The following is a 118,625-nucleotide window of genomic DNA, read 5'->3' on the forward strand; positions in this document are numbered from 1 at the left end:
CCTACTTGTACTCTGTACAAGTAGGGCCTCGAGCTCAGCCCGTGCCACTAATAAAAGGTCTGTATAATGAAAAACGTACATGTACTGCTGAGATTGGAGCTAAATTTTGTATAGATGTCCAGATGATAAATCCCAAGTACTTATTTGTGACCTTTCCTCTGGCATCACCAGATGGTCAAAGTTTTTATTTTTAGCAACAACTACATCTTAAGCATACATTGAGACAAAGTTTGGTACAGACATTCATGTTCCCTAAAGGATGTACCCTATATGAATTTTGTGATCTCCTGACACCACTAGATGGCAAAAGATAAACAGATTAAGACAAAAATTAGTATTGATGTTTTTGCTAGAGGATGACTCTTAGGTACCATTTCCGTGTAATCGTCAAGCATATTCTGTGCAAACTTTAGAAAGATTGAAAAACAAATGTTTAGTAATCAGCAATAGCACGTCATGCTGACGTGTGTTTATCTAAACTTTACCTGGAGACAGCTGCAGACTCGTTTTGTAGAATTCCGAAAATATAGACTTTGACAATATTTTAGACGAGTAATTATGGAATTACCACAGTGTTTGTCATTGTTTTTTTTGTTTTTTTTCCAGAAATGTGTATCCAGTTTTGCTGTAGATACACACGTGGACAAAATTGTTCGTAACCCTGGTTAGTGAAAGAAAAACCCACAACGGTCACAGAAATAGCTTGAATCTGACAAAACTAATAATAGATAAAAATTCTATGAAAATTAACCAATGAAAATCATACATTACTTTTGAACCATGGTTTAACAGAATTATTTAAAAAAAATAAACTCATGAAACAGGCCTGGACAAAAATTATGGTACCCCTAGAAAAGACTGAAAATAATGTGACCATAGGGACATGTTCAATCAAGGTGTGTCCTCTAATTAACATCACAGGTGTCTACAAACTTTTAATCAGTCAGTTGGCCTATTTATAGGGTTACAAGTAGTCACTCTGCTGTTTGGTGACATGGTGTGTACCACACTAAACATGGACCAGAGGAAGCGAAGGAGAAAGTTGTCTCAGGAGATTAGAAAGAAAATTATAGACAAGCATGTTAAAGGTAAAGGCTATAAGACCATCTCCAAGCAGCTTGATGTTCCTGTGACTACAGCTATTATTCAGAAATTTAAGATCCATGGGACTGTAGCCAAGTTCCCTGGATGTGGCCAAAGGAGGAAAATTGATGACAAATCCAAGAGCTGGATAATACAAAAAGAAACAAAAGAGCCCAGTACAACAAACTGTAAAGACATTAAAGGTGAACTCCAAGGTCAAGGTACATCAGTGTCAGATCTCACCATCCGTCGTTGTTTAAGTCAAAGTGGACTTCATGGGAGATGACCAAGGAGGACACCATTGTTGAAAACAAATCACAAAAAAGCCAGACTGGAATTTGTTAAACTGCATGTTGACAAGCCACAAAGCTTCTGGGAAAATGTCCTACAGATGAGACAAAACTGGAACTTTTTGGCAAGGCACATTAGCTCTATGTTCACAGATGCAAAAATGAAGCATATCAAGAAAAGAACACTGTCCCTACTGTGAAACATGGAGGAGGCTCTGTTATGTTCTGGGGCTGCTTTGCTGCATCTGGCACAGGGTGTCTGAATCTGTGCAGGGTACAATGAAATCTCAAGACTATCAAGCTATTCTAGAGAGAAATGTGCTGCCCAGTGTCAGAAAGCTTGGTCTCCGTCACAGGTCATGGGTCTTGAAACAGGATAATGACCCAAAACACACAGCTAAAAATACCCAAGAATGGCTCAGAGGAAAACACTGGACTATTCTGAAGTGGCCTTCTATGAGCCCTGATCTAAATCCTATTGAAAATCTGTGGAAGGAGCTGAAACATGCTGTCTGGAGAATGCACCCTTCAAACCTGAGACAACTGGAGCAGTCTGCTCATGAGGAGTGGACCAAAATACCTGCTGAGAGGTGCAGAAGTCTCATTGACAGTTACAGAAATCGTTTGATTGCAGTGATCGCCTCAAAAGGTTGTGCAACAAAATATTAAGTTAAGGGTACCACATCATTTTAGTCCAGGCCTGTTTCATGAGTTTATTTATTTTTTAATAATTCTGTTAAACCACAGTTCAAAAGCAATGTCTGATTTTCATTGGTTAATTTTCATAGAATTTTTATTTATTATTACTTTTGTCAGATTCAAGTTATTTCTGTGACCATTGTGGGTTTTTCTCTCATTAACTGAGGGGTACCAACAATTTTGTCTACGTGTGTATATAGTATGTGCTGCTCTGGTTTATCATCAGAGGCTGGTGTTATATCTGCTGAATATTTTGATTGCTTTATTGTACTGAATAGGGCATAAAGCAAGTCTAAGCCTAAAAATGTATATTAATTTCAAGATCAATTTAGGAATAACAAAGAAAAACTTCTTAAAACAAGTGTCAAAACACACTGTAGGTGATAGTAATGCCCCATTTCAAGCTAAACACAAACAAAAAATTACTAATTAAGACGAGGCAAGTGATATTTATTAAGTCAAACCAATATTTTTTTGTTTGCTGCTCATCAAACAAGCAAATGGAACTTATGTGTTTGTCAAACCACTAACATATGCATCATGACGGGTCACTCTGGCCTTTAATCCTCAGTTTACTTCATCAGTTTACTCGACATGATGAAGTTCCGACATCGTGAATGTCTGAACTCAGTTTCATATAAACAAACACAGAGCAGTGCTCATTATTCAGACACTGTGTGACAACAGAAGCCCAACGAGGTCTTCAGCATCAAGCCTCAACCTGAACCGAACTCACACCAATTCTCACCCAGCATTTAAACATTCCCACTTCCATTATCAGGTTGGATTTAAGGTGGAAATAATCAAACAGCTGCACTAGAGGACGTAAACACCAGGAAAAGAGACAGATAAGAGCAAGTTTAAACATCCATCCTGAGCTCAAAAGATGGAACCCTTAGAATTTGACTTCACCTTGAACCTCCAGGCATTTCATACATTTCAATGTCACTGACCACATAAAAACAAGCAACAAACAAACACAATGATCTCTATTCAAATTTGGACAAACATACTTTAAACACACCACCATGTACAGCGCCCTCCATAATTATTGGCACCCCTGGTTAAGATGTGTTAAAAGCCTTAAAATAAATTCAATTTTTATTGCAGAAGCATACTCTCACACTGAAAATTGTAGACAAATGTAACCTTCAACTCAACTCAAATGAATTGTTGGCAAAAGAGGGTTGTACAAAGTATTAACATCAAGGGTGCTAATAGTTGTAACACACATGATTTGATGTAAAATAATTATTTTTTAATGTGGGTTTTTTTTCACACGGAATGAATGCACTTGAATTAAAGGTTGAATTTTCCTCTTTTTTTTTCATTGCGGTCCTATATTATTTAGAAAAAAACTGAATTTACTAGAAGCTAAAGAACACATCTTAACCAGGGGTGCCAATAACTACGGAGGGTGCTGTATATTAATCTAAACTTACCATTGAAGCTGCAAATGATTTGCTGAGTAATCCAGGAACAACTACTTAGATAATCAAATAATCATTTAGGTCACTTCTAAAGGAAAAACAAAGGGAAAAAAGTCACAAATTCACTAGTTTTAGCTATTTATGTGAAGGAACAGTCTTTTTGTATCAACACATGTCATAAAACCAATTATCTTTGGGTTTTGGATTGATGGCCAAATGAAAGAGTCGATTTGGTTTCTCATACTGGTATTAAGCTGTAGTTTCAGGTTTTGACAAATGATTATTTGAGAGAGCAATCAGTCGATAAGGAAAATAAAGTTTGTTATATGATTATGAATAAGAAAATAATAAACTGTGCATGTTTGCAACAACAAGCAAAGTTTGGAAGTTATTTTTACTATTTTGTCCCACAGATGTGTTTGCTTTTCCCTGCTAGCTGCAGCTAGCCAGTCACTACTATATCCTGTATATGGTAGCTACTAGCGGTGAAGCAGGTTATAACGTTTTCTCCATAGATTGAGTTGCTCTTAACTGCTTTCTGTGTCTAGCTGATCACTACTTTTTCCTGTAAATTGATTTTTACCACAAGTTGTGTCTAGCTAGCTGCTATTTCTCCCCCAAAAAACATTTAAAAAAACAACAAAAAAGGCAATAATAAGTTGTTAATGGAAAGGCAGTTTGAATAGATAGCTAAAAGTAAATGGTTGAAATAGCTACTTATTGAAAAAAGGTAAAGGATACATAGTTGTAATAAACTATAGGTAATAAAAAATGTTGAGTTTGCTAAATGATGGATAAATCATATAACATATAATATAAGCATCTATATGTAATAGGAAAATCATTACAGTCATGTATCTGCAATGTAAAGATTACAGATGCATGACTGAAAGGAACTTTACCAAACCAACCTACACACCAGCTATTCAGTTGTATAAGAAAATGTTGTACCAACAATGATTTTTTTAATACTATTAATAAATAGTAAATAATGCTTGCATTTCAAATCAAATCAAATCACATGGCTATTTGTTCCATGGGTAACTGATGAGGTGCATCCTTAATAAAGTGTGCATTTTGAACATGGCTGCTGGAGCTTATCTAACAGAAACCAGACCAGTCAAGGCAGACAGCAGCTCTTCCTAAACCCGGTTCTGCTGCAGGTTTGTTCCTGTTAAAAAGCGAGACTCTCCGCTCACTGTTGAATCTCTAGATTCATCTGGGTTTCCATGTAGAATTTTGAAGGGTGTTAACCTTAATATTTAAAATTACTCTGGTACATTTGTAATTAAAAAATATTGTAGGGCCCTAACCTTCAATATCTCAGTTGGTTGGGTAAGTTTAATATAACACATACTATTGTAGGGTCTTAATGTTAATAATTCAGTTTGTTAGGGAAATTTGTATAACACATTATTTATAATTATATTTTGCTAATATTTTGAATTCTAGGGTCTTAACCTTCGTCAGGTCAGTTTGTCTAACACATAATACTGCTTATACTAAATGTATCTAATTAATAATTATGTTAGGTCTTAACCTCAGTGTTTAAGTTAGTGAATTGTACACGAAGCTTATTATTGTCTATTTTTTGTTTATATTGTTCATAGTCAGAATTGCATTCTGTTTATTGTATATATCCTTTATAGCTGTATTCTACTTTTTAATATTTTTTTCCTTTTTTTTGTTGCTATTTTTATACTTTTAGACATTTTGCACCGCGGGGCCTTGAAGTATGGCAATTTCAGTTCTCTGTATGTTATACATGTGGCAAAACTGACAATAAAGTTGCCTTGACTGAACTTTGTCAGGTACATTAACATAATTAATAGTGATGGGTCTTAGCCTTAATATTTAAGTTAGTTGGGTGAATTTGTTTAACATATAATATTGTAGGGTCTTAACCTTAATATCCAAATAAGTCAAATAAATGTGCATACTAATTAATTTTGCAGGGTTTTTATCTTCTATATCTAAATTAGTCAGAAATAAAAGAAACAATAATATAATTTTAATATATTTTTTAAATTTTTTATTTTTTTTGTTAGATGATGTCTTTAATGTGCTGCATAAATAACACCTGAATTACCTGCTGTCTAATTTAAATAAAATGGCTAAAACTGAAGAAGGCTGTGTGGAAGTGAGAGGCCTTTAAACAAGTGGAGTACAAAGTTTAGAGGATCATCACATGAATAGGGACATTGATCTGAAGGTACATTAATCAGTTCATTAATTAATCATCCATACTGAAGGTCTACATGTTGCCTGCATACAGTCAGATACTTTCACATTCATCAATTCATCTAAAAGCAGTTGGATTTGTTCATACAGATGACAAAAGAGAGAGAAAGTCAGCTTCCTGCACTGTTCAAGAGATGCGTTGTGTGTAATAAAGACTTGGGTCTGCAGATGTCGCCAACAGGACAAAGTGTTTCCCTCTTTTGCTGCTGTGCTGTTTCAAATGTGTGTGTGGGTTAAAGCACACTGTTACCATTGAGAGCAGAGCAACAGTGTAGGTTTGGTATTCCTGCTGTTTACCATAACCCCCCCCGCCCGCAGTCCTCATCTGCTGTTGTCTGTCTGTCTGCCCCCCCCCCCCCCCCGACTGGCCCACACAGACCGACATCAAACACTCCTTTGATATGGGATGGCCTTTATGTGTGTGTGAAGAGGGGAGTTGGAAGGCGTTTCTATACCATGCAAGTAAAAAACCTTTTTTTCTCCCCCTTGTATTTTTTTTTTCCTGGTGTAAAATCTGAGGTGGATTCAGGCTTCAAAACCAGAAAAGGAATACAATATTTAATTCAAACTCTGAATTGTAGCGGTGCAATGAAACACTCCTAGAGCCAATATTCAGCCAAAAAAAAAAAATCTGAATTCAACATCAAAGTTAACATTTTCACGCTGATTATTTGATTTTCTGATTCATTTGGTGGCACTAAAGATGTAAAAATACAACAACGTGCACAGATTACCAAACTCTGACTCCCTGCAGGGACCTTCAACACCATTTCAAGCTGAATTTGACTAAATATTTCTAATGCTAAACTCACCTGAGCGGTGTTTCTTTAAATATTGGGCCTTTTCTTTTTCATTGCATTTTGCATAATAAAAGTTTCCCATCGGCAAATGTCATGCAGATGTGTGGACACACAAATACACACATGTTGGGTGTATCAGTGTGTTTCCAGCTGACCTTTCCACTCATGAATCTGTAGCCACATGTTCATTAATAATCGAGGAGCATCGGCCCTGCTCCAGTTCTCGTCATGTGCTTGTGTGTGTTTGAGTTTGGGGTTTAAAAGCAGTCGTGCATCTGTTATTGTAAATGCAGCACGTGAATGTGAAGCTGCAGACAAAGACAGAGCCGCTTTTGTTCTTCCATGACAGAAAAGGCCTCTGCAGCTCCTGAAATGGCGGCTGGTCGGAGCTGAGTGGGTAGAAGGAAACCCTGGAGCGGACCCAAGGCTCAGAGTGGATTTGGATCCAGATCTGATTTCATGTTTTGCTGTTTGGAAATAAACTCATCTATCAATGACAAAGTATAAGTGGCTGTTTGACAGCAGTGGAAATGATGCAGAAAGTTGTGTTCAGAGTTTCGCTGAAATCAGAAATGAAAGTATGTCAGACTCGGATGATGAAACCACCCCGAGTAAACAGCAGCGAGTCAGTCGAAGCCTCCCTTGGAGTCAAACAGAGATTATCAATAGCAAACACTGTAATCAGTAGCATCAGGCTGAATGTTGCTCAAAATTATATTGGAAAATTAAATGCTTTCAACTAAATTTGATTCATTTGAGCACATTTCCTATTAAATCAATTTGTTTTTGTCTGTTTTTTATTTATTCTTGGATTTTATCATCGGTCACCTCAGAAACTTCAATGGTCATGTTGCAAACAATAAATCTTTTAGAAGCAGCAGCTCCACTCACATTTTATGCCCCACAAATACAATTTTTTGGGTTTCTCTTTACAGTTACTTTGATCAAAACCTGGAGGTCACACATCACTTCAGCTGCAGATCTTTAAAGATGGAGAAAGAAATTAGAAATGTCCTAAATGCAAAATGCCACTGAAATAATGCCATAAATCTTTAAATAAGAAAAAAGATGATTGTCCATGATTATTTATTTTACCAAAAATTAGAAAAGCTGGAAAGTGACCACAGGTGTTGCCAACACTGGGACAACTGTTGTTATAGATATTTAACTATTTAATTTTTGTACAACCTCTACAAACTGCATTTTCCACATAACTCTGCAAACATGTTTCACCATGCTGAATGCATCTTTCAACAACTTGCTCCTCTGTTCACTGTTTCTGAGCCATGCTGCATTTATCTGATTGATGCAGTATGTTTGATTTCCCTCTCTGCTTTGTGGAAACATTTCCTGCAGTTCAACCTGAAAACTCAGAATTGGTCATCATATCTGAGTCACTTGGTTGAGCAGAAGAATGCAATTTTTATTGTCATTCACAGGACCTGGTGCAAACAGTTTATTTTCAGTAAATTTTAGAATGTGACATGTAGAATAAAGTTATTTTAATGAAATATTAAAACTGAAAGCTTAGATATGGTTAAATTTTAGTTCCTGATGGAAGTGCCCGCCATAGATGATTAGTTTAAAGACCTTCAGAGAGTTTAAAATCTGATGATTCTTTCATTTTTTACAGTTTAATGACTGACAAATTGTGGAATTTGGGCAGTTTTAATTTTGAGGTGCAGAGGCTTAAACTGAGGTTCTCAAACTTCCACCTGGGAAAACGTCAAGGAGAAACAGCTTAGTTGTTTTTGTGGACTTACTTTTATTTCATGTCTTTTTATTGCTTATTATGGTTTTACTGGGGCTGCAAGGTGGCTCGGTGGTTAGCACCATCGCCTCGCAGCAAGAAGGTTGCCGGTTTGCACCCCACGGTTTGCGCCCCACTGAGGACACCTGGGATCTTTCTGCGTGGAGTTTGCATGTTCTCCCCGCGCAGCATGGGTTCTCTCCAGGTTCTCTGGCTTCCTCCCACACAGTCCAAAAACAAGTTGAGGTTAATTGGTGATTCTAAATTGTCCGTAGGTGTAAATGTGAGTGTGCATGATTGTCTGTCTGTAAGTGTAGCCATGTGATAGACTCGCAACCTGTCCAGGGTGTCCTCTGCCTTTGCCCTGAGTCAGCTGGGATAGGCTCCAGCCCCCCTGCGAGCCTAGTGAGGATTACGCTGTGTATAGACAATGGATGGATGGATGGTTTTACTGCATTTCCATGATTATGTATTTTATTAATATTGACCTTTTTCATTTTTATTGTGTTGTATTTTTGTCTTCTTGTTGTTATTTTGGCTTCTGTGTTTTGTTTTGTCTGTCACAGCACGTCATTAATTCAGGTTTTAAAAGTGCCATATAAATAAGGTTATTATCCTCATTGTAGTTCAACATTTTGGGGAATCCTCTCCCTCTGTTTTTTCTGCTGAGAGTTTTGCAGCTACAGTCAAAATCTGGTTAGCATAGTTAGCATAAAAACTGAAAACAGCCAAACTAATTGGTGTTATCAATGATATTATCATGTTGCTTCGAAGTGTTATGAATAGTATGATTTCACTTGAGTACTTACATTAGGGAAATAAAACCCCGTAAAAACGATCTAAAATACTCCTCTACCTGATGATGACACATCAAGGCTAAAACCCTACAGTGTTAATTATGGAGATTAACTAACTCATGTAATAATGTGATTAAAACCCTACAGCATTACAGAACCTAACCAATATTGGTTAGGTTAATATAAATGTAAAGGCTAAGACCCTACGATATTCTTAATCATAGAGATAAAACGGACTAATTTAGAGCTAAAGCTCTGACCTGACAAAAAAACAAAACCAGGCAGACTGCCAGCATAGCTCCATCCAAAGATCCAGATAATGGCACCGCTGAAGCTCACTGATAAACATGCAACATCCTTATTACATGTGAAATACGTGTAAAAATGACAGTTCAGTATTTTTCCAGTGTGCTAGCTGTCTTTATGCTACGCTAACTGGCTGAAATATGTATATCGTCACTGTTCAGAGACAGGAGAACTACATCAGTAAGAAGACGCAACTCACAGGAAATACAATCCAGTTCATATGTTTCAGCTGATTGGATGATAGAAAGTAAATTAAAAAGCAGTCGACCACCTGAGAGGGAACTGAAAGCTACCTCTGGGTTCCATTTTTTTTAATGTTTTAACCCTCTGAACTCCAAGCAGTTTATGTTTTTTTTCCTTGTTCCTGATACATTTTTACTCACTATGGCTCATGTTTTTTTGTTTGTTTGTTTGTTTTACTATAATTTAAAGTTCTGCACTTCTATGAAAACAGAACAACCATGAAGAACGAAACAGAACTCAGACATGTCTTCTTTGCAGTGTAAAAAAAAGAAAGAAAGAAAGAAAGAAAAAGAAAGGTATAAAAGTGCCTACAGGTGTTATTTGTACTTGAAACGAATTATGGCTCTACACACTATAGATATTTCATTACTATATACTTTTATTAAATTTGACTCTATACTTGTCTCCTGTCTCCTCTGTCTAAACACTGCCTGCAGTTCAGATGAAATTTTTTGAATTTTTGTCATGTGACTGTTGGTTGCAGCTGAGTCTTTTGTAGCTTTTTTATTGTGTGGAAGAGTGGATTTTTTTTGTTTGTTTTTTTGTTTTTTACTGAATCTGGTTAGAGCAAACAATTTGTTTAATATTAAACTGATTTTGGTTAATTTTTCCAGCAGAACAACACATGATTAGTTTAAAGATAGTCTGAAAGCTGAAAATCCAACAATTTATTACAGTTTCTGGCCCTCATAAACGATAGAATTTGGAAGGCTTTAAAACCCACCAGCAGGTCTTGGGGTTCAGAGGGTTTATCTAAAAGCACCCTGTGGAGATACTGAAGTCAATGCACACGATAAGGTTAAGTCAAAAAACTGTTCTAGGAGAGATGAGGACTCAACACCAAAACTCAATAGCATAAAATGACACCAAGTTGCGGGATCATTACTCTTACCAACACTTCTTCTTCTGGGGGACTTTAAAGTTGATGTATTTGATATTATTGATGCTCTCTTAAATTAATCTTCCTGAAGTAATGAATAAACTTTAACCCACCAGTGGGAGTGTCTTAAAGTCATAATCCTTCATTCATTCCTCAATCCTTCCTCTTTGTTTTCCTTATTAGGGTCTAATAAACCTTTAATTTGCATGTTAAAGGAGTTTGTGGTAATAGAATGCCCTTCAGGCTCTGATCAGCTGCTGGTTTGGTATAAGGAAATGAAAGCTGCTTCTCACGAACCTGCAGCTGCTAAAGAAAAAACAAAACACACACACTTCAGCTCCACTTTGATAGAAACTTTCATATCTTTTGTAAATGCAGCCACATTAGCTCAGGATATTGGTGTCTGAAACTTGTACAGTTTAACAGTTAAACTTAGTTTCTGTTTCTATAATTTGGTGCAAAAAAATATTTGGTCCTTCACTCAGTTTTGCTTTGATTTAGAACCACAGAAATCCTGTCAGAGAAAAACCTCTTATGTACTGCATTGCACTATTGTTACTCTCAGGGGAAAAAACTTGCATTTCCAGTTCTGGGGATTTCCCTGCTGTCACATAAGGGAAAGAAGAAACGAAATCAAAAGCAGAAGGACAGAAACTCAGCTATTGTTTATGGTCACACTGAATGTCAAATCTGAGCCTGTGACAGAAACAATACAAGATTTGTGACTGAAATTCGGTGGAGAAAGAGCAGAAAGCGTCCCATAAAGGAGCTGTTTCGTGTTACTTTCCACCTCTGTTGGCTAAAAGAAGAAGCATCTCCTCACAGTTTTCTTCAGTTTCTGCAGCTGACATAGCCGACAACAGACATGAAGAGACATGATGATCCATCTATCACTGTCAGAGACAAACACACACAAACACACAAACACGCCCTCTTTCATAATAGCCAGTAAGTCTGCGTTTCTAAAAATACAGAACTTGCCCTCCGAGACTCTGGGAAGCAGAGTCACTCCCTGCTGGAGGCTTTTTGGTGACTGGAGGTTTGAAAAGTTTCCCCTCAGACCATACATGGAGTCCTGAGTGCAGGAGGAGGAGGAGGAGGAGGTGATGAAGGGTGAGGGAAGAGTCCTGAGAAAACATGAATATGATCACAACAGCTCCTGTAGATCAGCCTGAAAAAGAAAAAAAAATGGTTTGCTTAAAACAACCAGAAAAGAACTAATTTGTAAAGATGACCTCTGTGATTTTGAATGATTCTGTTTTTCAGATTTCATCCTCGTCTGTTCCAGCTCATTTCCTCTCAGCTCGGTGCTGGCTGCTATCCATCCACCCAACCATTAGCTATACCCGCTTACCCCTGAGGGCGGCAGTAGGTGGGGAGTGTCTGCTATGTAATTAAAGAAAAACAACATGCCCCTAATATGTTCTAAACAAAAATCTAAAGGCAGCATGTTCTATTATAGGAAATGATATCCATTCACTTTAAAGTATTTGTTGTTCCAAAATACGGCACATCTACAACAAAATAGACAACCACGTATGATTAAACTGAAAATAATAATGGACACCATTTGTGTTGCTGTGGCCAAAAAACCCTGCGTGTAATTGCTGCAGTCTCTCTGTGCAGTGATGCTCCCAGTGCTCATGTAAGACTCCCTATAAGTCCTGTTCTATAAACACGTCAAGCAACATCTGTAACTGCACCTCCTCAACTGTGCAAAAATGGTGACCGTCAAACTTCAATATCAATTAAAGAAAGTAAAGATGTCCCAATCAAGTATAAAGTTTTAGCCATTTTTGTATTTGGGAATACCTGACATAATTTTTTCTAGACAATACACACTTCATGTACTGTTGATTACCTTGTTTCTTACATACATTATTACCTAGTTACTTACATGCAGTTGTCCTCAAACTTATTTATACCCTCCGATTAAAGAAGGGAAAAAACAGCTGTCACTAAAATAAGTTGAAAATAACAAAAGTAAAAATAAATTTAAAAAAATAATTAAAATCATGACATTGCTTTTGAATTGTCATTCAACAGAAATATATAAAAAATAAATAAATAAAGACAAGCAAAAAAGCATGATGAGACCTGTAAACTATTGTTTTGTTGAACAACCCTTTGAGGCAATCACTGCAATCAAGTGTTTTCTGTAACTCTCAATCAGACTTCTGCACCTGTTGACAGGTATTTTGATTTTGGCCCACTGCTCACCAGCAAAGTGCTTTAATTTGTCTGGGACAGTGTCTTTTTTTTTTTTTTAATTATTGTCTTCACCACAATTCAAAAGCCATGACTTATTTCACTAAATTCTACTTTAGAAAATGTTCATTTATTATTACTTTTTTCAGTTTCTAGTTATTTCAGTGACTATTGTGACTTTTGCTTTTTCTTTAATGGAAGGGCATGAATAAATTTGAGGATGACTGTACTTAGTATTTAATACTTCACCGAACAGAGGAGGCAGGTAGTTCCATGTTTCAAGCACAGAGTATTGTTTGGGTTTAGTGAGTAAATGAGCACCATGACAAAGTCTTCTGTGATGCTTAATGACCCCAAGAGCTCATTGGTTAAATCAAGCCCAGATGAACAAGAATAATGTTTCTACATTAGAATGACATTATAGATGTTATATATCTAGAATAATCCTGTCAAGAGGCATTCTAACAAGCATTGGTTATGGTTCCACTCAAGGCCTCAGCCTGCTTCAAAAAAAAAGACTAGCTCATACAACATTTCATCCAACCGCTGGTCTGCTTTCATACCAAAAGTTTAAAAAAAAAAAAAAAAAAAAGTACAGATCTAAATTTGGCTGTAGATGGTAGCTGCAGACCTTCTTCTGGTCACTGGTGAAGTTCCTCCACATGAATCTTCCAGCTGCTAACACAAAATGTAAAGTTTGCTCTCTGAGAATGTTTGAGGTCCATGGAGAAATCCCCACCTACCAGTGACCGCAAAACAAATGTACCACAGGTATGGATGTTGATAGCTTGGTGTCAAGGGGTCTCCTGACTCATGACATTTCTTGATTGCACATGTTGCATGTCTGTGATCGTGACGCTCCGTTCCAGAAACAGTCCCTGGACTTTCTGATCACACCTGCCGCTGCCTGCTGCTTCAAAATATTTTACATGCACAGTATCTTAGCATCCTAAAGCAAGCCCCAACTACTACTCCCACAACATCTAATATTAAATCTCGAACCAAAATTCACTTAGGTAGAAGCAAGATTATATGACAAACGAGACTGAGAGGAAAATGAAGCATGCTTGATCAATAAAATAAATGCAGCATAGCTCAAAAATGGTATGAGGAGTCATCTTTTTCTTTTCCCGGTTGGAGGTGACATTTTAAGTTCTCTTCACTTCTAGCTATGGTTGTGTTGTTTCCACAGAGAAGCAGGACTTTATATTGCAGTGAAAAATGAGCCCACAGTGACTAAAAATATGACACTGTCCAGAATTTGCTCCCTATGACTTTTTTCTCTCCCCCAAAATGAAATTCAGATTGAAGGGTTGATGTTTTGACACAGCTGAGGAGATACAGCCGCACATGGTGACATGCTAAGAGAATGGGTCTTCCAGGTAATGGTTCATGTGTGGCAGGAGCTCTTGGAGTGGTGCATGCAGCACGAAGAGATTACTTCAACAAGGATGGTTGAATTTGTTTAAAGCAATCTGAGGCCTTAACTGGACCCACAAGCAATGCCTCTATTCCAGATATCGACAATATTATTCTTAAGAGTCAAACCACAGTAAGAGATCTCTTTAATTCAGTTCAGACTGGTCAGAACAACAGCTGCAAATATCTCAAAAATCTTTATGATTAGTCTGTACTGTTGTTCATGACGCTGATTACGTGAGGATTTCTGTTGGAGCATTTTGAGGTGGAAATGTAACCCTATTCAGGACTTTTGGTCTGTTGGACCCCAGGCCATTTGATTTGGGTGACAGGTATTGTCTTTTTATATTTGAATATTTTTATAAACATAAAAAGAAGGACATTTGTCATGCATTTGGAGCCAAAAATCTGTCAACTTATCAGAACATTTATTTAACATAGTATAAAGTCTATAATGAATACCAACAAATATTTTGCACATATGCTTTCTTGGGGTTCAATGGACCCCAAAAGACCTTCTGGGTATGACAACATTAAAGTCCTGAATAGTGTTAAGAGAACTTTGGTCTCAGGCTGCTCTGACATGGAGGTAAAACAGCAGGGCACCTCCAACTCGTTGAAACTTCTGACACCATTGCAGGAATCTGCAACTTAATTTCAAATCAAAACTCTATTTCATAATATCTGTAGTTACTGTCTGAGGAGGCACAACATCAAATTGACCACTTCAGACTTAATTCAAAAAGGACAATGTAGATATGCTGAATTAAAGAGAAGTAAAGATATCTTGAACTAGAATTTGACAAGTCAGATATCTGAAACTGGAATTACAACGAGTCAGAATTCAGCTGAATTGTAGATATAGTCTGATCTAGTCTGGCTGTTACATGTTGGAACGGTTTGTGTTAGTTTGAATGACTAAGACCTAGTTTAGGTTTGTTGGAGTGCCACCTTCAGGGCAGTTTTCTTCAGGAGGGACGTGTTCAATTGAATTTCTTTTACAAAACAAGAAAAGTTACAACCTCTGCAGATTTTCTTCTACACACTCATGTTCCAGAAGCAGTCATTCTGAATCTTCCTGCTCAGGATAAAAAACAAATATTTGCAGTTCATTGGCTTCAGGGCGGAAATGTGAAGAATGAGGAAGTGCTGGTGTGTTTGTGCGGAGGCGGCCTGCAAACTCTCAAACATGTCGGTCCGGCTGACATCACCCTGCACGCTTCCTGTTTTTCTCTGCAGCTCTACAGTAAAGCTGAAAACAGAAACATGAAAACTCCCTGTGTGACTGCTGGAGCCTGAATCAGAGGAGTGAAAGTGACATGAATACACCAGTGATCCGATCCAGCACTAAAAATAAATCTGAACAACCACTAAAATAGATTTATATGATACAAAAAGGAGCTTTTGCCCAAATTTTGTCTTTCCATGTCACATTAGTGTCATTTCAAACTACCAAATTATTACTTGTAGTGAGTATTGTTGAAATGGGGCACTTGGCAAATGGGGACACTTGAGCTTTGCAGTGTTGTATATTTTTAAGGAATACATAAAATAACCCAAACCCAACGCTTCTGCATCACTGAAAAGGCATTTTATGAAGAAAAGCAATTCACATGGGTAAAAGGTCATAGAGTGGGTGTGACATCACATACAATAACACTTGATCCCTGAGTCACGGTGATACAGTACCTATAAAAAGCAAAAAAGTGATTACATAAGTATTCACCCCCTTCGAGTCAGTATTTAGTCGTTGCACCTTAGGCTGCAGTTACAGCTCTGTGCTGCCTCTTGGCCAGGTCGTTATTGCAAATGAGAATCTGTTCTCAATTAACCCACCTGGTTAAATAAAGGAAAAATAAAATAAATAAACAGCACTGATCCTGTGTGGATATGTCTCAATCAGCCTGAACATCTGGAAGTTGCAATTTTTCCCTATTGTTTTTTGCAAAATTGCTAAAACTCTGTCAGGTTAAACAGGGGTTTGTGTGTGTGAACAACACTTTTTAAGTCCTGCCACAAATTCTCAGTTGGATTGAGATCTGGACTCCACTCCAGATCATTCACTGTGGTGCATTTTAACCATTTCTGTGTAGCTTTGGCTTTATGTTTTGGCTCATTGTCGTGCTGTAAAACAAATCTTCTCCCTAGTACTTAGGTTTCTTCTTTTCAGACAATAGAATTTAGGAGATGGTTCTTTACCTTACATGTTTCGACTTGAACTTCAGTCTTCCTCAGAGGCGTCAGCTGATCGCCGTAACGTGTCATTTATTTGCCCATAAGGAATACCAAATAAACTCAGAGTAGACAAAATGAACTTGCTAGACATAAATCTTCTCCCTAGTTGTAGTTCCTTTGCATACTGCATCAGGTTGTCCTCCAGGATTTCCCTATACTTTGCTGAATTAATTTGACCTCCTACCTGTACCAGCCTTCCAAGATCTGCTGCTGAGAAGCCTCCTCATGATGCTGCCACCACCATGCTGCATGGTGGAAAGATGCGTTTGTGATGATGTGTAGTTTTTGGTCAAACATAGCATCTAGTCTGATGGATAAAAACCTCAGTTTTGCGCTCATCAGACCAAAGAACCTTCTTCCAGTGGACTTCAGAGTCTCCATATGCCTTCTGGTGAATGCTCGTCCAGATTTGTTATGAGTTTTTTTTCAACAGTGGCTTTCTATTTGTCATGCTCCTATAAAGTTTTGACTGATAAAAACAACCGCTATTGTATGAACCGTCTCTCCCATCTGAGCTGTGGAAGCTTGTAACTCCTTCAGAGGAGTCATACGTGTTTCGGTGGCTTCCCTCATTTTATATTTTCAATCAACTGACATTTCTAAGTTGAAGTGTGTCTTTACCTTGACATGAAAGAATGTTTTTTTGTAAAGCAATAAAAGGGGGAAATTTCCATGGGTACGTTTTGTGAATAAAATTTTGAATATCTACATATCTGGTATCCCATTTTACCTGCAGCGTCTGCGAAAAATATTGTTCTCATGACATTTTGTGTGTGATTATTCTGTATGTTTTCTTCTGTATATTGTAGTGTGTGTATGTTTATAGAATTGTATCAAGGTGGAAGCTGAGGCACTGGAATGATTCTTCAAACTTTTCTATAAGACAAATTTTCAGAAAGTGTCCCGTTTTACTCTGTGGTGTTTCACTGAGCATTACTGATGCTGTGTCATGTTTCAGATACTGTCCGTCCTGTGTGTCCTTAGAATCAACAGTTGTCAGTACCTTATCCACCACACAGCATTTCTTTTCATCTCCAGGCTGATGGAGAGTTTAACTTCTCCTCTGTAAGGTTCACTGTCAACTATATAATACAAAAAAAAAAAATCTGATTTACAGAAGAAAATATGAAAACAGTGTCTGCTTCAGTGACCTGGTGGTTGTTTAGATAGCAGCAACCTGTGTCCCTCTTTTCTATATCACCTATATTTCACCTACTAGTGAATAAAAGATTTAAAAAAATTCTGTAATATTAATGTGCTAGTTATGTTCAGCAGCTGTGGAAGAAAAAAGAGATTAAATGCAGCATGGCTTAAAATGGTAAACAAGTTAAAGACACATTCAGCATGGTGAATCATCTTTCAAGAGTTGATGTGTAGAATAGAACAAAAACGCACAGTTTGTAGAAATTGTAAAAAATGCAAATTTCAAAATATCCATTGTATGTGGAACCTACATTTTTTTCAGGACCTGTGGGCCCTTAAAAAAATTGTATATATTGTTTCCATTTTTCTGTATTTGTAAAATAAAGAGTAAAGGAAATTTACTTTTCCTCCCCTATTTTTTTTGTTGAATAATGGCATTTTAACTGTGTAATACTGCACAAAAGACATGTCTGAATTCTTGCTATTTTCTGCCTTTGTGGTCATTTTGCATCTGATTTTGCTTATTTTAAAATTTGGTGGCTGTTTTTGAGTCATTAGGGTCATTTGATGTCTCTTTGTGACTGTATTGTGTCTATTTGTAGTTCTTTTGAGTCTCTTTGTAGATGTTTTTCTGTCTCTTCATGGTCATTTTGTGTGAAATTGTGATTGTCGTGCATCTGGTTTTGGTTGTTTTCAATCTCTTTGTGTTTATTCGGAATCTTTGTTGTTATACATCTCTTTGTGGTTAATATGTGTGCTTTTGTGGTCATTTTAGTTCTGGTTGTGGTTGTTGAAGGTCTCTGTGGTTGTTTTGCATCTCTAAGTGGTCGATTTGTGGTTGTTTCTTGGCTCTGAGCTCATTTTGAGTCACTCTGTGGTCTTTTTGAGCCTGTTTGTGGTCATTTTTGTGTCTTTTTGTGGTTGTTTCATGTCTATTTTTGGTTGATTTGTATGTCATTTTGAGTCTCTGCGATCATTTTGTGCTTTTTGTGGTGGTTTAGTGGTAATTTTGTGTCTCTTTGGTCGTTGTCTATCTGTTGATAGTCGTTTTGTGTGTAGTTGTGGTCGCTTTGCATCTCTTTGTGGTTGTTTTCATAGACTGTATAAAAGATGGACGTAGCTACCGTGACGTCACCCGTTGATTTCTGCACTGAGAAAATGGAGCCAGGGTTTTGTTACTTCCTGGGTGACATCTTGGATTTTTGGAGCCAGTGACGCAAAAATCGTCAGAGGGGGGCGGAGCCACAGGAGCAGCAATTGGTCAGACGGATTGAGAGGCAGGCCCTCTCTGCCCGCCCACATTTACCGCCTTCTGCTCGCTTTGTTTGTATGGTCGCTGACGATTTTTAAAAAATTCAGTATTGATTTATTTTCAGATTGGCCACCTGATCTCTGGACTTGACAATGAAAACTAATAAGAAAAAAATCCTGAGCTGGAGGAATGCGGTATTTCGTGATCTGTGATCACTTCTTTTCCAATTCATTTCTATGGGAACCAGGGCTTTTTGGAGCCAGGACTAGCGGACGTAGTGATATTGCAGGTTTTTGACACTTCCGGGTTGGCTTCATTTTTCAGGGCCAGTTGCTGCGTCCATCTTTTATACAGTCTATGGTTGTTTTCTGTCTTTTTTTGGCCGTCACACATGTGCATGTTTGTGTCTTTGTGTGGACCCTCTCTGACTTAAGGCATTCCCAGGCCTCCCATTGAAGACCTAAATGCCCAACCTGAGCCCTAAAGCTAATGTGAGGACCCGCCCCCAAGCTTTAGCTCCAACCCCTGAAGCTCTAAGTGGTCCTCACAAAAATAGACGAACACAAACACACACACACATTTCGGTGCAGCACGGGAGGGGGTCGGAGGGAGGTAATTTGAGATGCATTTCCTGCGTCTCACAAAGCAGTCGACTGCACACCACTGACTGTTCTGCAGGGTCCTACTGTCCACTGGCTGCTCAGCTGGATGAGGTTCACCTTTACTGGTCGATCCCGTCACCTGAAAACGGTGCGACCTCTGGAGAGTGCGTCCTGGAGGAGCTTCAACACAAGATCAATGAATCCTGACAGCAAACATGAACCATGAGCTCAGGGACACAGTGTCTCCTAGAAATGGTATTTACACAGGCTAATCTGATGTGCTACTTCTAGGGGACTTTGGCACCAGAGATCCACATCCAAAACCCTGTTTGTGCCCAAGTTTAGGCCTAAACCAACATACATGAGGTTTGCCTTTGATATGATACATGAGAGCAAACCGATGGCTCATTGTGTTGCACTTTAACCAACAAAACTAATCTGAAACAACCGCCAAATGACATCATTATTCTGAGCCAGGAACTGTAAGAACAGAAACAATAGGTGGATTTTCAACTTTGTAACGGTTCTTGAACGTATCACGTGTAATCTGTGGTTCTGTTTGGAAAAAATAAATAAATCTAAGCCTGAAATCATAACCTCAAAATCACTTGATTCTGTGTCATATTTAAAGGTTTACCAAAAATAAATCTTTTGCTGGTAACTCGATTTTGTAAAAAGCAAAAGAAAATAAAAAATTCTGCATTGTTTGACACAGCTAGGAAACCATTAGTGACTCACCTGTGACCAACAGTCATGTAACAAGAACTAGTAGAAGAACTTCAGTTGAACTGCAGTTTGTGGTTCCACAGAGCAGATAGAAGACGAGACGAGAATGGAAACAAACTAAAATATAAGCAGTAAAATATCTATAGTTTGTAGAATCATCATACTTGGAAAAATGTCAGATACATTGATTCCAGGTTTTTTTTAATTTTCGTAAAATAAATAATCAATGAAATTCAACCGTCATTCCTGTATTTTATGACACTCTAACCGTGTCATTCCGCACAAAAAACATTTCTGAATTCGCTCTCCTTTTTTGTGGTTGTTCTGTTTCCATAGAGGTGCAGGACTTCATGTTGTAGTGAAAAATGAGCCACAGGGAAGAAAAATTTGACAGAACACTTAAAAAACTGCTTCTGACGTCCTTGTTTGCTCATGTCACTGTTACTGCAGCCACTGTAGTAACATACTATTTTCTTACATTTTAGAACATTTAACAATAGGTTACAAAAGAAAAGAAACACTTTAAGACACGGCCACAAGACTGAGGATCTGTCACAGCTCATATTCTACCTCAGTGGCACAAACGCCCAACAAATTTGCAGCTATAAGTGAGCGATGGATGCAGCACAGTGTCCTGATGCCATTCATGGACATGTAGCTGTGACAAATCAACCAAAGTAGATGGAAAGCAAGAACAACTATGAAAAGTTTCTACTAAAGAACATGCATATATCAAACCTCACAGTTGTTCTTCCTCCAGTTCAAAATCATGTCTCTCCTCCGATGCTGCTGCTGCTGCTGCTGTCGGAGCTGACAGTCCTCGTAAATCCAACCTGGTATTAATTTAATTACAGCTTCACTTATATTTGCAGTTTGCAGCAATGAAAAGGATGATTAATGTGCATTATATAATTAATCCAAAAAGAGTAGTTTTCATCATGGTGAGAAAACACAGCACCACACTGAAATATTAAACAGCTGTTTTGTTTAAACACGTTAGTACGTTTTAGTTTCACGATAAAGACGCTTTTTTGTTTTTTTGTTTTTTTATTAGCTTGCGTCAACATCGGGTGAATCGCAAATTTGTTTCGCTTTACACATAAAAAGACAAAGCCAACGTAAAAAAAAGGTTGGATTTTCACCCAGAAGACCAGGCTTTAAGTCTCATGTGGGACCATTGTTTTGTGGTGTTTTTAGTCACTGTTTATGTTGGTTTTTGCAGTCTTTTGTTTATGCTAAAAAATTACTTTGCTGACTTTGGCACCAAAACTACTTGATTTACTAGGAAAGGTCATATAGTGCAAATAGTTTGTAGTTTTCAGTTATGTTGCTGTTTTTAGCCAATGTTTTGTGTCATTTTTAGTCTGTGTGTTCAGTTGCTGTTAGCGTTCTAACACAGTTCTAACACTTTTTCAGTCTGCTTTAAATGTCCGCCATTTTTGGATGTTTTCTGTTGCTGTTTTTAGCTGCTCTTTGCTTTTGCTTTGAAGATATTTTATCTTGTTTTTGTTCCTTTCAGTGCATTTATTTATTTTGTCGCTGTTTGTAGTCATTTTTAGTCTCTTTGCTTTTATTCTGTTTGTGGATGTTTTCTACTGCTACTTTCAGTCACTGTTCTCGGTAGCCTTTCTTTTGTCATTGTAAGTCAGTCACCACTACTTTTAAGTGTTTTTAGCCGCTACTTGCTTTCGCAATGTTGCTGTTCTCAGTCACTGTTCTCATGAGCTTTTTCAGTTGTATAAAGACCTTTCCCAGTTGCTGGTTTCTGTCATTTTCTGTTGTTTACAGCTGCTTTCTGATTTCTTTTGTTGTCACTGCTATCTGCATTTTCAGTTGTGGTTTTTAGGCACTGTTTTCAGTTTTTTGTTTAAGTCGTGTTCACTCAGTGTTTTCAGTTGTTTGTAGCCACAGTTCTCTGTGGCTGTTTTCTGGAATTGTTTCGTCATTTTTAATCACTGTTTTAATTGATTTATGGTTCTTTGCTTACGCTACAAAACTAGTTGGTTAATTTTAAGTACCAAAACAGCTTAGTTAGGTTTAGGAACAGATCATACTTTGGGTTTAAACAAATCCTTACAAATGTTAAACACTAAGCTCCTGTTGTTTTTTATATTATGAGGTTGAGAAGTCGAAGAATAGCCCCAAAATAAAGTAGGCACCTTTTATAGCCTTCATTGTGAAAATAATAACTGCTGCTCTGTGGATCTGTGGAGTTATTATACACTTTTGTGAGACTTTGTTGTACAGTCACAGTGTGTTCTGGTGATATTTGTGACTTAGAAAGACAAAAGAAAAGCTGTAGATTTTAGTTGAAAGCCAAAAATGGTTTACTAAGTCAAAGTGGTCGTTGGATTCCAGATCCGATCAGCCAGAAAACCCCTTAAGCGCCCAGCAGGTTCCTGCTGGTGGTTTCCAATGTACCTGAAACCGCCATCCCCCACTCCCACCTGAGAGCTGCCTCCGTCTGAGCTTGTTGAAGAAAATGACAAAGACTGTCAGCAGGAAAAACAAAAGTCACAACTCCTCCGACCAACAAAGAAGAGATAGGCTTCAGGTTTCGTTGGTGAGAGAGAACCTGGAGGCGACGTTTCCCACATTTCCCACATTTCCCACATTTAGACGCCACCGAGCACAACACAAAACCTGATAACAGTGGCTTTTAGTAGCGGCAGAATAGTTAAATGTTCATCTGAAACCAACAGGATCAAGTTAACAATGCAAACTGACGATCTCATGTGTTGTTCTGTCTCTGCTGAAACAAACTCTACATGAAACAACAATTAAAGAAAAACACAACAAGCTTAAATCACAAAACAGATTTGTTCCAAACAGTGTCCCAGTAATATAAAGAGTTTTTTTAAAAATACATACAGTGTGAAAATGTTTGCTGTTTATTCAATTGTTTTCCATTCTCTCACCTCCTGCGATGACCAATAAGAGTACAGATAGTGTAACCATGGTGATGGTGAGGAAGGTTAAAGTTTCGGTCGCTGTTTGCTTTTGTTTTCTGTCATTTTCACTCACTGTTTTGGGGTGTTTTCAGTTGGTTTACAATAGTTTTCTGTCATTTTCAGCCACAGATTTCTGTTGTTTTCCGTTGCCATTTTGGACCATTTTCAGTAGCTATTTCAGTCGTTGTCCATCATTTTTAGTCACTGTTTTTAGTCACTGTTTTTAGTCATTTTCCTTTGTTTTCAGTTGCTGTTTTCAGTTGTTTTTAGTAGCAGTTTTCACTAACTTTCAGTTGCTGTTTACGGTTGTCGATCCCTGGTGCCTCCACATTTGAAGTGTCCTTTGGCAAGATACTGAACCCGAAGTTGCTCCCAGTGCCATTGGTGAATGAATGATTGTGTGAATGGGTGAATGAGAAAACATTGTAAAGCGCTTTGAGTGCTGCTAAGGTAGAAAAGCGTTATATCAGTGGAGTCCATTTACCATTTTACAGTGTTCAGCAACGAAAAAAAGTAAACAGTTGTTTGGAAAAAATCCTTTACTCTTCTTTACTCTAAATCTGCCATCATTGCTATCATTTTTCTGCTTAAGAGCCACAGAAGATATTATACAAGTATTTTCACAGGTTGAGGATAAATAACAACAACCAGCAAAGCAGATCTGCGCATGTGAAATCAGCTGATTGTCCCTTTAATTTCTGATTTTAAGTGTCGGATGGAGGCAGCAGCACAAAGGTCACAGGTTTGACTTCTGCCTCCTCAGTTTCCAGGCGGCTGAATCAGCTGAAAGGACTAAAATGAAAGGTGAATTTGTTTCACTCTGCAGCTTCGCTCTCTCTGCTAATCGGAGGTCAGATTTCCTCATTTCCTGTCCTGAGTGTCATGAGAGGCAAAACGAGAAGCTGGTTATAGCTGCTGCAGCATCAGGAAGACGAACCAGCGCTGCTGCTTCATTAGCTGTAATAGGATGTGAGGATCTGATAGTACTGTAAAAATGTTGCAGAAGTACTAACAAGAAAACAGTGAAAGATGATGCACAAAAAGAAAATGCTAGCAGGTTGTTTTGTGTCTTATTGTGGTTGATTTGTGTTTATTTGAGGACGATCAGCATCTTTGTGGTCATTTCTTAAAGCTGTTTTGCTTATTTCATGGCTGTTCTGTCTCACTTTGTAGTCTTTTTGTGTCTTCTTGAGTCTCTATGGTTTGTTATGTGTGTGTGTGTGTGTGTGTGTGTGTGCGTGTGCGTGTGTGTGTGTGTGTGTGTTTCATTGGGGGGGGGGGGTTCTGTCTTTTTGAAATTATTTTGTGTCTCTTTGTGCTTGTTTTGTGCCTGTCTACAGTTGTGTTTTATTTGTTTATTTGAGGTTGACTTGCATCTTTTGTGGTTATTTCAGGGTCTTTTTGTGTCTCTTTGTGGCCATTTTCTGTCTCTGTGTGGTTGTTTTCCGTTTAATTGTGAATCTTTTATGTCTCTTTGTGGTCATTTTCTGTCCCTTTGTGGTCTTTTTGAGTCTCTTTTATGACTGTTTTGTTTTTCTGTGGTTGAATTGCAGCTTTTGTGTTGTTTTGCATCTTAGCACTTGATATGCGTCTCTTTGTGGTGGATTTGTGTTTATTTGAGGTTGACTTGCATCTTTTGTGGTGATTTCAGGGTCATTTTCTGTCCCTTTGTGATCTTTTTAATTATCTTTTGTGACTGTTTTGGTCCTCTGTTTCTCTGAGCTTTTGTGTTTTTTTGGATGTCAGTGGTCTTTGTAGTGAATTTGTGTTTATTGGAGGTAGAGTTGAATCTTTTGTGGTTATTTCGGGGTCCATTTGTGTCTCTTTGTAGTCATTTTCTGTCTTTTTTTTTGGTTTTGGTTGACTCTGGTGGATTTGGCATTTTGTTTTAGGTTGATTTAAATCTTTTGTGGTTATCTCAGGGTAATATGTCTCTTTGTGGTCTTTTGTGTTTTGAGTATCTTTTGTATCTAGTTGCCCTCCAGAAGTAGTTGTCTTGAGAGATAACTAGTGCTAGAGAGATGACGAGTCCTTCAGTGTGTAAGTTGAGTTGAACACAGTGAAGGACTCGTCCTTTACTCAACCGACCTGTGAGAGTCCCATCAGTCAGCCGGTAACAAGGCTGACTGGCTCCACATTACACGCATATTAGAGACTCAAACTAGCATTGGTGAACTCAAACAGAGACACAAAGACAAACAGTGAAAGTGGTAGCTGTTAGTCTTACAATCGGGGCTCGTTCACGTGTCAAATGCACATAATTCAGGAGCCGCTCCACAAAACGGGGGCAGGCGTGTGTGACGGAGGCCAAACTGGGACAGCAGCTCCTGATCGTCCCCAAAGAGAAGCAGGTTAATTAGCTCGATCAGATCAGCAAATTAACCGGCAAGCTGCGATCCAACGAGAGGGACAGAGCCTGATGCTGGTGAAACAGAAAAAAGAGTGCTGCAACCTTTGACCCCCAACAGATCCCCTATTATCATCTGTAGTCTGGGAAAGATTGGCGCAACTTCACAGACTAAAAGTGTTTAAATTGGAAAGTAAGCGACGTCATTTGTTGCACACAGAGGCACAAACACCGTTATGGAAGATTTTGCTTCCATAAAATGTCCTTTTTTTCAGATTTACAGAAAGAAAACATGCATGTAGGTGTTTATTTAATTAGTTTGTGCAGTGGACATTTATGTAATTTAGTGCACATTTAATGAGATAATGCCTCATCTGCAGATGCTAACTTGTAAAACAAAACTTATTTCCAGTGTTTTTATTTATTCTTCAGGTTTTTTTTCCTGCCTTTATTCTGAAGGTTTTTCTTCATGTATCATCCATTCATCCATCCATTATCTATATACCGCTTAATCCTCACTAGGGTCGCAGGGGGGCTGGAGCCTATCCCAGCTGACTTAGGGTGAAGGCAGGGGACACCCTGGACAGGTCGCCACTCTATCACAGGGCTACACTTAGAGACAGACAACCAAGCACACTCACATTCACACCTACGGACAATTTAGAATCACCAATTAACCTCAGCATGTTTNACACTTAGAGACAGACAACCAAGCACACTCACATTCACACCTACGGACAATTTAGAATCACCAATTAACCTCAGCATGTTTTTGGACTGTGTGGGAGGAAGCCGGAGAACCCGGAGAGAACCCACGCTGCACGGGGAAAACATGCAAACTCCGTGCAGAAAGATTCTGGTGCCCCCACCGGGACGCAAAAACATTGTTAAAAATAATTTCTTTTTCTGGCTGTCGACAGTATTTTCTGATTTATGGAGCAAAATCCTTGATTTTAAAATGTCAGCAAAGTAAAACACATATTCTGAAGCTGGCTTGCTCCAATGTTCAGATATGTGTTCTGGAAATTAATAAAAAATCAGGACATTTTTAAGTCAATAATAACAATAATAATAATAATAACAATAACAATTGATTAGATTTATATCGCGCTTTTCTAACTCAAGGAGTAAATAATAGCTCATTTGCATGTTAAAGCATAACATTTTAATTTCTGGGGAAGTTTCATGGTGATGTTTGTTTTACCTAAATTACCTGCAGTGTTTCCTCTTTTGAACAAAGGTAAAATTCTGCACTTCTCTTTTAAAGAAACTTCACTACATTTATCTGACAATTGGTGACTTTTCTCAGACAGATTTTAATTATAAAACCTCATTTTATGAACTCATGAAATATAACTCAGCAGAGCTCAAAAGACTCTAAAGAAATATGTTTTATAGGTTTTTTGGAGGACAAAGTTCTCAGATATTTTCTTTGCAGATGAGTTGCTGTAACTTAAATGAGTGGATAGTTTCTGTGTGGAGGAGGAGGCGGATTTAGCATGGCCTCTGGGAAACGGACTCTCCTTCACGCTCAGCAAACACCGTCATCATCTCCACAACATGTCCCTGCAGTTCGCTGCAATATTCCTCTTGTGTTGTCGTCGTGCACCACATAAAACCGCCTCTCTGTCATAAAAACCAGGAGCATGTTTGTACTGTTACTGCAGTGCCGAGGACACGACTAGTCGCTTTAACCGTCCTCCACTGCAACATAAAGTCCTGTACTTCCATGGAACCTGAACAACCATGACGGAGGCAGAACTCAGAAATGTTTGTGTATATTATGACACAGTTATTACGCCATAAATCACATAAAAGAAAAAAAATATTATTATTAAACTATTTACATTTTTACAGGCTCTACAAATGTTTTCTCTCCACTCTGCTCTTCAGCTGTAGAAAGATGTTTCACCATGCTGAATATATCTTCAACAACTTGCTCCTCTGTTCACTGTTTAAATAATAAATGGTGCATTTATTTTATTGACCCAGTAGGTTTGATTTTCCTCTCTGCTGTGTGGAAACACTGTCTGCAGTTCAACCTGAAAACTCTCTTGAATTTTTGACTGTTTGTCACAGCTAAGTCAGTCATGGCTTCTCAGGTGCAATGAGGACCATAACATTTTTTAGTTTTTTACAGAATCTGATTATGGTGATCATTTATTATTTTTTCCTTGCAAATGCTTAATTAAGACATGTAAAATAAAGTAAGTTTGATAAAACTTCATACTTTGACCTGAGAAATGAGATTTGGTGAGTTTCCCTAATGGAACCACAATTCACACAGGTTTACTTAAAGACATTCACAAAGTTGAAGATCCAACAACATTATTGTTTTTTGGCTTAGATATTTTTAAAAGATAGTTCACCTTTAAACTGTCCAGTGAGTTTGGAGTTTGGAGGGATAAAAATGTTTCAATTGCTTAATTTTCTCGATTAATAACATTACTAATGTGGAAATAAGGTACAATTTCATTTTACATTGTAAAACTGATTCAGATGTTTCTGTCCATACATGTTTCTGTGTATATATATTTGATCTTGGCTGAATTACAATGTAACTGACACAGCCAACCATTTGTTAAACTGTGAGGATTTACGAAGAACAATGGGATTTTAAAAAATGTTGCAGTGTTGGAGTAGTCCAGCATTGTTTCTTGACATCCTGATATTGATTGCTACATTTGTGCCTTTTCGAAGCAAAAATGTGACACATATGTCTGGTTGACTTTGCGATTAGTGTCATTGTCGCTCGTGTCAACCTGAAAAAATAAAGCTAGGCTTTCTTTGTGGTCTGTTTGCACATCAAATCGACAGATATCCAGTGATGAAGTGGAAGTCAAAGTCCAGAAGTCAAAGTCTCATCACAGAACATGGTTCGTATAGTAAAGAGCAAGATAGCTCAGCTCCAGCTTGACATATTTTTAACTACACTATGAAGTGTCATATTAGAAAAGGTTAGTGGAAACAAGTACATTAAAAAACTTTCCCAATTTCAAGGAAAGTTTTTACATTTGCTTGGGGTAGCTTTTGACCTTTCTAATTATGGTTTTGTTTTAGTTTTTTCTAATTTGTTTATTTCAGCGTCTGCAGCCTAGAGCGCTTCCCTCTGACAACATTAGGCAGCCTGGTTTATGTGCTCAAAGATGGACTGAGTTTTTTTCTTTCTTCTTCTTTACCAGTTTTTAGTGGTTTGCACTCAGCCGGACTTGCTTCCATGTTCCTCCACTCTGGTCATCACAGCTAACACACCCTGTACTGCCCCCTTCTGATGACACTATGTGGCCTAGTAAATTTGCTCCAAAGCAGTTTATGGGGACGAGCCTAATTAGCATGATCTTTTATAAAAAGACACAACCCAAAAGTTGACTTTAAAGTTGCTTGACAGCCATATATACGGACAGTGATTAGACAAGTGCTGACAATTATGGGTAACTGCTGAATCAAACAGTAAATAATGAAACACTCAGACAGCAGATACAGGTTGATTTGAAATTGAGACTTCACACTGAGCGCCCTCTGCTGGTCAGAACAAACCAAATTTGTTCAGTTTTCTGACGAGACTGCAGAGAGCTGCAGACCCTCCCTACCTCCGACGGCACAGCACCGGCAGCAGATCACTATGGCGACCGGCCCAGATTGCCGGTCACCACAGTGTGAGGTCAGTGTTTCCATAGCGACGGAGCAGATGAACGGTAATCCGTCCTTGTTTTTTTTTTTTTTTTTTTTTTTGCACCGTGGTGGAAACAGAGCTGGGCGGGCGGAGGAGGAGGTGGAGCTGCGAGCTGCTGCAGCCTCACCCTTCTCCCCCCCTCCTTCCTTCCTCTACCCTCCCGGTTCTTAATAGCGAATTTGCAATCATGCACTGCAGATCAAGCAGGGGCCAGCAGAAGATTAAAAGGCACTGATGATCTGGAGCAAAAAACGAGGTCACCGCAAACAGGCGGCATTTCGCTGCTGCTGCTGCTGCTGCTGCATAATCTGCTGCTGCTAGAGGAAGAGCTGCAGCAACACGACAGGAAGGACACCGAAGGACAGTCAGTAGACAGACATACTGATGTGCAGCCTCAGGTCTCTTCTTCTGCAGTCAACTCTGTGTGACGTTGTTGCACCTTTAACATTGCCTATAACTGCACTTTAACGACTACTATTTATGTTTAAAGAATGCACATTTGTTTCCCTGTGTATCCTGAGCTTCCTGTGTACTCTAAAGATTGAATTTTCAGCCATGTGATAAGGATTTAAACAAAAAATATATATAATAAATAAGGCAGAGGGGGCGGTTGCCGTGACAGAGGAAGTTGCAGTTGCCTACAGCTGCCACTAGATGCTAATAAAGGGTCATAGTTTGCTGATATCACCTTTAACCCTCTGAAATCCGAGCAGTTTGGGGCCTTTTTTGTGCTCCTTTCAGATTTTTCCTCGCTGTGGCTCATCTTTCACAGCAATTAAAGCCCTTCTTGCGAACACCACAACCGCGACTAGAAGGAGAGAAAACTCAGAAACTTCTTCATTCAGTACGACACATTCAGAATGACATAAAACAGAAAACAACCGAACTCAGACATCAGGACATGTAGGAGTCAGTGTAAACAAATTAGAATTGTTAAGGAGGATTTTCTTTTTGAGATTATAATCTGCACAGTCTGTTCAAGTACAGCAAACTAATTAGACAAATTCTTGCGTGTTGTCTTTTGTTGACAGTTTTAACCAATGTATGGCAGCTGAATCAACACCAACAACTGCATTTAACCCTCTGAACTCCAAGCAGCTTCTGAGTTGTTGCTCCTCACTGTTGGTTCATTTTTCACAACAATATAAAGTCCTGTACCTCTGTGGAAACAGACCAATTATGAAGATTAAGATAGAACTCTTCTGAGCAGTATGACATGGTTACAACAGACAAAAAATTAAAAATGTGTATTTTGCAAAATTTGACAAAAACCTGTGATCAACATGTTGAATATTTTTCCACAGGTGCTACCAACTCTAAAAAAAAATTGTGACTTCACATGCTATACACACTTTACTACTTATATTTTAAACGTTTTTCCATGAACACAACCTGCAGTTCAACGGAAAATGTTGTTTCAACTGCTGGTTACAGCTGAGTCACTAATGGCTTCATGATTTTAATAAACACTGCAAAATATTTTTTTTTCTACACACAACATTTACAACAAACACATTATTTTTGGGCGATTTATTTGAAATGGAGACACGTAGATTAAAGTGATTTTGATTAAAAATCATGATTTTAGGCATAGGTCTGTTTCCCTGATATAACTGCACATTGCAGATAAGATGTTCTAAGCAAACATGAAAATGACTCAATCTCTACAATTTCTAATAAATGGTGTAATTTAAAAAAATTAAAAATAAAGAAAAACACCTTTCAACCCTGGTGGCAGGTTTTGGGGCTCAGAGAGTTAAATTGATGATGTGATTGGTTTTAAAAGTCTTGTGGAGGCCACAGCTCGAATAAATCATCATTAGATCACATGGAGCCTCTTTCAGTTCTGTGACTGGTGTGCAGAAAAGGTTTTATTAATCATATTTAAGGCAGCAGAGAGACTGATAGAGAGAGAGAGAGCTCTTCCTTCTGTCGTTTTGCAGCTTCTATACATAGAAAAAGCCCTGATTTTTCTGGAACACTGACGTCATGTGTGAAAGGAGTCGACCATATGGTGAACACAGCAGCCAAAAGCCCACACAGCAGAGAAAGCAGCAGCGGTGCAGAGTTTAGAAACACGTTTCTACAAACTGCAGCCGCTGCACATCGACTACAGCAGCACATCTATCATCTGCTATTTTTTTCTTTCAAAACTGCCCTCCTCCTCCTCTTCCTCTTCTCCTTTTTTTTCTCTGGCATCTTTCAAATGCAGCCGAGGCGCCTGATTGGCCGACCGCTGTGAGGTGCGAGGGGGCGGAGAACAGTAGCCAATCCTGTGCTGCCTCTGTCTCCCAGCCCCTTCTTTCTTCTTCTTCTTTTTTTTTTCTTTTTTTTTTAAAAACCCTCCATGAATATTCACTCTCCTGTATAACCTCTTCCCCCTCCCTACCTGCCTCCCCTCCTCCTCCCCACTGAATAAAAAAAAATAAAAAATCCCCTCTGAGATTTAAATCTGCTCCCGCCCTCCCCTGTCCTCTTTCTTATGTAGAAGAAGAACAGCAGCCTCTCAACATGGAGGGACGGCAGCTCGCTTTGTGTCACTCAAACAATGGACTCCCACAACCTCCTGCCTCCCCCCTCGGCCCTCTCCTTCCTCCCCCATCCTCCCAGTTTGCAGATTTTGGGTTTGCAGTGCAGCAGTTCGCTCTGAGCTGCAGCTTCTCTGTTGGGACTATTAATAACTCGGCAGCCATCTTATCTCTTCTGCTCAGCTTCGTGTGTTTTTTATATTTCTTGTTTTGCTGTTGTTGTTGCATTACAGAGGAGAGGGGGGAGAGACTGTGGGGACGAATATGATGACAAAAGGCCTTGTATTTTCAGCGTTACAGAGTTGAGGCCCCTGAAACGTTTGCAGGATTAAATCTCACATTTTAGTGTTGGAGCATCAAACTCAGAACGGTTTAAAAAGTTGCCGGAGACACGATGATGCTCTGGCAGACTATTTACCAAGTGAACCTCTTTACGGACAACTGTTCAATCTCACATTTTTCTTAACTTCTTTACGACAATATAAAGTCCTGCACCTCTGTGAAAACAAAACAACCACAATTGTCATTTAAAAAAGTTTCATTTCTCTGATTAGGTATTTTACAAAATTAAAAAAAAAAACAATAATAAAAAAAAAAACACAGAATCAATATGTCAAGTAAGTGTCCACAGGTGTTACCAAAACTGAAAAAAAAAATGGAGGCGCTACATCCTGTAAATAATTAACTATTTCCATGTTTCCAGCCTCTATACACTTTTTCTCTCTGCTCTGCTCATCAGCTGTAGAAACATGTTTCACCATGCTGAATGTATCCTCAACAGCTTGCTCCTCTGTTCACTGTTTCTGAGCCATGCTGCATTTATTTACTGATTATTTTTTATTTTTGTTTTTGCTCCGTGGAAACACTGCCCGCAGTTCAAACTCATGTCATGTGACTGTTGGTCACAGCTGAGTCTGTCATGTTTTCTCGGCTGTGCTGAAGAGTGCAGAATTTTTTGTTTCTCACAGAATCCTGTTACAGTAAATTGTTCATTTTTTTAAAAATTGAGATGTAGAATGAAGTGATTTTGTACCACGATTTTAGACTTGCATTTAGATTATTTTCCCAGTGGATCAACACGTCATATAAGATGTTTAAATGTCACAAAGTGTACAAATCAAACAGATCTCTTTTTACAGTTTCTTGCTCTTTAAAGAAACAGCTGCAATCTGTTAATTTTCAGAGATTTATTTATTTATTTTAAATGGCACGTGAAATACAGTGACTTTGATTAAATATCACAATTTTAAGCTAAGCTTTGACTATTTTTCCTAATGGAACCGTACATCACACGATATTTTCATTCGACAGTTGGAACAGTGAAAATCCAGCATTTTATGTTTTGGGGGTTTTTTTCCCCTCCTCTTTTTACAGTTTCTTGATGAATGGTGTCATTTTGGTGATTATTTAAAAGAAAACATTCTGTTTCCAAAACATCTGCCACAATGTCTGTGAAGATTCTCAGTCATCCAGGTCACAGTAATCCTTGGAGTTTAAGTAAAAAACAACCCAACTTCTCTTTTAGGTTCTTGACGATGTTTCATCTTCATCCAAGAGGCCTCTTGGAACCTAAAAGAGAAATCCAGTTTCTTCCCCTGCTGTAGCTCCAAGGATCATCACCACATCAGTACAACTGAATATGCATTGTTGGAGCTTTTGTCTACAGAACTTGAGAAAGTTTACACCTTGATGATGTTTTCTAGTCTGACTGGTATTTTGTTCATTATTTTGTAAATGGATTACCAGCTCTCCCCGTCACTGCTACTCGAACAGCGTCAGAGGATATTTGCATACATTTAAGTCTTTCCAACTCGGCCCTGTAGTGCAGATGGGCCCTTTAGTTGTTCACAATGAACAGCAGCTGTTGCCCTCCCAGCTTTGCAGTCTGTGTGATGGTCCACAACATGCATCTTTTTCTTACTTTCAGCCTTTTGTCCACATTAACCCTTTCAACACTATAGCCTGCTATGCCGGCTTTCACCCCGTCAACCCTGCAGCCCAGTATAGCGGGCTCCGGTATATGGCAACTTTCTTTCTATCAGTGGGAATCCCCGTATGTGCACAAGCGATTCAGTCATAAAATAAACTATGCAAATAGTAATAGTAATAATAACAATAATGATTGCATACAGGTTTCTTGCCAGCATCATAACAGAGTAACGGCCCATTACACTGCTGCCTGAAAAAATTACGCTGCAAATTGGGCTGATACGTTGTTTTCAAGGGTATGTAACGGGAATATATTCAACAGAGTTTCACTACTGTCGTCTTCGCTGCTAACGCTGCTATTCGCTAGCATGTTTGCTGCTACCCATTAGCAGCATTCACTAAGACCCCCCGGGTCGACGACAACGGACCCCATTATTATTTGTCAACCATTAAGTTAATCTCCAACTCTTCTGCTAATTCATTCATCTGTTTGAGTCCGTCTTTAAAGAAAAAGTCAAAATGATCTTACTCCAGCTTCTTAAACTTGAATGTCTTTCTTTGGGAACCTATTTTCTTACATTTTACACAACAAACAAGATTAATCCAGAACAAAAAAGCTATAATTTATTCCACAAATTCAAATTCTTGTTAGTTGCAGCCCTAGTGACTGTCTCCTTTAACCCTGTGACAGTGATATCAAATACAATCAGGTTGACATGGACACGGGCTTTCCTTCATAGAGGAATTTGGGAAATAAAGGAACATAATCTGCACCAAAATGATAACTGAAATTATAAATAGTAGTTTACTTTTTAAACTATTTTTTGTTAACTGGGATTTTATTTACTAAATCGTAATATTAACTTAAAAAAGAAAAAGGTCAGAAATAAGAGTAGAAAAAACAGAGAATGCCGCACAAGCCCCATTTCTATAATGTGTTTATATGCACATTTTGAAGCATCATAATGGAAAAAGTTAATGGAAACGCCCAAATTGGGGGGGAAAAAAAGTTGGGTTTTTTTGCTAGGTTGAGGCGGTTTTTGAGCTTTATGGGAAGGAAACATCTTTTCCGAATAAGTTCTGATGTAAAGAGAAGTTAAGTCACGACTGATCCACTGTTTTGTGGTTGGTACTATTTGACTCAAGAATAATTACAACTTGCCCGACTCAAATGGGTACAAAGATAAAGACAGTTAGCCGAGTTTCTATTTCTGTCTCAACAAAATGAGTGAAAAAATCTGCGGTGGACACACTGTTGCAACAAACAAGCTTTGAGGAAACACCAGCAGCAGGGTTTTTTTTTTTTTGACAAATATTACCGAACGAGAAACATCTGCACCTCACTGACAACCAGTATACCATTTATAATAACTATAATTACACTTGGAATTTCACTTATTGCTCTGATCCATGCATGCTTTAATTCATCTCTAACCTTCTCACTACTTCTGATTGGTTTAAAAAAAAAAAGGTCTTCATCTACATAGGTATATAACAATGTCTTTTTTTCGCTCCACCTTATTCTAAAATGTCCAACATTTCTATTAGTGACTAAGTTTTGCTCACTAAAACCATTGGTGACATTAGAAGCTACAGTTATTCCAGAGAAAACTCATTGCCTTATGTATGGAAGGGACCAGAGCAGCTGTTTATAAATCAGACGATGGCATGTTTGCATGAATATTCATGACCTGTCATGTATGTTGGATTCAGAGCGAGGAAATGCTCTGTACATCGCATTTACATGCAAGAAATCAGTGAAGGTGACCCCACGTCCTGCAATAACACTCATGTAACATAGCAATTATATTCTATACTGATAACGGCCATCACTCGGTCATATATTAATATAACAACACAGAGGAGGACATCGGTTACGAGGCTGTTCATCCTAAACCTGCACACTGATGAAGCTCACCGTGGTTTTTCTATTTACGGTCACTTCCACTCCGTTACGTTTACTTGACAGCTCAAATTTCCAGCTGCTTTTCAGATGAGGATTTCACATAAAACAAGCTCACAATGTGCTTATAAAATAAAACGCACCGATTTAGATTCAACCAGCTGCTCCCAACCCTGTGACTGCGATCATGTACTTTGGGCTTCTCTTCACGTTTCAGACGTCTACAAAACTTAGAACAAATGTTCAGGATGCCCAAAGGACAAATGACAATCAAGGAAATCTTCAAACCAAGGTGTTTTGAATGTACTCTCTCACTACCTATAGGATGGATTATGATGAAATTTGGTGTAGAAATTCATAGGGCTGGACCCGAAGAGCCGACTATTCGTTTGCTGTGCTGGAATCGGGATATCAAACTTGATCTCCGAAAATCCCCGCCGCCGCGGAAACGGAGCCGCCACCGCTAACGTAAACACAGAAACTGGTCTTTGTAGCCAAATGCGGCCTGTGCGTCACGCTCACTCCAGCTCGTCGGAGCCCGAGCGCGCACCCCCCTCACCGAAAAAAAACAAAAAACAAAAAACAAAAACAAAAATGTGTCTTGTGTTTTAAATACAGAGGTATGCGCCAAAGAATAAGAAAAGTACATGAAACATCAGACCAGGTTTTGATACTTGACAGAGCCCATTTCAGTCTGCATTAAACAGGTGATAAAGGTTTGATAACCTTTGTTTTTGTGATGCAGTTTTTTCAAGGATTGTAAATGCTTCTGGGACTTTACATAAAATCATAGACACACTGTGTACTTTTTCTGGCTAAGTGATTCAGTATACTTTGACTGTTTAAATTAAGGGTTATTGTTAGCAGTTGGGAAATCATGTAAAGGACTTTACATTTATGGCTCAACATTTTATTAAGTACTGGGTCATTTAAAGAGACATAAATCAGACATAATGTAAATAAGAAGCTTCATGTGTTCTGACTGTGCCCAATCTACAGATGTTTATTCAATATAAGTTCCATGAGATGTCGAGGCTGAGCAGAGGTGGATCCGGGGTCAGGCAAACATACAGAACATTCAGGCTTTTCATGTATACCAAGATAACAGTGTGTGTTTGGTAACTCCACCGTATCCTGGCATAAATACTGGCTGGCATTAAGGATCGTGACTCAACAATGTCTGAGGCTTTGCTCAATGGAAACGCTTACTGAAGTTACAAAACACAAAAGCTGCTGCGAGTCACTGCAGCTTGGACCCGCTGAGCGAACTCGCACTGATCTCTGCACTGATCAATACTCACCTGTGCTGAATCAAACTGCGTGAAAATGTACAAGTGGAGTCATTCTACTGTTCCCTGCAGTCTCAAAGCAACCTACTTATTTTTGGTCCAGTTTTGGTCAGAATCATGTATGTGGAGCACGTTAAAGGAGCAGTTCAACCTTGTGGGAAATACAGTCGTCTCTTTAGTCGTTTTCAAGTCGTATAAAATGACACGTGTCAAGACAATGAAGTATACTTTTGCATCCAACATTAATGACAATGTTCTGCAATGCTGTGTGAGACCAAAGTTTGTTTACATGAGATCTCTGACCGTCATTTTTCGGCAAATATTTTATTCTTTCTTTGATGTCTCCCAATATTGTCTCATGGTTCATGTCCAAAGGGGCGTTTTTAGATGCAAAGGGTCGTGACACTCGATAGGTGTACAAACAGATAACAGACAGGGAATTTCCATCACCCTCCTGCAGCCACGCAAACACTGGCTGCACCTTAATGGATGAAGGCTTCACTCAGAAGAATTTTAACAAAACTATGAGGAAAACTAAAGGTCCAACACCTGTGTCTTCTTGGTGATAGTCACCAATAGAACCTCCTTTTAAGCCTTTTCTAACGGAAAACCTCCCAAACATTTATCAGCAATATGGACACGAGCAACTGACAAAACTGCAGCATTTGACGCCCTGGGATTGAGAATGGGTTGTTTAATCTCAATTATTGGCTGTACCTAATTGGGTGGATGCTTCATTCGTAGGGTGTCTGCTCTTGAATGTTGAAGCGGACCAACATGACAGCTTGTTTTGGAAACTTTACTTTTATGATAAGAACAGTTCACCAAAATGCTTTTTGGAAACATTTGAGGTGAAAAATTGGCTGCTGAATTGGCCTTCATTTCAGATCACTAACAGTTTAAGGTTTGTCTGGAGTTTCCAGTTTGTGTAAATTAGCTGAGACGCTATGTAAATGAGAAGCTGGCAACGCAACGCCTTGTCCCTTAAAATGCAGCAGTACCAGGATGAATTGGACGGCTGCTTAATTAGACAACTAAGTATCTCTAGGATGTAGCTTTGTTGAAGCGTGACGTTTGCGGCTTGTGAAATTGTCCTACATCAGTCGCCTATATGTTGTAATCTCACTACCATCTCGTCACCTACCACCACTTTGTCAGGACTAGTTGGAGTCACGCCTGAACAAACTGGGTAACCTTCAGCGTAGTCCGATAGTCTTATAAAAATCATCCGAAACTGGCTTAATGAGCTGCTACTCTTCAGTCAACGAGAAGTTTGCCTTGTGACTTGTTGTTAATGGTGTGAATGGGTGTGTTTTAGCCCAAATCAAGACCTTCTCCTAAAAGTAACTAAACAAGTTGTGAAAACAAGCAATTGAACTAAACAAAGAGAAAAAAATAATGGTTCAACACCTCAGTCTTTTGTGTAGAAGTCCAATAATTACTCCAACCTCCTTATGAGCCTCTCAACTGTATAAACTCAAACACATCTATTAGCTATTCAGACCCCAGTGATTCTGACAGAACTGCACTGTTTGATGTTCTGGTATTGAGACCGAGTTGTGTAATTTCAGAAAGTGATACAGAAATGGTAGTTTATTCAGACATGAGACCGACAAGTTGTAATGATTAATAAAATGTGAGTTACATGTTCTTCTGTGACGTCCGGAGGCGAAGTTAAACCAAAAGCTGCTGGTTATTGGCTAACTGTAAACGCTCACAGCTGATGAAAAACGTCAGAGGAAGTTCTCTTTTTATTGTCACTGATGAAGCAGCTTGAGCGGCTGCTGACTGACACATTAAAGTCAGTATTGCGGCAGCCTGTAAACGTGACTGATAGACAGATAAACCTGGTAGAATGAGTGAACTGGAAGAAACTGGAGGAATGATGGCAAACCAGCAGGGAGGTGACTTCTTCACTTCAATGACAAACTGAAAGAAAATCAGAGATTACATATTACAACACTGTGATGACAGTACATCTGCATTCAGTTCAATTAATAACCAAACATAGCAAGAGGAACTCTGAGCTTTTAATATTATATCATTGTTATTAATGAACTGGTGTACTAATACCCATTATCATCTGTAATATGACCTATTTCATTATTACTTGTGACTTTTGCCATTCTAGCTGTATTTTAGCTCACTGTTCTTTTTTATTTTTTACTAATCCTTATGTTCTGTAGCTGTACTGCATGCATTTTTTATCTGAGCAATAACTGGAACAAGGATTTCCTTCAGGTTCTGTCTTATTCTAAGAGTAAGATTCAAGTAACTATGCATTCCTTCAGCTGATGGATAATTCAGCTCTGTCAATGGCACCAGTTTGACCAAATCAAATACATCCAGAATGATATCGGAGTTCAGTGAGAACAGCAGCAGCTTCCATATTAGCTTTAAAATGTTTTCTTTTATTAGAGATAGATTACGGAAGCGTCCAAGAAAAGTTTCTGATGCTGCAAATAATAAAGAAACTTGGATTTGAGAGGAAGAAAAAAAAAAAGAAAAAAGAAAAATTCAAGCGGCATTCATCATATTCAGACTAACAGTTTGTGGGTCTTTTAAATGGTTTAAATGTGGCGGGGTTTTTTTTGTTTTGTTTTTTTTCCTTTTTGCTCAACCTACCGGCTGGTTTTGGGGTTTGACGGCTTCATTGTGAATGTTCTGTGTCCTTCGACTGCAGTAACGTTTTACTGTATACATACTTTTCAATACTCTTTTTAAATGTGCCAGCACCATTGGATTTGTTTTTCTTTCTCCCGCATCTTAACTTGGTTCGTATCCAAACAGCAATCGCACCTTGTTTTCCTTCTTTTCTTAACTTTTACTTAAATATAACATCTATCTATCCATCCAAAACACTTGGTGTGATTCATTTAAAAAAAAAAAAAAAAAAAAGAGCTTTGGTGCCCTGCAATTTGGATTTTAAATGGATGACCAATCACCAATAATTCTGAGGCCTCATTTATTATCAGTGCATAGAAAAAGTTCTAAATTCTGTTGAAGGCATGAAATTTAGAGTGTGCGGGGGTCGTACATACATCAGTGTTGATAAATCTCACTTGTTCTTAACCTCCGTGCTTGTCACACTGCCTTCAGAAACACCTCCAAATCACCATATATGGCAACAACACACCTCTTTATATAGCAAGTGAAGATTTATTTTTCCCCTCACCTTTTGTCATCATCGTGGCAAAAGGGCAAAAAAGAGGAACTTTCCTGAAACTGAGATTGAGGTACTTGTCAGCAAGGCTGAAGCAAACCAGAAAATATTGTTTGGTGCGTGAAATGTTGGGATAAGTATGTCTGTGAAGATTCTCAGTCATCCAGGTCATGATTATTCTGGTAGATTAATCGTAGCAACTGGACTTGCTTGAGCTCGTTGAAGACGTTTCACCTCTTATCCAAGAGGCTTCATCAGTTCTGACTGACTAGTAGGATAAGCAGCGAAATAAAAAAAATACTGCATAGGACAAGATAACAATTTCTGTTGGGTCAGAGGAGAGATCGCAGGCAAAATTTTTAAAAAGTGGTTTGACGTTAAGGTAAGTGCCAAAAAACGCATCACAGCCCATAAAAGAGAAATGACTGCAACTGAAGGAGGACAAATTAATACCGAATGTTCACCCAGTGGATAACCCTGATCACCTACAGATCGGATGTTTTAATAACCATACTAAGTCCAGCTAAAACATTTCCACACTTTATGTGCGTAAGCATGGTCAGAGTTGGCGTATATGCACACACCTTCCCTAGTATAAGTACACATTGATCAGTTCCATACTTGGCGTAGGAATGACTCTACGCACACATGATAAATGAGGCCCCTGGTTTCTTTGTGTGATTATTTGGGTTGCAGCATCTGCCAACACCAGCTGTAATTGTCACTCTCATACATTAAAAACAGGATTAAATCCAAACCAGACTTTACAGACAGAATCCTGCCTTCAGACGTGTTTTTGAATTGCAGTTCTTGCACTGCTGCTTGTGCTTAAAATTTACCATCCTCAGTTGAATAAAAATATGTGATTTAAACCCCATGTCACTCACTTGAAGCTGCCACTGTCCTGCAGATTGAGCACCAGGCTGTCGGCACTCAGGTACACTTTGTTTTGGGATTGCGCCACCTGCAGGCCAAACACAACACAGAGCCAAGTGAGTGCAGAGAAAACACAGGTGGAAAGTTTTTCAGCGCGCAGGCCAGACTGAGCACAATGGGAACATTGTCCGGGCATCAACACTGAGCCGATTCACGGTGGAGCGAGAGCTGCTGAGGCCTGCTCGGCGTCCACGCAGGAAACACCGGCAAAGTGCCTGGTCCGGATGACGTGACTGCAGTGTGAGGACAGAGAGCGTTACACTGAGCTGCGAGGTCACAGCGTCATAAACAGAGCCTGTTAAAGCAGGAATGTAGTCAGTGATGCAGACAAACACACTCATTCATACAGTTTCCTATCTCAATATCAACAAACGAGCTCACTGCTAATAATGAGAGAATTAGGCTTGGAGCTCAGAGAGTTAACTTCACATTAACTTTTGTGTTTGAGCACAAAGAGTTGTGCAGTTTATTCTTTATGGGAGCCTCAGTTCAAAACATTTTAAATTAATTCCTAGAACAAAAGCATTTAATTAAATATTGTGATTTATACATATTTTTGTGACTTCAATTTTTCCCAAAATGATTCCTGAAGCGCAGCACTTGAGGAAAATTTCAAAGGTTTTTATGTGTCTTCTGTATTTAGGTTGGTATGACTCATTCATGGAGGTCTGAGGTAAGAGCAGAGGGCAAGAGGAGGTTCAGAGGATGGATCTTTTGTTTCAGGCCTGAAAGATTTCCTCAGTTTCATGTTCTGTTGTCGCCACCTAGTGCACGCCATTGAACGCAGCAGCTCACCGACATGGCAGCTGCACTTCAGCAGGATTTACAGAACACTCAAGTTTAAGGGTTTTTACCAATTTTTAGTCATGCTGACTTGCAAATCAATAAAACTTTATGTATACATACAGATTAGAATGGTTCATACCCTTTCATTAAAGAAAAGGCAAAATGCACAAGTCACACAAATAACTAGGAACTGAAAAAAGTAATATTAAACTAAAATTTTCTAAATTATAATTTAGTGAAACACATTGCTTTTGAATTGTGATTGCAAAGAATCATGCTTATTTGCTTGTTTCTTGTTTTTGTTTTTTTGAATATTTGTGTTGAACCACAATTGAAAAGAAATGCCATGCTTTTCATAAAATTTGTATTTATTATTACTTTTGTCAATTTCAACTTATTTCAGTGACAGCTGTTTTTTTTTCCTTCTTTATTGGGAGAAACGATCTTTCTGCATAGAGTTTGCATGTTCTCCCCGTGCAGCGTGGGATCTCTCCGGGTTCTCCGGCTTCCTCACACAGTCCAAAAACATGTTGAGGTGAACTGGTGATTCTATTGAGAAGTGTGCTATCAAGGACTTTTTGGACAATTCATCGTACTTTGTATGTGTTTTTCTGCTTGGGAGCTGCAGACAGAAACATACAGAACAAAATCTTTTCCAAGCAGGTTTCTGATGAATGAAGAAAAACACGGTGCTCAGGTTGGAGTTTCTTACTGTCTTGGCAATGTTCTGCGCCGCCCGGATCTTCCTGAGTTTCAGGTAGCCTGGGTTCTTCGTCACGGCCTCGCCCAGCTATCACACACAGATTCAGAGTGTTAGTGTTTCACAGGGGAGCACAGTTGCGGTTTATGGCCCCAGGCGGCAGAGCAGCAGGCTGAGCCGGACCAGCAGCAGGATCATCGCTGCAGGTGTGTCGCTGCTCAGCTTCTAAATTTCTCACGCATGTTGACAGCCAGAGAAAATAATTACTGCATATTTAGATAAGTGTTCGCTCCGAGTCTCGCCACAATTATGAGGCGAGGCCGAGGGAGCTCACGTCAGTACAGGGAACTCGTGAGGTGAAGCTCTGGAGGCTGTTAAACCCTCTGAACCCCAAAACCCACCAGCAGGTTTAAAAGGCTTGTTTTCTATCATAATTAAAAACATGTATTTACACCACGTATCAATCACAAACTGTAAAAACAGGAAAAGTCATCCTGACAATCCTTGAACCACTCATCTGTGACATGTTGTTCCGTCCAAAAGAATGTATCAAGAACAATGAAAATCAATATACTTTATTAAAATCACTTTATCCTACATGTCGCATTAAAAAAATAGCCAATAATTGTTTGCTTTAACCAGATTCTTTAAAAAACCAAAAAAAATTCACTCCTCTTCCAAGCCATGAAGACACTATGGACCAACAGTTAGGTGTCAAAAATTCAAAATTTTTTAGTGAATATCCATAATATGTAAAGTATATAAAGGTACAGTTTGTTTCCAGCAACACTTTTGGGTGCTGGTCAAAATGTTTAACATGTTGATTTCTTTTTCTTTTAACTTTTGTAAAATTAAGAATCCCAATTTTTTTTAAACTTTTTTATGAGTTCTGAGAAAGAAAAAACTGCCAAAACCTGCTTGGACCTCAGAGGGTTAACGGCGGCTTTAGGTGTTAATTAGATGATTACAAAGCAGCTACAACTTGCAACAAACCACAACACACAAGAACTTGTCAAATTAGTTTGCTGCGCTTGAACAGACTCTGCAGGTTCTGACTTAAGAAATCCACTTTCATAATTCTAACTTGCTTGCACAGATTCTTAAATCCTAATTTTCCAGCTGCATGGAAACCAGATTAGCTCACCATCTTGGCAGCCTGAGCTTCTCCTTCAGCCTGGATGATCTTCTGTCTCTGGTCCTGTTTGGCCTTCTCCACGTAAAACTGAGCTCGCTGGGCCTCCTGTTGGGCTGAAGAGGAACAAACAGTCAGTCAGGAGCAGCTTGAAAAACAAAGCTGGAAATCCTGTGACCCTCAAGAAACCTATTTAAAAAGTTTACAGATCAGATCACTGACAACTGAAGATAATTCCATCCAGACGTAAAACATTTTTGGAACCAAAGCTACTAAATATTAAAACTAGGAGTACCAGTGCAACTTGTAAATAACAATGGTTCATTTAAAAACAAACAAACAAAAACATCATTACATATCATGTAAAACACTAAGATGGACGGAGAATTTGGATAAGTGCGTCTGAGTAATATTAAACTAATCACCAATAACCCAACTCATTTGATATTCAATTTATCAGTTGGAAGATTTTTATTTTTTTTTTAGAGTAAAGAAGTCTAAACTCTCTGATTGCAGCATCTTAAATGTGAATATTTCCTCATTTCTGACAGTAAACTAAACATCTTTGGACAAAATGAGACATTTGTCATCTTTGGTTGAACACAGATCAACATTTTTCAACATTTTCTGACATTTTAGGGACCAAACAACTACAGTCGTCCTCAAATTTATTCATACCTTTCCATTAAAGAAAAGGCAAAATTCACAAGAGTCAGTCAAAAAACTAGAAACTGAAAAAAGTGATAATAAATAAAAATTTGCTTAATTATAATTTAGTGAAATACCACATTGTTTTTGAATTGTGGTTGAAAAGAATCATTAAAAAAAAAAAAAAAAAAAAAAGAGAGTTACAGAAAACACTTGATTGCAGTGATTGTCTCAGAGAGTTGTTCAACAAAATATTTAGTTTACGGGTCCCATCATGCTTGTTTTTTTTGTTTTGGTTTGTTTTGTTTTTTTTAAAATATTTCTGTTGGTGAACCACAATTCAAAAGAAATGTCATGATTTTCATAAAATTTTTTATTTATTATTACTTTTGTCAATTTCAACTTATTTCAGTGACAGCTGTTTTTTTTTCCTTCTTTAATGGGAGGGTACGATCTTTCTGCGTAGAGTTTGCATGTTCTCCCCGTGCAGCGTGGGATCTCTCCGGGTTCTCCGGCTTCCTTCCACAGTCCAAAAACATGTTGAGGTTAATTGGTGATTCTAAATTGTCCGTAGTGAATGTGAGTGTGCTTGGTTGTCTGTCTCTAAGTGTGGCCCTGCCATAGAGTGGCAATCTGTCCACGGTGTCCCCTGTCTTCGCCCTAAGTCCGCTGGGACAGCATTAAGTTATAAATAACACTGAATCAACAAGTTAGTCTGATTACGAGTCCACCTTCTTTCTTTCTTTCTTTCTTTCTTTTATGCTCTGTGAATAAACTCCAAGCCCCTTACATTAAATTTCAAGGTGTATTTTGGCAACTCGGTCAATTCATGTATTAATGGTAGACTTGACAGAAATTGAAGCAGATGTCTGCACGCATCCCAAAATTAAAACCTATGTTTGGTATGAATGGTGACATTAAGAGGTGATTCTCCATCAATCACAGGTTTATAATTCATTATTGAAGGAGCTGTAATTCAATCAGTCATTTGGAGAAGCTTTAATTTGTGGATGTTCTCTGTTGGCAGAGCCCAAACACAATAGGAAGTTCTAAACTTTCCAGGTATCCTGAGCTACATCCGTCCACTGTGGTCAACACACCGCAGGAATAATCATATTAACACGGTTCAGTAGGCAGCACTAGAGCTACTCATGGAAAATTATTAATTATTTGATTTAAAACAGATTTTAAATAAAAAAATTCTAAAATATAAAGAAAAAAACCCTCTGGCAGACTCAGACTCTGAGAGCCCAGAACAGCAGACTAAAACACAGCTTGTTCATTTATCCATCATCTACACACTGCTTAATCCTCACTAGGGTCACTGGAGTCCATCCCAACCATGGGGACACCGTGGACAGGTCACCAGTCTATCACAGGGCCACACTTAGATACAGACAACCAAGCACACTCACATTCACACCTACAGACAATTTAGAATCACCAATTCACCGCAACATGTTTTTGGACTGTGGGAGGAAGCTGGAGAACCTGGAGAGAACCCATGCTGCACAGAGAGAACATGCAAACTCCACGCAGAAAGATCCCGGGTGCCCTCACCAAGATGCGAATCGGTGATCTTCTAGCTGTGAGGTGACGGTGCTAACCACCGAGCCGAGCCACCTTGCAGCCCCCAGTGGAGTCAATGAGATGTAAAAATATTTTGTTACAAAAAAAAAAAAAAAAAAAAAGGTTGTTTGTAATGTATAGCGCATCTTGTAATTACTGGGCAACAATTCTTATGGCCTGCATTGGCTAATTTTTTATTAATACTTTGTGTAATCATTGCTGTTTCCTTTATTTACCTGAGCAAAGACCTGAATTAAATATTGATCTGTTAAAAACAAGAAGAAACGAAACAACAGATACAGAGTCAAACAAACAAGAACATTTTAACAGATGTTGCAAACATTAATGAACAAATTTTTGATTTAGATTTTTAAGGAAAAGTAAGCAAATGTTGAGTTTAAACTCTTTAAATCACTGAATATGTTTTCCAATTTCACTAATTAGCTGTCTGAGCCAGTAGGTAACAATCAGCAGATACAACCAGCATGACGCAAAACTGTTGGTGTGGATAACAAATTGTCCTCCAGCGTGGACTCACCAACTTGTTTGGCCTCCACAGCGGCCGTGTACTCGCGGCTGAAGCTGAGCTCAGTGATGGCCACATCGTCCAGGATGATGTTGAAGTCTTTTGCTCGCTCAAACAGCTCTCTGCGGATCAACAGGGAAACCTACAGGCACGAGTGAAACAAATTATACAGCCGAGCAAAGACATGCAAATTAAAGAGATGAATGAGGCAAATTCCCCAGGCCTGGGATAAATAAAGTGTTTTTCTATTCTATTCTAATTGGTGAAATAATTAAACCATTAAGAATAAACAGAGCAATTAAGATTAAAGACAAGGTGAGTCAACTACAACAAGATCAGCTGGAAGTAAAATAAGATAAAATAAAAAGCAGTTATTGCCTTTAGAATAAACAAGAGTCCAGATTTAGATCATTTTGCAAGTTATTTTAGAGTGCACTATGAGTAAAACTGGATTTACTAAGTTATGTAAAAGCAGCAACTGCAACATAATACAAACATCTCAGTGTGTTTGATCAGAGCCCACATTAAAGACAGCCATGAAGCCCTGTAATGAGGTTGAAAAAACCCAAGAAACAGTAAGGACCTTACAAATAAAACAAAATCAGTCTATCATTCCTAACAGAGAAGAAAGGCCCCTCGACCTCAGCACACAGCTCACACTAATTAACCAACACTGATGGAAAAGTTGCTTTGATAAGCATCTTTCTACAACAAAGAGGAAAATGTGGTTTATTTCAGCATTATGTGTCAGCACAACTGAGCTGAAACAGTCACAGTGGTTTTATTAATAAAGTACAATATTAATGCAAAAATATAGCCCCGATTATAGATGCATAGATTAATACACAGTAATATTTATGCCATATGACATATGCAAAAATAGTTTTCACAGACATAATTAGATGTTTGATAGCGTACAACTGAACAACAGCGAATATTAAGCCACGCTAACAGCAGAGAAGTGGAGACGACAGCAACATCTATCAGGTGTTTCATCCTGATGAATGTCGACCTCAAACTGCATAAAAACAATCTGCAGGTTTTTAAAAAATGCATAGTGTATAAAAATGTGCCCTCAGTCATGATTACTGCAGCAAGCACAACCTTAAAAGTGCTACCAAACACGTTATCAAGGATTCTCCACTCCGCTCTAAACTTAAGGTTGTTTCTGGTTGTTTTTTGCTCCTGCCTCATTTTTTTTCTCACTGTGGACTCATTTTTTACTGCAATGTAAAGTCCTGCATCTCTATGGAAACAGAACATGAAGATATTTAACCATTTACATTTTTACAGTCTCTACAAAATTTTCCTCTCTACTCTGCTCATCAGCTGTAGAAAGATGTTTCACCATGCTGAATGTATCCTCAACAACCTGCTCCTCTGTTCACTGTTTCTGAGCCATGTTGCATATATTTTATTGGCTGCTAAATGGTGTCATGTTGGATTTTTTTTATTTTATTTTATTTTTTAAAGGAAACATGTCTTTCAAATTTGTTGCCATGTTTTAATGTTCAAAAGATTAAAGAATTCCAAACTATGAGGAACATTCTGGAGCATCAAAGGTGCCAACACGTGCATTCTGCTTTGAAACAGTCAGACCAGGAAATATCCAGTCAATTGTGTTATTGCATTGATGTAACCACGTGTAACCTGTGCGGTAAAATACTTTTTAAACCCTATTTTGGTGCAAAGTCATGAAACTATAAGCTCTCTTTTTAAATTGCAATCAGATTTGATTGATGAGCCTATTCATATACAGTACAGACCAAAAGTTTGGACACACCTTCTCATTCAATGAGTTTCCTTGCTTTTAATGACTATTGGCATTGTAGATTCACACTGAGGGCATCAAAACTATGAATTAACACATGTGGAAATATGTATTTAACAAAAAAGTGTAAAACAACTGAAAATACGCCTTATATTCTAGTTTCTTTAAAGTAGCCACCTTTTGCTGTGATGACTGCTTTGCACACACTCTGCATTCCCTTGATGAGCTTCAAGAGGTAGTCACCTGAAATGGTTTTCACTTCACAGGTGTGCCCTGTCAGGTTTAATAAGTGGGATTTCTTGCCTAATAAATGGGGTTGGGACCATCAATTGTGTTGTGCAGAAGTCAGGTGGATACACAGCTGATAGTCCTACTGAATAGACTGTTAGAATTTGTATTATCGAGATGGTTTGGGGTGAGCTGGACCGCAGAGTGAAGGCAAAGTGAAGGACTCTGCTATGCAGCAGGAGATCAGAGTACAAGCTCTCCACCTCATCCAGCAAGAAACATAACTGACGGTGATTTAAACCTTTTGCCATTATTTTATTGACAACCTGAATGACAACATTCATTACCTCTTTGCATTCTGGAGGAGCGCACAATACCTCTTGGTGCAGGATGCAGTGAAACGTCAGCAGCTTTCTATCCAGTGACCTCTGCAGTAAGGCCACAAAGCCCCTGTGCGCTCCAGTCATACTCTGTGGCCCATCAGTAGCCACTGAAACCAGGTGGGTTGTTTTTATTTCTTTGGCTCTTAAACAATCAAGCACAGCCTCACAGATGTCCTCCCTCCCCGTGTTTGGCCTTTTGGTGGTACCAGTTCAACCATTTCGTCCTGTGGTCAAGCAGAGTTCACATACCGGTAGAACAACACAATTTGTTCAATGTCAGTTTTTTGTCTTTGGACTCATCACAGGCGATTGAGTATGCTGCAGCTGAACTGATGTCTTTAATTTTCTGTTTTGTGATATTTTCTGCCATTTTTATGGTTCTGTCTTTGACAGTCTTTGCAGAGAGAGGCATCTCTCTGATTTTCTGCACAATTTCACTCTTATTTTTAAAGTCCATGAATAGGTGTTCTGAAATCTTAATAAATGACTCTTTCATATATTCTCCATCTGTGAACGGCTTCCCATGCCTGACTATTTACTGAGCGGCGACAAAACTGGAATATGTAGTTGAATTTGCAGACTTCATCCACTTCTTGAATTGATTTTTCCACAGCTTTTTTTCTTTCTTCTCCCTCCAGATAGTTTTTAGCAAAGGCTGTGTTTCTTTTTGAAATGTCTTGCGACATTTGACCTTTTATTGTTAGCCAGTTTCTTACCACAAATCAGGCATACTGCTACGCTACTCTCATCAGAGGTAAATGCAAATGACTCTGAACAGACATCATTAAATGTTCTATTTCATTCTGATATTTTTCTTTTCTTACATTTCTCCATACTTGGTCTACCTGGCGTTGAAAGTCTCGATAAATGCACAGCATTTTTGCGGACATATACCGTCTTTTGGTGGGTGTGACACATATTTTGAGCGACAAAAAATAATAACGGTGGTTAGCACCGTTGCCTCGCAGCTAGAAGGTTGCCAGTTCGCGTCCCGGTGAGGACACCCGGGATCTTTATGCATGGAGTTTGCATGTTCTCCCCGTGCAGTGTGGGTTTTTTCTGGCTTCCTCCCACACAGTCCAAAAACATGTTGAGGTTAACTGGTGATTCTAAACTGTCCATAGGTGTGAATGTGAGTGTGCTTGGTTGTCTGTCTCTAAATGTGGCCCTGCAATAAACTGGCGACCTGTCCAGGGTGTCCCCTGCCTTCGCCCTAAGTCGGCTGGGATAGGCTCCAGCCCCCCCCCCCCATGAATCTTCCAATTCAGAACTAAAATTTAAAAAAGAAAAACTCACACAAATATAATACACTTCATGTATTTTCCCAAGGCACGCGGAGGAGCAGCATAAGGATGAAAGAGCCGCGGGTTGCCGACCCCTGCTCTAGAAGTAGAACCTTAATGCTCCAATGAAGTTTGCTGCTGCTCACATGGACCAAAAAAAAAGGCCTTCTGTAGGAAAGTTCTGTGTTCAGGTGGAACAAAAACTGAGCTATTTGGCCACAATGATCAGAAATATGTTTAGAGGAGAGAATTTAAAACCTTTGACCCCAGGTGCACCAAACTTACCATCAAGCATGGTGGTGGCAGTACTATGCTCTGGAGCAGTTCTGCTGCCAGTGAAACTTTGTACTTTACACAAAGTAAATGAAACACTGAAGAAGGAGGAGCCAGAACATGATAATTTACGGAACCCACTGACAGAAAATCATTACCTGTGCTCTCTGTGTGATGAGCTGCGAGGCGTTGAACTTCGCCACAACACTCTTCAGCACCTCGTTGACGATGGACGGCAGGACGCGCTCGTCGTAGTCTTGTCCCAGCTGCTGGTAGAGGGTGGGGAGGTTGGATGCCAGTGGCCGCGACAGAACTCTCAGCGTGAGGTTCACCATCTGAAGATCTAAAAGACAGAAAGAGTCAGAACCGGTTCACAATGTGTAGCATCACTTCAGCCCAGTTGATCAGCAAGCATTTTAATAATCAATTGTTAGCGTGTCCTTTAACGCAAACATTCTTCAAAATCCTGAACAATGAGTATTACGAAAGGCACTATTCCTACAACTACATGGCAGTAATGCAATCATTGAGGGGTCTAAGCAGAAAAAAAACGAAGGATTTGAGGATGACTTTTTAATGTTTTCTGCCTGTTTATTACCAAAAATCAGAACAGCAACTTAGAGCTGCAACTGTTAATTACTGGATTAGATTAGAAAAATGCAACTGTTTTGATCCATTACCTTGACGTTTTCAGCCTCTTAAATATTCACAGTTTCAAGTTTTCTGTCTTTGTTTTGAACTTTGTTTCTGAAATAATACCCTATATGGATTTTTCTGAGTTTTTTGACAGTATAAGAAGTTTATGGTTACATGAAGTAATAAAAACATTAAAACTTAACATACTGATTTATCAACATTATTGCTCAATCTTACGCTGTAATGGCGCTGAGATCAAAAGTTCTAGTTTTAATGGGTTTCGAAGGGAACATTTTCGTCTTTGAGGACCTGAATATAACTTTTTTTTGCACACATTTCAATAATTATGCATTATGGGAGCTAAGGTAGAAAAGTCCCTCCAAAACATACACACTGCCAAAATTACCAAAAATAAAAAGCAAAAAAACGTTGGTGCATCACTTCTCCTTGATCACTGTTTTTCAAACATCTTCAGATTTATCTTCTTTTCTCTCACTGATGGGCTTCAGCCAAACATCTCACAGTGTCTTGAAAAACCTCAAAAACCACTGTCCTCCTTGGGCTGGGCAATATATCGACATAAAAAATATATCGATATAATTTTAGATGTGATATGGAATTAGACCATATCGCATATATCGATATAGTTCAAATTTGCGCCGTGATCCCTGTGCTACGAAGCAAGATGTGGGTTATCGAAGCTGAGCTTAAAGACAGGTGACTCTCTTTTTACCTGGCTCCATGGTAACTGATGCTGTGGAGCTAACCTGGTTGGGAGCAGGTTATGTTCAGACTTTCGTATTTAAATTGGCTGGAAAGAGCGTCTCCCTTTAACCAAAGTGTTTCCTGACTATTATTTATAAGCGATACAGATTCTCAGCTGAGGGAATGTGTTTTATCTGCAAACATGCAGAGTTGTGCGCAACTTTTTTCACTAACATGGCATGTCCTTTTGATAATGATCCCGTGGATGAAGGTGCAGCATTACTGCGCAGAGAGTTAAATATTCGTCGGGAGATGGTTATCAGACCACGCATAGATGTTCTAGCATTTCCAGACAGTTATCTTTTTGAGCAGTACCGTTTCACAGTCATATCTACATATACAACCTAATCCGTCCTTACATGTGCAACAATATCAACCATTGTCATGTTCTCACATCCCAACAGATATTGTGTCTTGCGCTGCGTTTCTTTGCAAATGGAAGTTTTTTGTACAATGTCAGAGATGCAGAGCACATGAGTAAGGCAACTGTATGCAGGGTGGTCAGAGAAGTGTGCCTCACCCTATAATAGCTTTTACCCAACTTTGTTGTTTTAGCTGGACATAAACCTGTCAGAGCCATCATGGAGGAGTGCCACAGGACTGCAGGTGAATGATATAGAGATCTGTTAAATACATTTTAAATTATATTCTGTTAATGACATTGTGCTTGTTAGGATCATATATTTATATTAATGTTTTGATAATCTCTTATTATATCAATCTCACATGATTTCATATTTTGATAATTTGGTGTTACTCTCCTCACTTTTATTATTATCTTAATCTCACATTATTATCTTAAGGCATAATCAACACAACTGATAAACCATTGCAGCATGAGAAAGTGTAAGTGGAGACAGGATTTGGTGGTTTGTGTATTTCTCGTCACAAGCAGGTATCTGCAGGAGGGAGAAACTGAGGGTGCAGAGTGGCAAGTTTCTGCACCTACGAGATGGTGAAAGAAGGCTCAAGGGCACGGAGGGGCCAATCAGCGAGCTGCAACACATTCTGTGCACATTGTCATGTAATAGTATAAGTATACTGGATCATGGCGAGGCAGTCAGTCTGACTTCATGCCCTGACATTAACTTTGTTGGTGCTAGGGTGAGAAGTTTGATCCAGAGCTCTGTATGCTTATTCAACTATCTGATAAATAAATACATTGAGTGAGACCTAAATATCTTCTCCTATTGCTTCATTAAACGAATGCGCAGGAGCTATCTCACACATAGTTTAATTTCTGGTAGATTGAGATTCAGCTCCAACATGCTGCAACATCAGACTTGAACAATGTTTCTAGATTTCATATAAGCTGCTGCCACGGGATTGCACCTAAATGAAGTAAATGAATAGGCTACTATTTAAGCAGTTTTGTCCTGTAATATTATTGTGATTGCAAAGGAGGACAAACGTACGCACTGACCCGAGCAGCAATGTTCTCCACGCCATCTCCCTCTGTTTTGCAGCTGCAGAGGTGTTGCACTTAAGATTTCTAATTCTAGTGGGGTAAAAAACGCAGCCCTCTGCTTTCCCGTTGCCATGGTGACTCATCGACTTGGGGCTTCATTGATGCTGGCTTTTTATAGTTGTGGTGCATGTGCTTACCTCCAGGTGAAACTACTCCAAGTTGACTAAACTGAATCAAAACTGCTGTTCTGGAACTGGAAACTCAGTTTCCTGTCTCAGAGTAGATGAACTCAGAGTTCAGGATTAGACTCAGAGTTTGTTGAACGTGCTTTGTGAAAAGGACCCCTGGAGATCTCTGCACCATAGACTGTATAAGAAATATATAATCAATTTAACATATATTTAGTTATTATGATAAACTATAGTTTTTCTCTGGATTGAAAGAGCAAACTGCAAAGTAACTAGAAACTAATGTTGACACGTATGCCTAAACATTGTGGAGTTTTTAGTGGAATAAAAATATGAAGTAGCATTAAAAAAAATAGCATAAATACTAAGAACAACAACAACAAAACACCTTACAGGGCTTTGATTTCAAAAAAGGTACTCCTTGTTAGACAGTATTTATGTTTACATTCTATTGTTATTTGAACAGCTGAGTATTTATTCATAAACCAGGTGAAGAAACCTGTTGTATTATTTTATTATTTATTCATTTCATTTTGTAACTGTTCACTGAAATTGCCGGTTTCAAGAAAACTAATTGTGACATGTTATATTTGGCGTTGACGTTGACGGTACACTCACTCTCACTTTGCAGAAAAAAAACATCAGGATATATATCAGTTAGCGATATTCAGCCTAAATATATCGGGAAATGACATATCGCCCATCCCTACGTCCTCCTCCATCCTTTTTAGAGTAGCGTCGGCACCTCTTCTTCACAGAGACTTCAAAACACAATCAAACAAAACCTAAACCTCATCTGACCTCAGAAAAATAAACTTAGTGAGTTAAGTCATACCCAAAGGGAAAAAAAGTCCTGAATTTAAGTCCAAAAGGCTTTTGAAAGATTCTCAGACAAGCGCCATTCTTCTTGCAGGTTTTCTGTGTGGTTCATTTTCAATATTTTCTGATTGCTTGGTCAAAAAAAATAGAATAAACTACCATGTTTAAAAATCAAAAGTGACGTCTTCAAATGCCTTGTTTAGTCAAAGCAACAGCACAAAAACCAACAACTATCAGTCCGTTGATGTAGAAAACATTCGCATTTAGAAGAAGAACTGTGAGAACTTCAGCATTTTTGTCTTTTGAAGCTGAACAATACAGACACACACACGATCAAACTGAACCACAAGCTTCTTCTTTCAAGCTGAAGTTGTGTTTGTTTTGCTGCTGAAAGTGTCTGACCTTTGCTTCCAGTGAGAGAGGAGATCTTTCTGGGTCGGGCTCGGATGTCATAGATGATGGGATACTGGAACCAGGGTATCCTGCAGACAACAACATATTTAAAGTTTCTCTTGCATTCAGCTCATAAGTCAGTGAAGACACAGCGTTCACACGATGAGCTATGGAACTACTACAGTCTAATAAGAGCCGAGAAAAACAAACAAAATGGCATCCACACAGCAGCAATCTGTTTTTGTTTTGTTTTTGCTCATTTTGCCTCGTTTCTGCTGCTGCGTGTGTAAATCAGTTCTGCAAAAAAAGTATGAGCAATTAAAAAGATAAAAATCCTCCTGACGGGAAAGAAAAATTTGATTTTTCATTTCAAAAACAAGAATATTTTGCCGGCTTTCTGAGGCAGGATAGCTGGGTGAGCCACGTTTCCACTTTCTTTTTCTATTTCCACTGTGAACTCTCAGAAGTGTAAAAAAAGAAAAGTACAACTAAAAATTTCTTACAAAGACAATGTAATGCATTTCCTCTTTGAATTTCTCGCACCTCATGATCAGCAGATCAATAAAACTATATGACCATTCACCCATTTAGCAGGCATCATGTAAAACATAAACGATAAACTGAAATACATTTTCAAGCAGAAGCCAACAAACCGATCAACTCCAAGACTCCAAAATTAAGGCATTAGGGGCATCAAATATTAGATAAACCACTCTTGAGATCAGGCAGGAGGGAGGCTGATCCATCTCCAAACCATCCACACTACTGATGCAATCCGACTTCTTTTCCCCACTAGAACTAACAGGAGCTGAATATCGTAGCCTCCAGTTGTTGAGAACTACATCCTCTAACTGTATTAAATATCTGCAGCATGAGACAGCAGCAGGATCCATGAAGAGTGAAATGAGCACATTTACACAGCGAGCAACAGCCGGAACTTCATTAATTCCTTATCATTTTAAATGATCCCCTACATGGACACAGGATGGATCAGAATCTAACAGCAGGACACACTGTGTGAGGAACATGAATGAAAATGAATGACGGCCAGTGTAACGAACTGATGAAGCGACAATGTTCCATATCCTCCATCTAAAAAGAGGTCAAGCCTGATTGATTGATTGACTGACACCTGAAGTGGAGTCCTTCTGCGAGCACCGTGTCCATCTGCATCCCTCCGATCCTGTTGAAGATTATCGCTCTCTGGCCTCCTTCAACTGCACAAAAAAGACAACATTTCAGGAAAAAAAAAAAAAAAGATTTTTAAAATCCCAACCTCTCAAATTGATGAGTTTTAAATAATAATATATTAATTTAATGACTATGCATTATATTTATGTTAGTTAGGTTAAGTTTCATTTTTTATAATACCGTTTCTTGGGATATATAACTACCTTAGCTAAGTTATTGTCCATAATTGATAACACTACAGGGTCTCAGCAATCATATGTACTACAGTCAAGAACAGTTGTATTTTATAGAATTTAATTTTATAATGTTTTAATCCCTAGTATGTAAATTACTCAGGTACAATCACAACAAATACTTCCATCCATCCATTATCTATACAACCGCTTGTTTGTATTGCATGTTTGGGATCCTATTTATCTAATTCATATAAAAAAGATCTCAATAAATGAAATTAAGTTACTATTTTTCTTCCTTATGCCAGAAATAGACTTCATACCAAATCCTGATTTCCATGAAGTTCTATTTAGGGCAATACAAACTAATGAATCAAATCCAAAATAGTACTTTTTAAATGTTTTTTGCAATGTAAACATGTTGTCTGTGAGATTAATATTCTCCAATGTTTGTATTATTTCTCATTTAAACCAGAGAACTCTATTTTTAAAAAAGTCGATAGACACATTGGTCCCTTTTCACATTTGTCAAATATTGTTGAGCAATTTTTTTTGAAAAAGTCGAATTTTCTCTGAAAATAAATTATTTAGTTTCTTCAAGCTTTTATTTCACCATTAACAAGAACACAACTGTATTTTTCCTTTTACAGCAGTTAACAGTAAAACAAACAACTCTTTTGGTTTTGTGGCCACAAGTAGGCAGTGATGAGTTACTGTGATACATGTATTTCTAGAGGAAACTGTACTTGGAGTAGTTTTACTGCAGCACACTGTATTTATTTTTAGAGAAAATTCTGAACTTTCACTCTGTTACTTCTGAATGTTCAAAATCTTATTCAATCATGCACATTATGTTAAGAGTCCAGTCAACTGTTCTAAAAGCACTCAAGGATTTCATTTTAAAACTCAGAACTTCTGCTACGTTTGTACGTAGCATCCACACTGCTCCAGAGTTTTAAAACCTTAAAATGGAGACTTTGGAAACACTGCCAACCCTGTTTTAGTTTGAAAGGTACAGGGTTGTGTTTTAGTCTGGACAGACGAAAACTGACATTTCTGGAAAAAATGACTGCCATGTTCACTTTGGGATTGAATCTTACTGTCCCAATGTTTCATTCTCAGATTTTTCCACCATCTAACTGTTTTCTATTGTTTTACACTGCAAACTGCTGCCTACATGTGCACGAGGAAAGATGTTAATTTAAGCAAATTCCACTCAAGGATCATGTAATATGTGTTTTCATGTATGCTAATATGGATGAAGATAATACTTTGGATTTTGTCAGTATAATTGGATTTAAAAATACGTGCAATCTCCTGCAGTCATGTGCAGAAAAAAACTCTAAACACCCGCTGATAAAACTGAACACAGTGGATACGAGAACCTTAAACTCTGAAAATAAAGCCGTTTCTGACATTTCTCATGTTTTGCTACATTTTTTAGTCTCCAACATATTTTTCTTCTTCTTTTAATGTTCAGTGTTGCACACAGTGATTAAAAACAACACAAGAAAAATCACGTCTTTTCTACTTAAACTGGCTAAATAGTTTTCATTAGCGTGAACAGTGTTTCTGCATCAACACTGTGATGTGTGAACAGTCACAAGTGAGAAGTGAAGGACGACAAATTAACTCAGACACCTCAAGTTTCAGCTGTTTCTGCAGGTTAATATGAGAAGAAATCTTATGTAGTTTTCCTTTTCCACAACTAATCCGCAAGAGAACATCATTCATTCTTAGTTAAGGGTTCTTGGATACAATGAGTTTTATATTTTTAACTCCGTTTAACCCTCTGATCCCCAAAACCCACCAGCAGGTTTAAAAACAGGTCAGATTTTCAACTTTCCAACAGTCCTTGAACTAATCATGTGTACATTCGCTTTTTTCTGAAAAACAACCAAAAACTAGTTAATAAATTGCACTACATTATCAAAAATCACTGTATTCTACATGTCTTATTTATAAATTTGCTCAAATTAAACCGTTTGATGTCACCAGATTCTACAAAAAACATTTTCTTGTTGAAACCGAGACACCATGACTGTCACAGCTGGAATAAGACAAAAAAATCAGGGAATTTCCGTTGAACTGAAGGCTGTGTTTATACAAAGCAGACAGGAAACAAGATTTTGCTGTAGATTTGTACATTAGCAGGAATGTAGCACAACGTGGAAGTGACAGTAGTGCTGTCTATTCAAGCATGACAGTATCTTAAAAATATTTTGTCCTGAAAACCAATGAATATTCGAGATAAAATACGATGTTAATATTGCCAGTGTCACTTTTTTCCAGTGTCATCCAATCCTAGTTTTCATTGCACAGAATCTCGTGGGACAACTAAGGAGATTTTATTTAGAAGGTGCAGAATATTGGCCTGCCTAAAATCTGTCAATGGATTCAAGTTTTGGAAGTTTTTATTCATCTTTTATCAGTTTTACTACAAGACAAAGAAATAGAAACTGTAAGCACCAAAGTGATTTTATGTGTAGATATGGTGCATTATTTGAATAAAGTTCAAAATGTGACAAACCTGCCACAAGCTGTTGTGTATTCCAGCAAAAAAACAGATGAATGAAAATTGTTTTCTGACGTGTTGGCGTCTGAATCCAGATATACCAAATATTTACGTCTGCATGATATTCAAAGCACAGAGGCCTACCTGTGTATGTGGCTTCCTTCACTCCATAAGCGAGTGCTCCTGCACCGATCAGCAGCTTCATACCGAGTCCTGCACCCCGAGGTCCCGATGACATTCTGCCTGCTATCTGCCGCAGCTGCTGCAGAAAACTCTGAAACACAAATATCACAGCTTCAGCTGAGCTCAGATCACTAAAAGAACACACACTGTGCTGAATGTAGTGTGTAAAATCCTAGTGTCCTTCAGAGTGGAAACTATTAGACATGACACTGAATGACCTTCACACTGGGTAACTACGATGAAGGCTGACACCTCCCAGCAAGCAACTCTACATGGACTGTGTCCAGTCACAAGCACATTCTGTGCAGGACAGTCAAAACTTCCTTTAAAAAGCAACTATTTTAACAATCCATGGCAAAACAAAATAACACACAGCTGGACACAGCTGATTATTTGCTTTTAACTTATGAACTCTACAGGTAAATTTGGCTTACATAAAACCCACAAAGCTAAGTTAGTTGAACAGAAAAGCATCCTTCTTCATTGGCTGGCTAATAGTGTTTTTGTATGTTAACGATGGTCTGTTTGTTGTAAGATCAGTGGCTTTAGGCGTAACTGTCCTCACATCTGATGCGGCTTAGTGGAAGACACCGATGCCGAATTAAAGAGAGGAATCTGGAAACTTCTGCTAAGTTTTAGTGAATTAATTTACAATGCGTATGGCTGTAAATAGTCATACGTACATACATACATACATACATACATACATACATACATAAATAGTTAAATTGTACATTTTTTTGTGGAATCTGGCGTCTCTGCACAACTTCCTGCAAGACTATGAAATGTTAGCAACACACAATTGGACACATTTGAACAGCTGCTAATAATTTATGGTCTCCAAGTTTAAATTCGGCTAACATTAACCTCACGTAACGAAGTTAGTTTAACAGACTATCAGCTTCTTTCATGGGTTTGCATATGTTTTGTATGCAAACGGTATTTTGCTTGTATAACATCAGTGGCTTCAAGCTTAACTGCCCGCAAATCTGATGCTCTTCAGTGTAAGACATGAATGCTGAATTAAAGAAAGGATTTGGGAAACGTATACAAAATGTAATGGAATAAATTCATAATGCGTATGCATCTGTAAAAAGACCAGAATGTGTTAATTTGCATGATTTCTAAACGGAACCTGGCGTCTCTATGCAGCGTCGCGGCTCACTTGAATATTCCTGCTAGACTGTTGTTGAAATGTTCACATGTCGACATTAATTATCTTTAACGAAGGCACAGCTATGACTTTTGTCTGATTATTCGTTTTTAAAGCAGCTGGATGTAACTTAGCTGGCATTACGGTCACAGTAAGCTAGCTTACATCAGACTCACGTGTCCCACTTTTAAAAATGTCACGCAGCGCAGAGCAAACAATCGGAAACAGTCGAACCGAACCGAACACACAGACTGTCAGAAAACATCAGGCCGAAGCAGGATTTATAAAAACACACACACTCACGCCGGGGTCTTTACTCGCCATGCTCGTCCTGATACAAAACCAAGAGAAGGAAGAGAGCCAAGGTCACGGGTGATGACGTATTTCCGTTAGCACAAGGCAACATGGGAAATGTAGGATACGTAACTGGGCTAAATTAATTTCTTGAAAATCCAGGAAATTCTTGGTGCTTTGTGTTGAATATTGGTGTAAAATCAGAAATGAATGACACATAAAACCTGCAATAGATTCTAATTGTTATTATGTATAAATATAAAAAACCTTACATATAAAATATGATAACAATTATGCTTAGTAACATCAATTTAAAAAAAGTGAAAATCTGACAGCAAAGGACCCAGAAATGATATGTACTGTACTGCATAGTGTAACACTCAAATACTGTAAAAACTATTGCAAATATCCATAAAATAATGGATTTTAGCTGATGTAAAGGCAATAAAACTGTACATTTAGGTTCATACATTGGAAAAGAACAAAATAGTATTTCTAAAAATATGATGCGGCCATTACATACAGTTTGAACAATTTCTTTTTACACAGTTAACATGTAGATGAATAAGTTTTTCTGTGATTTTACTTTAAATAATTGGTACATTAATGTAACAGGTAATATCTGTAAAATAACAGTTAAAATTACTTATTTATTTATTTTCACTTTCCAATCCTCAATATACATTTCTTGTTCTTTCATACTACTACAGCAAATATCTGGAAAATGCTGACATTTTTGCTAATGTACAGACAGAATTAAAATATTCTTCTCTTTCTCCTCTACAATGTTGAAATGTTTCACTCCAATTTTAAATATTAGGACTTTCAGGAGAAAATGACCATGTACTATGTTCAAATTAGAACATTTACCTTCCAAATTATGAGATAAGTTCATTTTTAAAGTTTTTCATACTAACTGAAATTTGTGATTAAATTCAAAAGACAAGAAGGTTCAAATTGTTCTTTACAATTCAACTTAATGAGACTCACAGTCAAAATTAGATCATGAAATTTAATTTAATGACGATTTTTATTACTTTAATCTCAGTAAGTGAGATTTGTGTCTTCTTGTGAAATCTAATCATAACATAACTCATTTCTGAAAAGTTAAGACTTTCAAAGTCGCCATTGTGATACTTAACTGACTTTTAGATTTAACTTAAACTTAAAAATCTACTTGTCAGATAGCAAGTATAAATTTTAACTTTTCTCTGTCAAGATTGTGACACGAAACTCGAGATTAGTAGATTTAAAGTGAAATTTGGGACCTTGTAAGGTAAGATTGAATAAGAATAAGTTCAAATCACAATTTATAATAATAACTAAACTTAATAAGTCACAAAGTAATAATTATATTATTAAGATTATTTTTTGGTCAAAATTATGTTGTAACTGTTGAAGTCCAAATTGTGAGATAGCAAGTTTGTTATTTGCCTTTTTTTAGGTCATTGTTGTGAGAGACGAACTGATGCTGGTGACCAAACTCAAGATTAATTGACATAAAGTGAGATTTGTGACTTCTAAGAGACAAAATTAAAATTATAACTTTTTAATTCAGGACTTTTAAAGTTAGGATTAAGATACTAAAAGTAATTTAATGATTTTTATGTGACTTTTAAGTCCAAATTATGAGATAGTAAAGTTAATATGTTAACTGTTCAAGTCAGGATTCTGAGATATTGACTGAAATTGGTGACTAAACTAAAGATCAGTAGATACAAAGTGAAATGTGTGATTTTTTAGATCAAAATAAAGATACATTAAGTTACAACTTTCAAATAACTGTAATGAGACACAAAGTAAAATTTATATTAAGTTTAATTGAATGGTTTTTAGGTGAAAGAAATGATGATGTTACAACTGTTAAAGTCCAAACTGAGAGACTGTAAGTTCATATTTTAAATTTTAATGTCAAGATTGTGAGAAACGGACTGCAAGGCGGCGCAGTTAGTTAGCACTGTTGCCTTGTAGCAAGAAGGTTGTTGGTTCATGTCCACTGGGATCTTTCTGTCCGGAGTTTGCATATTTTTCCTTCTCTCCAGGTTTTCTGGCTTCCTCCCATAAGTCCAAAAACATGTTGAGGTTAATTGGTGATTCTAAATTGTCCCGAGGTGTGAATGTGAGTGTGCTTGGTTGTCTGTCTCTAAGTGTAGCCCTGTGATAGACTGGTGACCTGTCCAGGGTGTCCCCTGCCTTCACCCTAAGTCAGCTGGGATAGGCTCCAGCCCCCCACAACCCTGGTGAGGATTGAGCGGTGTATAGATAATGGATGGATGGATTGAGAGAAACTAACTGAAACTACTAACCACACTAAAGATTAGTTGATATAAAGGGAGATCTGTGACTTTCAAAAACTTATTCAATACAATGACTTACCAGGAAAAACATCAGGATTTTGAGAGTCAGGATCATGATCCTGAGTTGACTTTAATGTGGAATTATGACTCCAAAATCCAAATTATGAGCCAGTAAAGTTAATATGCTAACTGTTTAAGTCAGGACTGTGAGCCACTGACTTAAAATGTTTACCAAAGCCATGTTTAAAAGGTACTAAGTGAAAATTGTGGTCAAGATTAAGAGAGATGAAGTGCAATTTATAACTTTAAATTCAATATACTGAGGCACAAAGTTAAAATGATTTTACTTAATTTGATTTTTATGGGTTTCAGATAAAAATGATATTGAAAATATTACTGTAAAAGTCCAAATAACGAGATACTGAGACAATATCTTTGACTGGCACTTGTAGAAATATAACATAATTAAGTTTTTGTTCATAATTTTGACTTATTCTCTGGTAAAAGTGATTTAAAAGTTCAAATCTGACACAGTTTCCTCCACTGCTTCTCGTCAACCCTCCTCCTCTCTGCTCCGGTTGCACCGAAGCTCCCGTTGCCTCCGTCGGTCGACCCCTCAGGTTGCAGCTGCGGTTGCCGCTCTCTGATTGGCTCAGAGTTCAGTTCCTCCTGAGGAAATCACTCCTTTTATAGTTAACGGAGCGCGCAGCGGCTGTTTTCCGGGTTCACGGTGGCGCAGCATGTAGAGGAGGCGGCCCGCCGGGAGACACCTGGACGCCGCGGACACACCGGAGCCGGACGCAGCGCATCGATCCGCACATATCGATCAGGTATCAGTGAAGGTGAGGAGCGGGGAGGGCTGGGGGGAGGGAGGGAGGGAGCGGGGCTGTTTTCGGTGCCGGTGGGTCGGTGCTCGGGGTGGATCCTGGGCTCGGATCAGACATGTCAAGTCCTGCCGCTGCGCAGGAAAAAAAACTACGCCTCCGGGCTCAGGTTTGCTTTTCGCCGCAGCCGCAGAAGGAGGCTCGTTCACGAACATCATGGAGGTTTTCACCGACGGTTCACCGACGCACAGCAGCAGCCAAGCGTATCCGTGCTGCCGTGCGTAAAGATCAGCCAAGTACCGAGTGTTTACCGGAGAACCGCCCGGAGGGGCTTCAACTGTTTCAGTGCGTCTTAACGTGGAAAACTCAACAAACCACAGATACACCCTGAACACTGTGATGAAATGGTGACAAAATGCAGCCAAACTCTAACAGCAGCCAACAGCTTTTACAAAATACACTTAAAAATGTAAACTCTGATGATCTTTGAGCCAAAAACAAGAATGAACTGAACGTAAAATCTAGTGAGACCTGGTTTGGCAGCTAGCAACATTATTTATAACTTTACACTGATGCATTGAGGCAGGACAGCTTTGCATTCTTTACATTAAGGTAAAATATATTTTCTTGGTTTCTAAAATATATGTAACAGATTACAGTTTGTCAGACTTTGCAGCCTTTGGTTAATGTTCCATAAAAATGCAACTTATCCTCTATTGTTTAACTGTTTTACACGCATTTTAAACTGTTAAACAGAGTTCTCAATTGTGGATTATAAAGACTAAAGACATTTTGTTATTTATATATGTCCACAATTTACAGTTTATACATTTTAAAAGAGGAAAATGTTTTCTTATATAGGCAGCTATGGTTAAGGTTTCTTACAGTGGCAGCACTATATAAATGCAGTTTTTTTATCGGAAAGTCTAGTTACAGCATCAAACAGTAGATCACATATTCTTCTGTAGAGTTCTGTGACAGGAATTCACTGTTGAAGTAAAGCATTAAAAACACAGTAAAATAAAATACTGGTGACCAAAGCTGCCAGTATTTTACTGTAATTTTGCAGGAAAGTCTGTTACAGGGAGTAAAAATCATTACAAACAAACAAACAAACAAACAAAAAAACACTCACTGTAAAACATTGTAACAGAATATAGTCAAATCAACGTATTGTTTCACATTTACTTAATGTAAATATATGAATTTTGCTAGTTCCCTAAACTTAAATATAATTTCTCGTGTGCGTTTTCATACCACTTTGAACCTTAAAAACACACGTTCATATCACTCGAGGCATTTTGACCCTTTTAAGTTAAGCGACGGCATTCTGTCATTCACACATAAGTTACTTTTCTGTCAATGTTCCTCACAGTGTCTGCTACCCAGTGACAGAAAAAGACATGAGATGATGTTCGTCATTCACATGAAATCAGACAACAGACAAAGTGATGTATAATTCATAATAACACACGAAAAAATAAATAAAAAACTAAAGCAAAAGTGTCCTATAAACTAACACCCCAGTTTATTTATGATTTCCTAAATAAAAACTCTGTCCATTCTGATCCATCCTGTGTCCATGTTGGAGATAGTTTTATAAATAAAACTAATGAAATGGCTGCACATTGCTGCAAGTCTTTAATAAACTCAGAGGAAATACTCCTAAACAGTTGGAAGTGACAAACTAAATTGCGATCCTCACTTGTCTGAAGTGAAGAAAAGTTCACAGTGTGTTGCTAGATCCTGATCCATCCTGTCTTAATGTTGAGGATACTTTATAATTCTACGTAATTAATGAAGTTACTACGGTTGGGCGCCCAGATAGCTTGGCGGGTAGGTCGGGCGACCCATGTATATTGGCTTTAATCCCTGATGCACGGCCGCGGTTTGATTCCAGCCAGCGGCTTATTTGCTGCACGTCATTCCCCCACTCTCCTCCCCACATTTCTCTGTCTATCTTCACTATCATTCAAGGTGGAAAAGCCCAAAAAATATCTTTTTTTAAAAAAAAAGAAGTTACTGCAGTTGTTCCTCTCGTTGGAAAGATGTGCAGAAAAAGGTGCGCATGACATCCCTATTGCGCACCTTTTTCTGCACATCTTTCCTTTGCTTTTAAATGTTGCTTTAAATTAAATGTCGTTTTAAAAGCAAAAAAAGAAAGAAAAAAATAACAATAAAAAACAAACAAAAAAAACCTATATTAAAAAAACAAAATGAATTATTATTGTATTTATTCTTCTTTTTATTTCCACTTTTATTTATTTATTTATTCTTTTACTGATTTATTTTTGTAATCTGGCACTCTCAGTACTCCATAAGTCAAATCTGAAAGTCTGTCCTCAAAGTTAACAGAGTAAAGAGGAAGAAACATATTGAGACACGACAATATAAAGTCCTGAAGTCAACGTTTTTCTGAGGCAGATGTTACCAACACAAGAAAACTAAAAATCCATCCATCCATCCATCCATCCATCCATTTTCTATACACCGCTTAATCCTCACTAGGGTCGCGGGGGGGCTGGAGCCCATCCCAGCCGACTCAGGGCGAAGGCAGGGGACACCCTGGACAGGTCGCCAGTCCATCGCAGGGCCACACTGAGAGACAGACAACTGAGCACACTCACATTCACACCTACGGACAATTTAGAATCACCAATTAACCTCAACATGTTTTTTTTTTTGGACTGTGTGGGAGGAAGCCGGAGAACCCGGAGAGAACCCTGCACGGGGAGAACATGCAAACTCCACGCAGAAAGATCCCGGTGCCCCCACCACGACGCGAACCGGCAACCTTCTTGCTGCGAGGCAACAGTGCTATCAACTGCGTCACCCTGCAGCCCAAAACTAAAAATGTTATCGTTAATTATTTGGCAAATAACAAACAGAAACAACTAAATAATCCTTTTTCACACACAAAAACCAAAAACCTTCATATTTTGTTTGGCCTCCTTTGTCTTGATAACCGCTGGCATTCTTCTGGCGTTGTTTTTATGTCTCTTTTGTTGTTGAGTTCCAAATAGTTTCTAGCTCTTCCCACAGACTTGCTTTCGATGAAACTGTTGTGCAAGCAATCTTTGAACGTACTACATTCAAAATTTGTTCAATAGGATTTAAATCCAGACTTTGACTTGGCCGGTCCACCAGTTACAGAAATTTCTTTTTCTTGGTCAAATAGTCTCTGCACAGCTTTGAAGTGTGCTTGGGGTCATGGTCTTGTTGGTATATGAACCCACGCCCACTCAGATTCAGTCCAGAAGGGATTCCAAGATGCTGTAAGATGTTGTTTTAGATGATGTTCTTGTTCATGATACTGTCGATTTTCACTAATTTGCCCACGCTGTTTCCACAAATGGAACCCCATACCCTAATGGAGCCTCCACTGTGTTTCACTGTGGGTGTAATGCATCTGGCATCAAAACGTTCTCCAGCTTTTCGGAAATGAACACAACGATGCTGACCAAAGAGTTTAAACTTGGACTCATCCATCCGGACCTTCTTCCAGTCATCAACAGTCCAGTTTTTGTGCTCCCCGACAAATCTGAGGCATTTCTGGGTGTTTCCAGGCCTCAATAATGTCTTCTTAGCAGCTATTCTTCCCTTTAAGCCTTGTTCCATCACTCGTCTCCTTATGGTCATTCTGGATTCTAAAAAGATTTAGAGGGTTAAAAGTGAAGATAGAGGATATTTTTTAAATATCTCCAAGATTGTAAAAAAATTTTTGGGGCGATGCTGAAAACTCAGATCACTGTCAGATTGGACGCTGAGTATCTTGGTCTTGATTTAATCCAGCTGATGGCAGAACATGTTTTACCAGGTGCTGCGACCTAAAAACTATAATCTTTGTTTTATCAATTGAAGAACTTTTTTTTTGACAGATTTAACAGGCAGGAACAGTTGTATGTCATCAGCGTAAAAATGAAAAAAGACGAGTTCATGATTAACTAGATGTAGATATATTCCAGAGTGTTTTGTGTTTGAGGCTTTAAACAGTGACATCAGAACCAGACAAACATCCCTTGTACTTTACTTGTACAGCAAAAACAATCAGTTATTGAATGATAATGCTAAGACAAGATAAGATAAGATAAGATATGCCTTTATTGGTCTCACTGTGGAGAAATTCACATTTTGGTCAGCAGCATTACACATAGAGATACACACATACTTGACAGAAAAATGTACATATAAATACAAGAAATAGTGCAAACAAGTATAAAAGTACACATAAATGGAGAATAGTGCAAACGGAATGTGAGAATGGGCTTCTGAATGGGGATACATAGAAAAGATAAGAGAATAAATAAATAAATATAATAATAAGAAGAAGAAGAAATGCAAATGCTGCATTTATTAATAATATTTTTAAATTTATGATACCTTTGTGACAGCGGACGTAAACAAAGAGCTCTACATCTCAATCAGCCAGATTACATCACATCTGTAGTCTTAAATAATTACAATAAACTGAGTAAACCGTCAAATAAAATGTTCCTTAATACTTTTAATCAATTCAGCTAAATCTGCTTCATTAACATGTCTGTCAGGTGACCAGTGACGCCAGAGCGACAAAGATGGCACAACTAAGGAAAAAAAACCCCACTAAAAACAGTAGCATGAAATAAGATTAAAAAGATAAGAGAGAAAAGCAGTGAATCTTCCATTTGTGCGGTAGGTTCTGTGGAGATGAGTGATTGGTTAATGTGTTTTTGCTTGAATGAGACTGTTGTCATAACCAGAGGTGGAAAATAAGTCTGTTTACTCAAGTACATTTTGAGTAGGGGTGGGCAACATGGCAAAAATATCATATCACAATTTTTTTTTATTATAAAATCAGGATTTTGATTTTATCACGATCTTACATGTATCTTTGACCTCTTTGCACCGCTTGCTTGTCTTCTCATACGGAAGCTTTTATCAAATGCCTGTGTTAACGCTGTCTGTTTGGGTCCAGCTGCTGCCTCTGGCTGTGGTGCTGCCGGTGGTTCCCTCGCTGTTTGGCTCTCAGCATACTGTTTAGGGGGCTTTCTCTTCAAGTGATTGAACAAGTTTGTCGTGTTGCCATCCAACGTGCGAACCATCTCTGTGCAAACTTTGCAAATTTCCTTTGTTTGCACTTTGTCATTTGGGGAAAAGCCAAAACAATTCCATATAATGGAAATGGAGTTCTTTTCAGCGACTGACTCCTCCGTTTGGCATTTAGGCATGGCTCAGGCAGGTAAGCAATTGCATCACAATTAGATTGGTCGGTCAGGTTGACAACATAGTACCTCTGGTGCTTCGGTGCATCCGCATAGAACTGCAATTCATAGAATGTGACCTAAACGATTCATATGATCTCCTCACTTTGGCAGGTTGTCTCCATCAGGGGTGTCGAATCCTGGTCCTTGAGGGCCACAATCCTGCATGTTTTAGATGTTTCCCTCTTCCAACACACCTGATTCAAATGATCAGGATCGTTATCAGGCTTCTGCAGAGCTTGATGATGAGCTGATCATTTGAATCAGGTGTGTTAGAAGAGGGAAACATCTAAAACATGCAGGATTGCGGCCCTCGAGGACCAGAGTTTGACACCCCTGGTCTACATGTTTGAATCCTTCACAATCTATCATCGCATCATATTGCACACCCCTAATTTTGAGGTACTTTACTTGTTGGTTGTCATTTTCTACTACTTAGTAAACTGGAGGGAAATGTGTGACTGTGCAGGATACAAGTGAACCACTGCTGCTGTTGCATTTTTTAAAAAGAGAAATTTCAAAAGAAGTCTCAAGCAACTTCAACACAGAAACACTCGATTGAACAATTAAACGATCAAAAGACTGATTTTTCTAAAATAATAATTTAACATTTAGTTTATCTTGATACCAAACAGTCGCTGGTTAAGCTTCTGGTATGTGAAAGTTTTGCTGATTTTCGTCAATAGTGAAGAAATATAAGAGAAATTGGGAAGTTGTTTTTTTTTTGTGTTTTTTAAAATCATTTTTAAACTGCAGATAAATCTTTGATAAAAATATCTGCTTCAGACTGTCTGGGTGTAACAGTCCACATAAACAGTCTTTGTGCGAACTACATGTTCCTTCAAACAACTTGATACTGCAGCAGGTTAGTGAGGAAAATAAGATCATGTTATGTCATGTATTTTTTTGTTTTGCTCTTAATCCTGTTCACTGAGCCTGTGAGAGCTTGCAAATGTCTGTGCTGTTCTTACTGTCCTGTGTTTTCAATGTGAATTGTGAGATGCCCTTTCCGGCTACTGCAGAACAAATCTACCTATGGGTACCAATAAAGTTACTTGAACCATGAACTGATCTGACAATGAAATCTAATATTGCAATCTTTATTTCTCAGGTTAATTATCTCTAACAGTCTGGATTTTATTTAAGAGAATATAGGTCATGTAAAGCTTCCACACACTCTTCTCTATTTTATGTCGGTACATGATTTAAAAAAAAAAAAAGTTAAAATGTGTTAATATTTTCAGGTAAAAGCAGACTTTAAATGAAGAAGTCTCAAAACATTTTGGACTAAAGCCACTTTATATGTACAAAGACCGAATGATAGTTTAATTATATTTTTTGGCTGCATTTCTGTGTATAAACAGTGTCTTTACAACCACAACTTTACATTGGATCAACATTTGTTTGTGTTCATTTTGTGTCTCTTCGTATTTGGTTCTGTTTCTGATGCTGTGTTGCTTTCTCTTTCTTTTTTTGTGTCTTAGTAGTTGTTTGTCTCTCTTTGTTGGCATTTTGTGGCTCTTGGTATGTGTTTTAAGTGATTTTGTTCCTCTTTTCTGTAGTTTTGTTTCTGTTTTAACTAGGGCCCGAACGATTTATCGGCTGGCCAGTTAAATCGGCCGATTATAGCCCTTTTCAAAATACTCATAATCGAGTTTTACTGAGTAATCGCCGATATATATACCTAATTTCTTATAAAACAGTAAATGCTGTTAAGTGTCACAGTCGCTTTCGTACATTCATTTTGTACAATTTGATTTTGTAAAAAGACAAATATTCTCCAAGGCAAAAGCGTGTAAAAACACTTTAGCAACACCACGAAAAGTTCCGTTTTTGCTGCTGCTTGTTGTAAACAGGTCAAACTTGGCTCACGGAGGTGACCGAGAGTTAAGATAGCTTACGAACGTCCAGCGGTAAGATGACTCACTCTGCCGCAAATTCGGAAACCAAAACATCGCAGAGCGCTCACTCTGACGGTTTTTTTCAGAGAACTACAGAAAACAGCTTCTTAAACTTTTTAAACCAACTTTTTAACTAACTTATTCAACTTACATTTTTATTCAGTTGTTCTGATCAACTTTAAAGACAGCACAGTCTTTGAGAATACAGAATATCAGAGAGCTGCATAAATAATGTTTTGCCAGTAGCTTCTCTCATCATGCTGCTTATATACAGCATACACCTATGGCCTAAACCTAAAGATAAATTCATCAGTATAACTGGTAGCTATATTCATGCTCCATAGAAAGAAAAATGCACAATACAAATTTAAAATAAAACACCCCACATTACAGACATATGTGTTCGGAAAAGTTTTTTTGTTTTGTTTTGTTGTTTTTTTAACTGATGCATATTATGTTTAATGCTTTGTTGCATGTTTTTGCACTTGAAATTCCTCTCTGTTGTAAAGTTTTAAAAAATACTAAAGGACAAAGTATTGTAAAACAGTAAAATATTCTGCCTGTGATTCATATCTTTGTTGTTGTAAGCTTTAAGGGACCAAAAAAGAAGCTATTTTGTTCTTTATATATTTTTTAAATTGACTGGCCAATTAATCGGTTATCAATGTTTTGGGGTTTTTTTGCCAAATATTGGAATCTGCATTGGCCTCAAAAAATCCATATTGATCGTGCCCTAGTTCTGAGTTGCTTTCTCTTTTTTTTGTGTGTCTTTGTAGTTGCTTGTCTGTCTTTGTTGCCATTTTGTGACTCCTGGTATTTGTTTTGAGTGATTTTGTGTTTCTTTGCTGATAGTTTTGTGTTTGATATGTTGTCTTTTCGCTTTAAATTTTCTGCTTGCACAGTGAAGGGTGGGCTTTTTCCTTACCAGAGTAACACCAGGTTTGACTTCTTGGCAGCTTCTTGCTTTGTTAAAATGACAACATGAGAAATCAAACTAATACCTAATTATGCGTTTAACAAAGGAAATCATGCATGTATAAGAAGAGTCTGAACCTTAAAACCCACCAGCAGGTTTGAAAGGCATTTTATCATTTAAAAAATTGTCACAATGACACTATTTATCAGTCAGAAACTGTAAAAACAGAATGACTTTATCAGATTTTTAACTGTCTGTTGGCTTGCTGTGATTCCATTGGGAAAAATAAGGAAAAATAGGACAAAAATCATGATATTTCATCAAAATGATTTCATCAAAACAGTCTCCCAAAATGGCACCATTTATTAGCCAGATTGTAAAAACAGAAAGAATCGTTGGATTTTCAACTTTGTGACAGTGAATGTATCATGTGTGATATGCAGTTTAATCTGGAAAAATAGCAAAAATAGGCGTAATATGGGAAAATTTCATTAGAATCTCTTTATGTTAGGTCGCTCATCTAAAAACATCACCAAAAATTAACAGTTTGCTTTAACCAGATTCTGTAAAAACAAACAAACAGATAATTCTGTGCTTCTTGTCCCAGTTGAGACGTCTTGAATGATCCAGCTGTGATCAACAGTCAGTTGACAAAAATTCTGAGAGTTTTCAGCTGAACCACAGGCTGTGTTTCTCATAGATAAGACAGGAGACGAGTATGGAAACAAAAATGTAAGTAGTGAAATTAATGTAGTATGTAGAGCTGCCATATTTTTCTCCAGCACTGGTAGCATCTGTGAGCAATTGAAAAATGGTATACATGCTGATTCTAGTTTTTCAACTTTTGTATATTGAATAAATCAAAAAGGATACACTTTTTTGTGATTTATGACTTTATAATTGTGTCATACAGTCATACATATGGTTGTTCTGTTGCAGGTGCAGGACTTTATACTGCAGTGAAAAAATGAACCACAGTGAGGAAAAATGTGACGGGAGCATAAAACACAGAGTAACTGTTTGGAGTTTAGAGGGTTAAAGACATGAAGTTGGTGAAAATTCACTAAAATGAAGCTGCATACAAACACATGAAAATATCTTAATGTTGTGTAGATCTACTTTAAAAGACTGATCCTGACATTTCTCTTGAGAGTTTACTGATGTTTGTTTCAGAGCTTTGCTGCTTTGTGTTTAACGCTGTGGTGTCGCAGTTTCACTTCAGATCTGTTTTCTGCACAGCCTCTTACCTGACATGAGCTCAGGCTGTGTTACTTCCTCTGTTTTAAATTTAGGCCAAACTTTCAGAGACTTCATCACTTCCCCGTTTTTAACAAGAAGGCGCTGCTTCCAGTTCAGCTTGCAGCCATCAGTCTGTAGCAACACAGCGCTGTTTTAGGCTTTCATTCGTTTGCAGCACAAATTCAAACCCCTGACATCCAATAAACTCAACTTTATTTTCACATACTCGACACTATAACCAATCTTCGTGTAAAAATACAGTAATCACAGAATTTACCGTATTTGTTTACAGTGTAATTACTGTAATTTTTATTTTTTTTTAAAATTGCATTCTAATATAGAATGGGCTGAAAGGTGGCGCAGTTGGTAGCACTGTTGCCTTGCAGCAAGAAGGTCGCCGGTTTGCATCCCGGTGACAGCACCGGGATCTTTATGCGTATAGTTTGCATGTTCTCCCCGTGCAGTGTGGGTTCTCTCCACGTTCTCCGGCTTCCTCCCACAAGTCCAAAAACATGTTGAGGTTAATTGGTGATTCTAAATTGTCCATAGGTGTGAATGTGAGTGTGCTTGGTTGTCTGTCTCTAAGTGTGGCCCTGCGATAGACTGGTGACCTGTCCACGGTGTCCCCTGCCTTCGCCCTAAGTCGGCTGGGATAGGCTCCAGCCCCCCCACGACCCTCGTGAGGATTAAGCGGTGTGTAGATAATGGATGGATGGATGGATAATATAGAATGTGAATTTACAGGGAAATACCTGCTGCTGTGGACACAAGTTACTCTATAATGGATTACAGTCCCCTACAGTAGAATATGAGATTTACTGTTTCATACTGTAACTACACTTTCCAATAATATATTATGTTTATGTAGAGTTTCCACTGAAATCAGCATTAGCTGTAGCTATAGTGGCCTGTAAATTCCGTTTCCTCCTTGTAAAATGCATACCATTACTCTAAACTGCAAACATGCCATGAATAACACCACTTAACATTTAGGGAACCTTCAGGGAATGTTTCCTACAGCAGATTCAGAAACTGTGAAAACAGAAATAGTCATCTGTGGAGTGCAGTCAGATCAGAAAACTTCAACCAAACCTAAACTTAGAGTCTTGATTTTTGAATCAGAATCAATTTATTCTATGTGTCTCATTTGAATTTCACCCTCAATGAAATGTTTGCGCCATCCAAATTCTGTAAAAAACAAAAAAAGTCACCAAAAAGTTATGGTGACTCAGCGGCAACCAACAGAAACATGATAAAAATGAACTGAGGGCAGTGTTTACACAGTGGCAAGAAAAGTATAGAAACAAATTTAAAGCAGAAGTCATAGAACGTCTATACTGTAGAGTTACCTTTTTTTTTTTTTTTTAATTTAGTATTGGTACCACCTGTGGGCGCTTAAATAAATGTTGTACATTTCAGGCTTTTGAAATTTTTTAAAGATATATTTATTTTCTGTGTAAACACAATGGTTATTCGGTTTCCATAGAGGTGCAGGACTTTATATTGCAGTAAAAAATGAGCCACATTGAGGAAAAATGTCTGGAGCGAAATAAAAACACCCAGTTTGAACTGTGTTGACAGCATGGGGAACCTGATCAAGGTGTTAACCCGAGACATCGACAACAACGGAGGAAACTTCTTCCTGGACTTTGAGAGTAAGATGCAAAAACAGACACAATCTCTGTATATAAATACACGTGCTGGTTCCAACCTTTGCTCTTGCGTTTTTTTTAGATGCTCAGCCCTCGCAGTCGGAGACGGCGGTGTGGGAGAAGGTGAACCATGTGCTGACGGAGGCTCGGGTCATCCTGGATGACCTGCAGGCGTACAAAGGAGCTGGACTGGAGATACGAGAGGTAGTAGGGTGGAATATACACAGAGGTGGATTCATTCATCACACTCCAGCTCATGATTACAAGATAGTGCACAACAGATCATTGTTATTACAATTATTTTCTTCATAAAACTTATCTGCAGGATTGTTATAACTCAGGTCCCCAGCTGTGAGAAGTTGGTCTGTATTCCAGAGGTTTTCACAGTATGAGGGAGGTGCAAAGGTACTCTGTCAGGTGAAAGAGACACAAACGAGGTGTGTCAGAAAAGTTCCAGGACTGGTGTCACAAAAGATATATTTCAAATCCAAACTACAAGTTTTTCCCCTTTGAAGTAATCTCCCTGGAGCCAAATGCACTTTCCCAGCCTTCTCTGCCACACCGCCATGCACTCCTGGAAGGTTTCTTCCAGGGTCCTCTGCAGCTCCGTCATCACAGCCATCTTGATGTCATCCACGTCTTCAAAACGGGTCCCCTCGATGACACCCATGAGCTTAGGGAAGAGGAAAAAATCCACGGCGATGTTCTTCTCAGCCAGGAACTGTCGGATGCTCAGGGCATTGTGAGCAGGCGTATTGTCATGGTGTAGCAGCCATGACTTGTCCTGCCACAACTCTCGCCTCTTTTTGTGCACTGAACGAAGCAAACACTGCAGAATCTCTTTGTAGACGTACTGGTTGATCGTCTGAAGAGGAAAACTTATAGTATGTAGTTTGAAATATATCTTTTGTGACACCAGTCCTGGAAGTTTTCTGACACACCTTCTATTGCAACGTTAACATGAGATTCCGATTTACCAGTAATGGGAATAAATATGAAACTTAATTTACAGCACTGAACGACCAATTCTCCACATTTTAAAGATGTAAAGTAGATTAGACAGTTTAGATAAATGATTCATCCTGACTGAAACTCACTTTCAAATTTGTAAAGCTTTATTTTATTTGTAAAAATGCAAACAATTGAGATGTCCCTGCTTTTTTGCTAATAACGGCTGAAACGGTGAGTAGTTTAGTAAGATGAAAAAGAAGAAAAACTGAGTCTGGCTGTGTGGAATCACAGACTGTTTATAAAAGATGGATGGGTCTGAAAAGTGAAGCCTGAAACCTGCATTCTCTCTAGCAGTCAGCATGGGGCGACTCCAGGTGAAGAGAAGGCCTTGAGAAAATGAGCCTACTTCGCATTTGATTTGTTGCCTCAATAAACATTTTCCTGAATAATAATCATAAACTCAATATATAGTTTCAAGTCTTCTTCAAGACAGCATGATGTTCATTTTGTAAATTATGCTTCCCTTTAGAGGAAAATAGATTGTCAGAGTATGTTTTAGGGTGAAATGTCCTCAAGTTAGATCCAATAGTTCATTACTTACGGTTTCACAGAACCTAGATGCAGGACCAAGGCTTCAAAATGGTAGTCTACAAACAGATAAATTACATCACGGTTTTTACATCCAGTCTATGAGTATAATCTGTAAATTTGAAATTATGGGATGAAGTTCATGGAAAGATATTTCTTTCCCTCCTCTTCAGGCTTTCAATGTGAAACGGCTTCATACACTGATCAGTTAAGTGAGTCGAACAGTTTTTTCTTTGTGTTTGTGTTTACAGGCGATCCAGAATCCTGGTGTACCGGTTGTGCAGGAGGAGGCCTGGTCGGCTGTGGTCCCTCTGGTCGCGAAACTCAAAACCTTCTACGAGTTCTCCCAGAAGCTCGGTAGGACCAATATCTACCTACCTGCCTCCCTCGCTCAAAAATCTGCTGTGATGGGGAGTTATACATGCAGAAAAGTCCAGTGTTTCCTTGCAGTTCCATATATGAACTCCCTTGTAGACGCTGAGAGAAATGCTTATAGACGTAGCAATACTGCAATAAGAAAATACTCCATTACAAGTGAAAACACTCATCCATCCATTAGCTATACACTACTTAATCCTCACTAGGGTCGCAGGGGGCTGGAGTCTATCCCAGCTGGCTCGGGGTGAAGGCAGGGGACACCCTGGACAGGTCACCAGTCTGTAAGTGCAGGTCACCATTTATCACAGGACTGCACTTAGAGACAGACAACCAAGCACACTCACATTCACACCTACAGACAATTTAGAATCACCAATTAACCTCAACATGTTTTTGTACTGTGGGAGGAAGCTGGAGAACCCAGAGAGAACCCACGCTGCACAGGGAGAACATGCAAACTCCATGCTGAAAGACCGTGGGTGTCCTCACCAGGACGTGAACTGGCGACCTTCTTGCTGCAAGGTGATGGGGCACCTTGCAGCCCCAGTGAAAACATTTAAAATTTTATGATACAATACACACCTATCAGCTATGACATTAAACCGTAGTGGTTAATACAAATACAAAGGGGTTGATGGAGGGCCAGTCAGTGAACTTGAGGACACTTGAGTTTGATTCTCATTTCTGACGTTTTATTTTTTCACTGAAGTCTTGTTTTGACTTTTGGTCATTGTTTTTCACTATGTTTTTTCTTTGCGTTTTCAGTCAGTGTTTAAGCTTAGGCTCCAAAGGTACTGGGTTAGGTTTAGACGAGGATTATGGTTTAAATACACCCTGTTGTTTACCACATGCTACAAAACTCAATTTTGTCAGTTTCTTCACCACACAAGAGATTTTACACATCAGAAAATTATCAGGCTTATTTTCTGTTGATCAGCAATCCTACAAGAAGGCAGAGGATCCCTGCTGGTCCAAATGTGTGGAAATAACATAAGGTGACAAGGTAGCAATTGGGTGACATGTCAAATTAGCATCCACATGAAAGTAGGACCAAAGGCTTCCCAATACAACAGTGTTCAGAACATCAGGTTCGCCTTCTTTTCATTCTGCTGCCATCTCTTCCCTGATAAACAGTGCATCCACCTGAAGGAACAGAAAACATAATTCATCAGACCAAGATACCCTCTTCTGTTGATCCATGGTCCAGTTGTGATATTCATGTGTTTATTGTAGGAGCTTTCAGTGGTGGACAGGAGTCAGCATTGACACTGTCTACAGCTGCACAGCTCCAAACACAACAAATTGTGATACTCTCTGTGTTAAGCATTAGGAATTTCAGCAGTTTGTGCATCAGCAGCTTTTTGAACCACACAAGCCAGCCTTGAGTCCCCACGACCATCACTGAGTCTTGGGTGTCCATGACCCTGTCTTCGGTTCACCAGTTGTTTTTGTATTTCTCTTCTGGTGGTTTCTCATCACTGCATACCAGAGGGCTGTGCTACGCAGCGAGATTAGTGGTTTATTGAGGTATGTTAAGCTTAAAGTCAGAGTTTTCAGCATCACAACAGTGGTTTTCTTTTTACCTGGCTAGATCTCCATGGTAATTGATGCTGTGGACCTGGTCTCCCTTTAACCAAATCGGTTGCTGACTATTGTTTATGAGCGATACAGAGTCTCAGCTGAGGGAATGTGTTTTATCTGTCAACATGCTGAGTTGTACGTTACTAAAATCACTGAATGAAGTTGTGTAGTTACACTATCACACTTAAATACTGCATTGCCAAGGGAACCTACATGTATTTAGTTGGCGATGCAGAAATCGCATTTAATGTTTTTATGTTTGGCTCTGATTTGCTGTCAAGTCCATTTACACTGCTGGTACTGCAGGTGATAGAACACAGATTAGAAAATAGATTATTCTACTCGTATTTATTACAGAGAATATTCAATCAGTAACATCAATTTCACTTTGATTTGGCCAAAAATTAAAGTGGTATCCTGCATTATGGTACAGTGTCAGACCTAAATGCACTTCATTGTCATGTTTAAATATATGAAGTTCAAAACTTAACTTTAATGTGCAGCTGTCAGTTGGAAATAAGCACCTGCATCGGTAAAATATTATATATTAACACATTTAAGAATTTTCTACCAGCATTACTGTCTTGCACCATTTGCAGTGGTGACGCTTTTTACCATCAGATTTTTTGTTTAATCTTTTTCATTGTTCTCCATTAAAAAAAAAAATGTTGATTGAAGCAGCTGCACATGGTTTCATTTAGTGCAAAAAAAGAGTCATGTGACTTGTTAAATGCCTGTTTTTATGTGAACGTGCAGTCTGAAGCAGAAAGCCTGAGTTTATAAAGAAAGCTGAGAAACACCTCTGTAATTTCTGACTGGAACTTTCATTTTTGTTTAGCCGGCTTACACAACGAAAGTCTGGATATGTCAAACTTGCTTCATAGTATAGCCCTCAGGTGCTGTTTTGGGGTGTTCCTGACCCAGTCGTCTGTCATCACAGTTTGTAAAAGTCTCTTCGGTCTGCACACTGCATGCTTTTCTTACTTCAGCTTCAGGAATTGACTGTTTATCTGATACCTAATATGTTCCACCCACTGATTGGAGCCGTTGTATCAAATAATTCATCACTTTCATCACATTGTAAAGTGCTTTGGATAAAATATAGGTGCAGACCATTTACCAAACCATTTACCACTTCACCTGTCAGTGGTTTTAAAGTTTTGGTTGATCGGTGTACCGTAGACTTCACTGGTTTAATCCATCCATCCATCCATCCATCCATCCATTATCTATACACCGCTTAATCCTCATTAGGGTCGCGGGGAGGCTGGAGCCTATCCCAGCTGACCTAGGGCGAAGGCAGGTTACACTCCGGACAGGTCGCCAGTCCATCGCAGGGCCACAGTCAGAGACAGACAACCAAGCACTCCCACATTCACACCCACGGACAATCTTGAATCACCAATTAACCTCAGCATGTTTTTGGGAGGAAGCTGGAGAACCCGGAGAGAACATGCAAACTCCACGCAGAAAGATCCTGGTGCCCCCACCGGGACGCGAACCGAGGCAGCAGTGCTACCAACTGTGCCACCTTGCAGCCCTGGTTTAATCCAGTGGTTTCTAAACATCAGGTTCAGGCCACTCCAAAGCCTCAGTTTTTGCACAAATGAATTTACTTTTATTTACTTTTTTTTTTTTTTTTTAACTTTTCACTCATGCTTTTGTGAAATATGCAAAATAGTTTAGATAAATCTGAGATGTCTGACAACAGAGAGGAAATAATGTTGATAACACAGACTGAGACACACCTTCATGCTGTCAGAGGTTACCCGCAAAATCTCAGAAAACACCAGTTTAACCTCTACCAATGTATTTTTTAAAGTGAGCAAAAGGTTAAAGTTCTAATCTGAAACAATTTGGATACATATTTACACCTTTGGCTATAAAAACCAACCATGAGCCAACAAACCCTCGTAGACCATAAACTGTACAAATTTAGTCAAACTTAAAACCTTGTTAGTCATGTGCAGAGTTAAAAGTGGTGCCCTGAATGTGTCCAAAGTTTAAAATGACAGATCATCGATGTGTTTCTTATCTTACAGTCTGATATTTGATATAATTTAAAAATTGACTGACTGAATGATTACTATTATTGTTGTATAAAATATATGTTATATTGATTAAAAAAAAAAAAAAAAAAGTGAGCTTTTACAAGATTGAATTTCCCTTCTGGGATAAATAAAGTGTTTTTCATTTAATTTCATTCATTCATTCATTCATTCATTCATTCATTCATTCATTCATTCATTCATTTAAAAAAGCGTCCCTGTGTGCCATCAGAGTCCAGCCTGCAGTGTCTTCTGGAAGTCCTCACCAGCTCCAGCTCGACTCCAACTCAGCACCTGGAGCAGAAACAGGCTCTGGCTCGTCAGTTCGCCCACATCCTTCATTTCACGCTGCGCTTCGATGAACTTAAGGTCCAGCTGAGCCCCTTCTCACTTCTTCTTCATCTCCAGCACTGTCCTCACCTGCTTCCCAACTGCTCAGCACCGCCCGTTTCATTGTCTTTGTCTTCATGTTTTTTGTTTCAGATGACAAACCCCGCCATCCAGAACGACTTCAGCTACTACCGCCGGACCATCAGCCGCATGCGAATCAACAACCTGTCTGTAAGACATGAACACACACTCAATGAATTCATGCCACACACACAAAAATGCAGAAATAGGTCAAATTGGTAAATGTGATTGGAATAAAGATAAAAAAAAAAACTGCCTAACAGATTGGGCCTTTTTACAGATGCAGTGAAATATGTAGAACTACATAAAAGGATTAAGGTCAATGTAAAAAATATATTCAGACTTTTTTCTTCTAGAATTGTGAAATTAAAAGCAGGATTCAAAGTCAGAATTTAAAATGTTAGAATTCTGAGAAAAACTCATTCTGAATTCCTTCACCTGTGTGTTTCCTCTTATTAGCAATCATATACAAAAACTTCAGAAAGACTGCATTGAAAATTCAGGTCCCAAAGAGGAAACTGCAACACAAAGAATTCACCTGTAATCACTGACATACAGTTTAGAAAATCTGTGATCACTGAACTGAGTCCACCTGTGATTTTTGAACCAGCCTGACTGCTTTAACATGGTTCAAAAATGAGCTGTGAACAGCAGAACTTTTCTCAACTTTGCACAAAACTGCAAGATGAAACTTTGATAAAGAACATGAAAAAAAGCTTGATTCATGTTAGAGAACATTCTTTGGGAAGATGAAGATAAAGTTGTTGTTCTCAGATGGAGTCCGTCATGTTTGGTGTGAACCTGAGCAGGACTAACACAGTGGATGCATAGTCCTGACAGTGAAGCATGGAGGTGGGAGAGTGATGGTATGGAGCTGCATGAGTGGAAAAGGTGTTGATGACATTTATCGATGCACCATGAATGTGTGAGGATAAACCAGAATACTGGCTGATAAGATGACTCCCAGTCTGCAGAAGCTGGAACAAAAAAAATATTCCAGCATGAGAACCGACTGAAGAACAAAATCATACAAGCGTTTTTAAAGAAAACAACCACAACCCCTCTAGCAAAGAGCAGCTGAAGAAAAAAAACATCTCTGCAGGCATTTGGTATCCTCTACAAGAGTTTGTCATTAGAATAAAGGTGGACGTACAAAATATTGGAAAAATGAAAGATTTAAATCTCAGCAATGAAAGGTAGACTGACTCCTGAGTTCCCACTGTGGGTACAGAATTTTTCATCTTATAAATCTTAGCTGTTAGTTTTTAACTTAACAGAAGACCAAATTTTCAAGTTGTCAGAAGCAAATGTTCAGTATATAAAGAAGTAATATGATATATATACACATGATTGATCGAGATTTCGTTTTTCAGTCCGACACAGGAAATGAGGTCAACAATGAGCTGGCCAATCGGATGTCTCTGTTTTATGCCAGTGGAACACCGATGCTGAAGACATTAAGCGACGCCACGTCAAAGTTCGTCTCAGATGTGAGTCCTTTCACAGTTTCACAGTTACATGTTTTGATGCATAATTTTTAAGTTCTTCTGTGTGTCAGAAACTTTTTAGATCATTTGCTTTCGAAAAAATGCTCTGTTCCAGTTAATAGTCCAGCTCTGCAAGTGTTACTTAGAGTTGAAATTGTCAGGAAAATGTGTTAAAAGTCACAAAAAGAAAGGAACATAGTGCAGAAAGTGAGTGTTGTACCTTTACACTATTAAATTACTATGCTCATGAGTTTATGTGGTTAAAACGTATTTTTTTATTAATCAGTTGATTGTTTGAAAATGAACTATTAACTACATCTTAAAATAATTGTAGTGAAGCAAAAGTGCTGTGTTTCCATCTAACATGTAGTAGAGTAGAAAGAGAAAGAAAATACTCAAGTCAAGTACAAGAGCTTTCTTTAGTACAGTGCCTGAGTAAATGTACTTACTTTCTACAGGCAGAAACAGAATTTGTTAATTCACTTGTTAATTTTGAGCTTTAGGCCTGTTTTACTTTTATGACATGTCTTCCGTCAAATGGAAAGACAACATCAAAATACAAAGGTGTTCATTTTACAACACTTTAATTGGATATTAATACAAAATAGCTCATATTCAATGAGAAAATTCTTCATTTTGTCTGGAAACATAACATTTCGTAACATTTGTAATGAAGAAGCCTCAAGAAGATAATTGTCTTGATGTAAGTAATCAACTGGGAAGTTTAACAGTGATATCTGTTGGTTAAAATAGTGTTTTCCTATTTTAAAAAAAAAAAAAAAAATGCATGTAATTTTACTAAACATATGTTTAAAGGTTGAATTTTCCCCCAAACACTCCACTTCAGCAGCTCTCTCATCCACCAAACTCTCACTCTATCTTTGAAGGTTTTACGGTTGGCTTTGCTCATATGTCCTTCACAGGACAATTTATACATCTAAGAACATGGAGAAAATAGCTTTTTTTTTGGCTCTTGACAGTGTTTTCTAATATGTGACCCGTCTGCATGAAAACATTTCACCTGGGGCTATATCCAAGATACAGCCCAGATTACGTTAACACATGATAAAATATTGATTTTGGGTTTATGACTTAGATCGGTCCATTGAGTTGTTTTCTACATGTCAGTAACATATAATATTATTATTGCATTCAAGTACCGTCCGGCACAATGCGACTGATTTCATGCAGATGGGTTACATATACAGATTTCTGTTTGATACATTTTTGCAAATTAGGACACATTTAATTAGATAATGGCTCATTAGCATATGTAAGCATCAAATTCCACGATGTTCATATTAACTCAAACAAGCAGGAAACATAGCTGTTCTCATTTAAAGTTCATGTAATGGTTATTTGAAATTATATATTTTAGGTGTAATGAGCATTTTTGGAAGAACATTCTACTGTTATTTCATGAACCACCAGCAGAAGGCAGCATCAGAACATTTTGCAGTTAACAAAGCAGGTTCAGATCTTCTAGGGTTGAACAAACTTACACTCAGTGGATGGCCGAATGTATTTGGTTTTTCTGTTTTTCTAATATGAATAATCATTGTTGATACATTATTTCTGTTTGCTTGTTGTGTTTTTGAATTAAACTTCATTGTCGTCGTCCAGAATCCAGACTTGCCGATTGAAAACACGACAGACTGTCTGAGCACGATGGCCAGTGTGTGTAAAGTGATGCTGGAGACGCCGTGAGTTCCTGAACGCATCATCATCATCATCCCCACATCCTTCCTTGGACATGAAACTGCATGATGACTGTGTGCTTTTATGTGTTTGTGCAGTGAGTATCGCAGTCGATTCACCAGTGAAGAGACGGTGTTATTCTGCCTCCGTGTGATGGTAGGCGTCATCATCCTGTATGACCATGTTCACCCAGCCGGAGCTTTCGTCAAGACATCCAACATAGACGTACGTTGTTTACAAGACACAAACACGTGACCATTCTGTTTAATGAGGTGATGACAGAAAGTAGATTTAACTGTCTGAACTCCAACAAGTTTCAGGTTGTTTTTTCCTTGCTCACGTCACATTTATATTCACTGTGGACTGCAATACAAAGTCCTGCACCTCTATGGAAACAGAACAAACACAAAAAAGGAGAAAACTCAGAAACTTCTGTTTACCGTTAGAATGGCAGAAATGAAAAAAAAGAAAAGAAAAACATAACAGTTTCTTTGATTATTTAATTTAAAAGAATTTTGGAAAAATCAACCAACATGCACAACATTTCAGTCAAAAGATGTAAAAATAGTGGCTCTACATGCTATAGATAATTTACTACAGTTGTGACTTGACATTCTGACCCTTACCAATCCGAAAACCTTACTATCCGACAGGTCTTTAGGAAAAACAAACGGAACCCATAAAATCTAGCCTTAACATACCGACAGTCTTGGATTCTGACTCCGACATGACATTTTATGTCACAAATAAAGATAACGGCGTATTATCTGACTTAACAATCCGACAGATTTGCTTACCTTTGATGTCAACCGATGAGCCTGTGCACAAACGCACCAGTCAATTAGGCATGAAATCAGCAATGCGTAGTGTTCTAACAATACACTAGTTATTACAACAACTACAAACAAGGAATTTCAACAAGTTACCCTTCAAGCATCAAGCCCTACTTGTAGCTCGACCTCCGTCTTGACAATCTGACAGCCTTGCTATCCAACATAAAAGAAGGTATTACATTTAGTCAGATTATCAAATCACGACTATATTCTTACAACCTCTGTGTTTTTCATCAGTAGAGAGATGTTTCACCATGCTGAATGTATCTTCAACAACTTGCGCCTCTATTCACTGTTTTTGAGCCATGCTGCATTCATTTTATTGATCCAGTATGTTTTATTTCCCTCTGCTCTGTGGAAACACTGCCTGCAGTTCACTTGAAATCTCAGAATTTTTGACTGCTGGCTGTGTCAGCTATGTCTTCTTAATTGAACTAAGGAGCTTGTAAGATTGTAGTGGGTGGAAAATAAGATATACTTATTTCCACACTAAAGCAAGTGATTGCATTAATTACAATTATTAAAACCAACCTTTGAATTATTCGTCCAGCGATATAATCTCAGAGTCAGCATAATAATTCTAATAAATTGTTTACTCTTGGTGCTCAGTCAAGAGTGTTTTATAAAGTTAAGGGAATTAACTTAGAGCTTAGGTAACTAAAGATCAGATACGTAAAGTGACTGGATGTAAGCTATAGAAAACACCGGAAACTACTGTATACACACACAACATTTATTACTAACTAAAACAAACAAGCAAATAACAACAACAAACATAAAATATAAAATACAAACAATGATGAAAATGCTGGTTGAGAGTATGAATGTGGAAAACCAAATGTGGAACAGAGTGATGGCTTGGAGACTTAAAAGTCTTTTCACCCGAAGCAGCAGATAATCTGTTAAATTTGGAATATTGGTCGGAAGGCCAATTGTAATCATAAAACACCCGTTTAGAGACAGAAGCTTGATGCTTGCAGTTTTCTTGGCGGGTGCAGCAGCCTCTGGAGTTGGGAGACGAAACCTTCAGCTTGAGTTGGATCAGGGTGTGGCAGTTGAAGTTGCTACATTGGACCAAAGTGGGAGATTCTATGGCCTTCAGAAAGTCCCAGAAAATCCACCGAAAATCCACCGAAAATCCGCATTCTTTCGGGTGAAATGCCTTTTAATAGTAAAACTACTGACCAATCACAGTGAGCTCCCCTCCCAGAGGGGCTGTTAGATATGACAACCCAGTATCACAGGGAGGTCGTGATGTGGTCATGAGGTGGTCAGAGTTTTGCTCTGAAAGTAACAATGTTCCTTCAGAACTATATGTACTTTCAATTATACAAAGTTAAGCCTACTGAAAATAAATCTATCATATCTAGCGGTTCACAAAGAATCCAAACGTGATACATCTACCTTGTACGGTTACAAAGATAATGCAGTTTTGGGATATGTGATTATATAACAAGCTGATAAATTAAAGAAGGACTTATCCAGCTGTAATTAAGCTTTGGAGTATTTATCAGGACATGATATACCATAACATTTAACACCTAAACTTAACATAAGATAATATGGCACATTCTCTTAGTACTGTGTCTTTTTGGTCATCCATAAGTTCAGTTGTTAAGTTCAGTTGTTGCATGCCACAGGAAATTAGGGTCAGCAGAGCAATACGTTAAGCCCAGGGCACTTCATTGCACCTGGCCATCTGGGCCATTTGTTAGGGTCTGAGTGGTCTTCCCCCAAAAGTTTCTTTGTGTTAGATCCTTTGAAGCTCAGATAGGTGTGATAAGGGAATTCCTAAGGGAGCTCTGCTTCCTCACTCCTCCAAGTCTGCAGAGCTGATTTACATGACCCTGTGGCCTGCAGGATAGTTCTGTTTTTTTTATGGCATGTGACTTGGGTGCTGGAAAGTTCAAATGAAGTTTTTTTTAAATCCTTTTGGGCATCTGTGTCTGTCCATATCCTACATTCCCCCACTTTGTTTGGCAACGGCGATGTCCTCAGTGGTCGTTGGCAAACAACAGGGAAAAAAAGTGAAGATCACAGAAGCACACAAGCACAGCACAAGACTTCCAACAACTAGAACAGGTGATGTTAACACAGAGAAATCAGGATGTGCGAGCCATCCACAGTTAGTATGTGTTAGGAAAGTGTTGTATGCTTTGTATTCAGTCTAGTTTGCGTTATCTAACTGGAATTAAGATTAATTTATTATACCCTGCCTCCACGCTTCTACGAGGAGTGTTCGGTATAATTTCAATCGTAAGGTTGGTGCTTGACACACCCCCACTTAGTTAGTCTGCAGAAATTCAATTATTGAAATTTACTGAGGGACAAGTCTTGTCCTGGTGTCTTGTCGTACCATTGAGTTATTGCTATGTCATAGCAGTTTAACTGACGACTATGGTTTTGAGTATATGGTGTCATACCTAAAGTTAAGAACCAGATCTTGCCCGATGTCTGTTCTATCTTACGAGATGTTCCCTATCTAACTTCGCCTGTCTGTCATCAGCGATTTCCCGGGCACGCGTTAGCCACCCCAGGTCCACGCCAAAAATAACAAACTAAAATTAAAAAAAAACAAAATAGCAAACAGGCAGTGAGGCGTGCTCACTACCGCCACCTATCTAATCAGGCAAGTCTGTTCGTGTGGTTGAAGTTGCGTGATGGGTTCAACCTGTTAATTTTAGGGTTTTGAGTGTAATGATTTAGGTTCCAAGCCGGGATTTGCTGGTTGGATTTGACAACACACCAAGCAGCCTTTGACATAATCTGTTACGTCTTGTCGCACACCTGGCTAGTATGCTACTTGGCTGAGGGTGTCGTATGTGACTTGGGTGTTATGGTGGCCAGCACATGGTACGTCGTGGGCAAGCATCAGCATCACCCCCCCTGTGGCACTGAGGAACCACGGGTGTGGTCATTAGGGGCATAGAGCAGCATGTCGTCCCGCAGACGTAACTTGTGCTGGTGTCGTTGGAAGTTTTGAAGGTTAGGTAGAGACATCTTTAAAATCGAGGGATCTGTGCGTTGGATTGCAACGACATCAGAGCTCGAGAGTTGAGGGGACAGGTAGTCCGAGGCAGGCGGTGCGGCGTGGACGGCCTGGCTGCGGGTGACCACCTGAACAGACGGGGTGGGCTGGGAGGGTTGAAATTCCCATGGTTTCACTCTGACCTGCTGTGCGCTGCCTCCGCGCGCTCCTCTGCGCTCAGCTGTACTCCGTCGTAACAACACACAGTGGCGGGCCTTCACAGTACTGGACTAGCCAGCCGTCTGGGGTCGCGAGGGGAAGACGGGTACGCTGGGAGGCACGGAGGCAGCCCTGTTTGGTGGAAATGCTCTCAGAGTCGGTCCGACCTGCTATGTGTGGCAACGGTGCGCTCCGCTGCGCTCCGTCGGACAATAACACAATGGCGGGCCGTGACGGGACCTGTCTAGCAGGCCGCCTGTGGTGGTGCGGGGCATGCAGGCACACCGGGAGGCAAGGAGGCAGTCGGGCTGCCTGGAAATGCTCTCAGTTACACTCCAACATGCTGCGCACAGCTACGGTGCGCTCCGCTGTGCTCCGTTAGATCACAAATCAACGGCGGGCCCGTGAAAGGACCTGACCAGCCGGCCGCCTGGTCCGCGCGTGGTATGCAGAGACGCGTGGAGGCACGGAGGCAGTCGGGCTGCGTGGAAATGCTGTCAGATTCACTCCGACCTGCTGCGCGCTTCATCGGCGCGCTCTGCTGCGCTACGTTAGATAACAAATCAACAGCGGGCCCCTGACAGTACCTGACCAGACGGACGCCTGGGGCCACGCGGAGCAGACGCACTTTGGCTAGTGCGTCTGTTGTAGTCTCTGTTTATTTTGGACTTGTGCAATCCTTTCTTCGGGTCTGGTTTGAAGGTGCATCGGAATGCAGCATGATCCTGGAGCTGTTTTCCTAGGTTGTGGCGTGGTTCTGGTGTTTCTGCATCACCTTGAAGTGCCATGACCTGGAGGTTGGTGCTCATCACACGTGATTGTGCTCCTTCAACTTCTGCCTGAGTCAGAGGTAAGGGTTCTCGCACTTGTGCCCAGATTTTCAATTGCTGAAAATCAATTAGGGGTTCGAAACGGTTTAGCAGATCTTTGCCGATAAGGAAAGGGAATGAGTCAAGTGGTGATATGTACACCGGGTGAACGAGGCTCATGGGACCAATGGCTAGCTGTATTAGGACAATGTGTTCTATCCGTGTACCCACTGGTGAATAGGCTTGAATGTCCAAGGAGCATTTGTTGATCTGCAGAGTCTTGTTCACTTTTGCTGTTTGTTTGTTTCACTGTTTGTACTTGCTTGAGCAGATTGTGTGAGATTACTGTGACATCTGCACCAGTGTCGATTACGGCCTCGTGCTGTACCAAGTCTTCCAGAATGGTTGACAGAATCTTTTTGCCACCCCCCTTTCCTTGAGGTTGCCAAGGAGTTGAGGTACAGGTACATGGACTGGAACTTGAAGCGTGTGATCATCCATGGGGCCGCTGTGTGTGCCTTGGTGGACAACCAGGACTGCACGGTCAGGTATTTCAAGTTCCTTTAGTGGTTGGTTTGGTTCTCTAGCTGGTTCTTTGGCATCCAAAGAGGGACTTGTTTTGCAGGAGGTGTATGGCTTCTGGTCTTCAGTGTCACAGGTGCCGATTTGAATGGCTGTAGTACGCCTGGGCTGCACTTTCAGTGTTGAGGATCGAGTGTCCCGCCAGGGTCCCTCCTTGGTTGGGTTTTTGGTTAGTTTTAGGGGCTTTTTCTTGGAGAATTCTTTTGGTTTATTTGGGGAATTCTGTACGAAAAAGTCTTTCAAAATCTTGAACAGTTCTTTTGCCATTGAGCAGCTTCGGTCTTTCTGTTGTTTGGCTGAGTCATGGCCAGTCTCTTGGATTTTGTCAAGCAAGTAATTTGTTCTTCTCCTGCTTGGAGGGCTTGAGGGGCCTCTGTCCGTCCAACGAGTGTTCGGTTGGGGACTTGGTTTTGGCTGGCCAGAGTAGTGTGGTTTTCTTCCCCACTCATTTCCGTCCTGAAACTGTCTTTGGACTGTTCTTTGTTCTCTGTAGTAGCCACTGGCAGGTTTAGGTCTCCATCTCTCATTTCCATGTCTGGTTGGCATGGGTGGATGGCCTCCTTCCAAGGCTAAATCTGAGTTAGTAGTGGTCACACTAAGAATGGTTGCTGGCTTAGTCGTCTTTTCAGCTGTCTTCTGCTGACTGTAAGCCTTGTTCGCTAGGTCACGTAGCTGGTGGATTGTCATAGTGAGGGGGTCAGCTACCACACCTAGGTAATGGCTTATCGACAGGTGCAGGTTTTTCAGGAAAAGCCTCTTGAAGTTCATATCTTCTTCCATATTAGGTTCGTTCCAGGGCCCGAAGTAGGAGTTATGAAGGCGGTTGCAGTATGCCTGAGGCGTCTCTTGTCTGCCTTGCTTGACATCGATTGCAACGGTGATTCCTTGTTCTGATTCCGGGTCCGAAAATTCCTTAATTAGGGCTTCATGCAGCAGTTGAGGATCAGCTTTGACTCTTGTCATTTGGCGATCCAAAAAGCTGCGGACTTCAAGACCTGAAGTTATCCTAATTAGGTAAACCTTATCTTGGGGTGTTATTTGGCCTAACATTCCAAGGTGGAAGTCAATATCTTGTAAGTAGGCATGAATGTCGTTGCCCCCTGCTGGACTGGGGTTGAAGGTATTTATATTCCGCGCCATTTTGTCAAGGTCTCTGAAAGACACTTGGCTTTGTTGCGGTTGAGGTGACATCCGGAAGCTTTCTTTGTGGTCGTCTTCCATAGGGCTGCTCCTCTTGAGATTCCCCAGCAGGCTGTCTTGATACCGACTTTGCGGCCAGTCCTGCTCATGGGCGTCCATTTTTGTGTCAGACATTTCCCTGTGGCTTTTGCCAAATTGTTAAATATTCCAAACACACTACTGTGCATTGTGTAACTTTCAAAATTACATTTATATTAGCAATTTTTTGTTACTCAACATTCATCATTAAATGGTTTGCCACAACAAGAGAAGCCATCTTAAACAGAAAGTGTAACTTCGATACCAATGAACAAACACACAAATTGTATTGTCTTTAAGATTGCTTCCCTTTTTGTTGAAGGTCGAGTAACAAAACTTTGCTGACATTTTTATATGCATTTGTCTCTCTCCAATTCAACTGCCTCATGAAATAGATGTGCAAAAAGTTTCTTTGTCTTTAGAATATAAAATTAGATATGCATAATACAGTCATTTTGGTGAAACATCACAATTTTAAGCTTGCACATGCACATGACTGTTGACCACAGAAAATCAAAATACTAATTTTAAAAAAAAAAATAATATACATATATATATATATATATATATAGCAGGTTAACTTTCACTTTCTCTAACTAACTTTAGCCTCAAGAGCTAGTGTCTTTATCACTGCTTGGCAACAGCATCCCTGCTCCTGGTGGTAGCTAATAATCATAACCATCCAGATTTGACTTCCTATGTATCAAACATGTTGGAAATTCTTGGAGCAGCCCAGATGAGCAGCAACAGAGGCTTCAAACTGGATCTGTAAACTCCTCATGTCACTAAATATTCTGGGTTCTGGGTGTACATGGGTTCAGAGGAACATTCTGGACCAGATTTCTCTGATAGGCAGGAGGTGAAACGGTGGTAACTCAGTCTGAAACTCCTGCAGTCTGAGGCCGGCATTGTGGGTTTAATTACTGACCAGAGAATGACTTTACACTGTGTTTTGTTTTTGTCATTTTCAGATGAAAGGCTGCATCAGGGTGCTGAAGGAGCAGCCGCCCAGCAGCGTGGAGGGTTTACTCAACACTCTCAGGTCTGTAAATTGGCCCACAAACATTGAAGTGTCGTTTATCTCTTTCATGCATTAATTATTAAACATTTCTTAGTAGTTCCCAACAATATTTAAAACATGTCCAATTGGATTTTGTTCAAAGTCTATTATGTTGAGCGAGATACACAACGGTATATACAGCTAAAATACACTGTGAGTGAATGGGCTGAAAATTTGAACAATTTAACAAAAATCACCATAACTTCACCAGCTGATTAGTTTTTGTATTGCAAGTTTAGGTTTGTATATGCAAAATGTTAAATTTGCACTAATGCACTTAACTCCGTGAGTAGACATTTGAACATTGCATGAAATCAGCTTCAACATTCTTGTTTCATTTTGTTGATATATTAAAGGTTTTTGCAGGAGATTTTGGATTTCTCTTTGTATCGCTCCATAAATCTGAAAATACTGTCCACAGCAAGTTCTGCCAGATTTTCAGTGTGTTTTTTTGCTTTGTTTTGTTTTGGGGGTTTTTTTGTACATGATCTGCTCAGTTTCAGTTTCATTGTTTGAAGTTGGCTTTTTAGTGTTTTGGTGGCGTAAATGCTCACAACAGTGCCAATCCACTGCAGGAGCATAAAACAAGCTTCACAAAAGGGAACAAGCTTTTCAAAATAAACTTCCCTTCCTCTCCTGCAGGTACACGACCAAACATCTGAACGATGAGACTACCTCCAAGCAGATCAAAAACATGCTGCAGGCAAATTAACTCGTCACTTCTTGAGTAGAACTGAAACTGGAACGATGGATGCAGGGGGACAGTGTTTTGGTCCAAATTTCAAAAGAACTACTGAACAAATCTTTAGCTAATATTTCCTCGTGATTGTTTTATTTTTCACTCTCATTTCAAAAAAATCTGTTCTTTGTTGTTGTTAAAAAAAAAGAAGGAAAAAAAAGAAAGTAGCCAAGAAGAGGTGGTCTAAAAATCAGCTCAAGTTGCCTTCATGTCATGTCAGATTTACAAGGCTTGTTTTTTCTGCCATCTGGTGGACAGTAACAGTAGCACAACAGACTTTTACCTCAGTGCTTTTGTTTAGCTTGTAGTTGCACATTTTCAGAAAACACTGGTATCGTTCTGCTAGCACCCTGTAATGGCTCCACAGTTCAGGAGAAACAAGCTACCTGTGAACAGCTCCACGTTTTCACAACTTTGACCAGGTTCAACCTGATGGAGACTGTTTGGATTAACTTATTCAGTGTTTACTGAGTGTTTACTGGGAATCAGCAGCATTATGCTTTCTGCATCTGCAAGTATGTGAGGGCCTACGCCATGTGAATTTCATCATTTCCTCACGACCACAAGAGGCTACTTGGACTCCTCTGCACATGTAAACAGGCAGACCCAAAACTGTCTGTACGCGACAAGTGCAGTAGTCTGACTGTGCAGAATACATAGATATGACCTAATGTGTCTGCAGCAGACTTGGGTTAGCAAAGTAGTCAGCAGCAAGTCAGCAAGGGAGCATATGGCCAAAAAGTAGAGTTTAGTTTGTGTATCACAGCTTAACAACCAGCATGTCAGAACGCTTAAAAACAGCAGCTGTCTTGTCTGTGTTTTATTCCTCAGTCGTTGTTGTGCTGGAATCACCGGTTGATATATTTTCAGAAATTGTATGAATATGTGCAGCTGCTCTGCTCCCAGACTGTTCTGATCCTTTCAGTAGAAAATCACCTGGTGACAGTGATTTTACATGCTGTACTTTTTATGTTGATTGAGAATCCTTTAGGCTAACAAGACTGAAGCTAGAGACACTTGATGCTCTGTGGAACATTTAGCCTGCAGATCTTTTGTTTTGACCAATCAATTGGTTGGAGAGTCGGTACGATTTCAGTGCACCAAGATTTTCTTTGGTTCGCTGCAGCTCTACTACAAGCTGAAAATGGCAGGTTGATTGAGGATTTGTACTGTGCATTAAGGCAGGCTTCACACTTTTCTGCTCCCTGTATGCAAATTTTCACCAAAACAATTCCTCCATCGTTGTTTTGCATCCTGGGCATAACACTGTTTGAGTCAATTGTGATTGGTGTAAAGCAAATACTTGAGAATCCACAGCATTTTTCTCCCCTGTAGCAGAATGTGGTCTGGCTATGCGAGACGAACACCTTTGTTTTGACAGAAAATGACAAACAAGTCACCAAGTCATCAGGACAAAACAACAACCTGAACCAAAAACTGTTTACAAGGATATGTTAACTGCCATCAACAAGATGATTATCAGGACTGCAGCATCAGTATTTAGTTTTAAACAAAGCTGGATCACCATGTGAGACCAAAACAATATCTGCAGCTGAGGTTGACTGATTAAAAGGAAGCACCCTGACCGACAGCTTGACAGTTGAACATGTTGGCTGATCTGTACTTCTGATGTGACGTGAATGTAGCTTTGACAGTTTTCGGGCAGCACAGATTTGTTAGTGCCCATATATTTAAAGCGCTTTGGCAATTCAACAGTCTTACAAATCTTCATTTTAACCCAGTTTCCATCACATGAAGCCCAGGAATTCTTCCATTGGAGGAAACTTGGTTTGATCTAATTCCTCAGCTACAGTTTCTAACTCAGAGAAAAGCCTCTGTGGCCAAAGTTGTACTTTTCAATTGACCGCTGGAGTTCACTATTTTACAGGATAAACAAGTTTAGCTAGAATCCTACAGGAAAACTGGTTTTGCCACTTTTTTTTTAACTACATCGATCACTTCTACAAGCTTTCATACAACACACATTTAAGGCACAAATAAGGTTAGCTACTCATAGGACAGTTCATGGATCGATTTTAAAGGCTCTGAAAACCTGTTTTCTCAACACGCGACTCCAATGTGCAACTAAAACTCGTGCTCCTGATATTTAGTAGGTTAGTCTGTGTGTAAGTTTTAGGTAAATTTGACATGAGAATGCCTTGTTTCACTGTCTTCAAACTAACTTTTGGTCACACAGCTGTCTGAGCTGCAGTAACTGAGTGGAGACGAGAAGCTTCTCTGTGCGACCGGTAGTTTCTACTGATGCACATAAGACGTTTAGAGTACATCTGTAAACTGCAGCTTCAGAATACACAGAGAAGAAAAGGGTTAAATGGTTCCGTAGCCAGTTTTCTGGATTGAACTGAAACAGCTCTTGACGAACGTTTGGTAAAGACGTTTCAAACTGTATCCTCACAATTTTTTTTAAAGCCCATTATATTAAAGCTAAAAGTGAACCGAGCTGCCTGGAAGGTAGGAAATCCTTCTGAGACCTGATCAGGAACATGATATGGGAATCAGCCAATGAAAGAAGCACTGTAATGAGGAAGATATGGTACAGATGTGAGGAAAACCTTGGACTGATAAAAGACTGCTTTTTTTTTTTTTTTTTTTTAATGTTTGAACACAATGTGGTAAGTGGGACTGTTGACTGGAAACTTTTAATTTTGCTCTGTATGTTAACACTGCAGTGTCAGGGATTGTATGGCATTAATTGATTTAAAAGATGTCTTTGTCAGCCAAATAAAGTTTTATACATTTTTAAGAAAAATCTGTCTCTTTAATTCAGTTTTATTGGAAGAGCACCAATTCACAACATATGTCACCTCATAGCACTTTACAAATTTTAAACTGAGAGACATTAAAAACAGTTCTAATGTCTTTGGTTGCACAGCACAGTTGTGATTCACCTGTCAAAGTGTGACTAAGTGTGTTTCAACCCATCAATTTGTCCAAATGAAACTCTTAATAACCAAGTTCAATTACAAAACATTGTATTTCAGGTAGAATAAACATTAAAAACTATACCTTATTAGCTACAGAGTACTATTTGGGTGGAATAGGCCTTTCCAACTACAAAAAGTGTTATGAGTGTAATCATCTTTTAAACTTTAAGTACGTGGACCTCAGGTAGTACTTTATCTGGTATACTCCTTGAATAAACCATTGAAATTCTAAGTATTTTGGGTGTAATCAGCCTTTAAAAGTGTAATATTAACTGTAAAATTTTGGAGGGAATTCGAGTGTGCTAATTCAGCTTTAGCTGATTAATGTGCTGCTATAATTTTACATATGGTATAATTTATAGAGATGCTTTTCATTTAGAAAAGCCAGAAGGTTTCATGAACCCTACATCTTTGAGCTTTTACTCTGAAAGTGTAGTCCAGTATTAATCATCCAATCAACAGTGAGTCACTGGTTGCTGTAGTGAGTTGAGCAGGCAGACTCAGGATTAGATCCTCAAACAAGCTCAAAAACTATATGTCATATTGAAAAAAATTTAAAAAAAAAAAAAAAAAAAAGCAGGTTAGAGAGACTCAACATTTCTGATTTTCAAATTAATTTGGTCAAAATTGAGTGATGGATGTCAAAGAAAAATTCAAGACATTAAGTGAAACTTAAAGTGCGACTGCGTGAAAATTGTTAAAGATATCAAAACACGCATTTAGAGGAATAACATTTCAAGTCTTGTGAACTGTTTAAACTTTAAATGAAGATTCTGTTGTAAAATCTGGCAGAGCTACATGGTTCCAAAGATGGCTCGGTCCAGCAGTTGTTCATTCATTTCAATGGGGATTTTCAGGTTAGTCTTTTGTGAATTTCATAAAACCATATGACGAACCGTTAACAAAAGACAGAGCACAACATTCCCATTTGAGCCACATGTTTTGATAAATCATTTTTATGGGCTTGGCTTGGTGGTTTGCACCGTCGTCTCGCAGCTAGAAGATTCCTGGGATCTTTCTGTGTGAAGTTTGCATGTTCTCTCTGTGCAGCGTGGGCTCTCTCCGGGTTCTCCGGCTTCCTTCCACACAGTCCAAAAACATGCTGAGGTTAATTGGTGACTCTAAATTGTCTGTAGGTGTGAATGTGAGTGTGCTTGGTTGTCTGTCTGTAAGTGTAGCCCTGCGACAGACTGGCGACCTGTCCAGGGTTGTCCCCTGCCTTCACCCTAAGTCAGCTGGGATAGACTCCAGCCCCCCTGTGACCCTAGTGAGGATTAAGCGCTGTATAGATAATGGATTTTTGTGGGTTTTCTTTAAACTGTGGCACAAGATAGGGGTCTGAAAATGGCATTGAAAGAATCTATAATAAGACCAAGCCTTAGCAATAACAATAAGTGAGCTTCACTGCAAATGTAGTGAACCACACTTAGTTATTGACTAAGTAAAATACGTAGTCATGCACTTTAGCAATCATCTATTGCGATAGGTGGTGCTGTCTCCACAGGAAGGGCTTCAGACTTGTGGTCAGCCTCCAGCTCTGCAGAGACATACTATTGATTGCAGCCTGCAGGGGGCACTGAGCTCCACCAGAGACACTGCAGCTCTGTGGCCTCTGAATGTTTTCTTATTTTTACAGTGAGTGTGTGAAGCTTAGATGTTGAAAACTATGTGGGTTTGTGTGGATTCAGGTCTATTTCAGGTGAGTATCACCTGAAATCTTCTTATAGTTGCCCATCGATGGGAAATTATATGGAACATCAGCACAGAAAAAAAGAAAAAACAGAAACCCATATTTGACCTTGGATGAAAGGTCAAGGTCATAAACCTTAGGTGCTTAGCCGTAGGCGTAAATTACAGCAAAACACTTCCCCTCCATGCAAAATATCTGTGATACATGATAGACTAACCTCTTGTGCTTCAAACAAAGCAAAAACAACACAAAATCAATGACCTATGCCCAGTCTCTCAAAAGATGTACTGCAGGCATGGACCCCTACAGTGCAAGCACATTAGGAATATCCCCGGATTTTCCAAGTGTTTTTCCCTGTGTTAAATGAACGATTGCCTCCAAAGCTGGTTCCCTGTGAGATCTACGGGTGCTTCATGTCCTCTTTCAAATTTGTGCAATTATTTTTACATTATATATTGTATAAATTTATTGTAAAAATATATAAATTATTTTTGTATTTTTCACCATTTTGCCATGATGATGGCAGTGTGCATAGACGCAGCGGCCACTTCAGGAGACAACGAAAGTGAACGTTTTGAGTGTCTTGTCTATCCCAGACGTTCATTCCGCAAAACTTGCGGCTGGGAGACTTTGCTGGGCATCAGGACAGTGAACAGCGCTGGATTGCAGCAATCGACTAACACGGAGTCCGATCAGAGACTATGCCGGCAGTTACCCAAGAGAGAAGAAACCGCACGTTACAAACATAAACAAAGGAGGAGGAAGGGGCCGGGACCCATGCTAGGCTAAAGGCTAACCCCTCCAGATCAGCAGTACTGTCGCTCCTGCTCTCCTATGTCCGCTCCCTTGACAACAAGCTAGACGAGCTGAGAGAAACCCGCAGAGAGTGGAAAGACTGCTGTGTGTTTGCTTTAACAGAAACGTGGGTCGATGACAACATCCCAAATAGACTTACAGCTGGAGGAGATGCAGACAGACAGACAGACAGCTAGGTCTGGGTAGAATCTGCGGCTTCACCATCATCACACCATCGTGTGTGTCTTTGTGTCACTGAAGACCTACCAGGACCTGAAGAGGTTCACCATGTTCAACAAATGGTGGCGCACATGGACGCTGCAACCCCTTTAGGAGGCAGCGACAGCAAACATGTAGTGTCTTATCCCAGACGTGCATTCCACAAAACTTGCTGGTTGAATAATCCTGAAGAAACGCTCTCTCATTTTGCCTGTACTACTATGTATGTACAGCAAAATGACAATAAACCGGATTTGATTTGATTTGATATATAATTTTAAGGCAAAATCAAGGCAAGTTCATCCTCAAGTAGGTGCACAGTAAAACACAGAATCAGGTAAACATGTGTAGCACATATAGAAATGCTAACAGGTTAAGAGAGTGGTTTTGGACTAGTATGTCAGAAGAAGTAGGAAACAGGTCTGGGAGGTGTTGGTACAGTAACCACACATAAACAGATTGTTGCTTGTGATGGCTGGTGCCTTATTATTAATTGCAAAAGTGAAACAAGTATGTACAGTATATACACTGGAGAGAAAATCTATCAACTTAACCCTTGCAAAAGTTTTACCAAAAGGGAAGTGCACTTGCTCTCAATAAACCCTTGGTTTCACATTTACACAACTCATGCTCACAGCCAGGGGCAGGACTTCAGGGGGGGCTGGAGGGGCGGCACACCACCTGACAGGTGGTCTGCTGTAATGGACATGGGACCATAACATGGCTCAGAGTAACGGGAGTAAGCAGGCTCTCCCATGAGTTACACCTAGCGTAGTCCAGAGTACGAGCATAGACTACCTAAAACTAAGTGTCTTTACACAGGGATTATATTGGCTGCCCCAGTCAGGACAGAGTCATGGTTGCTAAAAATTTTACAAGACCGACTGACTTTAGTGATGTAGTAGGTATAAAATATTGAATAAAATATTGTACTGCATGAATTGCTTTATGTTAGCTCTCACATTAAACTTTATTATGCACAAATTTACAAGTTGATTGCCGATATTGTCTCCAAGTGTATTCTGGGTAAAACTCGTCACCAACCGTGCACAAACGTCATCATCAGTCACTTGTCAACAGATTGAGAACCAGGTCGAGCATTTTTACGGACTAATGCTGTGTTCACACCAGACGCGAATTCATCGCGCTATTCGCGCGTTACGCGCGTATTTGGACGCGTGTGGGCACTGAGTTTACTCGCTTCGTTTGCGCGTATAAATCGCGTCAATCGCGCGTCAAGATTTGTGTCTGAATTCAAGTCATTGGCGCGACTGACGCGATCCAGACGCCGGATCCATGGGATCCCCCGCACACAGCTTGGGGAATTCCCCCACCTTCTCCAGTAAGCTGATCTCAGTGCTCAGCAGACGGGCTGTCCCTCTCCTCCAGTTCACACACAAGAATGCTACTCTTCAACTTAGCAAGCTAGCTATCGCAATGCTAGCGGGATAAACCTCCGCTGGCTCCTCGTCGCTGTGGTCAGCGTACTCCTGCTGGCGGCCGCTCGTCCGTGTTGTTGTATGTGGCATGGAAAAAACATCGCTCTATCTCAGCCAGCGCCTGTAGTTTGTGTCCTGGAGGGATATCCTGGTACCGATCCTCTCCAACAGGTAATCAAACTGGGTCCGGATCAGCCGAAAACAGCGCTGGAAGCGGCCGTCATCCAGGCGCAGCTCTTGTAGAAGGTGGGGGAATTCCCCGAGCTGTGTGCGTCTCTGGAGGATCCCATGGATCCAGCGTCTGGATCGCGTCAGTCGTGCCAATGACTTGAATTCAGACACAAATCTTGACGCGCGATTGACGTGATTTATACGCGCAAATGAAGAGTGGCACTTCATATAAGCATAAAAGTGGAGCGGCAAAGCAAAAAGAAAGGGAACAGAGAGAGCAAGGAAAAGCCAAATTACAAAAACTGGACACATATTTTGTTCATCGTCCTGGACATGAACCAGACTTTTTTGTTGGCAGCGATTCAGGCCCGCCAAAACTGCCAGCACAGTGAGGGAGCCAGGTTAATTCCAGGTAGCAATTCTAACAATTACTATACACAATGTGTGAGTTAGTTGTAAACTGTTGGTGGTTGTAAATTGTAGGAGCCCAGCCGCTTAGCTTATAAAACAACCGCTATCCGTGGTGTTGAACTGCTTTGAATTTGTGTTGTTTTATTATCAGTGACCATGTAGCCTAATGTTTTTCTTGTTCTCTTCGTTATACTTCATGTCCGTTTGATGGACTTCAAAATGACACAGCTGCTCTCCGTGGTGCCGAAGCTTGTAAGCCCCGCTGTTGCGGGCCCGGTCTTTTGCCCGGCTCTGATTTGTTCCGCTAGTGCTCACAGCACAATCCAGATTTAAACAATACCACATTGGCATAAAATCACAAAGTTTAGAAATGAGTATGTGTTACGGGCCCCGGCTGGCACGGTGACCACGTCAACAAAGAGAATTTCTGCAAAATATATGTAGAGTGTGAGAGTAGGAACAACAGCGGCACTCTCAAATTCGTCCAGATTGCGTATGTTTATTCCATCTACAACTCATTTACAATACATTTCAATGCTCTCAGTGTCCATTACTACTGACTAATTAAGTCAAAATAAAATACCATTCTGTATTCATTCATGTTTTGTTACTCAAAACCATATATCATTTCTGCTTATTAAATTTCCATATAAATCCTTGTAACACCAGAAAAGCATTGCTTACTGCAGCTTTAAAGTGCTGTAGGCTTCTACATAAGTAATACAACAACCCAATTACTCTTTACTCTTACTGTGCTTTTCCTTGCTGAGCATGTGTAACCACGCCAGCCCTGGTACTGGCAGGTTCGGTTCGCTTTTTCTTTAATTACTCTGCGTTGTGTTGAATGAGTAACTCCGACACAGGGGTTTGGTCAACCTGAACAGGCCGTTTATTATTCACCTGAAAATAACAAAGGAGCGCTGGTCAGGACTGTCGGCTCGTGGTCGGGTCACAAAATGCTCCCGGACGCATCCTCCCAATACTGACATCAGACGCAGCTGATGACGTAATTACGCCAGCCTCAGGGAGGAGGCGCCCGCAAGCCAACAGACCACACAACGAGACAACCTCAATAACTATGGCAAGTGGAATCACACTGTTCACTCCGTTACATTCCCCCCTGCCAAATTCCACTTGCCCATTCACACTCAAAAAAAAAACAAAATGACCAGCACACCTTCACAAAACAAATACAGGAAACCAGTAAAAAACATCGGAACATTTTGCATACACTAATATACTGCTCAGGTAAACACACTGCTGGACACAGAAACTCAGTCACAAGACTACTCCCAAGGAGTCAGTATGGAAGAAAGGCTGGCCAAACCTCAACCCCACACACAGAGAAGAAAACATGCCGGTTACATATTACACACCGTGTCCCATAAAGCACCTCAGCACAGTCACACAGGCAGTATGCAAATAAACCCCCCCAAAAACTAGGCATCTAACACAGTACTACAATGCGAAAACACCCTCAAGTCCAACACTCAGAGAAAGAAAAAAACAAAAAAACTATGACGCCGCCTCTGTCCTCTGATGCATCATTTCAATTAGCCGATTCACGGGCTTAAACAACCTTCCTGCCCGAGACATCACACGACTCCTGGTGTCTTGAACAACCACAGTATCCACAACCGTGGCCACTCCCGTCCCGGTAGGGTCAACATCCACCACCTCAGACCCACGCACTGGATCCTCTTCGGGCCCAACTGATCCACAATCTGGGCCAACATCCTCAGTGGTCTGCAAACTATCCAACACAGAGGGAGCAGGAGACTTGGGCACGTCATCACCATCCAACTCAGCCGAAGTTGCACCCACGACTGAGGCTAAACCATCTACAGCAGTCCCTCTAGTTGACACTGATGGCAAACTGGAAACCCACGCTCTGGTCCGATAAGCTGACGAGTCCTCTGACACAGCCACTGACGCACTTTCCACCTCCAGATCAACCGAGTCAGACAGGGACAACATCTCCACCTCATCCCCAGACTCAGGATCACACAATGGAAGGAAGTTTACTGGCATGATCAGATTGCGGTGAACCACGTTCTCCTGACCCGTGGAAGAGTTTTGGATCCTGAAGGTATGACTCTCTTCATTAATACCTGTGACCACGTAGATCACATTCTCCCAACGGTCAGCGAGCTTCCTCTTTCCGCGCTCACCTCTGTTCGCCAGCAGCACCCTATCTCCCATCTCCACAGGGGCACCTCTAACCCTCTTATTGTACAGGTCAGCATGACGCTGCAACTGTTTTGACGCCACTGTCTGCACCACATCAATCGCCTCCTTCAGATCTGTCCGCAACGACTGAATGTACCGGTCGTAATCAGTGACCTCTGGGACGTCCAGAACAGAGCCAAAGATCAGGTCCACAGGCAGCCTTGGGACACGCCCGAACATCAGCAGAAATGGCGGATAGCCCGTTGTCTCATGAACCGTGCAATTATAGGCAAACGTGAGGGACTTCAACGCCGTGGGCCACTTTTGCTTGGCTTTCGGCGGTAGGGCCCGAATCATATTCCCCAAGGTTCTATTCATTCTTTCACAAGAACCGTTGCCCATGGGGTGATACGGCGTGGTGTGAGACTTCTGAACCCCAGCAACAGCCAACAGCTCCGCGATCAATGCACTCTCAAAATTGGCACCCTGGTCTGAGTGAACTCTCTTCGGGAAACCGTAGATGGAGAAATAGTTGTGCCAAAGTTGGTGCGCCACTGCTTTTGCCGACTGATTGGGACACAAGAACGCATGGGCCATCTTGGTAAAGTGATCGGTTACAACCAAGACGTCCAGCGACTTATTGGAGGAGTCCTCGGCTGTCCAGAAGTCTACACACACCAGTTCCAACGGTTCAGACGTCCTGATGTTTTCTAACGGTGCTCTAGCCTCAGGTTCCGGTGACTTTGCCATGACACACCGCCTACAGCGCCGCACGTACTCCACCACATCCTTGTTTAGCCCCAGCCAATAGAACCTCTGTCTCACCAGGTACAGCGTCCGCTGTTGACCCTGGTGTCCAGCCTCATTATGGGCGCCTCTCAAGACCCTGAGCCGGAGTGATGAAGGAACCACATACAGGTAGGTCTTGTTCTTCGTCACCACGTTCCTTGCCACACGGTACAGCAAACCATCTCTGACTATCAGCTTGCTCCAGTCTCTTAAGAGCCTATTGACTCCTGCCAGCTCCTTAGACCGTTCTCTCCGTGAGGGTCTCTGTCCCCTTTCCACGTAGAAAAGCACTCTAGACAGAACAGCGTCAGCGCATTGCTTCTCCAGCAGTTCCTCGCGACGGATCACTTTAAGGCCAGAGCAATCAGGAAGCCGCACCTCCTGCGGGAAATGTGGCAGAAGGAGGGCTTGATGACACAGCCTAGGCTCTGCCCGCTCACATGCCTGAAAGACCGCTGAGACCTCGTCTGCCGCCACTGATCCTGACGCCGCAACGGTAAAACCCTCCACCGCAGCTGACTTGCCTCCATCCATAACCTTGTCTCCAGGATGAGCAGAGCAGCGGAAAGCCTCCTGCACACCATATGCACACACGGCTGCTGCTTCTGCCAGGAGGTCCCCATAGGCCACTCTAGTCAACCGATGAGACACAGTGCTCTGGACAAACGGCTCCCGACTCAGAGCATCTGCCACGATGTTCTGTGGCCCAGGTATATATCTGATGCCAAATCTGAAGGGCGCCAGCTTCGCAATCCACCGCTGCTCACAAGCATCCAGGCGCGGCTTGGACAGGATGTAAGTCAGGGGGTTGTTATCCGTCCAGACCGTAAACGAGTGTCCTCTCAGCCAATGGTGGAATTTATCACACACAGCCCACTTTAGTGCAAAAAACTCCAACCGGTGCGCCGGGTATTTGGACTGTGCGTGACTAAGGGACTTACTCGCAAACGCGATCGGTCTGGCAATCAACCCTCCTTCCGGCACCTGCGATAGCACTGCTCCGAGGCCATTTGTTGATGCATCCACAGACAACAAGAAGGGCTTCTCAAAGTCTGGGTGTGCCAGAAGGACTTGGTCTAGCAGAGCCTGCTTCAGTCGAGAAAAGGACCGGCTGCACTCCTCAGTCCAGTCACTTGCCTGTAGTGCTCTCCGCTCTTTGGGGCGCTTCCTTCCCTTTCCACGGGGACCCTTCACATTCGATGCCAGCCCGAACAACGGCTTAGCCAGCGACGAACACCCCTCAATGAACTGCTGGTAGAAAACTACCATACCCAAGAAAGACCGTATTTTTCCCGGAGATGGGACACCTGACTGGTCTTCCATTAAATCAGATTCAGTCAATGATGTAATGGCGGCCACCTTCTCTGGGTCTGAACTAATGCCATCAGCAGTCACAATGTGACCCAGAAATTTCACCGACCTCCTCAGGAAATGACATTTTTTCGGGGCCAGCTTTAAGTTGTTCATGCTGAGCCGCTTAAAGACCATTTCCAGTCTCTCCAGAGCCAGGGCCTCGGTGGGGGCAAACACCAACACGTCATCCAGGTAACACAAAAGACTAAGAAAGTTTTGATCTCCAAACACGCTCAACATCATCCTCATGAACGTCGCCGGGCTATTGCACAGGCCCTGCGGCATTCGATTGTACTCGTACAGCCCAAAAGGAGACGTGAACGCGGTGTACTTTCGGTCATCTTCGTGCACTTCAACGTTATAGTACCCTGATGTGAGGTCCATAGTCGAAAAGAAGGCGTTGCCACCCAGCGCTGCCAAGGCGTCTGAAGGGTGTGGGAGAGGGTGTGCATCCTTAACTGTTCTGGCATTGAGCCAACGAAAGTCGTTGCAGATCCTTAACTCCCCAGACTTTTTCCAGACCAGTACAAGTGGTGATGCAAACTCGCTACTGGACTTTCGAATGATATCCTTCTCCTCCATTTCATCCAGCACCTCACGCAGCTTTTCATACTGCGTGGGTGGGACACGCCTACACGGAAGTCGAAACGGCTTCTCGTCAACCACCCGAATCCGGTGAAGACAACCAGTCGCTTTCCCGCAGTCCAGCTTGTCTCTGGAGAAGATTGATTGGTGCTCTGTGATGAGGTCGACCAGCTTCTCTTTTCCAGCTTGCGACACCTCACAAGAATCGATGTCGATATCTGATAGTCCTATCCTGTTCAGTGATGTGTGCAGCGGGTCAGCATGACTATCAAGTCTCCTGGGAAGATGGTGATCAGGGAGGCTGGAGACATCAGTGACTAGGCTGCCATCATCTACACCCACACCTGAGCCCGCAACCGACATCTGTACAGTCTGTCTGATATCAGCACCACCAGCCGACTGTTCTGGTTCACACAGACTCTCCAATGCTGCACATGTGTACACATCAGCCAGTCTAGCATTTTTCTTTATGGTCACACATTTGTTAAATGGATTTACAACTTTAATAGGTAACCACCCATCGTCTCTTAGTACTGCTACTGTTCTGCCTATCATTACCGACTTGGGACCCAACCCAGCACTGGTTGGTTCCATCATCACAGTGCAGCCAGTGGGCATGACACTCGACCCCTGCAACTTACCCCACACCAGGTGCTCGGTCAAAGGCTCCAGAGTAACAGCTCTTTTGGTCCTAACAGTACCTACTTTGTCTGGCAGGTCTTCAGTGCCCCTCTCCACCCCAGCCAACAGGCTGAACAGCTTCTTTTCCGGGCTAATGCCATCTGCAGGAGTGGTGGAGCAACTGGCCTGGTCACACTGTTTCAACTTTAGCTGATGAACCAAACAGCGCAGCATATTACTGCCCAAAATGATGTCGTCAACCTGGCCGTCGACCACTAGAGTTGGGACGATCATGCTGCAGCCGTAAATCTCCACCTCTAGTTCACACATCCCAGCAGCAACCGTTTTTGAACCACCACAGCCCACTAAAACCACATCAGTGGGGTCCAAAACGCTTCCCTTTAAAACATCAAATTCACACAGTCTAGGAATCACAGCAGAGCTCAATGTACAGACCATGGAACCACTATCTATCATGGCTCTTACCGGTAGTTTACCACCCAACATTACCGTCTCATAAAACAGATCATCATGTGATTTTAACCTTTGAGTGTTCTGGAGAACTGGTCTACGCCCCAAGTCCCTCTCCTCACACACACTCTGGTAGACCGACTCCAAATCATCATCATTCTTGATACACACTGGGGGCTCATTCCCTGGCCCAACATTTTCCCCCTCTGAATGTAGGCCGTCTAGTTTCCCGTCGGCTGAGCCGTTGAGCTCGTCTGACTAGAGGGCAGAGCTCCAGGGCAGGCTGCACGCGCATGGTCAGGTGAGTAGCAGTTGAAACACAGCCGGTCAACCCTACAGTGGTAGTGGGTAGTGTGCTCCCCTGCACCACAGATGTCACAAGGTGTAGTAGGTCTGCCTCTTGGGGCCTGATTCTGGCGAGTTCGAGTTCCCACTCCTCCCAACATCTCACATCTCCTCGGCCGCTGGTCCAGCATCCGCTCCAGCATGCTCATGATGCGGTCAAGCCGGTCCACAGAGTCATCAGCGCGCTGTGCTGTGGGCGGCTGCGCCAAAACCACTGCCGGAGGTAACTGTTGCCCACATGACCTAACCACCTGCTGTTGCTGCTGTGCAGGCACTGAGGTAGGCATTCCGGCTCGAGGTGTCCCCGCACTGTGTCCTCGATGTTCCACCAGCCGCTCATGCACCTCTGCTACAGTCCACTGAGCCAGGGGTTTACATTTGAAAATCAATGATAGTTCAGGGTCAGGGCAGTGTCTAATGAACATGGCTGTCAAGTCACGAGGGAGGTACTCAAAAGATTTACTCTGTCTTTTAAGACAGTCCTCAGTCATGTCCATTGCTCTGTTCAGACGCAGCCAGTAATCAAAGGGCTCTTCCCCCTCCTTTGGTACTGTGGCATAAAAATCAGCCAAAGGCATTCCAGAAAAGACTGTGTCACTGAAGTGCTGCTTCAAAATCTCAAAGATGGGACTCGGGCCTTCAGACAGGGATACCAGTGGTGTACTACGGATGCCCACTTTAACAACCTCCCGTGCCCTCCCACTAAGCCTACCAAGCACCTCCTCAGCCTGATCAGTAACTGGAACCCCCTTCTTCTTCATGTATGCCATCATCATTTCCTCCCACTCCTGAACAGTCTGTCCATCACGTCCATCCCCTTTAAACCCAACAGGCTCTTTAGCCTCAGATCTTATCACCACATTTAACAATGACGGATCTACAACTGTGTTACTAGCAGGACCCACAGAGCTAGTGCCCAGCCCGTTACCCAAACGAGACTCCAGGCATGAAGCGATGGTCTCACCAATGCAGAGGCCTATCTGTGCAGCCATACCAGCCACATCATTGCCTGGTATCTCCCCCCCTTGCAGAACCTGTGCCTGTAACATGTCACGACCCACATCCTCACAAGCACCACCACCTCCCACCAAATCCCTAACATTGGGTCCTGGAGTGGATGCTCCTGGAGAGAGCAAGAACATAGCCCTGCCCCTGCCAATCACCGGAAGGGGTGTGGATGTCACCGAACCCCTCCCTCTCCCAAAAACCATGTTATTATCCATCATGTACATACTACACAATAATACAATCCCCCAACAAAAAAATGCAGTAGGATTCTTTTCCTCTCTCCTTTCTTTCTTTTCTTTTTTTTTTTTTTTTTTTTTTTTATATATATAAAAGCTCACAAAATGTCCACAAAAATGTTAAACAGTCTTTAACATGTCACACAACATCAAGTAATAACCCAGTCCGCTGAACCAGACAATCATCAGAAGGATACCCCGCCACAGAGAAAGTCAGAGCCGCTCCGGAATAGGGCTGCGCATCCAGAAGGGCCGACACTCACACACCACCCGACCCCACGTGGGGCTATGTCCAATCACAGCGAAGGAAGCGACGAGCCGACGTGTCACGAAGGGGCCACTTGAACCTGCGCGCTGATTCGCTGAACAGAAGTCTCTGATCGAGCCGAAGTGGCGCGGCCCCGCTCTGCCTCGCCGCAGCTGCTCCAGGCGATAGACGGGCCCCGTCCCGACGAAGGAAGAAGCCGAACGGGTCACGGCACCAGTGTAACCACGCCAGCCCTGGTACTGGCAGGTTCGGTTCGCTTTTTCTTTAATTACTCTGCGTTGTGTTGAATGAGTAACTCCGACACAGGGGTTTGGTCAACCTGAACAGGCCGTTTATTATTCACCTGAAAATAACAAAGGAGCGCTGGTCAGGACTGTCGGCTCGTGGTCGGGTCACAAAATGCTCCCGGACGCATCCTCCCAATACTGACATCAGACGCAGCTGATGACGTAATTACGCCAGCCTCAGGGAGGAGGCGCCCGCAAGCCAACAGACCACACAACGAGACAACCTCAATAACTATGGCAAGTGGAATCACACTGTTCACTCCGTTACACATGTTTAGCTTATTTAAAACTGGACTTAGCAAATATTTGAAATGCCTTAGTGCTATGAGCTCATTTTTCTCAGAACAACATATAACAATGAATATCTGGTATTAACTAATCAATCAAACACTCTGAACCAACACAGTATTCAGTGGTGATAAAACATTCAACAAGTCACATCAGGAGCCATACAAAATCAATAGGGAACCATTTGCACATGAATTAACTGCCGAATACATTAATTTCTGCCTTAATACACATATTTTACATGCGAGTTTACTACCGCGAAGATAGCGTTCACTACCGCGAAACTACCGCGATGGTGCGGCTCGGCTTTACCGCCGTTGTGAGCCCCGGCTCAATATTCTCCAATCACACTGACATTAAAAGTTACACAAGTCACCACAACATATTGACTGAGCAACCTACACATCATACGAAACTTAGAGCTTTAATTCACAGTTCTTTTCAAACGAGTACTAACCTGCAAAATATATGTAGAGTGTGAGAGTAGGAACAACGGCGGCACTCTCAAATTCGTCCAGATTGCGTATGAGCGGTAACAGGAAGTTGCTCCGCACAATGCAACCAGGTAGTGCCAAAGGTTCCGCCCCTCTACATTATTATTTATACAGTACTACTCTTACTAAGCGTGCAAATATTACTACAATAATATAAAGTGATGTCAAACAATTTCTCATATTTACCAAAATAACATCAAATGTGGTCACATATTTTGGATGTGCCACATATGGATTAATTGTCCATAAGAGTTATTGGAATCCAGTGATGGGTATTGAAGGTCCATGTGATATGACAGTTGATATGACTGAATTGTGAATACAGCCAAGGTGGCAAGCGGACTGGATGATGCTGTTGCTGCGAGGCAACAGTGCTACCAACTGCGCCACCTTGCAGCCACATTTATTCTTATGTTACTTTATTTTTTCTGAACAATATCTGACACAAGAAGTGACTTCAGGAATAAAAAGTTCTATCTTATCTTTGCTTATCTTATTTATCTTACATCTATAGACTTATATCAGTTTTTGTTAGTCTGAGTTTCTACAGAGCTCCTCAGGAGTCCTATGGTGGAATACACACTTTTAAAATGACAACTACCACTCTGAATCTAAAAGATTTGCAGCTGAGTTTTAGTGCCAAAACTGTCATTTTCAGCTAGAAACTTTAAAAAACATAAATAATCAGCCGATTTTCAACGTTCTGACAGTTATTGAACATGTCATGTGTTGCGAGGTAGGATTAATGAAACTGATGAAAACCAAGACTTGTTCACTCTCTGAACCCCAAAACTCATCGTGAAAGAATCCCAATATGACATAACACACTGGATCAATAAAATAAATGCAGCATGGCTCAAAAACAGTGAACAGAGGAGCAAGTTGTTGAAGATACATTCAGCATGGTCAAACATCTATCTACAGCTGATGAGCAGAGTTGAGAAAGAAGTATGTGGAGGCTGGAAACATGGAGATTAAATATCTGTAGTATGTGGAGCCAGTGTTGGGAACAGCTGTGGACACTTAAAAAACATTGTGCAGTTTGTATGAAACAAATAATCAGAGAAATTCCATTTTTGTTTACTCTAATTTCTGTCATTCAACGTGTGTCATACAGCACAGAAGACATTTCTGAGTTTTCTCTCCTTCTTTATGGCTGTTCTGTTTCTATAGAGGTTCAAGACTTTATACTGCAGTGAAAAATGAGCCACAGGAGGAAAAAATGAGAGGGGAACAAAAAGACAAAAAACAAATTTTAAAAAACCCAAAAACTGCCTATTTTTCCTTTATATTAACAGGAATACCTCAGTAGGAGGGGTGACGCCAAAAAAAGTTCTCTGCTGCCAGTGTGTCTTGGTGGTCACTCACAGTATTGCAACAACAAAAGCATCCCTGAACTCCCAATCTCACACTTTTTCTTTTTCCGTTCACTATGTACTGCAGCAGCCTCTACAAACATACAGTCTGTATATTTCATCAATAAATTTACAAAAAAAAAAAAAAAAAAAACTGAGGCTGTAACGTGCGATCACACTGACTTTCCACTGAAGTCGAGATAAAGACTGAAGAGATATTTCCCTTTTCTGACTCCATTCAGGTCAAACATCATCATCTCATCACATACGATTTCCTTCAGCTGTGGCAGTTAAAAATAAACCTGTGTGTGGTTGTTATTATCACACTGGCAGATAATAAAACACTCTCACAGGTGAGTTGACTCTCACTGCTGCTTCCTGCTTCACCAACATGACCACATTCAATGTCAGAAATGTGTCATTAGAGTGAAGAAGCAGCTCTTCCAGCCACATTCTTTATATTTAATGGCATGTGACTGTCTATTTTTAAATAAAAATTTCTAATTTGGTTTTCACTGTGCAGCATTAAAGCTGTACAAGAAATAAATTTGTGTGGTTATGATGTCTTTATTTGTCTGGCATTTATCAAAAATGAAGTTATAAAGTCCTTCACATAGACCATAGTGGTAATCCTAAAATCAGAAATGGCAAAAACCCAAAGCATGAAATAAGCACATAAAATTAGATGAAACACTGAAAAATAAAATAAATGTAAGTACTAATAATGGCTGTTTGTGTTTTGTTTTTGGTCTTTTTGTCATTTGCAGACACACACTGGGACAAAAAAAAAGTCTTTAAACTCCTCTTTTGTGTTGAAAATATTGCATTTACCGATAATTTTCCAGTTAACCAAAAAAAAAAGGAAAAATAAATGTTTGTTAATAAGTTTACATATTTGACTTTGGAAGCTGTAGTTACATATTTTTTTAATTTTTTAATTTTTTTTAATCAAGAAGAAGCTAGTTGAAGCAGATCTTCCTGCGTGGAGTTTCCCCGTCCAGCGTGGGATCTCTCCAGGTTCTCCGGCTTCCTCCCACAGTCCAAAAACATGTTGAGGTTAATTGGTGATTCTAAATTGTCCGTAGGTGTGAATGTGAGTGTGCTTGGTTGTCTGTCTCTAATTGTAGCCCTGTGATAGACTGTTGACCTGTCCAGGGTGTCCCCTGCCTTCACCTTAAGTCAGCTGGGATAGGCTCCAGCCACCCCGCGAGCTTAGTGAGGATTAAGCGGTGTATAGATAATGGACATCTCTTATCTTTTGTCACTGTTTATGTCATTTCCAGTCAGAAGAAATCTATTTGTTGAATAAAAAATCTTTATAAATCAAACTTTGGCATCGATATGAATAAATTAGGCTTTAACAAAAGGTTTTTTAAAAATTATTATTTATATATATTTTTTTACATTATTAGTATTTATATTAAGGCATTTATTTAGATAATATATTTCACTTTAAAAGAAAATAATTAATACAACATTTACAATAATATTAATTATTTTTGAAAGCAGTTGTGACCTTTAGTATCATCTACAATTCCATGTGGATAGCCAGAAAACACATATTTTAGCACATTTTTTCCCACATTTTCATTAAATTTTGTTACATGTATTATGACACTGCACACACCTGCTGCCCTTATAAGGAGCTTCCTTCCTGCAAGTTGATGCTGGGGGGAAACAGGAAACCACTCCTCTGTTTGCTTGATAATGCTGCTCAGCACTGTGGGTAAACTGGAGGCTTATCAGCGGCCAGTTTGAACTGTCAGGTGTTTTCAGGAGTTTTGCTTTAAATTTTGGCTGGCTAGCCAAGTGACAGCTGCCTGATTAGATTAGCAGTGTTTCGTTTTCATCTGTGCGTCCTTGTTTCTGCATTTTCTCAACATTTACTGCTGCAAAAACACTCGTAACACTTTATGACACAGCCCAGGATTTACTGTTTCTCTTTGCTGTGTAAAAAAGGTGCTAATAAAATACTTACTGGGTCATACTGGTGCAACAATGCCTGATTCCTGTTTCCCAGTATTCGCAAAAATTCTCGCTTCAGATCTTAGTAACATTCCTGTATCGCTTTAAGTGCAGCCTCAGTTTGAACTGCATATATTATGCACATTTAAGTGATGTACCATGACATGATTTGTAGATGACTTTTTACTCATTTCATTAACATATTGGACCAAAAACATCACAGACACTAAAAGACAGTTTGAAAAAGTAAGTTCTTCATGTTTTTCTGTTTCCACAGAGCTTCAGAATGTCAAAGGAGCAAAAAAAAAAAAAAAAAAGAACGACAAGACCCCAGTTCGGAGTTTAAAGAGCTTATTGTGTTTTCTTTAAGTTGATCAAAAACATGACTTTTGCCAAAAAAAATAACAGAAACAAAAACAAAAACCAACCCGGATATATCCAATCACATCGAAGAGCCACATTCCATTATTGTGTGTTGTTTTTCTCATTTCAATTGTGCCTTCTTTCACTCCTAAATTTTCTTTTTGGAGTTCTTTGTGTGAATTCATTCATATAAGGTGCTTGCAGATTTATCACTCTCCAACCAGCAGAATCAACAACTCAAAATGTCGCTGCTGCATGACGATAAAACATTATGTGAGGAACAAACAGACAACTTCAGTCAGAAGTTGTGTCTCTAAACAACTGCCTTGAGTCTTTGCACAAGCGGCTTGTTCTGCATCTTTAAACTGCACAGGGAGGAGGTTGGGGTTGATGGATGGGCAAAAGACACTTAGGACTTTGACTACAGCGGTCAGGATTCTTGTCTTGGATCTCACCTGAAAGAACTTCCAGAAACCTGCAGGCACCATAAGAACCGTCTCTACAGAACTTCTTTCACGTTTGATTTCAGGGAAGAGAAAAGTACTGTGATCCTACATCGCAATGGAAACAAGAAGGCTTAAAGGGCTGATTAGGTGTCTATTTCTGTAAACGTTTGCGCCACCTTGTGCGTGCGCCAGAAAAATGTCACCCCTACATTGAAGGAGTTTTTTGCAGTCACACTCTGATTGTAAAAACACCACCAACACAAGACAGCCACACCCATTTACACCATATTTTGGCTTTAACACGTCAGTCTCCAATGTACACCATTAAAACATTTAACGGATCAGTCTTGTGTGCTAATCTAAATGTGGAGAACTTCCTGACTTCCCCACTGCATCAATTGGTTCATGTTGATCGGCATCATGAGCCTCTTCTCTTGCAATACCAATTAGTAATTTATGAAAAAGCATCTCACTGCTTTCCTGAAACCGCAGTTTTTACAAAAAAAAAAAGTAGATTTGTGGGAGACAATTTTCAGCAGCAGATTAATCTACATTTGGTGCTTTAGTGAGCATTTTTGGAACTAAAATAAACTACAGTGTTTGACATGAAGATGAAATGTTAACTGTAACTGTTAACTGCACAAAGAACAAATAGCTGCTCTTGTCTGTCTGAGAAGTTGATGAGTGAAAGTCAAACACAACAGAGACTGAGGCTTCGCAGAAAAGAAAAAAAAAAGTTTGAAGCTCAGGAAACGCTGCGGTATTTTTAGTTTGTTGTCTTCCTGATGAGTCTCATCAGCACCTTGATCACATAAACCTGCCATTCAGTTTCTTTTTCTTCCCCTCTCTGCTGTCTTAGGTGGAAAAAACATCTCCAGTGGACTGGAGATGTTTTTTCCACCTCCTGTAGTTCACTCACATTCAAGCTTGAAATGTCCAATTTTGACTTAAGTTGACTAAACTCATTAAATTAAGTTGATAAGAAACAAAAATAAGCAGATATGCAGACTTCCAAAGATGCACTGCTGGAGAGTTATAACTGATATGAACCAATCACAGACAATGGTACAGTGTCAGAGAATCAGTTTTTTCTCGTCAAACGGTTGCATTTGAATGCACCACTTTTGACAGACTTCTGACTCAGTTTCAAGTCTCAAATGAGACTTAAATCCACTTTTTTTGACAGTTTCAACATGTTGACCATTGAGTCTGAGATTTAAAAGCTACTGTTTTAAAATCTTGTCTTGCAGAAATTCTTACTTATTATTATTTTTTAATCACATTCATTGTCCACATCCATGACACCATGTTTGAAGAGTTTGCAGCAGTTTGCTCAGAAAGAAAATCTCAAATCCAAAGTTAGAACTCACTATTAATGTTGAGTTCAGTGGGCCCTTTGAACTAAAAACTGAAGTAAAATCCACTGATGTAAACATAAAGTCTTTGGCTAAAGCAAGGTATAAGTCAAGATTTAGTAGCTAATGTTTCTAAATCTCATTTTGTACAAATGATTCATTTATTTACTTTCACTGCATTCATTTCCTGCTCACTAGTGTGATGCCATGTTTGAAACTTATGAGGCAAATCTGAAAATATTGCTCAGAAAGAAAATCTTAAATCCAAAGACTGAACTCATTATTAATGTTTACTTCAATGAGCCTTCAAAGCTAAAAGCTAAATGAAAATCCACTAAAATAAGCATTAAGTCTGGAGAAAAAGCATATAAATAAGTGTATAATTATGTGACTACTGTATACAGTTAATATGTTGTATTAAATCAACAAACTTAATCAAATTTTCAAGTAAATCCTCCCAGGCGAAGAAAGTCTCACTGTTCCTGAAACCTTAAAAGTCAAAAACAAGCTTCCAAAGAACATTTCTGAAGCTCTTCTCTTCTCCTCTGAAGCTCTGACGGGGAATTTCCCTTCGAGGCAAATATCAAAATGGAAAAAAAGAAGAAAGTGTGTGACAGAAGAAAAACGTGCTGTTAAATTTGGAAAGTATGAACATGTGAGTAGAAGTGTGAGTCATCGGTGTCTCCCCTCAACTCTACACTCCAGTGGTCCGTTCAGCTCCGCAGAGCACCAACTTTCAACAAGACAACTTCTGCAAAAACACAACCAAAGCAACACTTTCGCTCTCAGATCAGGTTGATTTTTAATACAACGTACTGCATTTATGAAGCAGAAATCAGGGCTTTAATTTACTTTTATGGAGCAGAGCGACATCTGAAGACTGTCCTCTACTGGAAGTTTCAAAACACAGTTTAACTTTAAGTTCTAGTTTGTGCACATAAACACAAAACCTCATTTTAGACACCTGAATATGCTTAATAGGAACCAGAAAACTGTAGGTAGATTTCCACTGTGACAGTATTTTTTATGAAGGTTTTAACCCTCTGAACTCCCAAACCCTCCGCCAGGTTTGAAAGACCTGACATTTTTAAAAAGCTGCCAAAAATCTACTGTTCATCAGCACAGGACATGTAAAAAGAGAAAGAATAAGTCTAAGAAATGCAAGAAACCAGACTGAATCAATTGCGACTGACAGTCACGTGACAAAAATTCAGGTTCAACTGCAGGAAGTGTTTCCACAGAGAGACTGAAAGGAAAATCAGACCTACTGGATCAATAAAATAAATGCAGCATGGCTCAGAAACAAACTGCTTGGAGTTCAGAAAATTAATGCCCTCAGGGGCCAAAATTTGTGGTTGGACTGTGTAACCAAAGAAAAGTGTCCCACTGTTATTACAGTCAGTGAACTCACCACAGACCGTCCTCTGACACATGACTGTGTTTCCTGTCAAGACTATTAGAAATAAAATAAACTAAAAGACCTTCTTTTCTGAGCTTTCAGTCACATTTCAGGATCTTCACCAACAAACTAAGATTCATTCTGGGATTTTAAAGGAAATGTAGCTTCATGGAAGAACCGAACCTAAAGTCCGTTTCTTTCCAAAAAGCACCACAGCAAAAGACATAACAGACCACTGAGCTGCAGTTGGCAGGTTTTTCTGTCAGTGGTCTGCAGACACACGAGGTTTCACTTTCCGCTCAGCATGGGGGGAAACTTGACGCTCGGGAAAACCCTGCAGTGCTGAGTGGGAGAGCTGCTGTTACAGACGCTTCGTCCAAGTAGAATTTTATGTCTATTTATAGAGACCACCACTGAAAAAGAAGGCAGAAAGAGGCAGTTTTTCAGCTGCAAATACAAAGTTGCTGCTGATTAGATCTGCTCAGTAGTTTAACTATAAAAACTCATCTGACCTCAGCAGATGCAAGAAAATATCAGCGAGTTGCCTACAGACTCCTTATAAACAGGTCAAACCAGGAAATCAAACACCTCTAGGCGTCATATCAACTGAATCTTTGTTCACTACTGTGGCTTTAACTAGGCATCACTCACTTTGGACAAAAGAATTTAGAGAATGAACAAAGAAAAATGATCTGAACTCATGTTTAACACAAAGATGCCAAAACATGTCAGAGTTCCATTTGATCAAATGTGACGATTTGCTGCTTTTCCTTTAAATCACTTTATTTTGAAATCTTATTTCATCATTGAGCAGTTGGTTGGACAAAATAAGCAGAACTTTTGATTCAGTAGGTTGACACAAGCTGAGGCTCATGGGAAAGCTATGGTATAACTCCTGCTGAGAAGCCAGTCCGATTCATCCTTTGGGAACCATGAATTTATGGACAAAAGTTCATTACAAGCTGACTTTTTAGGTATTTCAGTCAGAAAGGGCTGCGCTAACTACAATTTTAGAAGCTTTTAAAAAAAAAATCTCTGCAAACATTGACAGATAAATAGACTCAGACTCTATGTATATCATAAATATAAACATGGGTGTATAAGGTAAAAAAAAAAAAAAATTAAAAAATAAAAATTGGGGGGCAATTTTTCTACTAAAACTAAAGCTCAAATCACATAAAGTAATGTACTGTATGTGTTGACTGTAAAAAAAAAAAAAAAGTGTCCACATCAAAAGTCTGTATTTTGAATGCAGGTGCACCATCAGCTTTAAAGCATGATGAATACAAAACAGACTGAAGCACAGATTCGACTGAGATCAGTTGATGAGTAGGTTTTGAAGAGTTGAAGGGTGAATTGAAGGTTTTGTGTAAATGTCCTCATGAAAGAATGTTAATAAAAAACCACCACCAGTTAATTCTGGCCTGCAGGCTGTCGGACAGCTCTGACTGGACGTGAAGCTGTGAAATTACATCCGGCCTCATTTGAATGTGAATGTTTTGAGGAGTTAAACAGCTTCAGGGGAGGCTTCTGCTGTTTGCTTCAGCTGGAAAAATTCTCTTGAACTCTGGAGAAACGGTCTGTCTTCACTGTTTGCTAAGTGAACATGTTCATGGAGCACAGGTGATACTCATGTTTTCATCACTCATCGGTTTATTTACATTTTAAAGAAAAATGTATGTTTAAAAAAAATAAGTCAATTTATCATCATTTATATCACACATTTCAAACAGCAGAGGCAAGTCAAACTGCTTTCTGATAAATAGAAATTACAGTTAGAAAATTTACCTGACTAGTTTAAATATTTAGTTTGAGACCTTATATTATTGATTATTCCAATGTATCCTATTAGTTTAATTATTTAATAAGAAATGTTCACCTGACTAATTTAAATATCAAGTTTAATATGTCTCGATATTACTAATCATATAAATTACCAGACTAACTTAAATATTAAGTTTAAGACATTACAGTATTATTAGTTATGCAACTTCATCTGACTAATTTCTATATTAAGTTCAAAGAATCCTGAATAGAAATCTATAGGAGAATTAACTAACACCAAAGAAGGGGTTGTTGTATGATACATGTCCTGCCCAAACATCCAGCCAATTGTTTTGATGTAAATTCAGCATTGGGCAGCTGTGCAGAAGCATAATAGAAGTTTAATATGAAGGAAAAGACAAGTTTTACACCTTATTTTATGTCAAAGTCAGCAAACTTTTTCATGTTTTCTTCTTTTTTCTTTTTTTAAATCAGAAAAATAAAGACCCTGCAGTCTCCATTAACTTGGTTCAGTTCAAAGTTGTGAAAACATGGAGGTGTTCACATCCTGGAAGGATGTCAGTTTGATGCTTTTCTCCTTATGAAAGTAACACTGAAAATTGTCTGACCAATGAGAATTTGATCAGACGAAAGGACATCAACCAACCAATCAACCATTCAACCTGGACACTACCAAATACAAAGAAAACTCTGCACATTGTTGGACTTCTGATGAGGTGACATTCAAAGAATGTATTTATGAGGTAAACTCACCTCATTAACTCTTTAGCTGCACATGAACCTATTCCTGCTCCTCCAGCTGCAGCCAAGACACAATCAGAGCATCTTCAGGTGACTGCAGCTTCACCTGATGAACAAACTTTGAGATGCAGCTCATCAGGTCGGGACGCATCATGTGATCGTGTGATTCTGCTCTTGATTACAGCTAAACAGCGTATTTTACATGAACCTTAACATCTGCTGTCTCTATACTTGAAGGTTAGTAGCACTTCTTTGTTATTAGCAGAAGAAAAACACTTCAGGAACCATCAAATTTGGATACAATTGTTCAATAAATGAACAACTTCCTATTTTGCATCTACTTTGTAAAAACCTGAACATGAATAAACTCATGATAATAATCCGAGCTAATTAGTTTCACACAGTGGAGCTCTTCAAACAGTTGGCGCTCCAGAAAATGAGGATCAGGTCACCATTATGCAAATCACTCAAACCAGTTACTATCACATTTACATCTCACTGTGGATATTTCCTGGTCTTCAGCAAACTGTTTGCTTATATTTGAATACCTCGAACTGTGCGGTTAAACAGCAGATTCTGTGAGGAGGAAACTGGATCACAGGTAATCATTTAACCCGCATTCATGCAGGAAAGTTCATGTGTTTGTCTTTTACAGAACTTTGACACTTTCACAGCCGGTTCCACTGCCTGCAGAGATAATCCTAAACCCCCACAACTAACCATCATGACTGACTCAGCTTTGACCAACGTTGAAAAATTCAGAGTTATCAGGTTGAACTGCAGGCAGTGTTTCCATAGAGCAACAAGGAAAATTAAAGCCGCAAGCGGCATTGGTCGGGTCCTCGCTTCTCGCTGGAGTGCGACTGAGACAGTCGGTGTGCGTCCCGACCTGCTACACACGCCCACTGAGTCTTGTAGGTGTAGATGAAATGGCCTTCTGACTGCATCCCGTTGAATGTGGAAAACCCCCAAAAAGTGGTCAAAATGGCCATTGATCAATACTGGACGGGCCGCCATTTCTAAACGAAAAGAGTTTTGCGGAGCGTTTTGATAACTTTTAATCACCACATCGTGTAGTTTGTGCTTGCCAAATTTCAGGAGTGTACGTCTTACCCCCTAGGAGGAGATAGATTTTGAAATCGGCCATAAATGG

At 39.7% G+C, this 118,625-nt stretch overlaps 2 protein-coding genes and 1 long non-coding RNA gene across 5 annotated transcripts in view; 2 read left to right on the forward strand and 1 right to left on the reverse strand.

Annotated features, from left to right (window-relative positions):
* Positions 1–38,286: 38,286 nt before the first annotated feature.
* On the reverse strand, positions 38,287–59,926 carry LOC103352978 (prohibitin-2-like). 2 transcript variants are annotated; one of them, XM_008275711.1, is made up of 10 exons: positions 59,850–59,926; positions 58,355–58,484; positions 55,464–55,548; positions 54,341–54,420; positions 50,281–50,465; positions 46,197–46,326; positions 43,454–43,557; positions 42,322–42,399; positions 40,775–40,851; positions 38,287–38,653 (listed from the first exon to the last, which is right to left on the reverse strand). In XM_008275711.1, the coding sequence occupies exons 1-10, from the start codon at positions 59,868–59,870 to the stop codon at positions 38,638–38,640; spliced, it is 906 nt and encodes a 301-aa protein (XP_008273933.1). In that variant the 5' UTR covers positions 59,871–59,926; the 3' UTR covers positions 38,287–38,637. The 2 variants fall into 2 exon arrangements, with proteins under 2 accessions (XP_008273933.1, XP_008273932.1); XM_008275710.1 differs by having other exon boundaries at positions 59,844–59,923.
* A 2,927-nt stretch (positions 59,927–62,853) lies between these two features.
* On the forward strand, positions 62,854–94,249 carry LOC103352980 (protein FAM49B-like). 2 transcript variants are annotated; one of them, XM_008275712.1, is made up of 11 exons: positions 62,854–62,979; positions 73,839–73,912; positions 73,992–74,113; positions 75,700–75,805; positions 79,688–79,824; positions 79,939–80,016; positions 81,240–81,356; positions 82,977–83,056; positions 83,150–83,276; positions 90,652–90,722; positions 91,383–94,249. In XM_008275712.1, the coding sequence occupies exons 2-11, from the start codon at positions 73,840–73,842 to the stop codon at positions 91,450–91,452; spliced, it is 981 nt and encodes a 326-aa protein (XP_008273934.1). In that variant the 5' UTR covers positions 62,854–62,979; position 73,839; the 3' UTR covers positions 91,453–94,249. The 2 variants fall into 2 exon arrangements, with proteins under 2 accessions (XP_008273934.1, XP_008273935.1); XM_008275713.1 differs by having other exon boundaries at positions 62,854–62,967.
* Positions 94,250–111,357: 17,108 nt separating this feature from the next.
* The window catches only part of LOC103352982 (uncharacterized), a 21,435-nt gene continuing 14,167 nt past the window's right edge, over positions 111,358–118,625 (forward strand). Inside the window, exon 1 of the long non-coding RNA XR_519986.1 lies at positions 111,358–111,368. This is a non-coding gene — a long non-coding RNA (uncharacterized LOC103352982). The remainder of the gene's footprint in view (positions 111,369–118,625) is intronic.

Source organism: Stegastes partitus, unplaced genomic scaffold (genome assembly GCF_000690725.1).
Source record: "Stegastes partitus isolate 25-593 unplaced genomic scaffold, Stegastes_partitus-1.0.2 Scaffold57, whole genome shotgun sequence".
Lineage (NCBI taxonomy): Eukaryota > Metazoa > Chordata > Actinopteri > Pomacentridae > Stegastes > Stegastes partitus.

Bases quoted from the DNA above. Each gene is read 5' to 3' on its own strand.
- LOC103352978 (XM_008275710.1), bottom strand. From the start codon at position 59,870: ATGGCGAGTAAAGACCCCGGCGTGAGT. The intron at 58,485-59,843 runs GTGTGTGTTTTT...TTTGTGTTTCAG, and splicing joins GTAAAGACCCCGGCGTGAGT to AGTTTTCTGCAGCAGCTGCG. The intron at 46,327-50,280 runs GTAATGATTTTC...TCGTGCCTGTAG, and splicing joins TCATCACACAGAGAGCACAG to GTTTCCCTGTTGATCCGCAG.
- LOC103352980 (XM_008275712.1), top strand. From the start codon at position 73,840: ATGGGGAACCTGATCAAGGTGTTAACCCGAGACATCGACAACAACGGA. The intron at 79,825-79,938 runs GTCCAGCTGAGC...TTTTTGTTTCAG, and splicing joins TGCGCTTCGATGAACTTAAG to ATGACAAACCCCGCCATCCA. The intron at 80,017-81,239 runs GTAAGACATGAA...TTCGTTTTTCAG, and splicing joins TGCGAATCAACAACCTGTCT to TCCGACACAGGAAATGAGGT.